Raw genomic sequence first — 143,294 nt, 5'->3', positions numbered from 1 at the left:
TTATGTTCATTAGAGGACACATTATAAATAGACAAACAATAGATCAGGGGGAAATAGTCACTATACGTACATATGACATGTGATGGTACCCAGGATACACTTTTTTAAAATTCTACAACTCATCAATAATAATAATAATAGGCCTATAAACATATAATAAAGTGTTCAGTGTCACTCATTATTTTTAAAATGTGAATTAAAACCACAACAAAAATACCATGATAGCTAAAATTAAAAACAATAACAAAGCCAAAAGCAGCTGAGACTGTGGAACCCCTGGGGTCCTCCTGCCGTGCTGGTGGGGCTGTAAACGCGTGGCCACTTTGGACACTAACGGGCAGTTACTTTAAATTGAAGCCTGCACACCCCATCACCCGAGGTCACACACTACATGCCACACAAGAATTTGTTATAAGAATTTTCATAATCATATCCACAATCACCAAAAACTGGAAACATCAGAAGTTCCCCAACCGAGAAACGGTTAGCCCCTGCTGCACGCGTGCACTGGAACCCTTCTCCACCATGAAGTTAGGAACCATGGCGCAGGTGTCAACCTGCACACATCTCAAAATCGCTGAGCAGAGCCAAGGTCTCCATCCACGTGAAGATCCGAGAAGACAAACCAGCCTCTGAGATGATGTTCGAACACCTTTCACCCCGCAGTGTGGACAGGAGGGTGGGCAAGAAGAGTGTGGAAGAACCTGGGGTGCAGGGTGGTGTGTATCTGGAGGGTGAGTGTCACACAGGTGTGTGGATCTGCACCCGCCCCAGTGAGCTGTGCCCTAAGCTCTGGGGGATAATCACACCTCTTACAGAAAGAGAGGCGTCATCCTGCGTGATTCACCACACACGCTTATTTTAACGCTGCTGTGGATAAACGTTCAAAACTTCGTCTTCTTTTACCTTCAATCTTTCCTTTTTATCTCTTATTTTTAAAGTATTTATTTCATTTTGATTAAAAAATCAAAATGTAGAAAAACATCTTGCTTTCCCCTCCACATATGTAAAAAAATGGTCAGAAAGGAGGGTTAGAAGCAAAAATGACTGACCTCATTGCAATTTTCTACACTGTGCAATACTTTGGACTTAAATACATTGACTATAGTGTAAAAATGCACAGACATATGTTCAGTGTTCACAGAAACTTTAATGTCTATAAAGCCCTTTCAAATATATAGTATTTTATGATTTCTAAAAACCGTGAGTATTGAGTAAATCATGTCATCGTATTTCCCCATGTGATTTAATATTTTCTGGGTTCAAATAAGCAAGTGTGACCTGCGTTTCATCAGAAATTGATCTAAATCCAACGTTCCTCTTGACTTTTCCATTTCCTACAAACTAATGATGGCTTCTGGATATAAAATGCTTTCCTCACTGAAGTAATCTGTGTTTAAAGTATATTAATTAGTGATTTTGGATCATATCTGAATTTAGAACTTTCTCTTTGTTGTTTTAACAGGTCAGTCCAACATGTAACCTACTGGCCTCAGGCAGCACGGGTTTCATGCAGGTAATTACGCCCATGTTGTCATTGGCCAGGCTGGAGATGGAGCCTGGCAAACCCAGACCACTGAGCTCAAGAACAGCCCTGGGCTCAGATCCACATGGATTCTTGCTATCGAATGATGGATGTGGGTCTTCCTAGAAAAATGGGTAGAAGTCAGGGGTTGAAAGCCAGAGTTTGGACAGCTGAGTACTGGCGGTCGATCAGGAAGACAATGCATCTGGTGGACAGCCTTGCACCACCATCTAGGTAACTTAATAAAGAAGCTCTCAGAGTAGGATCTGATGCTCAGCTGCAAAAAAAATGCTGATGTTCTGGAGAAAAATTCAAATGTCCAGCCTCTTGCATGGATCTATGGAACTAGCACATCTGGGATAGGACACAAATATCCCTACTTTTTTTAGAAACACTCTTGGAGACTTTTATGCAAGTACATCTTATATACCATGATTTTCCAACCCAAGTACTTGTTGCTCAGTTAAAATAGATCCAGTACTTCTCCAGAACACATGAGCCATAAATTTATAGCAGAAAACAGACTTCAGTTGACTACTATTGGCGAGAGGTAAGTCGTTCGCATTTGACTCCTGGAATAAATTCTGCTACTAACGGTTCAAGCTGAAAATCCTCTGTCTAGCGCTGTGCAACACGACACCCTGTCCATGTGGCTGTTACAGCCTCGTCGACTCGGGTGGTTTCCAGCACAAACAATAATTCCCTACTAGTTTTAGCGTTCAGTTTCCTTCCTCTTCTGTTGAAGAAATTCCGTCAGCAACCAGAAATCTTGAAGTCAATACCTTATTTGTTTCATCTTAAATAATCATCCTGACAGATTATGCCTATGTGACAGTGAAAGATCAATTTGTGGTACATTTTTTTGGCCATCATAGAAAATTGCTTGAATATTAAAATAAACAATGCAGGGACTTCCCCAGTGGTCCAGTGGTAAAGAATCCGCCTTCCAATGCAGGGGACGTGGGTTCGATCCCTGGTCAGGGAACCAAGATCCCACATGCTGCGAGCAACTAAGCCCACGCTCCACAACTACTGAGCTCGCGCGCCTCAACTAGAGCCTGTGTGCCGCAAACTACAAAGCCCACAAGCTCTGGAACCCACGCACCACAACTACAGAGCCCACGCATCCTGGAGCCTGCACACCACAACTAGAGAAGAGAAAACCCACACGCCACAACTAGAGAGAAGCCTGCGTGCCGCAAGAAAGAGCCAGTGCACCACAACAAAAGATCCCACATGCTTCAGTGAAGACCCCGCATGCCACAACAAAGACCTGATGCAGCCAAAAATGAATAAAATACATAAAGAATAAATTTTTTAAAAATGACATAAATAAACTAAGCACCGTGACAGTAGCAGGCGTCCTACTCCTCACGTCTATACGACATTTAAGTGTACGGTTTGGCTGTCGACTTTGCTGGGATCTGCAGAACATTGTCCAAAAGGGAGATACTGTAGAATCTGTAGAAGTGAAATTAACGTTTATGATGTGGGCATGATGGGAAAGTCAGGAGGTGTCTGGGAATAAAATACTCTTCAGAACTAGAACACTGTATATTAAAACACATGTTTGAAAGCACTTGATGGCTAAAAAAAGCATTAATGCCATATTAACCGAATATATATTGCCTCTCATAGAATGGAAACAAGGAACTTTTTTGAAATCTTGATTTAGAATTCATCTCTAGTCAGATGATCTAAGATGGAGAACACACTGCTGGTCCCCGTGTCCCCATGAGTAAGAGGTGGTCTCCCCTCTTGTTCCTGCCTCTTAAAATCCTGTGCCTTTCAAGCCTCATTTCTCCTAGGAGCCTTCCGGTCCTCACTGGGAGCGCTTAGGATTTCTCTCTCCTGTTCTTACACAGCTCATTGGGTGTGCAGGCAGGCACCATGCTTCAGAAGGTGGGACCTGAAGCCAGTTCAATGGGAAGCAAATCTCAGCATATCCACTTGCCAACAGTAAGAACTGTTCAAGTATGTTAACTTCCTCATGCCTTCGTTTCCCTACCTGTAAGATGAGGATAATTAAGTACCCACCTCTCTAGGACATGGTGATTAAATAAATAAAGCACTTATAATAGTGATATTACACAGAACCTATCTAATAAATAAAAGGAAATGTTTAAATTGAACTCAAACCATTTTGTCTTTGGCTACAAATAAGAAATTAGGCTTGGGCATGTGGCCAAGAAGAGAAACTCTAAATGACATCCATTTTAGCCCAGCGCACAGGGAGGCTGAGAGCAACTTGACAGGAAAACACAAGTGGCATCAGAGGCAAAATCAGAACTGAGAGTTGATGCCTCATGGGTTTGAATCCAGACAAAGATGGGCTTAATACTGGCTCTGTCACTCACTGGATATCAGACCTTGGTCACCTTACCCCTATAATCCTCAGTGACCTATCCAGTACATACAATAATCATTAAGATTTGTTTACTGTATATTGTATATAATTATACATGTATATATAAGGTATGGGGAATAAAGAATATATATACATAGATACAAAAAAATACCACACCCACACGTGCACCTGCACACAGAATTCAACACTACAGCAATCCTCTTAGTGGAGAAGAAAGCTATTCTAGGACAACAGAGATAATATAATTCAACAACCCAGTTTTAGAGGTAAGAAAATCAAGACTCAAGAGGTTTGGTGAGGAATTGCATGGCAAATATATAAGATTTTACTGTTATTGTTTAAATCTTTTTAAGAGATAATGCTTAAACAAAATTAATAATAACATAATGTGAATTTATAGCATATGGAAAAGTAAAATACCCCATAATCATAGCTTAAAGACCTGGAGAGGAGAAGTGGAGGTGAACTTCTACTTACCTGTAAGGTTCTTACTGTAGACAAAGTGGGGTAATATCACTTGAAGGTGGGCCGGCATACGTTAAAGTATACACTGTAAAATTAATAAAATAAGGTGTTACACCTAGAATCCAGAAAAAAAAGTTATAAAATAGAAACACAAAAAATATCCAATCGAGCCAAAAGAAGGCAAGAAAAAAACCGAAAGACAGATGGACAAATGGAAAACAAATAGGCAAAGTGAGCGTCTTAAACACAATCATATCAATAACCACATTAGGTGTAAATGGTCTAAAGATACCAATTAAAAGCCAGAGATCATCAGATTGGATAAAGGAGTAAGACAAACTGAATACCACCTGTAAGAAATGCACTTCCAATATAAAGACCCAAGCAGGTCGAAGAAAAAAAATTTTTTAAGATATACTAGCCTAATGCTTATCCAAAGAAAGCTGGAGTGGCCATATCAATATCTAGTATATTTCAAAACAAATAAAGAAAGAACACCGTTTCATAACAGTAAAGGGATCCAATCATCAAAATGACATAACAATCCTAAACCTAATACAGGAGCTTCAAAATACATGAAGCAAAAACTGACAGAATTACAAGGAAAAGAGATCCTCTTAGTGGAGGGTCCTTAGTGGAGGGTCTTTTACCCAGGATTATAGTCAGAGTCTTCAGTACCACTCTCAGTGTTGATAGAACACACAGACAATTATTCTGGATACAGAAGATTCAAAGAACACCGTTAGCCCACTTGTCTTAACTGATATTTATAGAAGACTCCACGACCAACAGCAGAATACACATTCTTTTCAAGTGAACACAGAATGTGAATCAAAGTTCAATAAATTCCGATCATGCAAAAAATGTACCAAATGGAGTTAAATGAGAAATCAGTAAAAGAAAGATCTTGGGAAGGCACCCAAATATGCGGAAACAGAATAGCACACTTTTAGATAATCCATGAACCAATGAAGAAACCAAAAGGGAAATTAGGAGGTCTTCTGGACTAAATGAACATGAAAAGATAACATATCAAAACTGGGGGGGATGCTGCTAAAAGGCAGTGCAAGGAGGGGAATTTATGGGGCAGAATACCTATGCCAGGACCCTTCTGATCATAAAGAGGACTAAATCCAGGGCAGCAGGCAGATGGCAGGACCAGCCAGTGGGAATCAGGAGTCTGGTCTCACCCTCACACATCATGGCACACAGGGTCTCACAGTCCACGGGAAGCATGGCCATGATTAAAGGGGAGGGGTGAGGGATGGGAGGCAGGAGGCGTGCGATGGGATCTGCTGCAGAATGGAAGTCCAGGCATGGGGAAGGTGGGTAAGAAGTGTCTGTACAACCTGCCAGAAGTGAAGTGGGGAGCAGAGAGGATGAGTGGAGGAGAAATCACAAGTACATTGATAGTCGATTGGATTATGTCTGATGGCAAGTGAACGAGGTGGGGATGGAGATCAAGGACACGGCTCCCGGGTGGGCAGCAGTCAGACAGTCAAACAAGGAAGGACCCACCCGGGGGCCAGGGCCTGGGACAAAACACTTGGTCTGGAGTCAGAACGTGGAGCTGGGAACACTGAGGGCTTCCGGCGGGAAGGCCCAGCAGCAAATGGAATCTGGGTCTAAAGGGGATAAGAGGCTCAGAGACAGGAGTCTAAGGTGAGGAAAAGGACACAGCACTCAGAAGCAGCACACAAAATGAGAAAGAATAGAACGTACAGCCACCCGGAGAAAACCTGCACCAAGAAGACGGGGCTCACCCGGGGCCACCCTACCCCCAGCGCCCCAGCAAGCAGCACCCCCAGGACCCCCGTGACACGGCCAAGACTTTGGCTTAATCTCCTTGGTTGGAGGATTAATCTCCTCCTTCGGGGAGGTCTGCTGGGAACCTCCTGCAATTCTAAGAGCATCCAGGGAGGAGAGTCACTGACTCAAAGAGGAAAAGGAGTCAGTTTTAAAGAAAGACAGAGTCAGAAGGTGACAGCAAGCAGCTGCGTGGTCACAGGTCTGACAGGAGCAACTATTTCTGATGAAAAGTGATGCCGGCACTTCAAAGTTTCAGCTGCACCAAATCAGACTAAACAGGCTTCAGTTTCAAAAGTGTGCATCTGCTGACATCAGTACATCTCTAACTAACCACAGGCTGCTATCTACTGAAAATGTCAAGCAGAATTTTTTCTAACTGTTGTCATCAAGAACGAAAGGAGTCTGTAAGGATCTGTTTTTTCACAAGAGACAAAAAGATAGGAGAAATGGTTCAAGTAGTTAGACGTGGTAGCAGAAGCCTTTTTCCTGTCAACATAATTTTTAAGGACTAAGGTTAGTTAAAATCTAAAATTTAAAATCCAAACCATGAGGATAAGGAAATCTATTTTCCAAGTTCACAGGTTGCCTTAACTTTGTGATTCTGGGGGGCAGGAGGGTAGGAGGAAGGTTTAAAGGGGATAATCAGCATTTCTCGAGCTCTTTCCTCAGAAGAGCCAGGCCGGTACCAAAACTGGACCTACATGACATTTAACCTCCATGACCAGAGGTCAGCGTCCCTCATAAGGGCTTTGCTTTCACTCCCAGGAGGCCTTTCCTTTCATCACTGCACCGGACACTTTGTGGGTGATCCACTCTTCCTCGTCCTGGGAAGCCTGCGGGCTCCACTGCAGGCACCCGACACCTAAATACAGGTGGCGGCCCCTCCACCGGGCTCTGGCCACACTGCCCAGTGTAGACGGGGAGCGGCATCAGACGCGGCCAGACGGCTACACACCTGCGCTCCTGTCTGACTCCAGCACGGAGGGCTCGGCTGGAACCCACCTGTCCTGGGCGTGGCCCTGACCAGACTCTCCCAGCTTCTGGAAAGTTCCTCTGGCCTCTGCTTCCCAGCCCCGTGGACACCCTGGCTTCTGCCTGTTTCCTAGCCTGGCTCTGGTGCTGCCACCAGTCCTGTGAGCTCTTGAAATACTCCCGGTAAATGAACAGATCAACCCAGTGTCACTTAAGTCAGTGCCAAGGCCACTGCTCGCAGCTGAGGCTGCAGACGCCGAGATGCAGACGGGCTGAAGGACACACACACTGTTGGTGCCCACGCAGGGGCTCAGGTCCACTCGTGTCACACACAGAGTCCCCGCTCCCGCCTACCACTTCCCAAAATGGGCACGTTTGAGAACTTCCTGACAAAAGTCAGACATGTGAATGCATGGCCATCTGTTGAAATCTAAGCACAAAAAAAAACAGAAGGTAAGCCATTGTCTCAGATGCTCCCTTGACCGAAGGCACAGTCCAGGAGAGCTGCTCCAGTTAGAGAAATTACAGCCAAGGTCATTCAGCCTTACCGGGCTTCATGTGACCTCTGAGGTTTTAGAAGACTGCAGGTCTGGGAGATGGACCCTCATGTTGCTTGAACGGCACTGTATTTGTCCTGACATACTTTGACTGCTGGCAGCTAAGAACTGGCAGAGAAATGCAGTGTTCCCTTCCCAACGAAATGTTAATTCTGTTTCATGTGTTTTTGCCTGGACTTTAAGGCCAATTCCTAAATGTAGAGCCTAACTTTCTTTGGTAATATTTTAAACCAAAATGAAAGTTTATCCTGAATCAAGCATCAGAAGACTGAATTTCAATACTCGTTCTCCACAATATTCAAAAGTAGAAACACCTCAGGCAACTGATACCCTATTCCAAATTAGACAGAACACTGCCCGCCCTGATCTATCACTTGTTTCATATTGTAAGGGGATCATTAAGTCCCATCTACCAAAAATACCTTCCCCAGATATTAAACATCTATGATATATGCGATGACTTCCTTCCTTCCTTTAGCAGTGGGTGCTGACTGATCCCACGGACACTGGCAGGTCTGGGTCTGCACAGAGGGGCCTCCTACCTCCTATAATCGACCTGTTCCTAAAAAGCTGAGTGCTAAAAAAAATGAGTTTTGTAAACCAAGCACCAGTTTGTCATTAGCCGATATTATAAGTTCATTTTTTACCTTTATTATCAAGTTTTCTTCAACAGCCCAGTGTTTTGGTCTGTGAATGATTACACATTAAAAGGAACCCTTTGATCAACTAGCTAACAAAGAAACGCATTTTGTAAGGAACAGAAAATAGCACCACTGAATAACGTCCTACTTTTGATTTCTAAGGATCTTGGGGTTAATTCCCAGAGACAGCAGCCCTCCTCTCCAGCGCGGGGCCCCTGAGGAGGGCAGGGGTCAAGTCACCCGTGGGCTGGTGACCCTGGCCCCTGCCAAAGTCACAGAGAGCAGGTGTCCCTCCTCCTGGACCCAGACCCCCTTCTTATGGTGTTCCTGGCCCTCAAAACATGCTACATTCAAAGGAAAATACAGAACTATTTTGAGGATGACCACTCGTAAATTTTCACTGAACCACCGGGAAGGGAGGCCTTGTGCGCCCACCACGCGTGCATCACGTCCTGGGGACAGAGCTCTGCATGGGAGCCCTTCTCCCCACAACGCAGGTGATGAGGCAGATGCGCAGGGCAGAGCGAGGGAGCACACCCTGAGGAGGCCACGGCTCCAACCCACAGCCTAACCACGTTTACATAAAATGTCTCTATTTTACTGTGATTATTACACAAATCACGGAACATCTCTGAGCCCAAGTTCCTCAAACAGAAGAAACAGAAACAGCAGTGCCGTGCCACTAACTTTTGCCGACACCGTTAGACCAACCGGCACTAACCACATTCCCAGCTCAGAGCCTGGCAGTTAAAAAGCAGTTGAGGCGGGAGGGATACATCAGGAGCTTGGGGGTAACATACACACACTTACTTTATGTAAGATAGATAACCTACAAGGACCTACTGTATAGCACAGGGAACTCTACTTAATATTCTGTGATAACCTTTATGAGAAAAGAATCTTAGAAAAAAGAGTGGATACGTGGATATGTGTAACTGAATCACTTTCCTGCACACCTGAAACTAACACAACATTGTATATCAACTATACTCCAGTAAAATTCTTTAAAAATCAGTTGATAAATATCACTATTATTAGGTTTACCATCTGCTCCTCATCCTAGCACCTCTTCCCCTTTAGAGAGTGGTATCTAAGAAGCAAAATGAAACTGGAGAAATGTTTTCTAAAAAAAGACATCAGATTTCAGTTTGGAGAACTCAGAATGAACTCACAAAGCCATGGTTTGTGCTTGACCATAAACGTGTGCGTTAACCCAAAGTGTGGGAATTCAAACTGAGGACTCGATTCCAATAACAAAAGAATATTTAATATGCTTGCTTGGTTTTATTGAAAAATTGTTTAAAAGGCACACAGTGGCCCGGGCGGAGCAGCCCCTCAGACAGAGCGAGAACTCGGGGGGACAGGGCACGGCTGGGGCTGGGACTCCGTGTGGGCCTGCTCCGACCCGGCAGTCACCCAGGGCGTCTGGAAGTGAATCAGGGCACGTCGGGCTGTGGCACTGCTCCTCGGGGGGCTGGGGATTCCTGGCATCAATGGGAAAGGACCAGGGATGCGATGAGCCCTGGCGTGAGTGGACTGCCATGCACATTTCAGGATTGTCCCCTGAGAAACCGATTGAATGCATTTTCCTATGAAAACAAGAAACCCAGGCACAAGGGGCTACAGCGTAAGGCACCCTGACAAGATTGTTTGTATGGGAGGGGACAGGGCACGTTTCTATTTTGGTACCAAAAGCATTTAAACTTTAGGAGTAACGAAGTAGGAATAAGGAAATTCCGAATAAGGAGATGTGTTAGGTTCTCCAGAGAAACAGAACCAACAGGACAGCTATAGACTCATTACATACGAGGAGAGGAGATTTATTCTAGAACTGGCTCACGTGGTTATGGCGGCTGAGAAGTCCTAGGATCCACTGTCTGCAGGCTGGAGACCCAGGGGAGCTGGTGGTGTCACTCAGTCCAGGGTGGAGGCCTGAGGACCAGGAGAGCTGAGGTCTGAGGCAGGAGAAGGTGGACGCCCAGCCCAAGGGGAGAGGGGGATTCATCCTTCCTGCACCTTGTTTGTTCTTTCCAGGCCCTCGGTGGTTTGGGTAAGGCCCCGCCCCACAGTGGGAAGGGCTGTCTTTACTCGGTTCACCAGCTCAAATGCTCATCTCTCCTGGAGACACCCTCCCAGACACACCCAGAAATGACGCTTTACCAGCTGTCTGGCATCCCTCACCAGGCGTCGACACATAAAACTAATTATCACAGGAGATGTCCTTAAGTTCTTCCTAAATACTTTTATTTCTATGGCGACTTCTAGGTTAAAATGGAACCAGGCTCAGGCCTTCCCTGGTGGTGCAGTGGTTAAGAATCCACCTGTCAATGCAGGGGACATGGGTTCAAGCCCTGGTCCGGGAAGATCCCACATGCCGCAGAGCAACTAAGCCCGTGCGCCACAGCTACTGAGCCTGCGCTCTAGAGCCCGCGAGCCACAACTACTGAGCCTGAGAGCCACAACTACTGAGCCCACGAGCCACAACTACTGAAGCCCGCGTGCCTAGAGCCCGTGCTCTGCAACAAGAGAAGCCTCCGCAATGAGAAGCCTGCGCACTGCAATGAAGAGTAGCCCCCGCTTGCCACAACTAGAGAAAGCCCACGCACAGCAACAAAGACCCAACACAGCCAAAAATAAAATAAATAAATTTTAAAAAAAATACAGTAAAATGGAACCAGTCTCAGAATCCCAAATGGCGCCTCCCTAACAGTCTCCAACCAAAAAATAAATAAAAGATGAAAATTATAACATCACAAACAAGCACCAGCCACAAACATTCGATTGCAAAATTCTGGAAAGTATTTTCCTATAACCACAAGACTAAAGGAGATGGACTGAGAAACACATTTTGGCCTCCACATGTGCCACCCTCTGAAACAATGCAGTTGCCCTGGGCAGGACGAGACCTTAAGAAGCCCCTGCCCGTGAGCTGCCTGGCTGGCCCTGGCTCAGCAATGTCAGGACACTCTTAGGACCTTCTCCGGATCAGCACCTCTTTTTCTATGTCAGTCTGAGGCTGCAACTCCAACAATAAACTGGGCAACTTGAAAAAGAGACGATAAAGCAGTGGGCCAGTCTATTCCAGGAGACGTCAACATACAAATTATGGGGGAGGGGTGCATAGAACAAGACAGCCATGTGCAGACTGAAAATGCAAATGCACCTATACCCGCTGAAATCAGTAAAGACATGAAGTTGGGAAATAAATGATGTCACGGACACGGCCGTGGGAAACCCATTCTCATGATGCTGAGGAAGAGAACAGAGGACTTGATCATTTTCTCTCCCAGGAAAATAAGATCAAGATGGTTACTTTTCAATAATGCATATTCCCGAGTAGAAGCAAAAAGAGATGAATGATTTCACAATTCCTTATGAATTAATGCATCTTCGCAATAGCTGACGGGGCCTGAAGGGTTTTCTTTCCTATGTATTCTTTGTTGTTTCATCTAAGATTTCGAGTCTTATTAAGAAGAGGAGGGGCTTCCCTGGCGGTCCAGTAGTTAAGACTCTGTGCTGCCACTGCTGAGGGAATGGGCTCGATCCCTGGTCGGGGAACTAAGGTCCCGCATGCTGTGTGGTGCAGCCGAAAAAAAAAAAAGAAGTGGAACTGAGAGAAAACCTAGAGTTCTTTCATGTCAGGTCCCATGTATGTAAGCGCTTCTGTGTGGGATGTGGCAGTGCATCTTGGGTGTAACGGCAGAGGGATGTCCCTGGCGGCTCTGGGGCTGTGGTTCGGGCACAGTGGCACACCTTCCCAGCACCCACCCCAGGAGCCGAAGACTCCGTGCACTCCGTGTGGCCCTCTTGCACCCACACGGCACGCAGTGAACCTCAGTCCCACAGAGGAAAGATTAACGCCAGAAAGACCAGCAGTGCAAACCCGGGTGGTGCTGGGATGCCATGGCAACCTGAGTTTTTGACGTGCCAAGAGGGTTTCATACAGAAGAAAATGATTTGTGTTCATTTTCATTTTCTTAAATTATCATCCAATCTATTAAAGGTTTAAATTTTAAAACCTAGTTTCCCTAAGTGTTTAACTTAATATTTATTATATTTATAAATCTAGCAGATTTTAACAAGCACATGCATAGTGGCCTTCAGTTTATGTTGAATCTACTCATGAACAGATTAAAATCCCTTAGGCAATGATTTAATATAATTTAAATTGTCTTAAAATTGTCAAGATTCATTTCAAATTAAGATATTACACTTTCGGGCTTCCCTGGTGGCGCAGTGGTTGAGAGTCCGCCTGCCGATGCAGGGGACACGGGTTCGTGCCCTGGTCCGGGAAAATCACACATGCCGCGGAGCGGCTGGGCCCGTGAGCCATGGCCGCTGAGCCTGTGCATCCGGAGCCTGTGCTCTGCGACGGGAGAGGCCACAACAGTGAGAGGCCCGCGTACCGCAAAAAAAAAAAAAAAAAAAAAAAAAAGAAAAAAAGAAAACAAATACTCAACAGCATATGAGATAATGCATATTCTCCCTAACAGTCAAAGAAAGGTAAATCAAAATAATGGGATACTATTTCTTGATAATGAATTTAACAAGATAATGAAGGTAATAATAATCGAAGCTGGTAAGGAAACAAAATCTCTTCGAGAAATATTTGTCTATATTTATCAGAATCCTTTCAAAGTTTCGCTATTTCACTCAGCACTACTACTCCTAATAGTCTTGAGAAGATAAATCTAGATACAGAAACCCCTGTATACTCAGATGTGTACGTCAGAATATTACTTACAACACCGAAAACAACTTAAATGTCCACTATAAGAAGATAGTGAAGTATCACTTTCTTAAAGCGAAATAATTTTTCAAATTCCCATTTCTTTACTTTCCCCTCTCTTTCCCCGTCCCCGGGTACTGCCAGGCTGCAGGGGAAGGACAGCCATCCCAGCATCGGGCGCATGTCCCGTAACTACTCCTGGCTCTTCCCCCACCAGGTACTAAACCACGCCGCGCTCTGGACTCCACCTATATCTTGTCTCTTTGCATAGACTATTTGAGGTCTCCCACGTTTCTCCTCTGTGTTCTAGGGTAACATTAGTGACATTGTTAAATGCAACCCAGTAACGCTGGAAAGACCAAAGCAGAATTTTCCATAATAAACCCCACATGATACAGAAATGGAAAACTGAAAATGAATACCTACTAAATACCCTAAATATCCACTGTCAGTAAGAAAGGGCTTTTATATTATCTTTCATTAATGCCACCATTTCATTATTTTATCATTGACATCAGATGAAATTGGTGATTGTGATATTAATGTAAGATAAATTTGACGGCATAAGGCAAAGGTATATTTGTGACTCTTTGTTATACCTGCCAACAAATTTCATGCACTTCTGTCCTTGGAGGAAAGCCGTGTGGAGCGGCTTTCCTCCGTGGCTCCCCTACAAGTTCCCTGACCTTCTCTCCTGCACTTCTCATGGGTCAGCAGCCCTACCCCAGCCCACACTCTCACCCAGGGCACCCGTCCCTCTACATCATGCTCCTCTGTCTTATTTTGATCTCTGGTTTCAATACCATGCATCTTTTTTGCCAGAAATCAAAGCCTTGCTTGGCTATCACCTCAGCAAGGATAGATTAACTATGAACTTATTCCCACCTCAACAGTGAAGTATCTAAACGGATATATCTTTTTTTTTTTTTTTTCTCACTGTTGCGGCCTCTCCCATTGTGGAGCACAGGCTCCAGATGTGCAGGCTCAGTGGCCATGGCTCACGGGCCCAGCCTCTCCGCGGCATGTGGGATCCTCCCGGACTGGGGCACAGACCCGTGTCCCCTGCATTGGCAGGCAGACTCTTAACCACTGCACCACCAGGGAAGCCCTCTAAACGGATATATCTTAAGACATATACACCAATGCTCTCCGCATGTCCAATAAGCCCAAAGCTGACAACCACCCTCCGGAGCCACACTGGACCGGCCCACGTGGCACAGCTGCATTTCCCGGCAGGACCGTAGCAGCATCCTAACAGCCTCTCGGGTCCCAGCTGCCCTGCGGAGGCCCTGGTCCTCCTGAGCTGGTAGGATTCCCCCTTCGTTTTCAGAGCCCGTCTCTTAGCCGCACGCATTGCTAATACTAAGTCCATTAGTACAAGTATAATCTTCTTCCAAAAGACTCACAAGTCTTCCTTTGACAATTGAGCAGTGTCAATGATGAAAAACACTACTTTTGAACCATATCTTGTGACTTATTCTGAGGGGCTCAAATCTTTAATTTTTGAAAGGGGATAATATCTCTCTCAACTAAAATTTATTAAAAAAGAAAAAACTAGTCATGGGATCTGTCTCCTGCTTTCATCAAAGTTATGTTATGTCCCTGGAATAAAGTCAGCACCATGCCAGCCACTTTGAATCAGCTCCTGAATAAGTCCCGGGAGCTCCACGTCACCCTCCTGACTGAGATGCAGGAGCTAATGCCCCCTTTGCCGACTCTCATGGACACAGCTGATTCTCATGAGGGCTGGAATTTCGAGCACCCCAGCAGGCGTGCGGGGCTGGCGGGTTCCTCTCTCCACAGTCCAGCAAGAACCACCTTGGGCAGGGCTGGGCAGCACCAGCCACCAGGGAGCAGCCAGCGCTGACCACACGACCAGCAAGAAGGGGCTTGGAGGATTATGGCTTAGAACTACACGCATGTATTCAAATCCAGAGAAGTCACCTGAAATTCATGAGATGAAAAATAATAATAAAGAAAATGAGGAAGGGGATGGAGGGGGGAGGGCAGCCATTTTAGCTGTAGCGTTAAATCTGCAAGATTCAGAGGAATTAGAGCCACATACCTATCCCACTCATCTGTCACGTGTAACTTTTCCCTGTGGTAGTACACCTATGGTATTACTTGCTTTGTCTCTTGTGGAGAGGGGAACATTTATCAGGTGCCTACCACAAAGCCAGCCCTTGCATGTTTTTACCCTCCTGCCCCTACTAGGAGGTAAGTATCACCACCCAAGACTCAGACGCCTCAGCCGTGGAAGGTGAACCTTCCAGGACCCTCTCTGTTGGTCAGGAAACGGACCAAGCCACCCTCTGTGCCTAAACATGCATTTTAAATGTTAATAGGCCTGGATTAGAACTCAGAGCGGTCTTTTTCTACAAGCAGAAGTTTCAAGTTATTGTTTGATGGACCATTTAGTATATGTTTTACAACCAAAGCTTGAGTCCAGTATTTCATTCTATGGACACAATTTTAAACATCAGTGTGAGGTGCACCAGAGATTCAATAAAACAGAAGAATAATCCATACTGAAAAGGAAGCATGAGGATTCTAAGGTTCACCCTGATCTCGGAAAAATGTTAGTGAACGGATAGCATGTATCTTCAATCAGATAAATACGGTACTAAGAGACAAAGCCCGTTAAACACACCTTGAGTCCATTACTGAAGAAGTGTTGCTATTCCACAGAGATCTTTCTGATCGTCGTGCTCAGACAAAACACAGGACATTGGAACAATGAGGCTTTTTGTTAGCAATTTCTATTACAAAGACTAAACGTCTGCATTATTTTATCATCATTCCTCCAAGTTAATAGCAGTTCTACAAAAACAAGTGTGGTAGAGAGCATGAATGTTTGAAAACCTTCCTTCAGGTTCTGTGTGGCCTTGTGGTTTCCTGAGATGCTGAACGAGAACATCGGCTTCTCCAGCTGCCGGCTCTTGGGTGGCGCCTTGTCGGGAGCCAGCGTCCCTGAGAAGCACCGGTCCTCCTTCCTCCCATTCTTTCTCATATACGTAGGTCACATTTGCTTCTTTTTTTCATGAAAATAACCTCGATGGCAATAGAGACCTACACAATGTTTTCTAATTGAAAATTTTCAAGTATTCAAGAAAGTTCCTCTGATCAGTTATGCTAAAGGGTATTTTGAGGCCAACGTTGAATTTTCAGTATTCCACCTGTCAATCACCACACCCAGCCCCCTGCCACACACCTTACTTGCCTCCTAGCCTAGCTCTTATCTTCTGGCTCTGTCACTCATGACCACTCCTCAGTATTACTGGCTGTGCCACTGAAAGGCTTCAAAAAGGAATCCAACAATGTCAAAAACCACCTAAAAATTTAGAATAGGTAATTGCAATGCATACTATGAATTAAGAAAAGCTGGTACACTACAGTATATGTAGCACAACCTCATTTTGGGGATGAGTGAAGCATAATCAAGTGTACATCCCAGTATTGTTTATAAGAGGATAGAAAAATTTAAACCTAAGTGCCCATCAGCAGAGGATGCAAAGGCTAAATTAGGGTCAATGATGGATGGGGTACAAAGAAGACTGCTCTGTAGTCAAGGACACAAGCTTCATTTATTCAATTTTCCAACATTCAATACAAATGGAAGGTAAACTATGTTGCCAGGCACCATAACAGGCCCTGGACTGCAGCAATCCCGTGTCAGGGAAAGGAAGTAGGTACGGAACACAGCATCCATGGTACAGCCCCACACAGTACACACACACTCACGTGCGCAGTCACACAGCAGTTGCACTCTCGGAATCAAAGCTTCAGACTGAAAGGGACAAAATAAAATCAATATTCCCAAATACTCAAGTTTCATTAATATTTAACATTGCTTACATCTTTTACCAAAAAATCTCCTCTGCATTTTTATACAAGATCATTCACTTTTCTGGGTTGATTTGCAGTTGATGTTACTTTCTCTTAATCCTTTCTCCTAATTAAGATTCTTTAAATTTTGTGGTCCTCCTTCTCCATCTAAATCCCTTTACAAGAATTTCAAAATGATTTCCTTACTTGCCGTGTACTTGCTTTCTTCCTTCAATGTTCCTGTCCATGGATATCTCATTATTTTTTTATATTTCAGTTAGAGCAAATGTCCATCGGCACCGAATGACAAACACTTTCACCATAAAAGAAAACACCCTCGATTTCTCTTTCTCCCCAGTAAAGGTCTACTTCCTAAGTTCATCTCCCTGCACTTGATGAAAGCTGGCATGTCATCTTTAATATTACAAAACTTCACCAAAATACAGGCTGACAGATAGAAAAGCTATGATGTGAGACTTGTATGAAACAGAGGAGACCATACCTGGGCAGCGACCGTGTTCATGTGTCCTGCCTGTCTGCAACAGAAAGTGTTGGAGCTGGTTTTGAACATGTACGCCTAGAAGACAGAACGCAAAGGTGTTCCGTACTGCAGACTCGGATGATCCACAAGGAATTGTGCAAAGCTGAAGTATGTTCGCCAGCTGATCAGGCATCAGAGCAGCAGCTGGTCGACAAAATGCCGCCTAAGCCACGGAAGTAACTTCATGAAATATGCTTTTCTCTTTTCCCTTTTAGAAAGTTTATCATCTTCACGAATTTACTTCATCCTTTCTATTTTCTATCATAAGCTTCCACAATACCCTGTGAACAGTTTTAAATATATGCTCATTAGGTGGATGGACCTAGAGTCTAGAGTCATAGAGTGAAGTAGGTCAGAAAGAGAAAAACAAATACCGTATGCTAACACATATATATGGAATCTAAAAAAAAAAAAAATGGTTCTGAAGAACTTAGGGGCAGGACAGGAATAAAGACCTTGATGTAGAGAACAGACTTGAGGACACGGGGAGGGGGAAGGGTAAGCTGAGATGTAGTGAGAGAGCGGCATGGACACATATACACTACCAAATGCAAAATAGACAGCTAGTGGGAAGCAGCCGCATAGCACAAGGAGATCAGCTCGGTGCTTTGTGACCACCTAGAGGGGTGGGATAGGGAGGGTGGGAGGGAGACGCAAGAGGGAAGAGACATGGGGACATATGTATATATATATAACTGATTCACTTTGTTATAAAGCAGAAACTAACACACCATTGTAAAGCAATTAGACTCCAATAAAGATGTTTTTAAAAAACACTATTTAAACCTTTACATATTTTTTAGCTTTTCAATTCAAATTAGCTGTCTTGTATTACATATTTACATCATAAAAAATGCAATTCTGTCTCATTCAGACAGAAAAAAAGAGTAATAGCCAATCAGATCTTTTAAATATATAAGGAAAAAATCTGCTACAATTCTTAAAGATATCAATAAATCACAAAAAAGATGTACGTACTTTCATTCTAAAACTAAGCCTTTTTTTTTTTTTTTTTTTTGCGGTACGCGGGCCTCTCACTGTTGTGGCCTCTCCCGTTGCGGAGCACAGGCTCCGGACGCGCAGGCTCAGCGGCCATGGCTCACAGGCCCAGCTGCTCTGCGGCATGTGGGATCCTCCCAGACCGGGGCATGAAGCCATGTCCCCTGCATCGGCAGGCGGACCCCCAACCACCGCGCCACTGGGGAAGCCCATTCTAAAAATAAGGCATTTAATGATATAAAACATAATTCAAAAATATGAAAATATGGCCCTCACTTTTTTGTGAACTGCATGATAAAATGAGTTAAATTCTGCTTATCCAACACAAGGAGACAGCTATAGGGGTAGTTCTCAGAAGAGATCATTACAACGTAGCAGGATGCTTGCAAAAGAGCATCACTGACGCATGATAAATGTGGCTACACTTGTCAATAAGCTTAGAAGAAATTAGAAACGACCTATTTTCTATTTTACTGGAAACAGGACCTTTGGGCCAGTTGTGATTTGTGCTTCCCCTGAATTTGGACTTGCAGGATGACAGGTCTTACGGGGCTGTGGTTAGTTGGAGCCCTTTGATGTACACTGCGTAACTGAACAGAAATTTAAGAGAAGTTTAAGAAAACAAGCTATTAAAACATGGTGTAAACCTCCGTAACCTTAAACTCCTGTCCGTTCATTCCATCGTATTACCATTCAGATGTTTATTTTCAAGAAGTAAAACCAGTTATTTTCCCATCAAAACCCCTCAGCACTGTTTTTCCCTACCTAACACCTCTCATCCAAGAGCACGCCACGGTGAGTCCTGGAATACCACACTCAGCACTGAAAGACCCGGGGGCCTGCGGTGACTCGGGCCCCTGTCCAGTCCCTGCGTGAGCAGCTGCCCAGCACAGAGGACAGCCTCAGCCATTTCCTAAAGCAAATGCACTGAAACTCCTAACAAAAAGACACGCGGTTTTCAGAGAGAGGAATTCTCCCCGCACTGGCATCCCAGGCGGTCACTCACAGCCCAGCAGGGAGCATCTGGAAGGAAACTTCCCAGGACCCCTGTAGGGTCACCCCCCTGTAGGGGCACTGGCTCAGAGAGGTGCCCACTGTGAGGGGGCCTCACAGCACTGTGTGAAGACGGGTATAGTCACGGCCCACCTCCTGCCTGGACTGCCCCCATGCCCTCCCTGCATCACCCCATGGCTCTCTGGTCCAGACATGGCCACAGAGCCAGGGACCAGGAGGACAGGGGCCACGGCAGACGCTGGGTAGAGCATGTGGAATCTGGAGGATGGTCTCCCGGAGCTGCTTTGCTCTCTCCCGATGGAACGAGGGACCCTCAGACTGCAACTGCAGGACCCACCCAGCACGGGGGACCTGGGAATACCCCCGACAGAGGGGAACCTCGGAGGCTGGTGCTGGGTCCCTGAGCAGGAGCCTGGCTGGGGCTGCCGCCAGGGTCACCAAGTGCCTGCTCTTGGGAGCATGAGGAGGGAGCTAAGTGCAAAGCCCCTTCACCCTCCTGCAGCCTGTTCCCGACCCCGGCCCCGGCCCCCAACAGGCAGAGCCGCACCCAGAGGCTGAGCTGGGCCGCTGGCGGCACGACTGAGCCATTTCCAACGTCCGCATAGACAAGGGGATGCGCAGCACCCACACGCGTGCACCCAGGCACAGTGAGGCCACCGGCCTCCTCTCCAACCCCTCCTGATGGCCCCCCACCCAGAACAAAACCCCATATGACCAAGGCCCATGAGCCCAAGGGACTGACACCTGCCCGGGCCAGCACCCCCAGTCCAAGCCCGCTCCTCCATGACCCCACTTCCCAAGAGCTGCTCCTCCATCAACCTGGCTCCCTTGCCCACGCCACACACCTGCGGCCCAGGTTAGCTATCAGGGAGGGTCCCCCAAGGGGCTCAGGCTCAGGGTGTCTGACCTGCATTGAACCCACTTGCTTCTTTCTTTGTAAGACTACAAAATTCTCAAGTGTCAGGACCTTGCTGTGTCATTCACTCACGTGTCCCTGTACTTGGAACAGTGCCAGATACCAGTGGTTGCCAATAGGTACGATACAACTAAAGGGATTCATTCATAGGTAGATTACTATACATGCGCACATGTGCGCATACATGTGCATATGCATAGGTATATACACACATGTACATATACACAAAGGTGCATGTGCATATGTACGCATGAAGCCTGCACATGTGTGCACATGTGTGTGTACATGCATGTTACACGGATATACACATATGTACCCACACACTGGCTTTAAGGCAGGAGTTGTTGAAATAAACACTGACAGAGTAAACCACCCTGGGTTATTTCGACTGAATTTTTTACAGAGAGAAAAGAGAAGCACTTGGAAAACCAGATCTTGACAAAACTTAACCTCCTCAAAGTTTCATGTAAAATCCACTATTACTCATTATTTTTGTGAGAGCTATAAAAACAGGGAGCCTTCAAAAGAAGTGTCGCTTCTTAAGGTGCATCTCCTCGAAAGGGCGCTGCAGGGTAAGTCGTGCAGGGAGAGGCTCCCGGCGCCCGGCCCTGGTCTCTGCGGGTCCGCCGGCTGTTCCTGTCCTTCTCCCGAGGCGACCCGGCGGGCTCTGCTCGGAATCGAGCTGCGCCCGAGCCCCCACTGGAGAAAGCAGCGCATGGCCGGACCCGGGCGCAGGGAGAGCTCTGCTCTGCTCGGGCCGGGAAGAGCGCCACCGGCACGTGCGGGGCAGGCACGCTGAGCGCTGGGAACCCGCGCCCGCCTGCCGCCCAGGGACGGGAGGTGCGCGTCGTGGCGACCCCTCCGGTGGAAGTGACACCAGATCCATGCCGAGCGGGCCCCGGCTGAGTGGGGCGAGACACAGGAGCTCGGCTTCCCGCGTAGGACACCCAGCCGCCTTCATCTAAGAGAGCAGCTCACCAAGACCACACCCACGGCCCAGGCCACGGGGTCCCTCCTGCCTGAGGCGAGGCCCCCGATGGCTCAGCTGGCAGCTAAGGAGGAGGTGGCGTCCCAGCCTGGTTAAATCCTGCGCCATGGACCAAGGAGTTTAATGTGAACGAACAGTGTTTGGGAAAAAAGGCAATTTAGAAGAGCAAAAAATGTACTTAAAATGCCAAAACATACAACGTTCACAGGGTGTTAAAGGGACTCTGACTGACCCCTGCTGAGGTTCCAGCAGAAACAGACTCACAGGCCGCCTTTACGTCAGTGCCGTGGAGAACCCGAGGCAGGACAGACCCTCCCAGTGCCCCGCGGGCAAACAGAAACACGCCTCCGCACCATGCAGATGGGCCCCTTAAACTACCCGCGGCAGCCCTCTGGGCTCTGACTATGCAAGGCATTTTTGAGCGCCAACTGTATGCCAGCCCGGTACGGCTCTGTCCTCAAGGAGGTCGGAGTCTCAGGATCTCACGGGGAGGGTGCATCACACACCGTCCCCCGGCACGGAGAGCTTTAAGGAGGCACGGCCGCTGGGCAAAGGAAGGCCCCGATTCCAACCAGACAGGCCAGGGCGGCCTCGTGGGACGGCGATGGGGCCAGTCTTGACACAGAAGCAGGAGTTTGCCGCTGGTCCAGGCCACGGAGGCAGGTGGTGGGAGGTGCAGTCTGGCCATCCGCCAAGACCTCCCGGGGGAGTGCTGTAGACGTGGAGGATGTGAGCTCATCTGTGTTCTAGAAACAGCTGCCCGAGGCTGGACGGGAAGAAGCCGGCGTGGGGACCCTCACCCAGTGGCCTTCCGCCAGGGTTTAGAGCCTGAGCTCTGCGGCCAGCCGGTGCCTGAGGTCACACTCACGGCCCACAGGTCTCAGGACTTGCCGATGCCAGGGCCTCAGCCGCCTCGTCTGTGAACTAGGATTCCTGTGAGGACACCAGGCCGGAACATGTGGCGCACGGGAACCCTCGGTGAGCACTGTTTATCACCATCTGCACCCAAGAGAGGACAGGGAAATGCCTGGGGGTTGCCCTTCTTCTGGCCTGGTCAGTGCCCCTGGGGCATCTAAAACTCTCCAGGGCTTGGTGCACCTCACAGCAGCGCCCACGGTGCAAGAGAACGGCCTGGGCCCAGCCATTCGGGCCCCCCTTGGATGCCCGGCCCAAGACCAGAGGGTCCACACCCACACCTGAGGAGACCAGGCAGGGATGAGACAAGAGCAGTGGCAAGAGTCTGCCTGCAAAGTTGATTCCAACTCGGAAGCAGCTGGGACCTCGAGGAATTTAAAGCCAGACATTGAAATGGTGGTGTGTGTTTTAGCAGCAGGGTGGTTGGGGGGAGCCCGGTGCAGACGGGCTGCTTGAAGTGGCAGGAGATGGCAGCTGGGACAGGAAGGCTGACAGAGGGCTGGGCCACACACCCCTGTACCTCCCTTCTGAGGGGCTGCACTCACCGCAGTAACACACGTCAACCCTCTTCCGGGATTTTAAATACGAGTCATTCTGAGAACAGACAGAGGCCTGGGGAGTCCCGGGGACCAGTCCAGACCCTCCAATACATGGGAAGTTGAACGAGTTAAGTCAACCTGCTTCTCTATTTTATGTACCTTCAAAGTCCCCGTAAAATCAAGTTCTGTCTAACAATAGGAAGGACGTGGGATTCCAGCCAAATGCAGCCTTCTCTCATCTTCCAGACAGAATAAATGTCCCAGTGCTCATTGCTCTGCGGCGCCCTTTCCTCTCACTTTACGATGCTTAAAGAGTTAGCTTTGTATAAATGTTATTCACGCCCACATCTACCACCTTCTAGGCGGCAATTTCTGTGAAAGCAGAAATCATTTCTAATTCAGCTTCTGACCTTCTACTACAGGAAGCAAAATTCTGTGCATTTCTCCCTAAACTCATGGGAACAAACAAATTGTGTGAAATTAGTTGCACATGAAGATTAAAAGTTTTCTAAGGCAATGTCCACCAGCCTTCATAAATTTGTATTTTAAAAATGGCTTTCATTTAATGACTTTAGCATATGCTAAGAAATTCACATGCATTATCTTATTTAATCCTTATAACAGAGAAAAGTATTCTATGCAAAAGGTTAAAATATCTTCTTTTATGAAATGGAAACAGAGAGGAAGATGTCAGACAAGACAGCATCACATTACTTTTCAAAATGAAATAACTTCTCTGAAAATATGAGAAAAACTGGTTACCTAAGTTTAAAAGAATTGTCTTTACAATTATTTTAAAGCCAGGGCTTTATTTTTATGTTATAAGTAAAAGAGCATCTAAAACTCCAAAATTATATTTTTCATTTTTAACTTAAACAGCTGAAACAAATTTGGGAACCAAATTGAAAAAAAATCTCACACTAAGCTCTAATATGCCAAGTTTCAATCAAGTCTTTATGACTCTGTGATAAACTCCAGAAAGAAATAAAGATTAGAACATGCAAAAAAAAAATTTATGATGGAAATGCTGACAAGCCATTTTCCACACGCAAAAAAATGATGACGGTGATGATGACAATGATGATGATGATAGCTTTGAAATGACCACCTTTAATAAGAGTCACATACAATAAATTCAAAAGTTAAATGAGCAAAGAAATCTTTTTCTAATACTGTAACTCATAATACTTTAGAGACAGCAAGTGTCCGAAAGCATGGAAAGAAGTATGTTTTAAATGTAACACTTAACAGCATTAAAGGAACATCACACGTGAGATTCGTATTTATCTTCATGACTGAAGCATTTTAACTGAAGAATGGCAATATTTGGTAAATTTAGTCAATTCTTACTGCATTATATTAAATAAAGACTCTAAGAAACTCTGCAAAAACTGACCAAATATACAACCTATGTAACATTTCAAGAGAGACACTTGGATGTTAGAAATATGTATCTTTAAGATAAATTTTATGTACTGCATTTTGAAAATAGTACATTAAACATTCTAAATGCTATTCGTCAAACTGTAACCCCTAGAGTCTGTGTGCAGATGGTCTTTTCAAGAAACCCATTGCCCTCAGCACGTACATCTCATTTCCCGTAAGGGACTGTATCCTTTGCTTTCTGTTGGTAACAGTCAGTTGTGACTCAGGTCAGCAGATTCCAGGGATGGACAGCCAACCCGGGGGCACAAGGACCCACGTCTGGAGGTGAATGCTTCTGCCCTTTAAGATTCTGCGCCAAGAACAGCCTGCCAATAGCTCACTGAGTTGCACTTTAATTTTTTTAAAAAACACAACAACTAAGAAATTAGGTGGGTATTAGGCTAACAATCATTTTAAATACATGACTCAATTATCAAACTCATTTAAAAGCCCAGAAATACATAAGGTCTAATAATCAATCTGAAAGCTGATCTTGGCAGATCTTACTCTGAAATGAGCAGCATAAAATCACGGTTCCCAAACACAAACCCCATTCCCGCCATAAAAGACACACCCTTACCATCACAGCCCTCCCAGAAGACACGCCAGGAGAACAGGGGTGTCACCACACACGGCCACTAACACGCACTCCAGTTCTGAAGTCTGCTACTTTAGTAGCCTCATGAAGTCACAAAATTCTTCAAAGGGATGCCTTCATTCATCGGGGGACCTACTGCACAGGGTTTAAAATATTTTTGTTCTGTTCCTTATGCAGTAAGATCCTGTTCAAAGGAAGGAAGATGCAGAAAAATAAGCTTTACTTCAACAACTCTCAGCAAGCGGATAGCATTATACAAACCGGGAAAACCTCCTCCTACCATAATTGAAAACGTCCTCATCAATTAGCCTCCAAGGGTAAAATGCGGGGCAACGTCAAACTTGGATCCTATCTGGGCCTTCAGGGCTCTCATCCAAGAGCAGGTGCCCACAGTGAGGAGAGGGCACTTGGCCCCAGGAGAGGGGGCCCCTCGTCCCAGGCGGCCTCCCCGGCCACTTGCCCGGCCCACGTCCTGAACGAAGCTCTGCCTCTGGGCCACGCGCAGGAGCCATCCAGACTGAGCTCCCAGGACACGGACGTGGAGCCCCAGGCCTGCCCCCCAAATCGGGGGTCCCCCGCTGCACCCCGACACAGCCTGACTCAGCTCCCACTCACTGAGAAGGACGCTGGAACAAAGTCCATTCGAGCGAGTTCAGCCCCGCGGTCCAGAGTCTGTGTTCTGTCCCCATGCACACCAGTTACAAAGGCTCACAGGTTATCAGACTGTGCCTGCCCTATTACACAGAAACTTAAAGTAAACCTGGAATAACATGTTGAAACTGTGGATAAGAGAGTCCTTTTAAGCAATATGGTAAGCCTTCACTGAAATAAAGAGGATACCCTTGAATCATAATGCAGATTTCAGAAGGCATTATACATTAAACCCTTAATTTAGAAAGCCATTCCAAATATATGAAAAATCAAAATTGTAGCTGTAGTCCTACAAACAAAAGTTTTGTTCACAAGGCTCTTAGTTGCTCTTTTGGGTAACAAAGTGTCTTCTGAACTAAACTGTGAGGCAATGAATTCATTGAAGGGGCCACCTCCTCAATTCCCCGATTTTCAACCCTCAGCTGTGAGCATTTTTAAACACATCCTCTGTAGAGACAGACTAGCTACATCCTACAGAGAACCTGCGGATTCCCAAAGGCTGTTTCGCATTCCTGCAGAATCTCCATGACTGTCACCCAGTCCACCTAGCGCTTGAAACACCCAAACGCTCCACCACATTTTAAGTGAAAATGGATTACCAGTAAGATCAAAAACTGGGCCCATAAACTAATCAAAGACAAAAGTGTAAACATTAACATTCGATACAGAATTAAAATGTCTTCTAATGTCAAACATCAAGGCTCAGAAGAATTTCATGCCCAGTAAAAACTACCGTTGAACCTGGCAGCAAACTGATTGCATTGTACCTTTGCATCTGCTAAACACTTTAAACCAAGTTGACAAAGGCTGTGCACTGTCAAAAGCTCACTCGCTTTACTTTGACAAATTTGGTGGACGGGGCGAGAGTGGGCTCCCGCCGTGATGGCGGTACTGCAGCCGCACTGAGGTCAAAACCTCCAGGGTCCTGCTCCACCCAGCAGCAACCACGAGGCCTGTGACTCTGTTGGGAACTCCTTCCAACCAGAGACGCACAGATGGATGATTAGGTACGATTCTGAGGCCCCACAGCAGAGGCCTGACCACAGCCCCTCCCCTAGCTGATCCCAGGCAACTGGCCGGAGCCAGTGGGCGCACTGCTCAAACAGTGGGGGGACCCGGGCAGTATGGATTTCCAGGTGGGAAGCTAAGAGCCTACTTAGAGGTAAGTGAGGCTGCAGATGTCAGACACCCCATATCAGAGGTGGAACGGCCGTCCGGCACGTAGGTACTGAGCTGGAAGACAGGTCTGAGCCAGAGGTTAGACAGCGAGGCCATGGGTGGGAGAGACCCCAGGCACAGGCTGCACACGTGAAGGACAAGCCCTCGACACAGCACGTGGTGGGTAAACTTCATCAATGTGGCATAGGAGGGACAATGTACCAACGACCCAACCTTCAGTGTTTAGCCCAGAGCACTGTCTTAAAAAGTATACGTGGGGGGGCTTCCCTGATGGCACAGTGGTTAAGAACCCGCCTGCCAATGCAGGGGACATGGGTTCGAGCCCGGGTCCGGGACGATCCCACATGCCGCAGAGCAATGAAGCCCGCGAGCCACAACTACTGAGCCCACGTGCCACAACTACTGAGCCTGCGTGCCTAGAGCCCACACTCCAAAACAAGAGAAGCCACTGCAGGGAGAGGCCCGCACACGGCAACGAAGAGTAGCTCCCGCTCGCCGCAACTGGAGAAAGCCCGCACACAGCAACGAAGACCCAACACAGCCAAAAAGAAATAAATAAAATAAAATAAATTTTTTAAAAAAGTGTATGTGGCAGAAAAGTATAGAGCAGAAAGAGTACTAGATTCAATAATAAACCCAATGCTAACACCAAAATATGCAGAAATCCTCACTCAAGGCCTGAATAATCAGAGTGACACATTTCTGCTAGGTGTTTTTTGTTTGGTTGGTTCGGGGTTTTCTTTTAGCAAAAGGTTCTAGCATAAAAATGTCACATTTCTCACCAAAATATACTAGAACCTGTAACACCTTGTATCAGTCCTTCTGAAATTTCAAGTATAACACTTCTCAAAAGAATTTGACTTAGACCTTTGAATAAATTAAAAGTTTATAAAACGAGTATCTGAAGCTCAGAGCTTTGCTTCTAAATAAATTAAAATCAGTGCTCTTTAATTTAAAATGATGATGTTAGCCACAAAAGCTCAAAACTTAAAGTTTTGGAATCAATTTCCTATTCAACAGCAACTGCTGTAATTTTTGCCATCTTCCACATGAGATGGGGTCAACTGTTCAATTCATCACAGGATGCACATACTAAGGGTAGCAGTTTACTTTTTACATGTACTACATTACTCTGTTATTTAATGGACCGGAAGCGTCAGGTTACATCGCCCTGCTGTATGTCATATGCTCTATGGCCTCCAGTTTTACTTTTCCGTTGAGGCTCTTTTCACTCCTGAGATGAAGCCATGTCACGAAGGACTATGTGCTCCCCGAGTTCCCGGCGCTCAGCCCAAGCCTGGAGCTTGGACCTTCAGCACATGCTTTTGCTGGAAGGGCAACGGTAAGGATGTGATGGGAGGACGGCAGGAGGAAGGACACAGGAATAAAGGTCACTCACTGCTGATAAGCTAGTAATCGTCTGCTGCATCTGTCATGGGGAGCCTGAAAACAGGCTCTGTTTATACCTGGAAGAGAAGGAAATATGATCCATCATTTTGTTTCCCGTTCACTACAAGTAAAGATTCTACCTTTAAAAAACTTGAAAATAAAAAAAAAAAAGTTTTCATGCCACTTAATAATCATATTTTACTAACACTAAAGGAAAAAGCGCGGCCATAAGCACGAAAGGCGCGTCACACGTGACCCCTCCACCAAACCACAGGGACACCTGGATGCACAGCAAATAGAGAGCAGGGACGCTGGTCTCGGGAAGAGGAAAGCGGGGGAACGGGGCTCGGAGGGGAGGCCTCCCCTTTTCTCTGCAAGGTTTCGTTTCCTCAAAAAGTTTTGAAAACAAAGACAGTAAAGCATTAATATCTGCCAAAGTCAGCTGTGGCCAGGCAGGTGTTTAGTAGCCCACACAAACGTACATCTGTGGATATATATGAAATATTCCGTAATTTCAACTTATTATAAACAGTAATGGTTCTGCATACGAAATGAGTTAAATATGTTGCTGAACCAGGGTGATGACCCCCTTTCCTGAGCCCCGGCCACTGGCAAGATCACCCCAAGCCGAGGGACGGCCCTACAGGGAAGCTCCACGTGTGGAGAAGGGGGGTTTCTGGTAACAGGAGGCTATTATCACATTTTGGACGGCATTTGTCAATGTAAACGCTTTGTTTACACATAACTCCTTGTGGAAATGCGGCGCCCCGAGTCCAGAGCGGACAGGCCCGAGAGGAGATGACTGCCTTCATATGGCGCCTTTGCCGGTGTTGATGTGATGCTCGAGCAGCTGAAACTCAAGGCCGAGGACGACAAAATAAACGCGTCTATGTAATAAAACTGCACAGACTGTACAGGCTTAGGAAATGTGTCTTTGCCCTGCAATGAAAATCAGTAATCATTACTAACAAAATAAATGTCAATAAAAACTCTACTGCTCTAAATATGAAATCCTTTCATCTTAAAACCAAACATCTATTTACTCTAAATGTATAGAATGTACTTTGTTAGACCCAGCTTAGCTTTTGGTTCTTCTTCCTGACTTTCTAAAAGATGTTACATGATTAAATTTCACTGTGATGAGTGTTTTGAATTCTGGCCGTTTAAACACTCTAAAACAACTGGTCAGTAAACACAGTCAAGCCGAACTTCTAAACCTGTTTGAAAACATAGTTCTGAGGTGTCTGCTGCCACGTTGCACAGCCCATGTCACAGGGTAAACGGTGACAGCACTAAGGGCCTAAAACAAACTCCCTCTCTCTTCACCGCTGCCGAGCGCCTCACCCTGCAGAGGCCTGGGATTCACCAACTTTCCCCTCCTGATTAGTTTCCCCAGGATTCAGTCCCTTTTTACAAGACTCATAGAAAATAAATGCTAACAGCTTTCTTGAAAATATGCTTTTTGCCAGCACATAATCTGATGAATCGAAGCCACGTCTCCTGTCATCACCTCTTTTCCTGTCGTCTTCCTGTCCCCCGTTCCCATTCTATTTCCAAATGACCTCCTATAAGTTCACTGAAACAAGGCGTTTTTTCCCCAGAAGGTACTTCCTCCACATAGTATCCCTTGGGCATATTTTCACCTGTACAATAAAATCACATTGAATTTATATTTAAATTATTCCAGTATTTTAGTATTAATCGCTGTCATTTTTAGGCCACACAAATGAAAGGCTTATTTAACTGTGTGTATGTGCACACACGTATGTACCTGTGTGCTGTGCGCGCATGCATGTCACGTATGTGTACGCACACACACACACGCACGCACACACAGAAGAAAGTCCTGAACCATCGATGAGTGTCACTGTGCTGCCCAGCTGCCCGGCCTCCTGGTTAGGGTAGGAGACGGGGACCATGGAGGAGCTCTGCTTGGACAGCGGACTGCCCGACAGTCTCCCTGGGGTCACCATTACCAGACACAGTGCCAGCTCTGTCCTGCGGACCGACCACACCTTCAGCGTCCGTCCCAGGAAGCGGACAGCGCTCACTGCTCTGTCGTGACCTGAGGGGGAAAAAGCAGGAAGGAAGGACCTAGTACCTTCATCCAAAACACCAGAACCGCACCTCGTCCAGGAAAAAGTAACGCTGGAAGCCAGAGGCATTTCCGAGCCAAGCGACCCAGGGGAACCAACGCCCAAGGAGGTGGATTTTACTTCATTTAAAGGCTAAATATGGCTTCTGAAGAAGGTGTTGAACTGTGACGTAACCCATCGGCTTGACCAGCAATTACAGCATCAGAATAATTAAACTTGCAGATAGCGGACCGGGTATCACTTACTGCACCCATTCCCTCCATTTACAGGAAAATAAGCGTCTGCTCAGTTAAGGGAAAGGCAGTACTGCCCAGGTCATGCACCTGGCCAGTGCAACGGCCGTCCAGACGAGGGGTCCCGTGCCCCGTCGGCCCCAGCGCTGGGCTGCCCGGCCCGTCAGCTCCGTCCTGATGAAGCGGCGGGAAGCGCTGTGGCTTCTGTCTGGGCCCCGTCCTGCCCCGCCCTAGTGACCACCTCGAAAGGCCTTCGCAGTGGCGGGGGGGAGGGGCACCCTTAAAGTCACCCCCAGACGCTGCCACCGCCTGCCACGCTGAGCCTGTGCGGCGAGAGGCTTCTTGGAGGCGGGTTTCTGGAGTCTGGGAGATGAAAGCTGCGGCCCTGCGAGAAGCGGCGTGAAACGGAAAGGGGGCAGGGCTGGGCTGCCCACTAGGCTCCGGTGGGTGCACGGGCGGGCGGGCGGGCGACGGGGAGACACTCGAACCAGAAAACCAGCGATGCTCCCTGTGCTGCAGCAAAGCTGCGCTTCTGAGCCGCTGCCACGCGCTGGGAAGGGCTCCAGCCCCACGTCCTGGGCGCCGTGATCCTGGGCGATCCAAGGCCTCAGATCTCCCGAGTCTGACACTTCGTGACTGAAATCGCGGGGCTAGGAGACATCCTTGCCGCCGCAAGGAGCTCACCACCAGCTGCCTGTGCTCACGTGGGCTCGGCGTGTGAATTACAGATGGTAATTTAGAGATTAGACCGTGACTTGCAACGTCACCACATCACACCTGTCCGAAAACTAACAGGAAGAACTGGAAGCACCGGGAAAGATGCACAAGTGCACACTGCAGCTCTGTGGCATGACCTCGACAAAACTGAGAGCTACAATTTACCGAGCAGGAAAATATCCGAAAGGGCTTTGCTGCCCTCTGGTGTAAGTTTCCGGGAGCTTCGCCGAAGCGCCAAGGCCGGAGAAGGGGCGGCACCTCGGCGCTTCCTCAGGACGCCGCGCCCCCGCTCGCCCCCGCGCGCCCCGCGCAGAGACGGCGCTGCGGGCCCCGCGTGAGCGCGGAGGGCCCGACACCGTCCCTCGGACCTCCAGGCGCGCCCCTGTCGCGCTGAGCTGCCTTTCCTCGCACGTCAAACGAGGGCCCTCGCACCACCCACCTTCCCGGGCGGCAAGAGGCCGCGGGGCCACGCGTGGTGTATTCAGCGGGGCCCCCCGTCATCCACGGCGGAGCGGGACACCCTCCTCTCGTCCTCCCAGCCCTCCCACCACTGACGGGCATCCCTCCCCGGCTCCCGACGGCGCGGCTGCGGTACCCAAGTAGGCAGGGGCGCCGCGGCGCAGACGCCGTAAGGAGCCTGCCCGGCGCCTCAGGACAGACCCCCAACTCCCAGTGACAACAACGGGACCCCAGCGGGACCTTCTCCTCCAAGCTCCGCCTGGGCACACGAAGCGCAGAGCCGGAGGCCTGTGCAGACGCGTGGCCTCGGGGTGAGCACCGGGAGCCCAGGGACCCCAGCCAGGACGCGCTTTCCTCTGTGTCCACGTGGCACACACGTCTTCTCTCGCCTCCGAAGAAGACCAATGTGCCGGGTGTGGGCGGGGACGCGCTCTAGAAACAGAGTGAGCAGGACACGAAACCCAGACCCGCAGTCCTCTGTGCCCCAGGGAGGAGGCTCCCGCCCGAGCGAGGGGCAGGACGGACGGTGCGCGGACAGGGACGGGGCGCGAGGTCCCCACCAACGGGACGGGCAGCGGGAAGGGGGCCAACTCAGCAGCGCCCAGACAGACAAAGGACTCAAGACCCAGAAGCAAGAGTTCTCAGCTCAGTTGCATCCTTTTGTAAGAATTCGTTTTCATACAATTCCATAATACTTAATGAAATTTTAATTACTTTAATCTTCCGAAGTGACTGACCCCAGGATCTGGCTTTACACCCCTTGCCCTCAGCCCGACATGAGAGGGGTTGGGCCCCCCAGGGACGCGTTCAGACCCACCCAGCCTGTCCCCAAGTCTGCCCGGTGCCAGGCGCAGGCTAAGAGGAGGCATGGGGCCGGGCTCCCCACGTCTCCAGGCCGGACAGCAGCGTGTGGTGGGAAACGTTCTAAAGCCTAAAGCATAAACACAGATCCCGTTAGTAAATTAAATATCATTGTGATCCGTGGTTTTCACACGGGACACACCACCTGCTTGTGCTCTCAGAGGTCAGGTCCTCCAGGAGGGAATTTTAATTTAGCACCTAATACTGACCACAATCAAAATATCCAGAATACACTTATTTCCCTTAGACGATGATGGAAACAAAAACCCATTTTCCTGCCTTCCAGGTAAACGCTGAGAGACCAATCCTATTTTCAAACCTGAACTGTATGCCCATTAACCAACTACCCGCCTGGGGTAAAATGCTGTGCTGATAACAGGAAAGGTGGGTAATGATGACTCTTTTCCCCAAAATGGAAATGGAGCACATTTTTAAAATGCAAGCTGGACTATCCACTGCATTTTCTTAATTCAGCAGAAGCCCTTTTGCTAACAATAAAATCCACAGAGAGACGTCCGCAACCAACGCAATCACCGTGGACACCCATCATGGGGGTTGCCTGGTGTACGTGCACCAGGGGCCTTAAGAGCGCACTCCCGACACAGGCACTGAGCCCGGCAGAGCCACAGGCCGTCCTGGAATTACATGGGCTAGAGGCTGGGTAGGTGAGGAAAAGCGACGCTGCAAGAAGCACGCCCCCCAGGCCCTGGTCTGCCCTTGGGAAGGGCCGCTCCTTCACTTTGTCCAGAGCCGGCTGCAGACTCTGGGAAGAGCCGAGGCCGGGAACCTGGAGAGAGACCAGGGCGTGCTCTCATCCACTGCCGGGTGTGGCCTCCCTACCGGCTGGGGCCAGTGACCCCTGGTTCCTCCTCTATAGTTCACAGAAACACACGGATTAGTGAAAGATTTTTTGTTTTTTCGGTGGTTGTTAAAATACCTACCAAGTGTTAAGTTTTGAAGCAAGCAGCATCAGGAGTCTCATGAAGAGGGGCGAGATCTCAAGGTTTAGGACCAGGAACCTACAGGTCCCAGTCACAAAGCCAAAGCGGCAGTAATTTTAACATCATTGCCCTCATCTCAAACCTACTTGCTTAAAAAAGTTCCTTGCCTTGTTCCGTTCATAAAAATGTTTATTTACAAATGCTACTAACTTCCAAACCATGTTTCTGTCCTCTCTGTAAGACGACTTCACTCCCGCAAAACCTCGGGGCCCCTGCCACAAACACGCCCGCAGTTCTGGTCTCACAAATTACACTCACCCTTCTTGGTCTAGCGGAGCTCAGTGGAATCTGGTTTGTTACATCTCATCATTTCATTCCCCAGGTCAAGCCATGGTTCTAGTCTGTCCTTGTCTTGAAGGGAACAAGAGTTGCACTTAGCAATTAATAACAGGACCATAATGAGGCCGAAACCATGCCCCATAGGATTAAAAAGCCTGTCCTGAAACCATGCCCACAGGGTTAACAGAAATGGGTGACCAACGAAACCCCTGAGCTCGTCCTACAGAAAGCAGGTGAGGGAAGAGCTGGTCAGGACCCTCACTGGTAACGCGTCCCGACCAAGCTTGCCTTATCTTTGACTCCCTAGCCAGCTCTATAGATAACGCCTCTGATGTCCGGGTCCCTTGGTTACTGGGGCTTCAGTCCCCGCCCCTGAGGAGCAAATCTGGGATGTGCTCTCCCATCTCGTCATGAATAACCCCATGGCATCTAAGCGTCTGGCAGACGAACCTAGTTTGGTAACAAGACCCACTCATAAATCCACATGAACTACAATTCTACATTTTACCTGAAAAGACAGCAGGTGTCCCTGATCGTCACTGAAGACCAGGGACAAGTGGCTGGCTAAGCCACAGGCCAGCTGCTGTCCATCTCCTGCTTAAAAACGTGAGAGCAACTCCTTATAAATCATAACTCGGAGGAGTCACACTTGCAGCAGATAAAATGTAGCATCTCCAGTTAACCTGATGCTCGTTTTCTCAGGTAGTGAGGAAACCTGGAACAGGTAACAACGATGTTTCCCCAGCACCGGGCACCAAGGGCCCACCGGGTGCCTCACTTCGTGGCCCGACTTCTTCTACAGCGAGGAGCCTGAGGGCTGGGAGCCAAGGGTCACGCCCAGGACGCAGGTCTGAGCCCAGGCCGCCCACTCAACAGCTCTTTAAGAGGCATACTCGGCTAAGCCATTCCATTTGAACAGTTCCCTAAAACAAGGGAGAAATGAGTTATAGATCCCCCAACATTCCAACTTGAGGGCCCACTTTTTAATCAAACACTCCGTAAGCAAGCATGTTGAGTATCACAAAAATATTCAGTTTACTGATAACACTACATATCTAATTTCCTAAAATTATTCAAAAAAATTCTTTGGCTAGAATTATATGAAAAACAGAAGGAAGCCATCACAGTTATAAATAACCGTAAGCTTTTGGGATCTGCTCTGCACAGATGGCTGGCTGGTCAAGCACTCACGGAGGTTAGGGTGAGGGGGTGCTGGTGCACAGCAGACCCTGGGCTGGGAGCAAAGGCATGTTCTCACCGGTGAGCAAATCTAGGGAGCAGAAATGATGTTCACTCCTGAAAAGAAGAGCTCAGAGTGAAGCTGCCTGGATGGAAACAGCCTCCCGACTTCTTCCAAACTTCACCGAGAAAACTTCTGAGGTCCCAGAAAGGAACTAAAGGCATTCTGATGCACTTGACGTCCCAGTGCTGCCACGAGGCCAAGAGTGCCCGGCCCTGAGCGCCCTACTCCACCTGGGGGAGGAAGGGCTCAACCCACTGAGGAACCAGAAGACCAGGCCTCCAGGGGACAGCTGGTGGCTATTTTGCAGCTTCTCTTTGTCTATGCATAAGCCTCTATGTGCAGCCCTCCTGCCAGGCTCCCTTGGAGCTTATGGAGGAGATGGCGACACACAGAGTGCAGGCCTGGACCCAGTGCTCATGTTGCAGGGACTGCAGGGCACACACAGACGCTCTGGGCTAATCCTAATAACGTTCCGGGGGAAGTGAGTTTTGTTCTTAATATTGACTCAAACAGCGTCATATAACTTCAAGTAACCAAGATTTTAAAAATCTGTCTAAAATGGAACAGTGGGCAGAATAAGAGACTCTTACAAATGCAGAGAAGCACGGCTCCGGCTGGACTAGCATACCTGAATACTGAACACAGAGCATGGCAGCTTGGTCGTGGGCCACGGCAAACTGCTTGCTGAGCCTGCTTGACAGAGGACTCTCCAAAGGGTGCTCCTTACTTTAAGGAAGATAAGAGAAAATAATTGAGATAGCCCAAAGTGGCATTAGAAATAAAAAATAAACTAGAAACAAGGTGAATGTTTCCCTGTTTACATGTATAACTTTATTCCATAAAATTTATATATATGTATACATGAATTTATATATATATAAACTCTTATTCAAAACCATGAAATACCACCTATATGCTGCCTACAAGAGACTTACTTCAGAGCTAAAGACATATACAGACTGAAAATGAGAGAATGGAAAAAGCTATTTCATGCAAAGGAAACTACAAGAACACAGGAGTAGCAGTAATCGTATCAGACAAAACAGACTTTAAAACAAAGGCTATAAAAAAAACAAAGAATGGCATTATATAACGATAAAGGGAGCAATACAAGAGGATATTATACTCATTAACATACATGAACCCAATACAGGAGCACGTAAATATATAAAGCAAATATTAACAGACATAAAGGGAGAAATTGACAACAATACAATAATGGTAGGGGACTTTAACACCCCACTGACATCAGTGGACAAATCATCCAGACAGAAAATCAATAAGGCAACATTAGTCTTAAATGACACAATAGAGCAGTTGGACTTAATAGATATCTACAACATTCCATCCAAAAACAGCAGAATACACATTCTTTTCAAGTGCACGTGGAACATTCTCCAAGATAAATCACATGCTGGGCTACAAAACAAGTCTCAACAAGACTTCTCTCTCCCCACTGATAACCACTAGTTTGTTCTCTACATCTGTGAGTCTGTTTCTGTTTTGTTATATATATTCATTTCTTTTATTTTTTAGATTCCATATATAAGTGAGATCACACAGTATTTGTCTTTCTCTAACACATTTCACTGATCATAATGCCCTCCAAATCCATCCATGTTGCTGCAAATGGCAAAATTTCATTCTTTTTATGGCTGAGTAATATTCCATTGTATATATGTACCTCATCTTCTTTATCCATTCATCTATCGGTAGACATTCGGGTTGCTTCCATATCTTGGCTATTGTAAATAATCCTGCTGTGAATATTGGGGTGCATTTGTCTTTTCAAATTAGTGTTTTTGATTTTTTTGGATATACACTCAGGAGCAGAATTGCCAGGTCATATGGTAGCTCCATTTTTTTTTTTTTTTTTTGAGGAACCGCCATACTGTTTTCCACAGTGGCTCCACCAATTTACATTCCTACCAACAGAGTAAAAGGATTTCATTTTCCCTACGTCCTCACCAACATTTGTTATTTGTGCTCTTTTTGATGATGGCTATTCTGACAGGTGCCAGACGATATCTCTTGATTTTGATTTTCATTTCTCTAATAATTAGTGATATTGAGCATCTTTTCATGTACCTGTTGTCCACCAGTATGTCTTCTTTGGAAAAATATAAATTTTTTAATCAGGTTGTTTGTTTTTCTGATGTTGAGTTGTATGAGTTGTTTATATATTTTGGATATTAATCCCTTATCAGTCACATCATTTACAAATATTTTCTCTCACTCCGTAGGTTGTCTCTGTTTTGTGGATGGTTTCCTTTGCTTTGCAAAAGCTTTTAAGTTTAATTAGGTCTCATTTGTTTATTTTTATTTTGTTTTGTTTTGCCTTAGGACACAGATCCAAAAAATATTTCTATGATTTATGTTAAAGAATGTTCTGCCTTTGTTTTCTTCTAGGAATTTTATGGTTTCTGATCTTACATTTAGTCCTTTAATCCATTTTGAGTTTATGGTGTTAGAGAATTCTTTTTCATGTATCTGTCCAGTTTTCCCAGCACCACTTATTGAAGAGACTATCTTTTTCCCCACTGTATATTCCTGCCTCATTTGTCATAGATTAATTGATCATGGTGTGTGGGTTTATTTCTGGGCTCCTATACTGTTCCACTGATCTCTGTGTCTGTTTTTGTGCCAGTGCCACACTGTTTTGATGACTGTAGCTTTGTAGTATAGTCCAAAGCCAGGGAGCCTGATTCCTCCAGCTCCATTCTTCTTTCTCAAGATTGTTTTGGCTATTCAGCATCTCTTGTGTTTCCATACAGATTGTAAATTATTTGTTCTAGTTCTGTGACCCACCTAACTTTTTGACTTCATCTGATAAAATTCTCCTAACATCACTAAGCTCCAACCTACAGGCTGGTTCTCAGCTCTTCAAACAATGGCTCCTGCCCTGACTCTCCTCCTCCTCCAGCCCAAGCGCTGCCTCTGCAGAGTCCACGGCACTGAGCGCGTCCTGCCCGCATTCCCTGCCAGCATTGCGCTTCCTTTCTCTACCACACTACCCACAACTGTATGCTTGTTTACATGTTCCTGGTCTGTCTCCCACTCTAAGCTATAGATTCACCACTGTCTCTGTAAGGAAAGAATATTTCAACTTGTCTACCTGCTTTCAGAGTTCCATAAAAATCACAGATTTCAAAATAAGACAATCTTGAGATGAAAACTAATGAGCCTATGATGTCAGCTCCACATACAGCCAAGGTCAATAGATTCAAATGGCCTGGTCTGCTTCCTACACAGAACCTCTAGCTTAGACACCTGGTTTCAAGGTTAAAGGAATCAAAAATGATTCCAAACCCTCCTGTATTTATTTGAGAACGAGTCATTCCCTTTGTGCACTTTTTAAATGTGTTTAAAATTTTCCTTTTCCTTGAAGCACTTTCTGTCTGCATTCATCCAGGTTCCACATTATGACATAATCTTGTGATGCAGAACAGATGAGAAGCGGACTCACTCTGTTTCCAAATGCCACGGCGGTGATTGGCTGATGGTGTCCTCTTAAGATTAGCAGCTGAAGAAATTAACAAAAAACAGAAAAAGCATAGATTATAGAAAACACTTAAAAAACAGAAGAACATAACATAACCTCAATCCTAAGGAACTAAATGCATTGAGTTTTTCAAACATATTTATTTCATACAGTCATTTCAACTTCATCTATTAAAACTGCTGTTCATGCACTGTTAAATTACTCTCTCATGTAAACCATTTCACTGTTTTTCAGGATCACAAATGGCACACAAGTGATTACATCCTCCCTCTGTTTCTTCTCTATTTATTAATTAAACAATGCATATTGCATCCCCACTCCATGCCAGAAGAGTAACAGCTAAATATTGAAGGATAAGGAAAATAACAAGGATTTGACAAGAGGAGGAGAGCATTTGGGTCGCTGGGGAAGCAAAGTGTGTTCAAGAAACTGCTGGTCCAAGTAAACTAAGAAGACGAAGCGAGGGCTCCCCTGGTGGCGCAGTGGTTGAGAGTCCGCCTGCCGATGCAGGGGACATGGGTTCGTGCCCCGGTCCGGGAAGATCCCACATGCCGCGGAGCGGCTGGGCCCGTGAGCCATGGCCGCTGAGCCTGCGCGTCCAGAGCCTGGGCTCCGCAATGGGAGAGGCCACAGCAGTGAGAGGCCCGCGTACAGCAAAAAAAAAAAAAAAGAAGACGAAGCAAGAGGAAGTTTGGGTCAGGGTGCAAATGCCCTGACAACTACATACACAGCCTAGATGGAGCTCTGGGGAGTTAGAGGCCAGCAGTGTACAAGCAGAGGGATGCAATGACCAGATTTGTTTTTCACGAACATAAATTTCTGCAAGTACAGAAGAGAGACCAGAGTGGAGGATACAGTGGAAACCAAAATATTCCAAAGGAGATACAGCATAGGCTTGAGCTAAGGAGGCAGAGGTGGAAATGGGAGGGATGACCAATGGACCAAAGGGATGGAAGAAAGGACAAAAGCCAAGACAGTCAGCTTCATAGGCTGAAATCTTAGGTGAATAATGGCGTAAGAAAGAGAGGAAACACAAGAGGAGGATGGGGTGGAATCTGCATGGACGTGGGGCGCTTCGCCCAAGGCAAGTTGAGGTGCTCTCAAGCCAACCTCAAGTGGACAGCAGGCACTCTGCTGTGAAGGCTCTGCTTCAAACGTGAGGCCTAGGAGAGCCCCACCTCCGGCCACAGCTAACTCATCCGCACCAACCTCCTGATGAGAAGGACAAGAAAAACCAGGCAAATTTTGCAAAAAAAAATATTTTTAAGACATCAGAGAGTAACGAAGGCAATGCATTATTAAGATCAGAGAAGAAGAAAAGCGAGGGGAAGGATCCGAGCTACAAAAGGCAGCTCCTGACAATTCCAGTGGAGCATCTGAGAAGTGAGATATTTACTGGGCTGGAGGCACAAAACGGTGTAAATAGATGCATCATTTCAGGGCATAAACCAAAGGATCTTACTGGGAGAAGAGGAAAGAATTCCGTCCCGTTACAAAGTACTTCTGAGAACAGACTCAATACCCTTAAGGTGGAGACTCTATATACTGTTTTCTTTGAAACACTACAGGTGGGGACTTCCCTGGCGGTCCCGTGGTGAAGACTTCGCCTTCCAGTGCAGGGGGTGCGGGGTCAATCCCCGGTCATGGAGCTAAGATCCCACATGCCTCATGGCCAAAAACCCAAAACATAAAACAACAGAAGAAATACTGTAACAAATTCGATAAAGACTTTAAAAATAAAAATACAGGACACTCAGTTAAAACTGAATTTCAGATAAACAACAAATAATTTTAAAAAAACAACAAAACACTATGAGTGGATTTTAATAAATTGCTGCTTTAAAAAAAGAACACAACCTACTCAGGTGGGAGGGAGGGGTATGTTGCCAAACTTTCTAGGCTTAGAGCAGGAACCCAAAGGACCAGACCAAGGAGGGAAGATGAACTGGAAACATAAGAGCCCTCACAAGCACTGGACCCACTTTTTTTTTTTTTTTTTAAAGTTGAACATAATTTCTTTTTTTTCTAATTAATTAATTTATTTATTTATGGCTGTGTTGGGTCTTCATTGCTATGCACAGGCTTTCTCTAGTTGCGGTGAGCGGGGGCTACTCTTTATTGTGGTGCACGGGCTTCTCATTGCAGTGGCTTCTCTTGTTGCGGAGCACAGGCTCTAGGCGTGCAGGCTTCAGTAGTTGTGGCACGTGGGCTCGGTAGTTGTGGCTTGCGGGCTCTAGAGCTCAGGCTCAGTAGTTGTGGCACAGGGGCTTAGTTGCTCCACGGCATGTGGGATCTTCCCGGGCCAGGGCTCGAACCCGTGTCCCTTGTATTGGCAGGCAGATTCTTAACCATTGCACCACCAGGGAAGACCTGGACCCACCTTTGAGTCCCCTCAATCCCTGACTGGATCAGGGTCATCTGGGGTTGCTAGTGCCCACGACTTGCCAACTACCAGAAGCAAACATAAATTCTTTCTGGAAGAAGCTAAGTGACAGAGCCTCAAACTAGCTGTATTTTTTTTCATATATTATGTCCAGCAATCAATCAAAAACAATCAGGTACTCAAGGAGACAAGACCATTCGGTCAAAAAACAAGAGAAATAAGAAATGATGGAAAACACCCACAAGTCGTTTAGACCTTGAAACCAAACCAGAACTGATCCAGGTGTCAAAACTACTAGATAAGGACATTTAAACAGTCATTATAACTTCATTTCATATGTTCAAAAGGTTAAACAGAGGCTTAGCATATATTTTAGAAAGACCCAATTCTAACTTCAAGAGATGGAAACTAAAATGAAAGATGAAAAACACACTGAGTGGGATTAAAAGCAGATTAGACATTGCAGAAAGAGAAGTAGGTAGTCTAACTAGGCCTATATCTGTTAAAGAAAATGAATCAATAATTGATAACCTTCTGAAACGGAAAGCACCAGGCCAACATGGGCTCACTGGTAAATTCTACTAAACATTTAAGAAAGAAATCAGACCAATTCTCCAAAACGTCTTTCAGAAAATAGAAGAAAAATAAGAGGAAACACTTCAGAAGAAACAGAGGGAATACCTCCTTATTCATTCTGTGAAGCCAGTATTACCTGAATACCAAAACCGGACAAAGACATGACAAGAAAAGAAAATTACAGATCAATACCTCTCAAAAACAGAGATGCAAAAATCCTCAACAAAATATTTAACATATTAGCAAATCAAACTAAACAATGTATAAAATGAATTATAAACCATGACCAAATGGGATTTATTCCATGTATGCAAGGCTGGTTCGACATTCAAAAATCAACTAATCCACCATACCAACAGGCTAAAGAAGAAAAATCATACAAAAACATCAATAAAGGTAGAAGAAGCATTTTAAAAATCCAACAACGATTCATGATTAAAAAAAAACTCTCAGTATTCTAGTATCTCAGCATAATACAGAATAGCTACAAAATGTCAAAAGTTGTCATATGTAAAGGTGAGAAACTAGAAGTTTTCCCACTAAGATCAGCAACAAGGCAAGGATGTCCCCCTCACCACTCCTTTCACCATCATACTGGAAGTCTTAGCTAATGCACTAATACAAGAAAAGAAAAGGAATAGTGTCTGAGAAGGAAGACGTAAAACTGTCTTTGTTCACAGATGTTTCCATGATTGTCTATGTAGAAAATCCAAAAGAATGAACAAAAAACTCCTGAAACTAAGCAATTTGTAGGAAGTTTGCAGGACACAAAGTTAATATATACAATTCTGTTGCTTTCCTATATACTAGCATTAAACAAGTGGACTTTGAAATTAAAAATACAATAACATTTACATTAGCAAAAATGTAATGTAATATGAAATAGGTACAAATCTAACAAAATATGCATAAGATCACCATGAGTAAAATTATAAAGCTCCGTTGAAAGAAATCAAAGAAGAACTAAATGAATGGAGAGATACTCCATGTTTGTGGATATGAAGACTCAACATTGTCAAGATGTCAGTTCTTCCCAACTTAATCTACAGATTCAATGCAATCCGAATGAAATCAACAAACTTACTCTGAAGTTTACATGGAGAGGCAAAAGACCGAGAACAGCCACATAATACTGTAAAATAACACAGCTGGAGGACTGATCTACCTGAGTTCAAAGCTACTCCAAAGCTCCACCAATTGAGACTGAGTGATGTTGGCAAAAGAAAAGACAAACAGATCACTGGGAGACAGCAGAGAGCCAGAAAGAGTCAACCGACTTTTAACAAAGGAACAAAGGCAATACAGTGGAGAACACTATACACTTCTAGAAGGTAACATAGGAGAAAATTTAGACAACTTGCGTTTGGCAACGACTTTTTAGATAAGACACCAAAGACATGAGTCATGAAAGTAAAAATTAATAAGCTGGACTTCGTTAGCATTAAAAATTTCTGCTCTGTGAAAGACACTATCAAGAGAATAAAAAGACAAACCACAGACTGGGAGAAAATATTTGCAAAAGACATATATAATAAAGGACTGTTATGCAAAATATACAAAGACCTCTTAAGACACAACAAGAAAATAAACAACCCAATTTAAAAATGGGCCAAAGACCTTAACAGACATCCCACTAAAGAAGATATACAGATAGCAAGTAAACATATGAAAAGTATATGTCATCAGGGAAAGTCAAATTAAAACAGCAGTAAGATACTACTATACACTTGTTAGAATGGCTAAAATTCAGAACACTGACAACACCAAATGCTGGCGAGGATGTGGAGCAACAGGAACTCTCATCCTTTGCTGGAGGGAATGCAGAGTGGTGTGGCCACCTTATTAGAGTTTCTTACAAAATGAAGCATACTCTCATCATACAACTCAGCAATCCTGCTCCTTGGTATTTACCAAAGGAGTTGAAAATTTATGTCCACACAAAAATCTGCACAGAAATTTATGTTTATAGCAGCTTTATTCACAATTGCCAAAACTTGAAAGCAACTAAGATGTCCTTTAGTAGGTGAATGAATAAATAAACTCTGGTCCATCCAGACAATAGAATATGATTCAGCACTAAAAAGAAATGAGCTATCAAGTCATGCAAAGACATGGAGCAACCTTAAATACATATTACTAGAGAAAGAAGCCAATCTGTATGATTCCAACATACAACATTCTGGAAAAGGCAGAACTCTGGAGACAGCAAAAGATCAGCGGTTGCCAGAAGATGGGGGTAGGGAGGTATGAATAAGCAGAGCAAAGAAGAATTTCAGGCAGTGAAAACACTGTATGGTACTAGAGTGGTGGGTACATATCATTATACACTCGTCCAAACCCACAAAATGTACAACACAGAGGGTGAACTCTAAGGCAAACTATGGACTTTGGGTGAAAACAATGTCAATGTAGGTTCATCGACTATAACAGATGTACCATCTGGAGGATGCTGAGCACGGGGGAAAATATGCATGTGTGGGTGCATATCACAGGTACATAGGAACTCTCTGTACCTTTCCCCTCAATTTTGCTGTAAACCTAAAACTGCTCTTAAAAAATAATGGCCTCAAAATACAAAAAGCAAGTAAAAAGTAGAATCCAAATGGAAATGTGTAGCCAAAATTCCAGAGTAAGAAATATTACCAGGGATAAAGCATGTCACTTCATAATGTTAATGGAGTCACTTCACCAAGAAGACATAAAGATACTGAACATTTACATGCTTAATAACAGAGCTTCAAAATACATGGAGCAAAACTGATAGAAGAGAAATAGACAAATTCACATTTAGAGTCATAGATTTCAATATGCTTTTCTCAATAACTGACAGAGCAGGTGGTCATAAACAGAAGACTAGAAGAACACTATCAACCAACTCGATCTAACTGACATTACTAAAACAAAAGACACACAAATATTCATAGCAACTTTCTTTATAATATTCAAAAGTGAAAATAACCTAAACGTCCACCAACAGGAGAATGGATAAACAAATTACAGTATATCCATACAATGGAATACCACTCAATAATAAAAAAGGAACAAACTGTTGATACATGCAACAATGTAGATAAATCTCAACATAATTATTCTAAGTGAAAGAAGCCAGACAAAACGAGTAAAAGCTGCCTGATTCCACTTACATAAAACTCTAGAAAATGCACACTAATATAAAGTTTATATTTAGAATACATAAAGAACCCCTTCAAATCAATAGGAAAAAGATAATTCAGTAGAAAAATGGCAAGAGATTGAACACATATATCACAAAAGAGAATGTCCAAATGGTCAATAAATGTGCACAAAGGAGTTAAACCTCATTAATCATCAGGGAGTTGCAAATAATAATTAAGTACCACTACACCCACCAGAAGGGACAACATTAAAAGGACCAAGTGTAGGTGAGGATGTGGATCAGCTGGAAGTCTTACCCACCATGTGAAGAAGGACAGGTTGGTACAACCACTTTGGAAATCTTAGCTTAAACTTTTAGACTAAATATATGCATTCCTTAAGACTCAGCAATTGTATATATATGTGCGTCAAAAGACATATAAAAGAATGTAGCAATCAAAATATGGAAACCAACCAAACCTCCAATAATAGTAGAACGGATAAAGTGTGGTCTAGCCATACAACGCAATACTGCACAGCAATGAAAACAAGCAACGTGGATAAATCTCATAAGCATAATGGCAAACCAAAGAGACCAGCAAAAAAGAATGTGTAACGTGTGACACCATTTATACAAAGTTCAAACACGAGCAAAGCTACGTGCTAGAAGTGGGGCCAGAGCCACCTTTGGGGAAGAGAGAAGGGAGCACCAGCTGAGGCAGAACCTGGGTGGTGGCCGCCGGCTGTGTTCACTTTGTTATTATCACTACAATGTGCACCTTAACACCTGGGACACATTTTTCTAAGTATTTTACGCTCGATAAAAAAACAAGAGAGATCAAGCCAGAGATCAGAATGTAGGGTCAACTCATCAGTGCAAGTTGTGTTGAAGAAACACATAAAAACCTCTCTTAACTAAGTGGGAAAGAAATCAAAATACAGATTTCCCTTCAGCAATGATGAACAGCTTCCACTATTAGTAAAGTGATTGCCAGCATAATTGAAAGTTAAAGAAAATTTCAAAGCAAGTACAGTTTTGGTTTGTATGTACTGTAATCACTATTCTCAAACTCCTGAAGCCCAAAATGAAGATAAAAACTATCCCAATACCAAAAATGTTGATAGACTTTGCTTTTTTATTTCTTACAATAAAACCTGCTTTTAAGAGTATTAAGATAATTATATTAGTCATGAAATAATCTTTAGAAAGAAAACTGATGTCTTTAAAACTCTATCAGTTTGATGTTAAAGATTCTGCAATAAACACAATAAACTCCCTTAAATGTTGTATTAAAAATCTACAATTAAAATTAAAAGTTCAACTTGTCTTGATTGTGTTAAGAAGAACCTCTTCTTGTTTATATTCTTATTCAAGAAGAAATTTTAAATGAGTTTAAATTATTTAAATTTATTTTTAAATGAAGTGATTCCAGTTTATTTCCTAAAAGTCAAAACTTAATATGCTTTGTTTTGTTAGCATTTTTTTCCCATAGCTGGGAACTGAATCCACAAAGGGCAAAATCACCCAAAGAGCATCAGAGAAACAGAGCTTGATGGAAAATTTCTGTGACTTAACAAACAAACACGTATAACTTTTTAAATACCTGGTGAGGAGGTTCCTTGGTGTCCCATACACAAAGTTCGTTTCCATCTAAGGGGAAAGCACAGGACTGCCCACTGCAGGTGAGCTGAAGGTGGGATGCGGACTTCTTGGAATGCACCAGGTATTTTTCCACGACTACATCACCTACGTGGCCATCATTCGTGGAGAAAATCTGTTGTGGTTCTTCCATCTTCAACCTGAAACACAAAGTACATATAAGAGGACTATGGATATGGTATTTCATGCAGAGGACAGTCTGTTGTTTACTCATAATTACCAATATGATCACACACACGTCACACCTGGTGACTCGTCTTCCCTCCCCACCCCCAAGAAAAAGAAAATCACTGACACCCCAGAGGTTCCCTGTCACGACTGCTCACTGCTCCCACGGGCTTTCAAGTTAAGCAGACCTCAGTTCCAGCGCCACGGCTCCCACTGAGCAGAACTTGCTTCGACGCAGAGCGCCTGCTCCCCCACTGGGGACGGAGGGAACGCCACCCTCGCAGAGGCCTCGCGAGGCCCAAACGATGCTCCAGCACCGGCACCGATAAGTGCTTTCAGAGAGCCACGACCAAAATCGAAGACTGTTACCAACGACTAAGATGCAAAGTTATGTTCTACACTGATGAACAAGGGCAGTGGTGAACTACAAAACAAATCCATACCCGTTGCGCATCTGGGACTCGCTCAACTAGTTCACAACATTCTAGGTCGTTAAAGTTGGTTATCTCGGCTTATACAACCACCGGTTCACTGGCTGTGTCTTATAAAGCATCAATCGGTGACACACGGACAGAAATGAAAACAGTCTCAGACCTGTCCCACTTCACAGGCAGTAACTTCGTAACAGCTACCAGGTTATACACACGCGGCAGTAGCCCTGGGTCACCCCTGATTCCGCACCGCCTCATGGGCACCAGACACACCTGAAGCCTCAGCTACGAAGTCGTGAGCAAAGCGCCTAGCCGTCCGGTCACCAAGCTGGTTGTTTAGATTCAAAGAACCCAGCCATGTGGTCACCATGCTGGCTGTGTGGACTCGGCCTCGACAGGCCTCATGGGGGAAGTGGTAGTTAACACAGAAGACGACTCTGGACAGTGACCAGCAGAGATGGGGTGGGGCTAAGAAGTGGGGGCAGCTGATGCTCCCGAGGGGAGATCCTGGGATGGTCGCCACTGAACAGACCGCAGAGCAGGGCTCATCCTTATGCTCAGGTGACCCTAGGGAGATACTGAAGGCTGCTGAACAAAGAATTGAGACAATCAGGGCTGCCCGGCTGGAAATGCACACGTCAATCTGGCCGCAGCGCCGGGGGTCAGAGTCGAGAGGGGCTGGGTGGGCTCGACGGGGCTAAAGCCAAGCCCAGGCCGGGGGTCTGGCCCAGAGAGCCTGGTCAGTGGCTCTGCAAGGACAACGGAAGGTCAGCCAACACCTCAGTTCCCACCCTCTCCTTCCCTTGCAGACCTTTCCTGTCCCCACATTTCTCTTAACTGCACAACCGTTTTCCTAGTTTCCAAGTTTCCAGGCACAAAGCTTGAGTGAATATTAATTCCTTCCTTTTTTTTGCCCTCATATCCAATCCATGCCCAGCCCTTTCTTTCTTCGTGGGGAATTTCAGATTTGTCCCTCAAACACCCAGCAAGTGAAGGGTCATGCCAATCCTAAAAGTATAATCTGCTGTGGACACCTGGTGGATTACCTGCTAACATTGCAGTGATTCTCTCTTTCGGGGGCCAGAATCCCATTAGCACAGAGGCAAAGAACGCGGAAGCCGAGGGCGAGCGGGACGCTGCCGTGGGGGGTGTGGCGCAGAGGGGGCGCTGTGTAGAGAAGAGCAGGACTGGGTCTGGGCCGCTGGGTCCCAGCATGTGGTTCTACTCCTTCTGTCTTGGATCTGGTGGGGTTTCCCTTCGTCTAGGCTATTCTGTTATCTCCAACCAGAGAGCCCTAAATAATGGACTACCTGATTTCATTCCAACTGTGAAAAGAAACAGCACACAATTTGAGACGGCAGGAGCGCAGGACCTCGGCGGTGGGAAGTTCACCGTCAGCGGGGACCGGCCGAGGGACCTCAGGCTGGGGCTCCCACGCAGCACCCACCCGCATGACAAGGAATGTATGGATCTAGACTCCCCAGGCCACTTCATGGAGGGTGACCCCCCAGCATACACCTGGGTCGATGGGTGGGGCTGTAATCACCTCCCAGCCTGCAGGTGCAGGGGTCACGATTTAACAAGACAAAGCAGACAAACAAAAACATGTTACCTAAGAAACTCTGTTGGGAATAACCCCAAAGAAGGCAGGAAGCACTTCCAATAGGAGGTGGATAGAAGGCCTTATTTTAGCACCTGTAAGGCCAGACACCAGACCCAGTCAGGCCTTGTGCACCCCCCTATCTCCCCAGGACACACATTCTCTGTAGTAATGAATCAGAGACTTTGAAAGACTTGAGAAGCCTGCGATGTTTGGAGAAAAACAAAAATAAAATGCGTTCAATATTTTAAAGCACATTCTTCCCTAATTTACAGATTGGTTTTACTTACTTATTTTACATTTTCCAAGATACAGCAGTGAGCTTCATATAAAAAATAGCTAAGTGTTTCAAAGCTACCATGATTTGCTTTGCAAGTTTTATAATTTTAAAGTACCCAGTGCCTAGCACTGCTGGCACGTGGAAATGATGGGTGTACGTGTCCCCAGTGGATGAAAGGAAGCTACTGTGCCTCCTTCCGCTGTGTTTTGAAAGCATAAACATTTCAAGAAACACATGAAATGATATATCAAAAGTCACAATTGTTTCAAAATTTTTAAGAATCCACCCATCAAACTGTGATAAACTGTGTTGTATGTGTCTTATTTCAACTGTCTTAATCTCTTCTGTAGTTCCTATAGAATTTAGCACCATGATTTGCAAATAGTACTTTCATAGATATTAACATGTAGATTTGTGTTTATCAATAATACATAATACCACTTAATTCTTACAATAACCCTTTAAAATGATTATATTTTTTCCCATTTTCCAGGGAACAAAATCAGAAAAATTAGAAAGTGTTAAGACTAGTCAGTGGAATCGCCACATCTACACTTTCTGACTCGTGGTGGGTGGCACCTCCACCAGGTGCTTTTATGTAACCTCACAACCCATCTGGTCCCAGAAAGCGTTGCCTCAGCAGAGAAGGAAACACACTGAGGGGAGGCGCGTGGGTTTGTGCTCTGTCACTCAGGGCCACCTCAGTGGCTTGGCATCTATGCCCACAGCGGCAGGTGACCATGCTCGGAGCTGCCATCTACAAACCTACTCACACTGTTTATTCTGACTTGAGCCCCAAGAGGACTTGCCAACCCTCGGGACCAAATGCATGGTTTGGGCTGGTCTCTCCCAGGACATAGATGTGGTTTTCCTTTGCACTGAGTTGCAGCCCATCCCAACTAATTCTAACCAACAGGCTGAGCAGAGCCCAGGACAGAACTCTGGACAGCCAGCTGAGCTGGGAATATCACCCTGAGTGTAAGAAACAGACCATTTTAATTTTCAGGGACCAGACAAACACTTGGGAAATAATAGCAAAAACAACTGAATTTCAGATGGATTGCAGGTTACCAAACACCATTAAAAAATAAAAAACAACGAAGGGTTCAAGATGGCGGAGTAGAAGGACGTGCTCTCACTCCCTCTTGCGAGAGCACCGGAATCACAACTAACTGCTGAACAGTCATCAACAGGAATACACTGGAACTCACCAAAAAAGATACCCCACATCCAAAGACAAGGGAGAAGCCACAGTGAGATGGTAGGAGGGGTGCAATCACAATAAAATCAAATCCCATAACTGCTGGGTGGGTGATTCACAAACTGGAGAACAATTATACCACAGAAGTCCACCCACAGGAGTGAAGGTTCTGAGCCCCACGTCAGGCTTCCCAACCTGGGGGTCCGGCAACGGGAGGAGGAATTCCTAGAGAATCAGACTTTGAAGGCTAGTGGAATTTGATTGCAGGACTTCGACAGGACTGGGGGAAACAGAGACTCCACTCTTGGAGGGCACACACAAAGTAGTGTGCACATCGGGACCTGGGAAAGGAGCACTGACCCCGTAGGAGACTGAACCAGACGTACCTGCTAGTGTTGGAGGGTCTCATGCAGAGGCAGGGGGTGGCTGTGGCTCACCATGAGGACAAGGACACTGGCAGGAGAAATTATGGGAAGTAATCCTTGGCATGAGCCCTCCCAGAGTCACCATTAGCCCCACCAAAGAGCCAGGTAGGCTGCAGTGTTGGGTTGCCTCAGGCCAAACAACCAACAGGGAGAGAACCCAGCCCCACCCATCAGCCGACAAGAGGATTAAAGTTTTACTGAGCTCTGCCCACCAGAGCAACAGCCAGCTCTACCTACCACCAGTCCCTCCCATCAGGAAATTTGCACAGGCCTCTTACATAGCCTTATCCACAAGAGGGCAGACAGCAGAAGCAAGAACTACAATCCTGCAGCCTGTGGAACGAAAACCACATTCACAGAAAGATAGACAAAATGAAAAGACAGAGGACTATGTCCTAGAGGAAAGAACAAGTAAAACCCCAGAAAAACAACTAAAGGAAGTGGAGATAGACAACCTTCCAGAAAAAGAGTTCAGAATAATTATAGTGAAGATGATGCAGGACCTCAGAAAAGAATGGAGGCAAAGATCTAGAAGATGCAAGAAATGTATAAAAAAGACCTAGAAGAATTAAAGAACAAACGGAGATGAACAATACAATTACTGAAATGAAAAATACTCTAGAAGGAATCAATAGCAGAATAACTGAGGCAGAAGAACGGATAAGTGACCTGGAAGACAGAATGGTGGAATTCTCTGCCATGGGACAGAATAAAGAAAAAAGATTGAAAAGAAATGAAGACAGCCTAAGAGATCTCTGGGACAACATTAAATGTAACAACATTTGCATTATAGGGGTCCCAGAAGGAGAAGAGAGAAAGAAAGGGCCCAAGAAAATATTTGAAGAGATTACAGTCAAAAACTTCCCTAATATGGGAAAGGAAATAGCCACCCAAATCCAGGAAGCACAGAGAGTCTCAGGCAGGATAAATCCAAGGAGAAACACAACAAGACACATAGTAATAAAACTGACAAAAATTAAAGACAAAGAAAAATTATTGAAAGCAACAAAGGAAAAATGACAATGTACAAGGGAACTCCCACAAGGTTAACAGCTGATTTCTCAGCAGAAATTCTGCAAGCCAGAAGAGAGTGGCAAGATATATTTAAAGTGATGAAAGGGAAGAACCTACATCCAAGATTACTCTACCCAGCAAGGATCTCATTCAGACTCGACGGAGAAATCAAAAGCTTTACAGACAAGCAAAAGCTAAGAGAGTTAAGCACCAACAAACCAGCTCTACAACAAATGCTAAAGTAACTTCTCTAGGCAGGAAACACAAGAGAAGAAAGGACCTACAAAAACAAACCCATAACAATTAAGAAAATGGTAACAGGAACATACATATCAATAATTACCTTAAACATGAATGGATTAAATGCTCCAACCAAAAGACACAGGCTCTCAGAATGGATACAAACACAAAACCCATATATATGCTGTCTACAAGAGACACACTTCAGACCTAGGGACACATACAGATTGAAAGTGACGGGATGGAAAAAGATATTCCATGCAAATAGAAATCAAAAGAAAGCTGGAGGGCTTCCCTGGTGGTGCAGTGGTTCAGAGTCCGCCTGCCAATGCAGGGGACACGGGTTCGTGCCATGGTCCGGAAGGATCCCACACGTTGCGGAGCGGCTGGGCCCGTGAGCCATGGCCGCTAGGCCTGCACATCCGGGAACTGTGCTCCGCAGTGGGAGGGGCCACAGCAGTGAGAGGCCCGCGTACTGCAAAAAAAAAAAAAGAAAGCTGGAGTAGCAATATTCATATCAGATAAAATAGACTTTAAAATAATGTTCCAAGAGACAAGGAAGGACACTACATAATGATCAAGGGATAAATCCAAGAAGAAGATATAACAATTATAAATATTTATGCATCCAACATAGGAGCAACTCAATACATAGGGTAACTACTAACAGCTATAAAAGAGGAAATTGACAGTAACAAAATAATAGTGAGGAACTTTAACACCTCACTTACACCAATGGACAGATCATCCAAACAGAAAATTAATACGGAAACACAAGCTTTAAATGACACAATAGACCAAATAGATTTAATTGATATTTATAGGACATTCCATCCAAAAACAGCAGATTACACTTTCTTCTCAAGTGTGCATGGAACATTCTCCAGGATAGATCACATCTTGGGTCACAAATCAAGCCTCAGTAAATTTAAGAAAATTGAAATCATACCAAGCATCTTTTCTGACCACAACACTATGAGATTAGAAATCAATTACAAGGGGAAAAAAACACAAACACATGGAGGCTAAACAATACGTTACTAAATAACCAAGAGATCACTGAACAACTCAAAGAGGAAATCAAAAAATACGTAGAGACAAATGACAATGAAAACACGACGATCCAAAACCTATGGGATGCAGCAAAAGCAGTTCTAAGAGGGAAGTTTAGAGCAATACAAGCCTACCTCAAAAAACAAGAAAAGTCTCAAATAAACAATCTAACCTTACACCTAAAGGAACTAGAGAAAGAAGAACAAACAAAACCCAAAGTTAGTAGAAGGAAAGAAATCATAAAGATCAGAGCAGAAATAAATGAAAAAGAAATAAAAAAACAATAGCAAAGATCAATAAAACTAAAAGCTGGTTCTTTGAGAAGATAAACAAAATTGATAAAACATTAGCCAGACTCATCAAGAAAAAGAGGGAGAGGACTCAAATCAATAAAATCAGAAATGAAAAAGGAGAAGTTACAACAGACACCACAGAAATACAAAGCATCCTAAGAGACTACTACAAGCAACTCTATGCCAATAAAATGGACAACCTGGAAAAAATGGACAAATTCTTAGAAAGGTATAACCTTCCAAGACTGAACCAGGAAGAAATGAGGGGCCCCAGCGGTGAGAGGCCCGCATACTGCAAAAAAACAAAAAAAAACCTTATGATCATTTCAATAGATGCAGAAAAAGCTTTTGACAAAATTCAACACCCATTTATGATAAAAACTTCAGAAAGTGGGCATAGAGGGAAACTATCTCAACATAATAAAGGCCATATATGACAAACCCACAGCAAACATCATTCTCAGTGGTGAAAAACTGAAAGCGTTTCCTCTAAGATCAGGAATAAGACAAGGATGTCCACTCTCACCACTATTATTCAACATAGTTTTGGAAGTCCTAGCCACAGCAATCAGAGAAGAAAAAGAAAGAAAAGGAATACAAATTGGAAAAGAAGAAGTAAAACTGTCACTGCAGATGACACGATACTGAGAATCCTAAACATGCCACCAGAAAACTACTAGAGCTAATCAATGAATCTGGTAAAGTTTCAGGATACAAAATTAATGCACAGAAATCTCTTGCATTCCTATACACTAATGATGAAAAATCTGAAAGAGAAATTAAGGAAACACTCCCATTTACCATTACAACAAAGAGAATAAAATACCTAGGAATAAACCTACCTAGGGAGAAAAAAGACCTGTATGCAGAAAACCGTAAGACACTGATGAAAGAAATTAAAGATGACACCAAGAGATGGAGAGATATACCATGTTCTAGGATTGGAAGAATCAATATTGTGAAAATGACTATACTACCCAAAGCAATCTACAGATTCAATGCAATCCCTATCAAATTACCAATGACAATTTTTACAGAACTAGAATAAAAAATCTTAAAATTTGTATGGAAACACAAAAGACACCAAATAGCCAAAGCAGTCTTGAAGGAAAAAAAACCGAGCTGGAGGAATCAGACTCCCTGACTTCAGTCTATACTACAAAGCTACAGTAATCAAAACAATACGGTACTGGCACAAAAACAGAAATATAGATCAATGGAACGGGATAGAAAGCCCAGAGGTAAACCCATGCACCTGTGGTCAACTAATCCATGACAAAAGAGGCAAGGATATACAATGGAGAAAGACAGTCTCTTCAATAAGTGGTGCTGGGAAAACTGGACAGCTACATGTAAAAGAATGATGTTAGAAGACTCTCTAACACCATACACAAAAATAAACTCAAAATGGATTAGAGACCTAAATGTAAGACTGGACACTATAAAACTCGTAGAGGAAAACGTAGGAAGAACACTCTTTGACATAAATCATAGCAAGATCTTTTTTGATCCACCTCCTAGAGTAATGGAAATAAAACAATAATAAACAAACGGGACCTAATGAAACTTAAAAGCTTTTGCAAAGCAAAGGAAACCACAAATGACACAAAACGACAACCCTCAGAATGGGAGAAAATATCGCAAATGAATCAACGGACAAAGGATTAATCTCCACAATATATAAACAGCTCATGCAACTCAATAGTAAAAAAACAAACAACCCAATCCAAAAGTGGGCAGAAGACCTAAATAGACATTTCTCCAAAGAAGACATACAGATGGCCAAGAGGCACATGAGAAGCTCCTCAATGTCACTAATTATTAGAGAAATGCAAATCAAAACTACAATGAGGTATCACCTCACACCATTTAGAATGGGCATCATCAGAAAATCTACAAACAACAAATGCTGGAGAGGTGTGGAGAAAAGGGAACCCTCTTGCACTGTTGATGGGAATGTAAATTGATACAGCCACTATGGAGAACAGTATGGAGGTTCCTTAAAAAACTAAAAATAGAATTACCATATGATCCAGCAATCCCACTACTGGGCATATACCCAGAGGAAACCATAATTCAAAAAGACACATGCACCCCAATGTTTATTGCAGCGTCATTTATAATAGCCAGGACATGGAAGCAACCTAAGTGTCCATCGACAGACGAATGGATAAAGAAGATATGGCACATATATATAATGGAATATTACTCAGCCATAAAAAGGAACGAAATTGGGTCATTTGTAGAGATGTGGATGGATCTAGAGACTATCATACAGAGTGAAGTAAGCAGAAAGAGATAAACAAATATCATATATTAACGCATATATGTGGAACCTAGAACAATGGTACAGATGAACCGGTTTGCTGGGCAGAAATAGAGACACAGATGTAGAGAACAAACGTATGGACACCAAGGGGGAAAGTGGTGGGGGTGGGGGTGGGATGAATTGGGCGATTGGGATTGACGTGTATACACTAATATGTACAAAATGGATAACTAATGAAAACCTGCTGTATAAAAAAAAAATAAATTTCAAAAATTCAAAAATAAAATAAAATAAAATAAGTATTGAAAAAATCTGAAACAATAAAGACAAATAATCAACATCCTGTCAATTGAAGAAAAACGTGCAACCTAGAAGTTGAGAGTTAAGTTTTATTTGGGGAACTTACTGAGGACTATAGCCTGGGAGGCAGCCTCTCACATGGGTCTGAGGACCTGCTCCAAAGTGGTCAGGGAAGAGCCAGGATATACAGGAGTTTTTGCTGAAAAACAAAACAAAACAAACGAACAAGAAACCTGTAGTCGAACAACGAAAGATTACTGCTAGTCACAAAGAACAGATATCTCAAGTTAATGCTTTTCGTGCTTTTATATATATAGGAAGATGCAAGAGTCTAGGCTTGTTGAAATCATTCCTTAGGTATGCACCTTACCTACCTAGGCCCAGTACCCTGGTTTTCCCCATCCTGAGTCCCCTCAGTGTGCACCGTGGCAGATGGCTTGATGGCAGACAATGTTCATTGTTTACTGGGATGGCAGGTGACATTCTTTATCCACTATCCTTAAAAATTAGAGAGCTATTATAAATAAGTGAGAAAAGGCTTAAAACCCATTATCCTGCAGCCAGGAAAACATCCCTTTTGAGGCTAAAATCTGTATGATTTCTTTCCTTCTGCTAACTTTGAGTTTTGTTTGTTCTTCTTTCTCTAGTTCCTTTAGGTGTAAGGTTAGATTGTTTATTTGAGATTTTTCTTGTTTCTTGAGGTAGGACTGTATTGCTATAAACTTCCCTCATAGAACTGCTTTTGCTGCATCAAATAGGTTTTGGGTTGTCGTGTTTTCATTGTCATTTGTTTCCAGGTATTTTTTGATTTCTTCTTTGATTTCTTCAGTGCTCTCTTGGTTATTTAGTAGCCTATTGTTTAGCCTCCATGTGTTTGTATCTTTCACAATTTTTTTCCTGTAATTGATACCTAGTCTTATAGTGTTGTAGTCAGAAAAGACACTTGATATGATTTCAATTTTCTTAACTTACCAAGGCTTGATTTGTGACCCAAGATATAATCTATCTTGGAGAATGTTCCATGAGCACTTGAGAAGAAAGTGTATTCTGTTGTTTTTTGGATGGAATGTCCTATAAATATCAATTAAGTCCATCTTATTTCATGTGTCATTTAAAGCTTGTGTTTCCTTATTAATTTTCAATTTGGATGATCTGTCCATTGGTGAAAGTGGGGTGTTAAAGTCCCCTACTATGATTGTGTTACTGTTGATTTCCCCTTTTATGGCTGTTAGCAGTTGCCTTATGTACTGAGTTGCTCCTATGCTCGGTGCATAAATATTTATAATTGTTATATCTTCTTGGATTGATCCCTTGATCATCATAGCGTGACCTTCCTTGTCTCCTGTAATAGTTTTTATTTTAAAATCTATTTTGTCTGATATGAGAATTGCTACTCCAGCTTTCTTTTGATTTCCATTTGCATGGAATATCTTTTTCCATCCCCTCACTTTCAGTCTGTATGTGTCCCTAGGTCTGAAGTGGGTCTCTTGTAGACAGCATATGTACGGGTCTTGTTTTTGTATCCATTCAGCCAGTCTGTGTCTTTTGGTTGGAGCATTTAATCCATTTACATTTAAAGTAATTATTGATATTTATGTTCCTATTACCATTTTCTCAATTGTTTTGGGTTTGTTTTTGTAGGTCTTTTCCTTCTCTTGAGTTTCCCACCTAGAGAAGTTCCTTTAGCGTTTGTTGTAGAGCTGATTTGGTGGTGCTGAATTCTCTTAACTCTTGCTTGTATGTAAAGTTTTTAATTTCTCCATCAAATCTGAATGAGATCTTTACTGGGTAGGGTAATCTTGGTTGTAGCTTCTTCCCTTTCCTCACTTTAAATATGTCCTGCCACTCCCTTCTGGCTTGCAGAGTTTCTGCTGAAAGATCAGCTGTTAACCTTATGGGGATTCCCTTGTATGTTATTTGTTGCTTTTCACTTGCTGCTTTTAATATTTTTTCTTTGTATTTAATTTTGATAGTTTTATTAATATGTATCTTGGTGTGTTTCTCTTTGGGTTTATCCTGTATGGTACTCTGCACTTCCTGAACTTGACTATTTCCTTTCCCCTGTTAGGGAAGTTTTTGACTATTATATCTTCAAATAATTTTCCCAGACCCTTTCTTTTTCTCTTCTTCTTCTGGGACCCCTATAATTCGAATGTTGGTGTGTTTAATGTTGCCCCAGACGTCTCTGAGACTGCCTTCAATTCTTTTCATTCTTTTTTCTTTACTCTGTGCCCTGGCAGTTATTTCCACCATTTTATCTTCCAGCTCACTTATCCATTCTTCTGCCTCAGTTATTCTGCTATTGATTCCTTCTAGAGTATTTTTAATTTCAGTAATTGTGTTGTTCATCACTGTTTGTTTGCTCCTTAGTTCTTCTAGATCCTTGTTAAATGTTTCTTGTATTTTCTCCATTCTGTTTCCGAGATTTTGGATCATCTTTACTATCATTACTCCGAATTCTTTTTCAGGTAGGTTGCCTATTTCGTCTTTATTTATTTGGTCTTGTAGGTTTTTACCTTCCTCCTCTGTCTGTAACATATTTTTCTGTCATTTCTTTTCCTTTTTTTTTTTCTGACGTGTGGAGCTGTATTCCTGTCTTACTGGTTGTTTGGCCTGAGATGTCCAGCATTGGAGTTTGCAGGCAGTTGGATAGAGCCAGGTCTTGGTGCTGAGATGAGGACCTCTGGGAGGCCTCACATCAATTAATATTCCCTGGGGTCTGAGGTTCTCTTGTCAGTCCAGCAGTTTCGACTCGGAGCTCCCACCACAGGTGCTCGGGCCCGACCTCTGGCCTGGGAACCGAGATCCCACAAGCTTTGTGGAAAGAAAGAAAGGAAAGAAAGAAAGAGAGAGAGAGAGAGAGGGAGGGTGGGAGGGAGAGAGAGAGAGAGAAAGAAAGAAAAAGAAAGGAAGGAAGAAAGGAAGAAAGGGAGAAAGGAAGAAAGGAAGAAGGAAACAAGCAGTACAATATCAAAGAATATAAAACAAAATAAAATTCGCAAGATAAAAAATATCTTAGGAAAAATAAAACTATAATTGAAACAACCAGTCGATCGGGGTTCCTCCCATCCCCTTTGGTGTCCGTGGTCCCCACCAGTGCCCGGTTGGCGCCCCAGCTGTGCAGAGATGTGAATTTCACGGCCTCCTAGTACGCCATCTTCTCCTGCTAGTTTTTCACCAAAAAACCCTTCCACTTTCTCCCTAGAGCCAAACCACATTTCCCGGCCTCTCTGGAAGTCGCACAACCCAGCTGAATGCAGGGAGAAGCTGCAGCCCTACGCACAGGCTCAGCCCCACCAGCACGAGCCTCCGTCCACCAGAACACCAAGAGAGAGGGCGCTTAGTGGAAAGCACCTGGTCACCTGAGCTGCTACCCAGTAGTGTTCACCTGACCAGCAGCACTGGGTTGGAGTGCTGAAAAGCAGGAAACGAACTTCTACTGTGTCAGGCACTGAAACGTGAGATTATTTGCAAAAGCCTGCCCAGACGCACACAGAACCCAGTATGCAGATGGTCCACGGTGCTGTACAGAGCATCTGGCTAAACTCCACTTTGTAATGACCTGGAAGGCAGACCCCTCTCTCTGATCCTGTAGCCCTCAAGGAAATGATGGGAAAGAACCAGCATTGGTAGCCCACGCTTAAAGTTGGCTCAAGCAAGCTGAAGCGAGTGGAAACAGAAAGTATCCAGAAGCCTGGGGGCTTCAGGGAGGCAAACTGGAATGGGTTGCCCCTCAAAGCTCGAAAGAGACCAGGGACCATCTAGACTCAGCCTTCCCGGAAAGGTCAGGTCAAGGATGGTTACCTTCTCACTCAAGCCTTTAATTGTACATAACCTCCAGGTCTCAGCCATTCAGTTTCAAGAGAGACAAGAGAGCAAGTACACACAGAGAAAAGAAGAAGTCAGGCTTGAACAGCACACCCGGTGGGACTGAGGTAGAACTGCCGGCTGGCAGGTGGAGCTGACGGGATGAACACAGCCAGGAGCCCACACGCTCCTGGGAGAGCCAGGAGGCCAGAGAAAGGGCACAGCAGGCACGACGGCTGACTGCTTAGGCCTGAGCATCTCTGGGCCCCCATCTTCACAGCTGCAGGAGGGGGACCATGGCAGCCCCCTTCTCACAGACCACTTTACACGAGGCCATGAGAGGTCTGAGGGGTCTGAGAGGAGGACCAAAGGCTTCAGAAAACAACCGTCCGGTCCCCAGGCAGTAGAGTCAGGTCCACTTGGGAAACTCCTCCAACACCCACTCCACCTGATTTCAGCACTGCTATGGACCTGTCTCCCTTAGGAAGGGGAGAGTCTCTGGATGGGGAGCAGTTCATGGGTCACTGGACCATGAGGAACCATGTCCGGGCCTGACGGGGAGAGCAGTGCATGCTGAGAGTCCTCTGTGTCCTGCTGAATGCCCTGCCCAGGTTGTGCCCCGAGGAGGTGGGTTCTCCTTGTGGGCTCAGAGCCAAAGCGGACTTCTGGCTTTAGTCAGATAACGGAGGCTGCCCCTGTTCCCCAAGCCATTCCTTCCCTTCTGGAAACTACAAGATCCAGCTTCCTTGGAGCTAAGTGCCACCACGTGGTTGAGTTCTGGCCAGGGCAGCAGGATCAGGGAGTATGTGGGATAAGCAATGCAGGCCACTTACAAGCCCAGCCCAGAAAACCCTCCCACCTGACTCTCTTCCCTCCCCCCACCCCCTGGCTAGATGGAGAGGCCTTGGAGGGCCTACTGAGGAGGGAACCACCAGGTGGAGAGATGCTGAGGAGTGGCATCCGGCCTGAACAGCCACAAGGACCCTGTGGGCAGGAAGCATGCTATTATCTGTTCAGGGTCCTTTGCTTCTGCACTAGTCTACCCACACTGACAGAAATCCTTTAACCTTTTTCATGTACAAAAGCAATACAATGCAAAATATTTAAACAGTGCAAAAATAATAGAGTTGGCCTTTCCCTCCCTACCTCCCCTCCTTGCTGTGTCTTCCCCGGGGAAAATCAATGTAAGAGTCCAATATGCGCATCACAGGAACAAGTCTGAGAGGACACACTACAGTTAGTTTCTAATAAGGTTCTTGTGTATCTCAGGCTACAGAAGCACCTTAGGAAAATCTGGAGACAGTGGCTGCTAGAGAGACTATTGTTTTAAAGTTAAGTCAGTAAACCCCAGACAGCTAGAGGCTGTATATTCAAGACCCTTTCACTGATACAGCAGAGCATGTAAATTGCGCAAAATTAGAAAATCCAGACTAGAAAAAAAAAAAAAAGGGGCACCACTGTTAAAACCTTGCACATCTTCTGTTTTTATTTTCCTTTGTATAAATGTGTATAGGTATATTTTTTAGAAAGAGAAAACTACTCCCTTTTGAGTAAAAAAGATCGTAATCTTTCTCTTTTAGCAGCTAAGCCAGCCAGAGATGTGCCAATTTATTCTTGAGTTAGGAAAACACAGTGTGGTAGTCAGACAGCAGGTTGAGTGCCCACAGGCACCATAATTAAAGTACCCTTAATGGCTTACTTTGTAGCAAAAGAAAATATAAAGTTCTCCACATTCGCCAGAACCAGAGACAGGTTCTAATTCTAGCTCCTCTGAGGACAGAACTAGTATAAAAATGGAGCAATGGCTGATCACGGAGGTATGGGAACACTACCAAATTATACTCAGGCATTCCCGTGACTTTAAGTCCTTTCCTAAGTTATTAAGCACTTTAAAAGGTATTACTACTCTTTATATTTAGCTGCTTTAATTTAAAAAAAAAAATTTGATATACTCTTTCTGTTGGTCAGGCTGAGGAAAGCCTGATTTTACAAACCTGTGGTTCTTGAAACACAAATTTTGTACTTCTATGCCATGTGAATGAAGAATGTTGCCTGCCATATCAGTAAACACAGGATGTTGCAGCCATCAAACCATCACATTACAGCATCCCAACGGTGCACCCTGAGGGGACTCAGGATGAGAAAACACAGGATACTGGCCCCCAGTAGCTGAAGTGCATATCAAAGAATGATTTCAGTGAGCCCAGACTCTTGCATCTTCCCATACATAGAAAAGCACTAAATTCCTTAACTTGAGATATCTGGTTTTCTTTAACTAACAGTAATCTTTTGATGTTCCGACTACCTGGTCTTTGTTACAAAAATTCCTACATATCCTGGCTTCCCCCTTGCCTCTTCGCAGCAGTCCCTCAGAGCTATCTGAGAGTCCTGTCTCCTGAGCTTGAAGTCCTCAGAATGTCCACCGAATAAAACATAAGTCTCAGCTTTTAGGCTGTGCATTTTTTTCAGTCCACACCACCATGACTTGTTAGGCAAGCACAAATCATTGACTACCAATAGCAGTAATGATGCTAAAGTTTTAAAGTCAATCTTTTCCAATGATTTAAAACAGATCCAGATGTATCTCTATAACCTACACACTCTCTTGTATTCCAGTCTGATATGCTTCCTTGACAGGAAAATGTTAAACTTGGAACAGCCCCGGTTCAGTGGGTGTCACAGGTAACCAGATACTTGTTGCAGGAGGAAGTGTTGAGGTCCACTACTGCCATCTCATCATCAACCCCAACCAGTAACTACCCACCTGGATACAACTTCTCCTAACTTCAGGCAAATCAACCCCCCCAAAATAATCAGCCTTAAGTCTGTCATGTCTCTTTTACATGCCCAAAGGTGACAGCAAATGTAACTATTCAATGCGGCAACAGACACATTCTTTAACCCAACACATGACAATCTCCTTAGCAACATGACCAACCCACATCTTGTAGCTACTTAGCAGAGTTCAGGTCCTGTAGAAAGGAGCACAAGGGTCACTGCCTGTTTTTAATATTTACACTCCACCTGTTTCCACAAAAGTGATTCATTAAGTTCTAAAATGAAACACAGGAATTGGAATCAACACGAAAGTGTGATACTAAAATGCACATAATCTTTCTTGGGAGAATCTTTTCCAATGGCCAACAGGCCTCCATTAACACCATATTCCAAATTAACAAAATAAATCCTGAATATAACTACAACTTCAGTCTGAAGCCTCTCTTAGGAGCATTTCGAGAAGTAACACAGTTAAGAGAAACAGAGAACAGGTAACAGGTGCCCGGACAACGGTCCCTCGGGCACACCTGCTTCTCACCTGGGGATCCTCTGGGACCTGACGCTGAACTCGCCAAGTGGACGCGCAATCCAGGTGAGCACCCTGCGGCGTAGGGCCAGCGCCCCGCCCCCGTCGCCCTGGTTACGAGCCCACGCAGCTCGGCGCCCTCACCACCTCGCCATTCTCGCGAGAACCCGGAGCCTACGCACTACCTCATTTCCGGGCTTGCCTCACTTCCGGGCGCCGGTCAACCGCCGGCTTTCCTTACTTCCGGGCGCCGTGCCACCTCCGGACGCCTTATTTCCGGGCGCGCTTCAGTTCCGGCTCCTCCGGCTCGGCTGCCCGGCCCTCATGCTCCGGGCGCGGCGCCTGCGGGGAGCGGTGGTGAGTGCAGGGGCAGATACCGGACCTGCCGCCCACGCCCACCCCGGCGGAGCCCTGGGCCCCGAGCCGCCTTCCGCCCGACCCCGCGCCCGGTGGGTCCCCGGCCCACTCCCCTTTTCTGCCCCTCCCGTCCCGCCTTCGCGCGCGTCCTCCTCCCCGCGGGTCCCCTCCTCGGGCCGGGGGCGGGGCGGGGGCAGCGCGGGGCGGGCCGCTGAGGTGGCCGGGGCCCGCCCGCAGTTTGCGGCTCCGGACGCGCTCAGCGTGTCCTCCCGCTGCCGTGTGTCCGCAGGACAAGTCACAGATGAGGAAGGCACTGCACTAGGCGCCCCAGTCATGGCAGCTCCGTGGAAGAGCGCTCTGCTGCTGCTTCTGGCATCTCAGGCTGTCTCCTCGTTGAACGCCTCTGACGAGGAGGAAGTTCCAGAAGAATGGGTCCTTCTGCACGTTGTTCAGGGTCAGATAGGAGCTGGGAATTACAGCTATTTGAGGTTAAATCACGAGGGAAAAATAGTTCTTAAGATGCAGAGCTTGAAAGGTGATGCGGACCTGTATGTATCCGATACCACCCTCCACCCGAGCTTTGATGACTACGAGTTACAGTCCGTCACTTGTGGCCAGGACGTGGTTTTCATACCAGCGCACTTCCAGCGCCCCGTGGGAATAGGGATTTATGGACATCCATCTCACCACGAGAGTGAATTTGAAATGAAAGTGTATTATGATACAACGATCGAACGGCACCCGTTTGGCGAGACTGTTTATTCAGACGGTACAGATACGAGTCGGAAGCAGGCTTATGCTCCAGAAGATGCATCTCAAGAAGAGGAATCTGTTCTTTGGACGATATTAATTAGTATCTTGAAATTGGTACTTGAAATTCTTTTTTGATTCTTTTAACATACTGCTGAGTATAATACCCTTAATCTGTGAAGCTGAGTGCAGTTCGCTGTGAACCTAGCTACTTGTACCTGGTTGGAATTCTGGTTACCTTTCCTAGATGGGGGATGGAAAAATAAAGCCATACAGTTTTGTTACCTCAGTCACCCCAGAAGTATGAAAAGCATCAAGCACGATATTTATTTTCTTTCTAAACATCAAAATTCCTGTAAAAGGAATGTGCATAATAAAATGTTTAAACCCCATTTTGATTAGTTTGTCAGGTAACTAAACAGATGATTGCAGTGACTTAATGAAGTTACAAAGTGTCAGCTTTGAAGAATTACTAAAAGCAAGTCTGAAATGTAATGATTTCTCCACACTTGCCTGAGCATGGACTAAAGTCCCATGCCTACACCCCAAGCAGGGGCAGCACCTCCTGTCCAAACGGGATTTCCTGGTAGACAGGTCCCAGTTAAAGACAGTTCTGAACCCAGCTGCACCAAATCTCATCAGGTCATTTGTAATTTTATCATCTTGGGCTCCTATTAAAAGTCTTCCGTTACTAAATAACTTTGCTATGCCACCCATGGTAGACCAGAAAGGATATAGATTAGGAAAGTTTCGTGAAAATAATAGTAACTTTTAGGCTAACGGAGTAATAAAGTATTTCAAATTAAGCTGCATGATATTACCACTGAATTTCTGGAAACAGACAGAGTACCAAGAAATAAAGACCTTTTGGAAGATGGAACTATTCTTCTACCTGAAATTGGTTTCAAGGGTAAGAGTAGCTTATAACAAAATGAATGAACTTGCAGATTTTAAGCACATAGTTAGTTTCAAAAATCTTTTATTGGCATAAAAATGAGAATGTTGTAAATTGGCACCAAATACTTCATTTAAATGCACATTACAGTATTGGGGTCAAAAACTATCCCTCTTTGCTGTTTTTCCCCCTTCTGCCCACTTTCCTGGGTGTTGGGGGGGCTTGCTGACAACAGTCACAAATCCAGCGACCTAGGAGAAAAATTGTTAGTTAATACAGGATGAAATTTAACTTTTTAGGACTGAATTTTAAACCCAGTTAGCTCTCCTTCCTTAGCAATGGCTATTGATAATCCTCACTGGACTTCTGGTGGGACGGACACTAATGAGTTCCTTAATTTAAGGAGAAAAATGCAAACTTCTCTTAAGGTAATCAGTGTCATCAATGCCCTGTGAAATGCACAGGGGGAGGAAAGGGGTCATGGGAGGAACTAAATAATGGTAGAGACCTTTAAACAGTTAAAATCCTTTCTGAAATTCAAACACTACCATACTCTAAGAGTTCAAGCATACAAATCCCAATAGAAGACCTGTTACTGACTTTCGCTTATTTCCAGCCTTCTGTGCTGCTCAGCGGCAGCTGTGCGCTCCTGGCATCCTCTCAAGTGCTGGTGTGCTGCGCTCACACAGCCCTGTAAAGTGTGTCAAGTATCTGACAGCATTATGATGAGCCCTACAACATACTTGATCTCAATGACTAAACAACTCTGAATAATTAAGTTGCTTGCATCTCAACAAGTCCCAGGAAACCTGGGAATATATTTTATAAAGTATGAGACAGTGTCAACCGTGCAAGTAAGTTCTAAAGCTACACAATTACGTGTGTAATGTTTTAGTCCGATTACTATGATTTATTCTTTGATTTTGTGTTCATTCTGAAGTTACCTGGAATTGCTATGCTGCCTCGATTTACAAAAATCTGGTTTAATATGTATAAAGGCATAGCAGTCATTTTGTTAAGTTTCTAAATGACTTATAAAATCAAGGCTTTGAAACAAATCGATGCTACTCCTTTAGCTATTTCAGTAGAACACTGGCTCAGTCTATATACACTGAGCTCTACTTCCAGAACTTATAGGCAGTCTGATATCTCACTTGTCCTTCAGTCAGCTTGTCTAAGGATGAAAAACAGGTGGACACGATCACAGCTTTGGTCACTTCTTGTGAATAGAAGGATCTCCAGGCCCTTCATGTGATTATGGTGTTTATGCAGCCTCAAAAAAACAAAAAAAAAATGCTGGAAGAGTCCCTTCACTCAAAGATAACATTCCTTCTTTTTTAATCTTTACCTGATGGAATAGCACCAAGGCCCACACAAAAAGTATGATAACCTCTGTCACACACATCACAGAACATCATTTCTTCTTCGTGGTGGGGTTGTCCACATATAATGCAAGTCTTACACTCCATACACTGCCATGGGTAGGTCTTAATCATAGAAACAAGCTCCATGGTCATATCCAGGCAAGAAGGATGGCCTAAACCAAAACCAGTATTAGTAGTATTTCACACATGAGTTTTTAACTTAATATGGCAAAATAAAATGCTAGTTGGCTTGGACGTCTCAAGAATGGCTACAATGTTTAACTGCCAAAGAGGGATGAAAACACAAAGTCAAAAAAAATACACGGACTTTATATATATTTGATGATTCTTTGGTTCAAGTCTCTAGCTGACAACTAGGAATCCTAGTTTTCAAAGCAACAAACAGGGTGGTTAAAATGTGAAGACATGTCAATACTTACCACTGTTATCACACTGGGAGCAGTGTATAAGTGATTCAGCCTTCCCTTTCTTGTTGGACTCCTTACCCTTCAGACAAATTCCACATAGAGCATTTGGAATGACCTTTGGCTGGAAGGGTAGAAGAGGGCTATAAATTCATGCCAGAAGAACTTACTGATGGGTTCAAAAGGAATTATCACTGTATTGCCTTATCTTTACTTCGGGTTAACTTGCTCATGAGGACCTTTTTGAAGGACATAACCTGACATGAATCTGCCTTCAACATACCACAGCCTACCGACTGAAGCCTTAGATTTCATTTTTAAATTTTGTCAATGGCATGATCTCATGTTAGGATTAGATATAGCATTCTACACTCCCTACATGCCCAGTAAGATCTGTATAATGAACTGGAAGGGAAGACTAATACATTGTCAAACTGCACTATTAACTGAAAGAGAAAAACCCAAGTACTGAGTGACCATTACACGGAAGTTTTAGGCTTGTTCCCAAAGAGAAGACTCCATTGTGAGCAGCTTATATGCTCATTTTGTTTAAAACCTGATATTCTCCAAAGTTGCGAAACTAGATCTATAAAATCTAAGTTACAAAATCAGTGTTTTAACATTTTTAATTGCAAGATGTCTCAGCATACATTGTCATGTGCAAAAAAGGTCTGTGGGAGTCCGAGTTGTGTGATTATTCCCTTTGCATATCTAATACATTAATAAAAGAGCCTATATTTAAGAGAAAAAGCATTCACTATGACATATAAAACATGAAAGAGAAAAGTAGTTCTCAGACAGGCAAAATATGAAATTATCACTTAAAAATATGCAGGCACCCTATGTTTTTAGTACCATTCATTTTTCAGATTAAAAACAGGCACTATCCAATGAAGGCATCTGGGCTTTAAGAAAACACTTGGCAACACATGGAAAAGAACAAAGAAGAAGGTTCACTACACCTGAAATTGGGAGGGGAAAGGGGACACTGGAACATCACCGCCTTGACCGTAGTAACATGACGTTCACTGGCCCCACATGAACACGGGGCAGCGGTAGGAAAGGAGAGCAAGCCGGGGCCAGGGCAGGAAACGGGGGCCGGGGGCATGCTCACTCACTCATCCACTCATTCATTCGTCCATTTATATAAAAACGGGGAGAAAAAGCATTTTAAATAGAAATATTGTATTTCTGTTTAGTACAGCCCAGCCAAATGCATCTTATGTTTCCCTTTCCTAAGTTACTGAACAAAAGAGGAGCCTAAACAAAATCCAACTTTGCATACTGTATTATACCAGCTTTGAAATGTCTCACTGCCACCTTCAAAACCTGCACAGCCTAATTTGTTCTTAATTCTTTCGGGGTTTTTTTATTTTTTAGATTATCTTTCTCTACAAAAGATGACAGAGGCATTCAAAAATAATTTTTGGCTTATTTATTTTAAAAAAGTCAACCTTATACATAAATATAATAAAAACAATAACTCTAAACAATCACAAATGTCTCTACAAAATAATAAATATCATGGAAGTTAAAACATACATATAAAACTTTACTGTTGACTATTCTACATCTCCTGTATATCTTTATACCCTGCTCCCCAACAAAAGGATAGTGTCACATGCTCAAACCTCTTAAGTCTTGCAGTGTAGTTACCCTCTGTTGTTACTGCTACATTCTAAGCATAAAAGGTTCTCGTTGTGTTTTCTTATACCTAAATAAAAAATAGCTAGGAAGTGCACTTCTATGATCCAAATTCTGGTTCAGTTATGATCAAATCTGTAACTGCCATAATACACAGCAGAAAGCTACCTCTCAATCCACCGAAGAAAGAAATATCTTTTGGTTATGGTACCTGCACTAACTGTAAAAGATACACTTATTTAATACTTACAGTTCAAGTTAGATACTGGCATACTAAGTACTTTCATATTTTTCAGTAAAGTCAAGGAAGTAACCACACAATATTAAAATCTAAATCAAGAACTCCTCATAGGAGATCCTTTACAAAACATCAAAAGGAATAAAACACAAAGCTAGTCATTCACATTCTAGAGCAGTTCAAGTTCTACAATCATTAAAATATACATTGAACACCTAGGATAAAAGGGATGCCAAGAAAATTCTAGGCTTACTTCTAAGCTTAAAATCATAATGTTTTGTTAAACCACTTAAAATTTTTCTTACCCAATAGTCTTCATCTTGATGAAAAGAGGGAGAGACGGGTGGAGGGGGAGGGAGAGAGACAGAGAGGGAGAGAGCTTTGCAGCATTTTCTATGACGATGCCACAGCTCAATATAAAAGAATACTTTGTTCACTCAAGCACTCTTGAGCTCTCTCAGAAGCCACACTGCTCACATCCAGGACTGTACACGTCGGGTACCAATCGCTGGTTGGGAAGCTCGTCTCTCGGGCTTTGCAGTGGTGATGGAGGAAGGGAACAGTGTATGGAACTCTCTGAAGGTTAATGAACGGAACCCTCCATACGTGTCTGATGGAGACAGTCCTACTTCGTAACAGCACAACATCAAAATTTCACTACTGACAAGAAAATTAAAATAATCTCCCTAAGAGTTCTCAGCATCTCAAATAAAAGGTTCACAATACACTTATTTTCCTGCTTGAAAAACAACCAAAGATAGGGAGACTTTCATGTTAGCACTGATATAGCATAGATTTTAATTATATACTTTTAACATAGGCCTGAATCCTAATAATTATGCTTTAGTTTCAGGTTAATGTAACCTAAACAATACTGTCCTACAAAATTAAGGGCAAGCACTAGTGAATCTTATTAAGCAAGACATCAAATACATTATAATTTTTCTTAACTCCCATATTTTAAAACATATTTATATATATGACCTTCAGCTTAAAGTACCCGAATACGTAGGCACATCTTGGCTTATTAATACTTTTCATGGAGAGGTTAACTTTTAAACAACATGTTCACATTAATGTATTGTCTAGATACTGGTTGTTCCAAACTTTGAAATGACTGAAACACTTTTAGGTACTAAAACTGTTCACAGATTATAAAATGTGCTCCCTCGAGTACCAGCAATTTAGGTTGATCAAGTTACTTCTTCTACCTTAAGTCAGTGAGGGCACTGAGCAGCTCCTCACTGCCGGCCTCTGACCACGCCTCAGTATCCTCTCTTCTTTAGCGCAGGGTCAACCCAGGCTAACTTTCTGAGGTCTGTGCAGCACTGACACTGTGCTCTGAGCTGCAACCCCCATTCCCAGCTCTTCTCGGGCCAGCAGCTCACTGTTTACTACACACAGCAGGCTAGCTCTCCAAAACTTAATCTCTGGAGTTCATTTGCTTTCAGTTATTAAGCATTAATTTAAATCTTTAGTTTAAAAAAATTAGATAAGCTATGTATGTAAAACAAGGACAAAAATCACATGGCTGCAGCCTAGTGCAGCCGTCCTTGCTGAATGAAGCCGGGCTGAAAAGATATATACTTGAAAGCTGATGACGTAAAGGCATTTTCTAATTAAATATGGAATATGCTAATTTGTTAAGTTGCTTTTTTACTTTAGGAAAAGAAAGGCAATGGACTGTTAGAAGGGCTCTGCTTAGGCTGAAGGGACACTGGCCAGCGCCCACTTGAACCTGTGCTTCTGGATTATACACCACAACCCTGACCTGACATACACAAGTGTTCAGCAACTCCGCTCAGCAAAACTTTCTGATCAACTTACTCTAAAATGCTCCTTCAAAACACCTTCATAACCACATAACAAGCATACTGACACCTACCAGACTGAAAACTGAATATTTTACTGTTACCATTCAAAACATAAAACTTGCAGCTAATTCTACTCCTTTTATGATACTCTTAAATGCCCATATATGAATAAGTCTACTCATCTCTCACCCAACCCTCTGAAGGGGAAGGGGCCGACGGCAGGAGGAAATGATACAAATAACCCTATTGCTGACAGCATGCTACTTGACTCTGAGAGTAACCGGATCAAAACGTTAACAAGTGCATCTAAGCCAAATCACCTGCCAGATAATGTGTAAATCCTTGTCACAGAACTGCACAGGCTACCTGCCAAGGTTAGGCTGAAAGCCACCACAATGTAGACCAGTTTTACTGTTCTCCACCAGAGGGTTAAATCAACCCGGCCAGTGAGTGGACCGAAGAGTTCCTAGACTGAACCCAGATGGCTCATAGTGAAAGGCACTGCAGAAATGCAGCCTGGCCTAAGGGGCTCCCTCCCCACTGCATGGCTCAGCGGGCCCAGCTTCACCAGTACCAGGGCGCTTTCAGCGTCAGACCATGATGCTTTTTACTCTGAGGAAACAAGTAAAAAGTTCTGCCTATTAGATCACTCCTTAAAAACCCATACTTGCCTGGTTATTATTTAAAAGAACAAAAAAAGATTCTCTTATCAATTGTACATGTACAGAAAACAGAAGCTAAACCATAGCCAAAGTGATAGAAAAGCCACCAGGAAAATAAAGCAAAAAGGAAGGAGGCTCACAGAGGGCACACACCACAGAAGAACAGCTAGTGAAGTGCAGCAGGCAGGAGCTCCACAACTTTGAAATTCAAAGTTAAAATACTTCAGGGAGAGAGGCTGGTCAGGAAGGAAGCTGAGTCAGGGGCTTTTTTCTTCTACCTTGTACCCGGGAACTGACTTGGGCAGTACAGAACGTTTGGAAGCATCTTTTCGTGGAGGAGCAGCCTTGTCCCTGGACCTCTGTCTTCCCTGCAGAGGCTCCTCCTGGCCTTCAGGAAGGCCTTCCCCCTCAGACACGTTGCCAGAGGAGCTGTCCTGCAAGTCAAAGGCACAAACAGAGGTTCCTTGGAACTCACGCAGATTCGAAAACTACAGAATATATCCAAGAAAAGTTTTAAAGTTCCATTAATTCAAAAGTAAAAAGATAATTCTAATCTAAGAAAACATTTTCCAGTGTGAGACTAAAAGAAGTCATGGTAAGAATCATTTATCCATCTTATAAATACATTATAGCTAGTTCCATTTATATCAGCAAGTACCTTAATTGACTTTGTTTTCTGACCTAAGTCAACAGTAACAGAATTATCTACTTCAGCCATCATTACACGACACAGCTTCAACACCATTTTACCATGTCACAAGGGAGCATATTTGTTGCACACAAAAATATTCTTTAAAAAAGAAACTACTTTAACTAAGTGTGGGTATTTTTACTGAGTAATAGAGGTTATTAAAGAAGTCCTTTAAGCCCACACCTGTAACTTCCTAATGTTAAACTAGGCAGAGGGCCAATATCGTCAAGTATTTACAACAGTATCAGACATAATGTTCATGTTCAAAGTTTAGGAGTTCAATAATCACTTAATTCTTCATTTTTTAATTTAAATTTTTCTAATTAGAATAAAAATGTTATGTTCATATAAATTATGAAAATTATAAAAGAAAAGATCAGGTTATCCATAACCACCCTGGTTAACATCCTGAGACAACGCCTGGGAACGTGATGTATCTCTTTTCTAGTTACGTGTTTGTACAGATACCCAGTTTCACACATTAACACATACACATCCTACCTACAGGTGTGCCCGCATTTTTTAAAACACAAACACGAAGCTGAATTACACTGTATGTGTGTGTGCATCTGCGTTTTAATATTTTTAAGTGTTATGTGCATTTCTTCAAATCATTAACTATTCTTTGAACTGCATTTCTACCATGTAAATATAATACATAACCCACTGTGGACACGATATTTCTAATTTCTGCTATAGAAAATAAGACTCCAGTGGACATTTTTTCCTAATTAAATTTTGTTACCATCTGATCAGGTTCTTCGGATAAATTCTATTAGTGTATTCGCCAAGTCAAATTCCATGGACGTTAAAAATCTTGGTACGGACTGTGCAAACGCTTGCCCAGAAAGCTGTGTTACCCGACACCCCCTCTAGCAGTGTCGGAGGAAGTCGACTTGATCGCAGCCTCGTCACAACACAGCACCCCTTCACCAACGGGACGGAAGCAAAGCAGTGTCATCACCTTAGTGTCTGAAGAGCATCTTACTTCAATGCGACATGCATCACTAAATATGTTTTAGGAGCTGTTAGTGACAAAGTGTAGTGCCCATTAATGCTAAGACAACCCCACGTTCAGGTCGGCCAGAAAGATATAAAACGGCCAGCTGCTTAATATGCCATATGCTAAATCAAAACCAAACCCCTGACTACTGTCTTCTTTGTTCTCCTTCAGTTCCACAGAGCACACCAACTTCCCCACTGTCCTGCAATTGCATTTTCTACCAAAAAAAAGATGTCATGCAGGAAGACCTAACTAACAGCACAACATGTTGGTAACCTTAACATTATCCTAGAAGAGGCCGAAGACTATTAATTAAGGAACAGGAACACAAGTTAATGTGCTCCCCCTAACCCAAGATGGTTAAGCATAAGATTGTAAACCAACGTCTAGTACCCTGCCTAACCTGCTTGTGAAAACCACAAAGGGGCAACTTTAAGGATAAAACTTACCAAAGGCCACACACAGACAGTCCGTATCAACACACACAATCAATAACTTTTCCTGATGGAAGCTTTCTGGAACTTATATGCAACTGTCCTTTTTCAAAAAGAGGGTAGTGATACAAGTTCAATTTAACACTCCAGGAAAGCTATCAGCAAAAATTCAAAGGAAAAGGAGACACCTCCTACTGAAGATAAATGTTCTCACCGAAGTGCCTTTATTTTTCCGTTTCTCATCACCTCGACCATCTTCGGCATCATCTGAATCACCATCGCTATCGAGAGCAGGGAGCTCAGGATCCAGGGGGGGCTCATAAAGCGCTGTGTTTAATGGCAAATACCGCAGTTCATCTGGCGAGTACCTATAGTCCAGAGAGAGGATTTTCAGTTTTCCTTTTTTTTTTTTTGGCTGTGCCGCACAGCTTGCGGGATCTTAGTTCCCCAACCAGGGATGGAACTGGTTCCATCCCGTGCCCGTGTCCCCTGCAGTGGGAGCTCGGAGTCTTAACCACTGGACTGCCAGGGAAGTCCCCAGTTTTCCTTTATTGTTAAATATATATGGACTAATTTTGAACTACGATAATAGCCTTAATATTAACCACAAATACTTCTGAAAATGATTAGAGGCAATAAATAATTTTTTCATTTTGGTACTCAAATAGGGACAAGGAATTAAAAAAAAGCCTAAACATTTTTTCACCAGTCTAAGAGTATAAAATATATATTTGATTCTTGTTATCAAAAGATTATGTCTCTCTCCTTTACCCTCAACATCCTCCCCCCGCAAAAAATGTCAGCAGACAAGGACGAAGCTGTGGCAATCCAGAATCCTGCCTGAGCACCTCCACCCTCCCACTGTCCTGAGTCCTCACTGCCTGCGCACGGCTGCTGCTTCACCTGTAAAGCAGGTATGGTAACAAGTCCACCTCACAGAGTCAACGTGAGCATCAAATAAATTAACACAGGTAAGTCACAGCGGTGCACGGTACAAGATACTATTTAAGAAACAAAATTTCCAGTAATAAATTATTTGAGACCAATTTGTGAAGCATGTATTCTAACAAATGTAATCATCTCTTTTATCTGAAACTAGGGATCGGCAACCCCTTCCCCAGGTCAGTCAGCACACGGCCCGCTGATGACGTCCAAGCCGCCCCCACAGGATCGCACCAGGCGGCTATGATCTCGGAACCTCAGTAGGGAGAGGACACTGGATCAGCATCCCGCTCACCTAAGACGTCACACCAAAGGGGTTGGGACACAGGCCTATCACTCAATAATGTGCTTTGCCCAAAGTGAGAAAATGAAAATTTGCTGACCCATGATTTAAGTTTGACTTTCAAATAGTGTGATTGTATAGTCTATTTTATTTTTTTAAATTTTATTTATTTATTTATTTAGGCAGTGTTGGGTCTTCATTGCTGCACATGGGCTACCTCTAGTTGTGGCGAGTGGGGTCTACTCTTCGTTGAGGTGCGCGGGCTTCTCATTGCTGTGGCTTCTCTTGTCGTACAGCATGGGCTCTAGGCACGTGGGCTTCAGTAGTTGTAGCACGCAGGCTCAGTAGTTGTGGCTCTTGGGCTCTAGAGTGCAGGCTCAGTAGTTGTGGCGCATGGGCTTAGCTGCTCCATGGCATGTGGGATCTCCCCGGACCAGGGCTCAAACCCGTGTCCCCTGCATTGGCAGGTGGATTCTTAAGCACTGCGCCACCACGGAAGCCCGTATAGTCTATTTTAAATACTACTGTCTAAAGAATATTTTCTATCCCAGAAAGCGTAAGGTCTTTTATGAAGTAAAAGCTGAGATTTTGACACAAGTGACGTTGTGGGCCCTGTTTCCAGTTACATCCAGGTTGGAAAGGAGAGACAAGCAGCGTTCTTGCTACAGGAACGGAAGTAGTGGCCAGGCCAGGGTAGCAGGAGCTCCCAGGTGGCCATGCCTCCCCACAGCCACTCTGTGCCTTCCTTCACGCCCTCTGCATCTGTGAAAATGCAGATGCCCAGGCAGAAGGTCTGGGGGCGTGCTTGAGAGTCTGCATTTCCAACAAGCTTCCACGTGACACCAGCGATGCTGGGCCATGGACCATACTTTAAGGATGGAGGTCTGGAGAACCCCTAGCACCTGTCCACAGAAACACAAACAGGTGGGCAGTGAGATGGCACCCCAGGCTTTGTCAGCAGATGTTCAAGTTCTGTAAAGAGCATTCTTCACCACAGAACCAGAGAAGATAGAAAAGACTGACACAAATTTTATACATCTTATGGTGATGCTTATAGAGCTAAAAACTTCTAGAAGACAAACACAAGGCTTTGAAGTCCCTCACCAACACTGGTATTAATGGTAAAAAAAAAAAAACAAAAAAAAAAACACTAAGTACCTTTTGTAATATTCCTGGAACTGTCCAGGGATGAGGGCCACCGGGTAAGAACTGACCTTGGTTCTCTCTGTCGGCAACACTTTGTACTTCCCTTGAGGCACCTGGATAACCTGGTTTAACACAAAGAGAAAGACACACCCGACTCCATGCCAAGAATCAAGGCTTTAGGAAAACAGCCCCCTCTTGCTTTCTACCATGTTTCTCCCCCCAAAAGCTAAAAATATAAGAGACATTAGGAGCTATGACCTAAGGGGGTTGGTATTCCTAGTTCTAGTGAGTTTGTCTGGCTGTTTACCGTGGCCATCATTTCTGAGGAAAGGCAGTGTGTCTGCTCACCACTTAAGGGCTACTTATAAAACCTCTGGAGCTCAACGTCCTCATCTATGAAACGGAAATAGTAAGTTTTAACCTCATGTGGTAAGGGTGAGAAGTACATGAACTACTATGGAAATCTCTTGTACCTATCCCTGGGACACACAAGGATGCTATGCAGCTACTAGACTCCTTCAGTAGCATGCCAACCAAAAAGCAAGAGACATATCACACACACGCAGAGAAGTGAAGCAAACAGTATCAGGCACATTAAAAATGACAGCTTCGGTTCTGGGGAAGAAAAGGACATACTGCTGGTACAAAACATTACAGTAAAGGTGTTCAGTAGCCTACGGTAACAAGCAATTAGCGAGGTTTCAGGGATCAATAAATGTAAGAGATCCTACATGTGTCTGTAAGTCAAAATAAGCTCTTCTTTCTTCCATACGTTCCCGGTTTAAGTTGCTGTTAAATTCAGCTGCTTTTTTGGCAGCTTTCTTAATGTACTCAGGCACTTTGCTGGCTTCAACTTTCTGAGTATTCTGTTGTTGCATTTGCTGAAATAAAAATATAACAGTTGGAAGTCACATTTAACTTTATAAAACGTCATTCCCCCAAACCAAGATGGTGGTTTCCTAGATACTTACAGAATATTCTTTATAGTGATCTGTAATTCGTTGGCGTTCTTTTTCTTGAAGAATGACAGAATATTCAGCATGTTTGGCTGGATATTCTTTTATCATTAAATCAATTACTTCATCACTGCGCAATGCTGTTAAGCCTATTTCAGACCAAAGAAAAGGTAAAGAAGCTTTTTCAAGGCTAAGTGATAAGTGAACATACCAATTTTCAAAATTTGCTTTTCCTTCAAACTACTCTACATTTAAGAAGTTTTCCAATAGTCAAACAAAATAGTTTAATACATTCAAAAGTAATAAAAAATAATATTCATAATACAAAGTCAAACAATTAAAAAGAAATAGATTACCAAAGTTGCAAAGGCAAATAAATCAATTTTTCAACCAAAACTTTTTTAAGATTCTACGTACTATATATAAACATATATCCCTTTACTAGAAACAATTGCTAAATAATGATGCACACTAACCACTGTCAATCAACATGGGATACTAGATGAGAAAAAAGGCTTTTTCAATATATTTCAGTTCTTAGTCTTCAAATTCGATATACTAGAAATATTATAGAGTCAATTCAAATTTCACCAAAAGCATCAGCACATAAGTCACACAGGCAATTTTTGAAACTCATGGTATCAGATTATACCAACTGCTGAGATGAACTCCCATGGTTTTATATTAAAAAGTTGCCTTAATATATTTATGAAGGGAAAATTACAAATAAAGCAGGGAGATAACTACACATAACTAAAAATCGAGCAAAATTTGCCTTTTAAGAGACAAGGACCAATACTTTTAAAAAGTACTATACAAATTTTGCACACAAAACATACACACACTTTGACACTTCTGGTAAAGTTACTAGAAAATGATATTGTTATAAAACATCATTCTCTTTTGTATTTTAACAATAATCAAAAATGAAGTTAACAGTTTAGCATTTAAATAATTCAATCTATTTATTAATTTTGTAAAATATTTTGGGAAAGAAAATAAATACTCATCCGGTATCGCCTCATTAATGTTCATTACCTAGAGTGCACTGTGTTTCTGTAATGACATTTAGCTCTCTCAGGTACAGTTTCTCCTTATGAGACAAATCTCGTCGCTCTAAATCTCCAAAAAAAAAAAAAGAATAAAAGACTATCAAAAATAGTCTTTTACATTTGTAAAACTTTTAAAAGATTAAAACACTTTATAAAAATGTTTAAAGTTAAAATCTTCATGGATTTAAAAAAGTATTCCCTGTTACATATTCCAAATATTATTAAAAGACTACACAAAAAAGCTTACAAATTAAAAAAATTAAAGTTAAAATAAAACTGAAAACAGAGTAATCCAAAGCCAGAAGGTAAGACAAATAACTGTATTAAACTGATGAAACACAGCCTCTCCAAGTTCAGATATAGCTGATGTAGCTATCTCCGTCCCCAAGGCCAAGAAGCAACAGTCAAGAAACAAAACCCTTAGTTCATTCATGTGGCTACAAAATGATTTCTCCCTAAAGTTTTTCCAGGAAATTCATCTTCCTCATTTACCTTGTAAATCAGTTTACAAGACATAAGAGAGAGATGCTGAATGAATGAAAGGTGCAAATAAAAATCAGCAAGCAGAAGAATATAAAACACGTTATAAATAATCCGTACTCAAATATTCAGAACTTGACAACCTATCAAAAATAATTACTATTAGTTAAAAGCTAGATTTAATCTGTTATATAAACTAAGACTTAATACCTGGATATTTCCGTTTAAAGGAGGTCACACCCAAATATTCACTGACTTGTTCTTGAAGCATATAGTATTCTCCTGTTTCATCAGGTGGCCATTTGTACTCTATCAAATTTTCTGCTGGATAGTAGCTAAAGCTAAGCACAGAAATATATATTATGCCTTAAATGTAGCTTTTACAAAATTTTAATCATTTTTGTTTTAAAGGATATTCATTTTTAAACATTTTTGAGAATATATTTTAAGGATTTGGAAAAACTATTTTAATTATTTAAATTCTCAGTCTTCTACGATTTTGTAATACAAAGAAGTTCTTATGCTTTCATGTGCATCAATGAAATTACAAAAGAGGTAGAGATAAAAGAAACAACCATCTGGAATACCAAAGCAAAAAAGTACACTGGAGGACTTCCCTGGTGGCACAGTGGATAAGAATCCGCCTGCCAATGCAGGGGACACAGGTTTGACCCCTGGCCTGGGAAGATCTCTTCCCACATGCCGTGGAACAACTAAGCCCATGAGCCACAACTACTGAGCCTGCGCTCTAGAGCCCACGAGCCACAACTACTGAGCCCACATGCTGCAACTACTGAAGCCTGCGTGCCTAGAGCCCATGCTCTGCAACAAGAGAAGCCACCACAATGAGAAGCCCGCGCACCACAACAAAGAGTAGCCCCCACTCACTGCAACTAGAGAAAGCCCACACACAGCAACGAATACCCAACGCAGCCAAAAATAAATGAATTATTTTTTAAAAAGTACACTGGAAATAACATTTTCCACATATCACAAAGAACAAAGTCTCACAACTGTCAGGAACAAAGGCAACGTCTTTTAGCTTTTGCAAATCAGGGTAGTGATACCAGTTCTGAATTCTTTCTCACGGGCTTAGCACCCATAGCCACTACTTCATGCACCCAAAGTATAAAGTAATCAACTTCTGTTTCCCATCTTCTGTTCAGTGAGTCACAAACAGCAGAGAAAGCAGAACTCTAAAAACCCATTTCTCAATAAACTGAACTATGAAGCACATAGACTCCACATACCCAGTGCACTGCAGATCAATCCCCAATCCTGAAGAGTAAAGATGACAGATGTCTGGACCTGGACCAATTCAACCTCTAAATTTCATCAGTGGATAATACAAGCAGAATATATACCATTTTATGCATCTATCCAATTAAAAGTAACAGGCAAAAGAACAGTTTTCTCAAAAGTGGTGCTGGGAATTTGGACAACCAAATGCAAAAGTATGAAATTGAACCTTTACTTCATATCACACAGAAAAATTAATTTAAAAATGGATCGATGACCTAAATGTAAGAACTAAAACTAGAAAACTCTTAGAAGAAAACATAGGGGGTAAATCTTCATGATCTCAGATTTAGCAGTGGATTCTAGATATGAATCCACTGCTAAATCTGAGCAGTGGATTCATAGCATGAGCAACAAAAGAAAGAGTAAATAATTTGGACTTGAGCAAAATTAAAGATTTTGTGTATCAAGACACTATCAACAGAGTGAAAAGTCAACCCACAGAATGGGAGAAAATATCTGCGAATCATACGTCTGATAAGAATGTCTAAACAACAACAAAAAAACAATTTAAAAATGGGCAGAAAACTTGAATAGACATTTCTCCAAAGATATACAAATGGCCAATAAGCACATGAAAAGACGCTCAACTTGACTAGTCATTATGGAAATTCAAATCAAAATCACAGCAAGATTCCACTTCACACCTTTTAGAATGGCTGTTATCAAAAAAAAAAAAAAGGAAATATAACAAGCTGGTAAGGATGTGAAGAAGTCAGAAACTTTGTACATTGCTGGTGGGAATATAAAATGGTGCATCCACTGTGGAAAACAGTCTGGCAACTCCTCCAAAAGTTAGACATAGAATTGCCACGTGACCCACCTGTTCCATTCCTAGGTATATACCCAAAGAAGTCTGAACAAATATATTTATACACCAATGTTCAAGGCAGCATTATCCATACCAGCCAAAATGTAGAAACAACCTAAGTGTCCATCAACAGATAAAGAGATTAACATAACATAGAGTATAATTATAACAATGGAGTATAATTCAGCCTTAAAGAGGAAGGAAATTCTAGCACAAGCTACAACATGAATGAACTCTGAAGAAATTATGCTAACCAAATTAATCCAGACACAAAAAGACAAACACTGTATGATTCCATTTACATGAGGTACCTAGAATAGGCAAATTCATAATGACAGAAAGTAGAATGGTGGCCGCCAGGGGCTGGGGATACGGGAAATGGGAATTTTATTATGTTAAAGTTTTGGAAATGGATGGTGGTGATGGTTACACAACACTGTGAATGTAATTTATGCCACTGAATTATACACTTAAAAAAAGTTAAAATGGTGAATTTAAGTGTATTTTACCACAATAAAAAAAATTTTTTTTGAATTGCACTAAGTAGCAAAAAGCAACTTTGCTGTCACGTTGTAAAACACAATAAAAACATTCTACAATCTTTAATAATTGCCTTTGCCAGGGCTGGGGGATGGGGAGCAGGGAGCTAATGCAGAGAAAAGACATGTACTACAAAAAACATTATTAAGCAATAAAATGACAGTACCCAAGATCCTGACTGGAAGTGTCACAGCTCCTAGAGCTATCTCCTGAGCCCATTCGCCTCCTTTTGGACGGTTGGGTCCCATCATTTGAATTATCTTCATTATCATCCTAAACATTTAAAAGATTCAAAAAATAACAAGACAAAGAATAATAAGGAAAGATTAATTACGTATCCTCCCAGACTTGCTAAAAGGCTCAACTTAAAGGCTTTCTAAGGATTATACAAATGTTAACTTCCTACTATAATTAACGAGGGACAAGAACTTGGAATGGGCAAGACCTGGGAAAAACTAAAAACTAATCTTCAATACAAATCAAAGTAAGAAAATTTTCAATAAACTTGTAAGTCTAAATCTACTTTTGCTTTCTTACCAAGAGGTTAAAATGCCTCCTGCTTTAGAGAAACACAAAAGATTGCTGCAATACTCTGAAATTAAAGCAAATCCTCCTATCCTAGCTAGGATAAAAATGTACGGATCATTTAGTGTTTAACTCAACTTATAGCTGGTTTATTGAACTATTCTAATTGGCTACTTTAGGTACTTATATCCCTGTGAAAAGAGGACACAAAAGGACTAAAAACAGATGATCAATCCTGTTAATTTTTTTTCTTACATTGCAAAAATTTAGTAAAAATATACCCTAATAAGAGTCATCAATCTATATAAAACCACACACTACCTCCCAAAAAGGAGAGGCTTAAAAAAAATTTTAAGCGACATCTTCCACTAAGTGACAATACAAAGGGCTGTTAAGTTAGACCGTTTCATTAAGGCAATGAATGATGTTATCAAGTGCCAGGAAATTAATTTAATCGCGTATAAGTTAAGGCTTAAAAAAATAGATTAAAAAAATCAAGGTAATGTAGCTTCCTAAGACAATACAATTTTGTTAAATACCACGGTTCTAAGAATACAGAGGTAGTAAGTATGTTGGTCAAGCATGCAAAAGCTGGACTGCCTGGCATCTTACTGGGCACTGCCCCTCACGGGCTGAGTAGTTATCCTCTGTGATTAGCTCCTTATCTCTAAAACTGGGACCCTAATACTGCCTCCAATACTTGGCTAATGTAGGGATTAAATAAGTTAATACATGGGAAGCCCTTAGAGCAAGGCCTAGCGAACAATTAAGTGCCCAGTAAAAGGTAGTTAATATGATTATGATGATATGATTACAAAGTGTTAAAAGGCTCCACCTGTTAGGAATTTACTCAGATTCTTTACCAAATAGCAAAAAACGGGGAATATTCTCCTTTTCAGTTCTTACAAAATAAGCATTCAATTGAAGAGCTCTGTATACTCCTATTAAGAAAAACAACCAGGTAGGAGACGAAGAACAGTCTAAATCCATTCTCCAAAAACTTACACATATAAGTCTCCCAATTGAAACATTTCATATTCAATAAGCATTCGAGTATCATTTATATTTTACTTGCTTCTGAGCACTTTAAGGATTTTAATATCCATTTAAGCACATTTCCCTTGGCTAAAAAATTTAGACACTCAAAAAGAGACAAAAAGTTAAAAATGCGAAGTCCTCAGAAAAGCTGAAACCACAATTTCACAAGTAGTGTTTGAACTTACTATTACAAATTCTAGGCAAATGTGCTATTACATAAGGTGAACATCGGAGAGGTCAAACAGCAATATACATCCTAATATTATGATGGAATGCAATTAAGTTGAAAGAACTTTGCTTGCAACCTCGATATTGACCCAGAAGTCCTAAGCTTTAAGGCTGCCGAAATCTCCGATATCAGCTACCTGCATTTCAGAGTCACAGGCGGCTCCCATCTTGGGATTAAACCCGTTTCTGGGGGTCCCACACTTGATTCAGACACGCTCCTCCGGCTGGGCCTGGACTTGGGGGCCCCGGCCCACCGCCGCACGCAGGCCCAGCCTCAGGTTCTGCGAGCACAGCTGTGCGGAGACCCACCGCCTGGCCGCCGTCACCGGTAGGGGCACCTGAGGGCCCTCGTGCACAGAGGACCGCACAGGAGGGGCTCCTGGCAGGGGCAGCCTCGCCAGGGGACCGAAGAACCGTCCCTATGTCAACGCTCACCCCGGATCAACGAAGACACGGGTCCTCGGGGTTCCGGTCCCCATCACATTGCAATTCCAACTTTTCAGTTACAACTGAAATACTGAGGTTGTACGAATCATCGTTCCATTCCAACCTTCTGTCACAAACTACTAAACTAACTTTGAAAACAAAATGTTTTAATGCACGACATCCTACCGCTCATCTCGATTCTTCTCCACTCATCTCTGACTTTAAAACACTAAGTCCGTTTTACTTCCTTAAAACAGTGCAAACTACAAAACTTGAAAACAAAAAAAAGTCGGCCTGAAAATAAGAGAACGGTTATTTGTTCTCAAACCAAGTTCATTAACTGGCTGGCTTGTTTTTCCACTTGTACACATTTCTATTTTTTAGGAAGAGCTCAGATATTTCAGAAACATACTCCTCAAATGAAGGCGCTTTTTAAAACATATAGTATCCCAGACTAACGTGAAGAAAACTCTCTCCGTTTCTGAGGAAAGTTTTATTTCTACGCGGAGCAGAACGTCCATTGGGGGACGTGCTCAGAAGCTCCTTCGGCGCAGAAACCGCCAAAAAGACTTCGGACCGAGGCCGACTCGCCCCCGGACCCGCGCGGGGCTCCGCGACTGTGCCAGGGCTCTGTGGGCCGGACGGGCCAGCCCGACGCCGGGTCCCCGCCGCCCCCTCACGGCCTCCTCACGGCCGCCACCCCCGCCCCCGGCCAGGGGCCGCCCCCAGGCCCCCAGCCCCGGGCCCGGCCCCGAGGCGCCGCCGCCGGTCCACCGCTCCTCACCTTCGGGGACTGCGCTCCAGGGGTGGCCGGGTCGCTGTCGCACGGCCGCGGGGACAGCGCAGTCCCGGGGCCGCCCGCCGCCGCCATCAGCCCGAGCGCCCCGCGCCGCCGCCTCCGCCGCCGCCGCCGCCTCGTCCCGGCCGCCGCCGCCGCCGCCGCTGCCGCCGCCGCAGCGCGGGCCGCCCGCCGCCCGGGCCCCGCCCCCTCCGCCCGCCCGCCGCCCGGGGGCCGGCCCCTGCCTCCACGCGCCCCGCGGCCCGCCAGCGCCGCCGCCACCGCCATGGCCGCCGCCAGCGCGCCGCCCGCCGCCGCCACCGAGGACGCCGCCCGCCGAGCCCGCCGCCGTGCGCGCCCGCGGGGCCCTCTGCTCCCTCGGCCGCCGCCGCCGCCCGCCGCGCCCGCTGCCGCCGCCGCCGCCGCCCCCCAGCCGCTGCCCTCGGCCCCGCGCAGCCCTAGCCCGCCGCTACCCCGCCTACCGGCCGCCGCAGCCCAACGCGCTCCGCGGCCCCACCTCCCGCCGCTCCCCTCAGCCCCCAGCCCCGCCCCGGCCCGCCGCCCTGGGCGCGCTCGCCGCCGCCCCCTCCCCGCCGCCCCCGGCCCAGCCCCTCACACGTCAGCCCTCTCCTCCCACCTCGCCCCGCCCGGGGCTCCCCGCCCCTCCCCCTCCCCCTCCATCCCGAGGGTCCCTCCCCGCCCCTCCTCCCAGGTGTCCGCGCCCCTGTCCCCACCCCCTCCCTCCCAGGGCTCCCCGCCCCTCCCCCGCCCCTCCCCCTCCTTCCTGAGGGTCCCCGCCCCCTTCCTCTCCCTACAGGGGTCACTCTCCCGCCTATCCCCTCCCCTCCCTCCCGGGGTCCTCGCCGCCCCGCCTCTTCCTCCTCCTTCCGGAGTCTTCACCCCCATCCTCTCCCTCCTGGGGGTCCTCTCCCTTCCGGGCGTCCCCTCCCTCCCGGGGGTCCCCTCCCCAACCCCCCTCCCGGGAGCCTCGTCGCGGTGGGCTGTGGGGGCCCTGCCTCATCTCCCGGTGTTCCCGGTTCCCAGTCGCTGCCCGTCGTCCGCCTTTGTTCTCTGCTCGCGGCCTCGAGCTGTCTGGGGCTCCTGAACCACCTGCCATGGAATGTGTACTTTCCAAAGACATTCTCAGTTTGCTTTAATTTGAAAACTTTATCCACATTCACCTCAGTGCGTGCGGAAATCATAAAACTTACAAGTTCACGTTCGACTTCGTTGGGATGTAGCTGCTGCAGCAGCTCCCACCCAAGACAGGAGAGCGAGCACGCGGAGAGGGAGGACAGCGCTTCCACAGCCGAACATTTGGGGAGTATGCGGACCTCCGCTGGATTCTGGCTCCGCTTTTTCTGGCTGCATAGCCTTAGTCGATCATTTATTGAATCTTCAGGGTTGTTGTAAAGTGCGTACAATGGTAGGCCCATAAAAGTCACCAAGAGACCTGTTTTATTTGAACTGAATTTATTATTAATCCTAGTTCTTAGGCTTCACCTGGTCACTTTTGGACTTCACCAAAAATTAAAAGAAAAAAACAAAGTAACTAAAGCTTAAAAGAACACGAGAGACAGCTGTGATAGATGACAATGGTATATGACCCAGCAATCCCACTACTGGGCATATACCCTGAGAAAACCATAATTCAGAGAGTCATGTACCAAAATGTTCACTGCAGCTCTATTTACAATAGCCAGGAGACGGAAACAACCTAAGTGTCCATCATAGGATGAATGGATAAAGAAGATGTGGCACATATATACAATGGAATATTACTCAGCCACAAAAAGAAACGAAATTGAGCTATTTGTAAGGAGGTGGATGGACCTAGAGTCTGTCATACAGAGTGAAGTAAGTCAGAAAGAGAAAGACAAATACCGTATGCTAACACATATATATGGAATTTAAGAAAAAAAAAATGTCATGAAGAACCTAGGGGTAAGGCAGGAATAAAGACACAGACCTACTAGAGAATGGACTTGAGGATATGGAGAGGGGGAAGAGTAAGCCGTGACAAAGTGAGAGAGTGGCATGGACATATATACACTACCAAACGTAAAATAGCTACCTAGTGGGAAGCAGCCGCATAGCACAGGGAGATCAGCTCGGTGCTCTGCGACCACCTAGAGGGGTGGGATAGGGAGGGTGGGAGGGAGGGAGACGCAAGAGGGAAGAGATATGGGGACATTTGTATATGTATAACTGATTCACTTTGTTATAAAGCAGAAACTAACACACCATTGTAAAGCAATTAGACTCCAATAAAGATGTAAAAAAAAAAAAAAAGATGACAATGGTGCCAGAAATGTGTTAAAGTTGACCTCTCAGCAGACGTTTTGTATCTGAGAGTGTAGATGACTTGTTTTATGGCAACAGAGAAGATTCTTGGATTTAGAATGCAAGATGGCTTCCCTTTCCTTCATTATTTTCGCTTACACTCAGCAGACAAGTTTGGAAAGATAAGACAAAGGGATTGTTTCTAGCCCATCATGTTGACACAAAGGACCTCCTTTGACTCTCCCAGCCCACCCTTTCCTGGCTTCTCCACTTGCATCAGATCAGAGATGGCATACCAACAACTCAAGACTCACAAGCTGCTGATAATCTAGACTTTGCTTTATCTCACCACCTCAGTCACAGCAGCTCCCCATTTCCCTGTCAAAAGCCCACTGAAGAAAATGGCCTAATTGTCTGAATGAGCCAAGAAGAACCAACATCTTTCCCCCAAATTCCCTCAACTGATCCAGACCCTCAGTTAGATTCTCTGGATAGAGTTTAATGTTAAATATATATTTGTATATTCAGTTACTTGGTTCTACTCTTGTCCCTTGGGTATTCTGTCTTTAGATCAAATACAAAGTTAAAACTCTTCATTCCAAGTCAATAAACATTGATTCAGCCTTTCAACGTGAAAGGTAAGGCATAATATTAAGGTGGCACTGTGCGGATTACAATCCCTGCACATAGGCAGTTTCAACACTGAAAGAATATGATACAAATATACAGTTGTACTTAAAGGCAATTTAAGTGTGTTGACTGAAAAAAAATGCACAACCTAGAAGTTGAGAGTTACGTTTTATTCGGTGGACATTCTGAGGACTTCAAGCCCAGGAGACAGGACTCTCAGATCACTCTGAGGGACGGCTGCGAAGAGGCAATGGGGGAGCCAGGATATACAGGTGTTTTTGCAACAAAGACCTGGTAGTGGGAACATCAAAAGATTACTGCTATTTAAAGAAAACCAGACATCTCAAGTTAAGGAATTTAGTACATTTCTATGTATGGGAAGATGCAAGAGTTTGGGCTCACTGAAAGCATTCCTTTGATGTGCACCTCAGCTACTGGGGGCCAGTATCCTGTGTTTCCTCATCCTGAGTTTCTTCAGGATGCACTGCCAGGGTGGTCGGGTACTTCAGCACCTGACTGCAGGATGGTGGGGCATCCTGCCTCCATCCTGAGTTCCCCCAGGGCCAACTGTCGGGTGGCCATAACGTGATGGCTTGATGGCTGCAACATCCTTTGTTTACTAATACGGCAGGCGACATTTTTCGTTCACAGGTGGGAGAAAATTTACTTGCAACCAGAAAAATTAAGATTTTAAGGTTGACATAGAATTTGAAAGGTATCTTAAGAGACTGGTAGGACAACTTCCTGTAAATGTACAATTAGAAGTGGAAATATGGGTTCAAGCCTGAAAAAGACTGAGAGGTGGGAAAATAAGAGGCATATTCAAGTGCAAAGGTCATTCCATTGTGGCTTGAGAATAGGGTAAATGAAGGTAGATTCTTGGAGTAAGGAGTGAAATATACAGGGAGGCAGTTTGATGTAATGGCGAGAACAAAGATTTGGAATTAAGAGCAAATGAATACCAGCTGTGCCACTTATTAGCTGTGTGATCATGGATAAATTATTTAATCTTTCTGACCCTCCATTTCCTCATTTGCAGGATTAGAATAATAATGTCCATTCAGTTATTTCACAAATATTTTATGGAAACCAACTAAGAACTATGTTAGGTGATAGAAATACAAGGAATCATTTATTCATTTATTCATCAAATACTACCTTACTATGTATTAAATTAGGCCCTGAGTAAAGCACTGGCAATAGAGTGGTGAAGAAAAAAAGCCATAAAACTGTATGAGACCACTTAGCATATGTAGATATAGGTAAGAAAAAGGCCCAAGGTTAAGAATTCCAGAGATACTGCTGGAAATAGAGAAGAAGGAAGAAAACTATCAAGTATTGTGAGCTGAGAGGGTAGAGTGTCTCAAACAGGGGACTGATCAACATGTCAATTGAGAAGTTGAGTAAGATAAGGACAGGAAAATGTCCATTGTATTTAGAAATTTGGTAGTAACTACCAATCTTTATTGTCCCAAGCTGTTTCAATGGTGTGGCGATTTCAGAAGCTAAATTGAAGTCGATTAGGGAAGGAATGGGAGGCTAGGAATTGGAACCAGAGTGCTGCACAGAGAGAAGTGTGAGTAATAGAGAAAGAGGGTGGGTGGAGAGGTGGGTTGCTGTCGTTTTTACGACAGAAGACACTAGAGCATGTTTGCATGCTGACAAGATGACTCAGTAGAATGGGAAAATCATGATGCACGGAGAGAGAGGAGATAGGTGCTGGAAAGTGCCTGCCATGAGAAGGGTGGAAGGCAGCACAGATGTTGAGATAAGCCTTTGATAGGAGGATGTTTATTGTAACCAGACGGAAACCAGACTGTGGCTGCAGATACGAGTAGCTTTGGAGATCTGGTGGTGGGAACTTGAGGGATTTTTCCTCTGATACTTCTTTCCTTGATCAGGTATGAGGTGAGATCATAAGCTGAAGGTGAGCAGAGGAGAGGAATATAGGGAACTGGGGGAGAGAGGAGGTGTGGGGATAGGAAAACATAGCTTCTAGGATGCCAAGTGTTTGCCCACTGGAGGTTTGTGGTCATGAATTTAAAGTGAAACCAGTCAGTCAAGTTCAGGTATTTGAACTCTGGCTTGGACAAAGCAGACAAGGGGATTCCGGATTGTTCGGGAAGGGGTGTTCCCAAAGGAAGAAGAGGGGCAAAGGAATTTGGAGTGTGTTTGTCAGGGAGTGACTGTACAGCAGTTATGAAGATGGGCCATGAGATCTGAGGCAGAAAACAGAGCTGTGAAAGAGCGAGGAAGGTCAGTGAGCGGGAGGACTCAACAAGACTGAAAAGTGACTGTCTTCAGGGTGTGCCAGGTGGTGAGCTAGAAGGACAGGAAACCACTGCATGAGAGTAACCTGCTCGAAACTGAGATTTCAGAGGTCATACTGATCTTGAGGCTAACAAGGTCTACAGGATGAACCAAGGAGCAGATGCCCAACGTGTGCTAGATGGAAAGGTCCTTGAATGTGAGCTGGTCAAGGAACTGGGAACCTAGAGCACAGACAGTCCTAGTTGCATGATAGCCCAGGGCCATACAAACCACCATGGAAGCTGGAGTCGTACAAAGTAATCTTATTAATCAAAGAGAGAAAGTAGAGTTCTTCTACAACTTTAAAAAACTTGCGTTAAAAAACTGAAAACCCCCTTACTGACAATTATACACATATACACATTTTTTCAGTGTAAAACTTATATTTAGCACACTGTAATTTGAAACACGACAAACATTGAGAATTACTATTTTCTTTTAAAAACTTTACCAAGAGTAATTTAAATTGTGCTTGCCTTTTTCTCATCCTGTAACTTATCTTTCTTATGCCCTGATAAATTGTCATACTTCTTTCAAAGTTTGGACGGCTTCCAGCATTTTATCTTTTGCATGTTCGATGTGGTAAGTAACCTCCAAGGGTCTCTTTAACATGAAGTCTCATTAGCCTCCTTTCCTCTGGACATCTCCATCCTGTTCTCACAACCACTGTCTGTAACTAACCTGTGAAATCTGGGTGCATATTTCACAGCAGATTCACCAGATAGGTCGACATGAATCAGTTCATGTCGACGCCTAAAATGATGGAACCAGGCTTTACTCGCAGAAAAAGGTTGTTTTTGTGTCTCTTTGTAATTACAGTTTTCTTTCAACAGAGTAACTAACTTCAACGCTTTGGCCTGAATGTTAGCCAAACTGATTGAGATTTTTAAAAAATTATTATTACAGTTGATACTTGAACTGTGCAGGTCCACTTATACAGATTGTTCTCACTAAATATATCTACACTACTATACCATCTGCCACTGGTTAAATCTGCGGGTGTGGAACAGCAGATACCGTACAGTTTTCTATCCAAAGTAGAAGAAAGTCTTTCACAACCACAAGCGGCTTTCTGTTCCTCGACAATTTAAGCTAAAAGATGTTGACGCAACCTCACCTGATTTTTCTTACTTATTGGACTTTCTCCCCATGATTCCTGCAGTACTTCCATGCGGGCTTAGGTCTCATCTTATCTTGGTTTTGCTGTTGTCATGTTCAAGTTTCCTAACCAATTTCATTTCTAGCATCATCACTTCTTACTTCTTTGATGCACTTTCACCTCTTTTTGCCCCATTTCCTCTTTTGGTGGTCCATTTTTGTAAAACATCATGTGGTTTTGTCACTGGGAGACAAGGAGGCAACACAACTACATGCTTTGCTGTCTTGTGACCTTGAAGAGCTGAATACCACAAGTGCAGTGACCAGTGCCTGACGGACTTTGACAGAAGGCTCATGACGCCCACCTGCTATTTACATAGTGACTTGAGGACTGGAGAGCTGGCTGAGGAGTTTGTACTTTATGGAGTTACTCACGGTTAACATACTGTGGTCACTGAAATGTGAACCATGTTGTTGGGGGACTGGTGTGATTCAACTAAACTGTAGTTAACTACAACTTGTGCAAAGCGAGAGCTGCCTTATTGGATGATTATCTACGTGGATATTGAAGTCACAAAGAATGACAGCAGGAGTTGACTGGAGATGAAGCTTGCAATCCAGTAGCTCAGGTTTTCAAGAAATGAGAAGGAACAGGCCAGGGGACTAGTAGGCAACAATGACACACAGAAGTAAAGAACTGTATATCCAGATAGCATAAATTTCCCAGAGCCAGAGCTTTTTACAGTCAGTGGGGTTGCCTACCTACCTCCTGGCTCTGAGGCATTAGCGATGAGGGATGAGAGAAAAACCAGCTTTTACTTGAGAGGGCTGCAGTGGGACTCTTCCTCAGGGAAAAGTCAGGTCCTTGTTAAGGAAAGAAACTCAGAATGCATCTGGAGGAGAGGGAGGGATGACAGAGGAGTTCTGTGAGCCATGTAAACGATGGTCAATAACTGCTATAAAGCTTTGAGAAGCAGGGAATCAGAAGCCCTTCTTAGGTTTGTTATTACTGATTTTCCTGTGACCAAAGTTAGCAAACAATAAATCCTGCTTTAAAGATTCTTTGGGCTACAACTATCATGTCTATGCTGTGTAGTATGGAACGGCCAGTCCTGGATTATCCAACGCATTAAAACACACAAGTGAAAAGAAAACTCTCTTCTGTCTTTCTGTTTTCCTGTTTATAGATTATTCAACTAATCAGTATTTTTACTGTCCATTAAGTTTGGCATGTGTCTTCGAGTTCTGACTATAACTCGAAAATAGTATGAATTATCACAGACATTACTGCTTGGCTCCACCAAGCCCACCCCCTGCCCCCTTGCAGGAGAAGCCCCGATTGACAGTGGTCTCCATTCTCCACATGGCCGTGTGCTTCAGGGAAGGTGAGCTTCAACCCAGCTCAGGGAGTGAATCATGATGATAAAGCCATGAGAACGTGGTTAAATTCTACCAAGTTAAACTCGTGTATATAGAATCTGAGGGGAGAGCAGGAAGACAGAAAGAACCCGGATCCTTGATCAAATGCCTGAGAAATACAATTTTCCTCTTTTTAAAAAATAATTATGTTAGGTTTTTCGGTTCTTGCAGCTAAAAAGAGCTTAACTAATGGACTAGCAAATAGAAAGACTGCACACTTGGAAGTGTTTTGATTGGAGGGAGAGGTGTTAGTTAGGGAAGTATTAAATATATCAACATCTTTCTTTCAAACTTGGTGACTTCTTTCAAAAGAATGCATGTAGTATATTAAGATACCATTCAAGATATCTGCCTTTGGAAGTTTTCCAAAAATCTATCTTAACATTTACTTAATTTAACATTTTACAAGGTTGCATCATAACATCCTGTAGCAAATTCTAATTTTCTTAAATCTAACTAGGATAATAAATAATTCCCCCATATTATAATCCATCATAAGCATTCACGTATTCGTATATATATATATATGAAAAAGGCATATACATATACCTCTTATACTTTGGGGTAATACAATGTTAATAAATATGATAACTAGTAAGTATAAAGGTAAAAATCCAGCTTTAACTTTGTTGTTAAAAGAATACAATTAAGAAGCTTCAGTTGGAGATATAAAAAAATAGCTAATCAAAACTACTATGAGGTTCACAAATCTATAAATTTCATGTATTTTTGAAAAGTTGAGAAGTGAACACTCTTTAGTACATGTAACAAGCTATTCACAGTAAAGAGCAAATACTAAGGCCAATGCCACGTAAGTTTCAGTTTCATGTTTCGCAGCAACCCAGCTGTCCCACGCAACATCCCAGATCCATCTGCTGGCAATCTATGAGAGAAATGTTTAGAAGACCCGCTTTAGATCGAACATGTTAAGTAGTAATTTTTAAATCTATACAAGTTTGATACTTTTTAGAAGATGCATCACTATCTCAGAAAGTTATATTTTACAAGTAATTTGTCCAATTTTCCCTTTGCTGAGAAGACTTGAGAGTGATGCTTCCTGGGTCCATCTTTTCTTTTACTGGAGCTGCTAAGTTATCTAACACAGAATGAGCCTCCCTTAGCAGAGAGTGTCCGGGGGCAGGAACAGGAGGCACTCTGTAATCTGGGTCTAGTAGTTCTGCATGCAGTACTATTCTGCGGTGTTATAGTCCATAATAAGGAATTATTCTTCCCACCCTTAAAAGATTTTCGACCAAAAGTTTGTCTTGAAATTAAAAAATGGTATTGACTCTGTGAGCAGGCTGTTAAAAGAGAAACCCTAATTCCTTGCTTCACCTGCAAAGCCACACATAATCTTTTTCTGTGGTGGCTCTAAAATGGTCAAAAATCCTCTGTGGCATCTCCCATCAAGAGGCTGTCTATTTTTCCACCCTGTGAATATGAATTGGCCTTGGGACTTGCTCTGAGCAAAAGAATGTAACACTGTACAACTTCCAAGAAAGGCCTTAAGAGGTCTTCTCCTCTCACCTCCTGGAATGCTCTGAGGAGCCCCACATGTAAGGAAGCCCATTCAGTCCACTGGAGGATGATGGCTCCTGTGCAGGGGGACCCAGGTGCCCCAGCCAACAGCCAGCACCAACTGTCACACCTGTGAGTGAGGCCGTCGTGGACCTCTAGGTCCAGCTGAGTCACTGGATGGCTGCAAGTGCATCCGTGAGACCAGCAGAAAATCCAAACAGCTAATCCAGGCTAAGCTGACCCACAGAATGATGAGCAAACAAATGGCTGGTGTCTTAGGCTGCTAAATTCTGGGGTGGGGCTACCTAAATACACCACAACCTCTCTGGTTATTAGTCGAGCACAGTGAGTTCGCCCGCCTTAGCGTCTCTGCGCTCCATGTTTTCTCTGCTTGGACATTCTCCCTGATCTTTGGCATGGCTGGTTTCTTCTTGTCATTCAGACATCAGAGGCCCTTCCCCGTCTCCAGACATCCCAAGTAGTCACTCCGTCCGTGGAGCACTCGTCACCATCTAGAAGCGTCTCGGTCCCCGCGTGTGCACGTGGGCTGTGGTGTAATTCTGTCCTCCCCGGAGCCTTGCTGACTGCCGTGTGGGCGGCAGCCTTCCGCCCAGCCAAGTCCTCCCGCTGGGCTTCCTCATGGAGCCCCTCAGACTGTCCCACCCCACACACTCGCGCTCTACTCATTAGAAACGCACACAGCTCTCGGGGTATGGCACTCTTACTTGTAAGTAATAGTAATAAGCCTTTCTCATGTAGGAATTGCTCAATAAATATTTATTGAATAAAAAAAAATAAGCCTTTCTGTTTATTGAGGACTCTGGGCTGGGCACTCTGTTAAGGATTTTAATACGGATAATCTTATTAAATCTTCACATTAACTCTAGCAAGTAAGTTTTATCATCCCCATTTTACAGAAGAAAAAACTATGTCCAGGCCAGAGGCAGTGTGTGTTGCTGCCAGGATTCATATCCAGGCCAACTGGACGCTAAAACCTAGGCTATTACATTCTCCGCATCATTTTATTTTCTTACACTCTAAATTGTGTTGCTTTATTTTCTTGACTGGAGTAAAAACTCCTTGGCAATCATGGTCCATGTCATATAATTTTCTGTATTTTCCTCAGTACCTATACCCACTATTTAGTGCCCTAAATAAATTTACTGGTTAATCAATTATTAAATGACATTAAATTGTCAAAACTGTTATGATCAAGGAACAGAATACCCATACAATTTAATAAATTAACAGAAAATTACCATTTCTAGCTTAGTATTTTTCAAATAATTCATAGTGAAAGAAAATATAGTTCACATAATTATCCTTTCAGTCAAGATGCACCTCAGGATCTGGAAGTGCCTTTGAGACATTGCAATAAATATCAAGTCACTTAGAGGGGAGACCTCATAGCTGAACTTGGTAGATGCTTATCAGTGAGGTACTTACATTGATTGCCTGACCCGTCTTTTGAATGAATAATACTTTTATAATGAACTTATAACGGTGGAACCCAAATTCTTTGACTGCTAACAATATGCGATCTGCTAATTCAAGCGACAAATGAGAGAAGACTTTGTCATCATATTTGACATCTTTAAGGTTTTCCTTTAAAAAAATTAAGAAAAAGATTTTAATTTTCAAACCAAATATTTTCTAAACAAAAATTGAAGTAGAACATATGTCTGATTAATACATATAACTTTTTGAAAAATATACATGTTTCTAACCAAATAATATCAAATGGTTGATATGTTTACCAATTTATTTCAATAATAATTTTGAAGAAAATTTAGTTGTAGTTATTTATTTTTTTTTTAATATTTGGCGGCATTGGGTCTTTGTTGCTGTGCGCGGGCTTGCTCTAGTTGCAGGGAGCAGGGGCTACCCTTCGTTGTGGTGCTCAGGCCTCTCATTGCGGTGGCTTCTCTTGTTGCAGAGCATGGGCTCTAGGCATGCGGGCTTCAGTAGTTGTGGCGCGCGGGCTCAGTAATTATGGCTCACGGGCTCTAGAGCACAGGCTCAGTAGTTGTGGCGCATGGGCTTAGTTGCTCCACGGCATGTGGAATCTTCCCAGACCAGGATTCGAACCCATGTCCCCTGAATTGGCAGGTGGATTCTTAACCACTGCGCCACCAGGGAGGCCCTAGTTTGGTTTTTAAATTATGTTCAATTGCCCTTCGTTAGCAACCCTTAAGCTTAAGTTTTCCTTTACTAGATTACTGTGCCAAGCAGTTATTAGGGAGACACAAGAGGAATTTTAAAACAAAGCTTCTGGGAATTCTTAGGTAGAGAATCTTAAATGCTTTTCCAATTTATATATTTGCTAAAATTCAGGAGCAGAGCCTGCATTATGTTATTCCTGTCTCTTTTTTTGGCCACGTGGCACGTGGGATCTTAGTTCCCCGACCAGGGATCGAACCCACACCCCCTGCATTGGAAGGGCAGAGTCTTAACCACTGACAACCAGGGAAGTCCCTATTCCTGTCTTCTTGTCTCCACAAATTAAAGGCCACTTCTTTCTAATCCTGTTTCTATGGCTTCTCATTCTACTGCTTTTTTTCTGTGGCCTCCAGGAGAATATCAAGGAAATCAAAGATTTCTCATGTTTGTTACTAAATTAATATATAGCTGGGGGCAGGCGGGGAGACAGATGTGGGCCATGAAGGACTACATTTTCCAACAAACCATAAGCAGACCTGAACCAGCTGGTGAGAAGGTGCCACCTGGCACTGATTAACTGACTCAGACCAATGATAAATTAACCAATGTTCTGAGTTCTAATGACAACAAATGGATGCCTACCTGGTAATTTTATAAGCAGGTAGAATCAAATAAATTACCCATTTTTTGGTTTTGGTTCCCTTCTAGAATGCTTCTGGATCTAAACTGGGTCTAGAAGAATTTAGTTCCTTCAGGCAATTGGCTCAATCTTTTGGACACTTAGTAACATCCATTCTCCCTTCTGAATCTGCCTAAGAGATCCCAGGCTTTATCTACATAAGTGTTCATTTTTAATAAATAAAGAGCACATGCTATAGGAAGATACCTATAAGCTCCATCAGTATATACGGTTTCTGTGTCTAGAACTGTGTTCAATGATCCCTAAATGCAAAGGAAAATCCCCAGCCTCTCTATGACCCCTAGCCTTCCACCTATATTTCCAATAAGCTGTTCCAGGCCCCATCATGCTCAATGCAATTCTATAAGCTATCACATGCAAATACAATTTGAAATTCTACTATATTCAATAAACTTGAACTCAGTCTATGTGGTAGGGCTGAGTGAGAGACACACCAAAATGTATACTCAATCACAAATGCTTGCTATTAGTGTTTAGATCAGAGAATTAATAATTATTTTATTGTATTGAATTTATTTCCTGAAGTTATGAGCCATAATATCTTTACCAAATATCATCTGATAATTATTAATTCAGCTTAGAAATGTATCTATGTCTATGGTGGTGGAGGGAGGTTGGAGGGTGGGTTTTGTAAATATTCTTCTGTATTAATAAAGGTTAATTCATTTAAGAATTAACTTTGATACAATTAAAGGGACATTAATCATTTATACAGAATAAACTAAACATATGCTTTCTTCCCAATAGCTAGCTTACATCAGTTATTACTAAAGGAGTGCATCTTGTAAATTAGAGGTGGGGGAGGGAGATTAGGCTGGGTAGAGTCCCACAAACGGAATCTGGTCATCAGAAAAATCCTGGGTGCCCAAAGGTGAAAAGGGGATTCAGAAAAAGTGGTCCTTTAAACAAACATTCTATAATTAAAAAGTTTTTAATTTGGCCCTTTATCAGGAAAGATGGTGAAGGGAATTCTTTCCATCTGAACCATGTAGTCTTCAGATATCAACACTAGTATAATTAATATTGGTATTAGTATTACAGTATTAATTTTGTAAAATTGAAGAAGCTTTGTTGGACTAGCCTGAAAACATGTGTCTGAGTTTCAGACTGTCTTAAATGAACTTTAGATTCCAGCTGGTTTAATGAAGAAAACCCATGCATAAATTGGGGATTGCCTGTTCTTAAGATGTTTTAGTGTCGTCATGAATCAATTTTTCACACATATTCAATATGGGTTTTTTTATTCATTCCTCCAAATATGGGAGACACATGGAACCTGAAGGATAAATAATTTATGGATAATTAAGAGTTAAATGAAATAGCAAAAGAATATTCCTTTTGGTCTAGCTTTAATCATAGCATCAACATGAAGATTACTGAGTATGACTCCAAAGTACTTTCATATTTTCAGAGATAAAAGCTACAAAAAAATCAATCAGGGTAACTATACTGCCATAAATCTTAATATAGTTATCAAACCCCCAAAGCTAAGATATTGCTATCATATATATCTATCAACCTACCTTTAATATCTGCTGGATTTTCGTTTCTACTGAATAAGCCTGGAATTTCTTCAATGGCTCCATTCTGTATGAATTAGCAAACTTCAGTTTTGCCAGGGCACCCTTCCATTCTTTACCTGTGTCAGCAATTGAGTCATCAAATGGTGGCTCTACGTACTGAACATCATGAACTGATTCTCTCAGTCTTTCTCTTAAAATCTGTGCATACTGAAAGGAGGGAGAGAGAGACAGAAAGAGAGAGATTACTTTTTTAATTGTAAAATGAAATTTCGGTTTTAAGAACCCTGGTGCAATGGGACAGGACTGACACAAAGCTTGGAAATCCATTATAAGACTTCTATGATTATGTGGTTGCTAAATCCTAGATTCACTCCTGGCTATCAATTTGGTAAAAGAAGAAAAAAGAATATAGCTATCATCTATCTATTTATCTATAAACACAAATACACACAAACACAAATTTGAATGCATATATTTAGAACATCCACGGAAGATGCAAAAGAACTAGAAACAAGAGTGGCCCCTGAGACGGCAACTGAGTGGCTAGAAGACTGGTATGTAAGGAAAACCTTTCATGTTCCCTGCCCTGACATTATGAAAATATTATCCTTTATTGTCTTATAATTTTAATTAGTTTATCTTTGAATAAATAATAATTATTTACATAACACATTTGCAAGTCTTAAATTGAAAAGATAACAAAGTGTATTGATTTGGTATATACATCTTTCTGTGCTTTTTACATTCAATATTTATTGTATGACATTCAACCTGTCTTAAAGAACTACTTATTTAATGGCTACTATGGTTCAGTTAAGTACTCTAGGTTCTGAAGTTACAGTGGTGAACTTCATTATAATAACCAAGAATTAATTGTTTTACTTGTATTAACTCATAATCAAGGACTCTGCACTCATGGAGTTATCCTTCTAGTGGGGAGGAGGACTGATAGACAATAAAAACGTATATAGTGAAATGAATAAACCAATTTAAATAGTGGTAATTGCTATACAAATAAAATCACATGACTTGATAGAAACTCATCATGAGGGCCTAATTTGGACTGAATAATTGGAGAAGTCCCTTCAGTCCGGTTTGGGCTGAAGTCTAAAAGGAACAGGAAATAGGAAGGACAAAGAACATGTTTTGAGAATAGACGTGTCTTTGGTGTGTCTGGATCGTTTAGAGTGAGGAAAATAGTAGTAACAGAATAAGGTTAAAAAGGTATCATGGGGCTTCTCTGGTGGCACAGTGGTTAAGAATCCACCTGCCAATACAGGGGAGATGGGTTCGAGTCCTGGTCTGGGAAGATCCCACTTGCCGCGGAGCAACTAAGCTCATGCGCCACAACTACTGAGCCCGCGCACCTAGAGCCCGTGCTCCGCAACAAGAGAAGCCACCACAATGAGAAGCACGCGCACCGCAATGAAGAGTAGCCCGTTCGCCACATCTAGAGAAAGCCCACGCGTAGCAACGAAGACCCAACGCAGCCAAATACATATAAATAAAATAAATACATTAAAAACAAAAAGGTATCATGTAGGTCTAAGTAGAATTTGAAAAGGAATTTGAAATTTATTCTCAGAACGATGAGGAGCCATTGGAAGGATTTAGACGGGCAAGTGATAGTTTCTAATTTACAGTTTTAAAAGATTATTGTGGCTGCTGTATGGTGAATAGATTATAGGGAGATCAGGGCCTGAGGTAATAATTTATAGTTTAAAATACTTGTTTACAAATAATGTTAATGATAAATAACTTCATAACTGTACAATAGCTTTTCAAACCAGGAACATGGTTTGCTTCTTTATTTACAGAAGAACTTTTATTTACAATTAATTTTTTATGTTACAAAGATTTCTTTCAATTTATTCTGAAGCATTAATTCCTTTGATATTCTTTCAATGTCCCAGTTAAGGTGATTTAAAAACACATTTTATGTTTTTAGGAGTTGTATAACATAAAAATACCATTGTTCCCTACTAAAATTTTATTAATTTTAATGTTTATTACATCTTGATTTTCCTACAGTTCTACATATTTCTATCACTCTTCATTTTTCACACCTTACTTCATAGACCAGTAGTTTAAAATGTATACATTAAACATCATATTCCCAGGAATGCTATGGAAAAATATTTATTCTCTACCATTGATGTTTCTATGTGGCAGAAACTGTTATTGGAGCAATGCTTCCCCTTCTTTGCCCTCTGATTTGTTCCTCTCTGAGGGAGTTTATGTGATAAGCAAGTTAGGAAGAGGAAGAGCATGTTTAGTGCAGAATCTCCCCACCTCTCCTCTGGACATCTAATTATAAGAAGTACATATTTTCTGTTCCACCACTGAATATGCTTTACAGAGACAGGACATCATCTTAGATTTATGTTATCATCCAGCTAGACCCATGACTGGGTGAGCTGCTTTAATTTAGGTAGAAATGTTACCAATTTCCATCCTACTTTTCATCCCTAATGGTTTGTTAATATGGTGAGTTACATTGATTTTTGAATGTTAAACCAACCTTGCATTCCTGGAATAAAACACACTTGAGCATACTGTTATAATTATTTTACTGAAGTTTGTACCTTTTAACCCCCTTCACCCATTCTGCCCACTCTCCAGCCCCTTCCCCACACCCCAACCTCTGGCAACCACCAATCTGTTCTGTGCATCTGTGAACTTCCACATATAAGAGATCATATGGCATTTGTCTTTCTCTGACATTTCATTTAACATAATGTACTTGAGACACAGCCATGTTTTTGCAAATGGCAAGATTTCACTCTTTTTTGTATATATACACCATATCTTCTTTATTCATTCATTCATCATTGGACATTCAGGTCATTTCCATATCTTGGCTATTGAAAATCATGCTGCAATGAACATGGGGGTGCATATATCTTTTTGTATTAGTGTTTTTGTTTTCCTCAGATAAATACCCAGAAGTGGAATTACTGGATCACATGGTAGTCCTATTTTTAACTTTTTGAGGAACCTCTCTACTGTTTTCCATAGTGGCTATATGAATTTACATTCCCACCAACAGTGCACAAATGTTCTCTTCTCTACATCCTCACCAACACTTATCTCGTCTTTTTGATAATAGCCATTCTAACAGTTGTGAGTTTTGATATGAAACTTTCCTGATGATTAGTAACATTGAGCATCTTTTCATGTACCTGTTGGCCGTCTGTATGTCTTCTTTGGAAAAATATCTATTCAGATCTTCTGCCCACTTTTTTCATCAGATTTTTTTTTTTGGAATTGGAATTGGAATAGGGATTGGAATTTTGATAGGGATTGTATTATATTCAATCTGTAGGTTCTTTTGATACTATGGAAATTTTAACAATATTAATTTTTCCAATCCATGAGCATGAAATATATTTCTATTATGTCATCAATTTTTTTACATCAATGTCTTACAGTTTTCAGTGGACAGGTCTTTCACCTCCTTGGTTAAATTTATTTCTAAGTATTTTATTCCTTTTGATGCAATCGTAAATGAGATTGTTTTCTTAATTTCTCTTTCTGATAGTTCATTATTAGTACATACAAAAACAACAGAATTTCTTATATTGATTTTGTATCCTGCCACTATACTGGATTTGTTTTTTAATTCTAATGGTTTTTTTTGGTAGAGTCTTTAGGATCTTCTATATATAATATCATGTCATATACAAAAAGCAACAATTTTGCTTCTTCCTTTCCAATTTGAATGCCTTTAATTTCTTTTTCGTACCTAATTGTTCTGTCTAGAAATTCCAGGACTATGTGAATAAAAACAGCAAAAGTGGGCATCCTTGTCTTTTTCCTGATCTTACAGGAAAAGCTTAGTTTTTCACTATTGAGTTTGATGTTAGCTGTAGTTTTTTTTTTTTTTTTTGCGGTACACGGGCCTCTCACTGTTGTGGCCTCTCCCCTTGCAGAGCACAGGTTTCGGACGCGCAGGCCCAGTGGCCATGGCTCACGGGCCTAGCCGCTCCGCGGCATGTGGGATCTTCCCAGACCGGGGCACGAACGCATGTCCCCTGCATCGGCAGGCGGACTCTCAACCACTGAGCCACCAGGGAAGCCCTAGCTGTAGGTTTTTGATATACAGCCTTTATTATGTTGAGGTACACTCCCTCTATAACCTTTGTTGAGAGTTTTTTTAAAAAACCATAAATGGGTGTTAATTTTTGTCAAAGCTTTTTCTGCATCTATTTGATCATGAGATTTTTTTTTTGATCATGAGATTTTTATCCTTCATTTTGTTAATGTGGTGTATCACACTGATTGATTTGCAGATGTTGAACCATCCTTGCATCCCTGGTATAAACTCCCATTGATCATGGTGCATTATCTCTTTAATGTGCTATTGAATTCAGTTTGCTAATATTTTGTTGAGGATTTTTCCATCTATGTTCATCAGGAATACTGGCCTATAATTTTCTTTTCTTGTGGTGTCCTTGGCTGGTTTTGGTATTGGGGTAATGCTGGCCTTGAAAATGAGTTTGGAAGTGTTCCCTCCTCTTATATTTTTTTGGAAGAGTTTGAGAAGGATTGGTATTAATTCTTATTTTAATATTTGGTAGAATCCACCAGTGAGGCCATCTGATCCTGGACTTTTGTTTTAGGTAGGTTTTTGATTACTGATTCAATCTCCTCACTAATAATCAGTCAATTCAGATTTTTTCTTTCTTCATGACTCAGTCTTGGAAGGTTGTATGTTTCTAGGAGTTTGTCCATTTCTTCTAGGTTGTCCAACTAGTTGGCATAGTGATCTCTTATGATCTTTTGTATTTCTGTGGTATCAATTTTAATTTCTTCTAATTTCTGATTTTATTTATTTTTCTCTCAAGTCTTGATCAGTTTGTCTCCTCTCTTCACTTGGGGACTCCAAAGATAATAAAATTTTGCCTGAAATTTTCCCATAGCTCATTTCAGATTTTCTATTGCTGTCTCTAAATTCACTAAGCCTGCTCTGCAGTGTCAAATCTGCTGTTAATTCCACTCAGTTTATTTTACATTTCCAACATTATATTTTTCATCTTAGAGGTTTGATTTGGATTTACCACGCTTAATCGTTTCTGATTTTTTAAAAAATATTTATTTATTTATTTGGCTGTGCCCAAGTCTTAGTTGTAGCAGGCAGGATCTTTGCTGCCGCAGGCGAGATCTTTGTTGCCACATGCAGGATCTTCAATGAGGCATGCAGAATCCTTAGCTGCAGCATGCAGGATCCTTAGTTGTGGCATGTGGGATCTAGTTCCCCGATCAGGGATCGAACCCAGGCCCCCTGCATTGGGAGCATGGAGTCTTAACCACTGGACCACCAGGGAACTCCCTCTCCTCATTCTTGAACAGAACATAATATTAACTCTTTTATAATATCAGTATTTTATAATTGCTTTAATGTGATGAAAACTAATATAATACAATAACTGTTTTATAATAACCGCTTTAGTGTCCTTTAATACTATTTGTATCTTTTTATCATTTCTGGGTGTTTTGTTTCTTCTCTCCATTTTGAGTTGTACTATTCTGCTTCTTTGAAGGTATGCTAATTAAACACCAGATATTGTGAATTTTACCTTCTGTTTTTGCTGTATATTTTTGTATTCCCACATGCATTCTTGAGCTTTCTTCTAGAATGCAGTAACTTGGAAACACTGTAATCCTCTCGAGGCGTGTCTTTAAGCTTTGATAGGCCAAACTAGAGAAAACCCTAAGTCTAGAGGTTTTTTCCCCCAATACTGAGACAATACACTTCTTAGCACTCTAACCAATGTTCTATGATTTACATGGTTTTCCACTCTTACTGGTGGGAAAAAAAGTCTATTTTGTGCGAGTTCAAGGATTTTGTTCTGTTTCTTTTGGGTGGTTCTTTCTCTAGCCACACCTGACTTCCTCACCAGATGCACTGATGTACTAAGCTGAAGACTTGAGGAAAATCCTCTGCAGATCCTGGGAACTGTTTGTACAGCTCTCCTCTCTAATACTCTGCTCTTATATCACCCTGACATACCCTGACTCCCAAATCATTCTCAACTAAGGGAGACATCTTCATAAGGTATGGGCTGGAAGCCCTCACCAGGCAGTACATTAGGGGAAATCTTGGGGCTCACCTTTCTTGTTTCTCATCTTTCAAAGATCACAATCCTGTCTTGCCTTACATCCAGCCAGTGGAAATAAATACTTCATACATTTTGTGTAATTTTCTGTAGTTTCTGGTAGAAGTTACTCCATGTTGGCTTCTAGTAGAAGTCCTTAATCAGAAATAAACCTGCTGTTTTAATCATCTGTCAGACCGCTTTATGTTTTAGTTGCGGAAGAGCATTATAGCTCTCCAAACCTCTTAAAAGTGAAATCTTTATTTTGTTCTTTTCGATTAATAGAATGCTTCTCTAGGGTACTGCCATCTTCTTTTCCTCTCACAATACACCCAAGGGATACAACTATATTATATCATTAACAGTGGCTCTCAACTGCAATGAATTCCTTGGGCATAGGGCATGCATTTGTGGTTTAAAAATAACAATCATAGGGCTTCCCTGGTGGCGCAGTGGTTGAGAGTCCGCCTGCCGATGCAGGGGACACGGGTTCGTGCCCCGATCCCGGAAGATCCCACATGCCGCGGAGCGGCTGGGCCCGCGAGCCATGGCCGCGGAGCCTGTGTGTCCGGAGCCTGTGCTCCGCAACGGGAGAGGCCACAGCAGTGAGAGGCCCGCGTACAGCAAAAAAAAAAAAAAAAAAAACAATCATAGATTCTAATATGCTGAAAGCTCACATCTCTGCCATTTCTTCCATATATATATTGGCTTTTGATTTAGTATTCTCTTTATTAAGGGTATTTTATCTCTTAATTAAGGAAGAATCTTTGTAGTCACTTCCAAAAATTAGAAATAAGTTTTAAATATGAAGAACTTTTTGGTATCTACTAAAACAATCTGAGTTTAATTATTTAACCTATTGATATGGCATTTCCTTATGTTGAGCCTACAATCCTAGGGAAAAAAAGAGCATGGTCATGAGATTCCATTACATTAATGTATTTATAAAACCTGTTTGCTAGTATTAAAGATTTTCAAATGTACATAGACAAGTGAGACTAACCAAGTTTTCAATTTTCGGTAATTTGTTTAAGGTTTTGGAATCTTTGGTTGCAAGCAACAAGCACAGAATCTTGTTAACCATATATATAACTAATTGGAAAGATATGGAGTAGCTCACAAAATGGGAGAGAAGCCTAAAGAGTCTGACACTTGAGGCAGTTCAGTATGCCGCCTTCAATTTAAATTAATCTCAACCATTTTCTTTAATTATTACAGGAAGAGTTCATCTAATCAGCCTAGTTTTGGTCTCATCCTCACCACAAAGTTAAGGAAGGTGACTGACAGTCCCACCAAAACTCTATCCAATAGGGAATTAGTTAATTCTCCAAAGGAAAACTGAGTTGCTACTAGTAGAAGAAAATAAATGGATGCAGGAAAGAGAAAATCAAAAGACATATATAACCATTAAATTGTGTGTCCTAATCTTTCTTATGCTCAGGATCATGAGAATAATCAGCTACCTGAAAGTTAGGAATGACTAATTAGTGACTCACTGCCCTCAGGCACATTTAGTGAGCATTTGTGAAATCTTTTCTCAGTCTCTTCCCAATTCAAATTTCTTACCTGTAGAAGCCCAGATTTTAAAGACAGCTATGGTTAATCACATTCATAGCAAATAAGCAAGAACTGCCTTGGTCCATGTCCCCCTTTCCCCAGATTCTGGCCTATCTACCAAGTGAACCTATCTGTCATCCCCTCCTTTTGGATTCAGACTTCCTCACTTTTCAAGACTTCAGACCTTCAGTAGACAGTAAGTTTATAAAAGGCACCTCAAAATACAAATATTTTTCATTACTGCAGGCGACCTGTTTCTCAGACTTATTACGAGGCAATACAACAAAGTTTCTGGGAGCATGAATTTAAAATCCAATATATTAAGGTTTCTAGCCTTGCTGTGCTTTTTCTTGGTTCTGCAAACTTGCCCTATTTATTTTTCCTCCTTTTGTTTCTCTTTCCTCTGTAAAATGTAGACACCAAAGAGCAGTCATTAGAACCTGAAATGCTGCCATGACTTTTTTTGGGGGGGGTGGGGTGGGAAGGATTCTGTTATTTGAAATAAGGATCTTCAAAAATTAGTGTTTTGCCTATTATCTCTCCTTCATCCTGTTGATTATGGGTCCCACGAAGTAGGTATGAAAAGAAACAATTATAGGCAAGTGGACCAGAAGTCCCAGCTCTATCATTACAGTTTTGTACTGTAATGGTTTTCACACTATGCTCATAAAGAAATCATGGTGTTATACCACCAATAAAATTGAATGTCATTTTGCATTAATTTCAGACAGTAAGTTAATGAACAGAATTATTTTCAATTTAACTTTCTCGTATGTTCTTCAAATACTGAGGCTGCTGTTTACAAAAACTCAAAACATCCCATTGTTCTGCTTGGTACATCCAATCCAAACATTATTGTTATTATTTTGAAGCACAGCACACATACACCTACTTCTGGCTAGTAAAGCTGCGGTTTGTGTGGTGGCAGTACACACACTAAAATTACGTATTTCTGGGGAAAGCGCCTCTTAGGAAACCTGAGCAGAACAAAGCTGAAGAGAACTGAAGAAGCTTTTTCAGTCAGTTAGCGCGGTGGTCTAGGGTCTACACCACAAAAGCCGGAGCTCTGCAGCCTAGGGGTTGGCCCTCGTCCCGAGTCTCCTCACTCACTGCCTCCTTCTCGAACATGCTAGGCCTCCTCTCTTTCCGAGGCGTCACCGGCGGCTGCTGAGGCGCCACAGCCGAGGACGGCTTCCCTGCCTGGCCCCACTTCTCCATCGCGCAGGCTCTCGCGGACGATTCCCGCGAGAGGTTCTCGCTCGCGCCTGCGCCGCGGAAGCCGGAAGTGCGCCGCAGGGAGGGCCGTGACGTGACGTGATGTGGCGTGGCTTGCGTCATCCCTCGGCGCCGCGGACGGGCGCCGAAAGTCATGGAGGTAGAGTTGCGGTCGCCGGTTCTGAGCGCGCCCCTCGGAGTGCGGCGCGGGAAGCGCCGTCCGGGCCGCAGCCGGTGCCGCGGCGGCGGAGGAGGGCGGCCGTGCCTGCGCTGGGTGGGCGCCTGCTGGACCCGTCCCGCCCCGCCCTCCTGCTTCTTGTCGCCGCCCGACTCCACGTCGTTCCTGGGGCCCGAGGTCCCGGCTGCAGTCCGCGAGGACGTGGTGTGGGGGCCGAGGGGACGCCCTGCGCGCGTGTGGAGGCTCTGTGGCCGCGACAGCCACGGCCCGGAGCTGTTCACCGGGGCCGGGGGCGTGCAGGCACAACGCGGCGTTGATTATAGTTTTTGTTCTGACTGGCTTTCGCCCCTAAGGGAAGTTTTCACTAGGTGGTACCCTGAGCAGTGTGGGAAGTATGTGTAGATACTCGCCTCTGGCTCACATTTGCAAGTCAGAATTACATTGGACATTTTTAGGCCATTTTGATAACGTAAAACTAAATCACAAGGGTCTCATTAACTGACCGTAGATCGGATTCAGTGGGGTTGCCTCAAAATAAGGATTTTACTTACATTCCTGTCTCAGGGAGTTCAATGTCAGTCATCTGTCAGCAGTTTTAGCACTAGCTGCTACTTTCTGAGTACTATGTGCTAGGTGCTTTTCAAGTATTATCTCTAATTACGGCAACCAGAGAAGGTGATAATATTTTGCACCGCTTTACAGTTAAAAGCCTCAGGTATGTTAAGTAACGTTTTCAAGGCAAGAGGTAAAGAGGCTGAGAAAGGATTCAAACTCAGATCATTCTAGCTCTCAAGCACAGGCCGTTTGCACTACCCCATGCTGCTCTGGACAAGACACTGAAGTATCAAAAATGACGTGGGAGGTGCACACACATGCACACAAACATGCAGGGTTTCTGGCTTCTAGGGGGGGACAGGCATGTTCCTGAGTGTAATACACAGGATGATGTATTTATTGTCATGAGTGACAGAGCATTGCAGCATCTAATGTTTGTTGATTTGAGGTTGGATTTTATTGTCTAACAGAGTATGGGCTTAAAAGTTAACCTAGAAGCCAACTTGTAGAATTGTATGTGTGTTGGTAGGGGTAGAATATAGCCATTCCTCAGATCTGAAGGTCTTGGAGACTTGGAGGGGTGTATTGCAGCTCAGGGTAGGAGGAGCCAATCATTCATGTAACTCTTACGTTTCATTTATTGTGTGCCAGGGTCTGTGCTGTGTCCTGGGGATGCAACGTTGTATAAGACGTGGTCTCTGTGCTGTAAGATGTTACTGTTTGGTTGAGTCTGAGGGACAACTGTGTTGATCCAGTGTCTACAAGCAAAAGAGACCCTTTTTACAACTTCAGGTGCCAAATCCAGGGCCCACTCTGCCGGTGGTGTAGATGGGCTTTTGTGCAGAAATATCATTTCTGCCTGTCACCTGTCACTCCAGAACTACAGCTCATTCCTTTAGAGTTCGAATCCTTTTTAAAAATGCAAGGAGTCCCTTTTGATGTGAATGTGACCTTTTAGAGTTATATTTCTGTGTTAGTCCAGAGACAAACCACACTAGATTTTGCACTAAGATAATTTGGTATAAAGAGTTAACTAGGTAAAAATTGTTAACTAGTTATCTGAAAGGATAAAAAGAGATCTCTGCAAGTAGTATCGTGGACACGGCAGCTGCGGGAAGCAGTCACTCCCCCTAGGACTGAGGGAGCTAAGGGAAGTGGTCGGAAGTTTAAAGCTTAGAAACTTAGAGGAGGGCACCTGCATGGCTGAAACTCAGGGGTCTAAGGAGGAAACTGTGCTGTCCAGCTATGTGTAAGGGCCTGGCAAGTCTGGGAAGCAGAGTTCTGAAGGGAAGGCACTGACGCATGGTGTTGTGTCTGTGGTGGGCATTCGGTGGTAAAGCTGGGCCTACAGGTGTCGGGAAGACTGCAGACTGAGTTCCGCTGCTGCTGCAGGGCAGTGCTCAAAGGAATAGGAAGCGCACAGGAAGCCCCAGGCTGCAGGCAGCGGGAGCAAGTCCCCTCTCCCCTGCCGTCCAGCAGTGCTCCTAGGGTTGTGCACCGACTGGCTGAGCAGGTGTCCCAGAGGACCACTGAACATTCCACACGAGTATCTCGGGCAGCACCTCACCTGTTAGGGCCTGAAAGGATTGCTTGACAACCAGGCCTGAGAAGGGGAAGTGAAGCCTTTGGGGACAGGAATAGTGGACAGGATAACAGGGTGATGCTGACCAGGATGGAGGAACTTAAGCTGACTGGCTTCCAAATCAGGGAGCTACCAGGACTTATTGATATTAGAACACAGAGATCCCTGAACTTGATACATCACATAAAGACCCCAGGTCAGTTTTAGACCTAGAATGTGATCTCTTTGCAGGTTTATAAGATGAGCTTCGTGTAATGTCGAGAAAATTATGAAAATTTGGTTTTATTTAATCCTTCATGGAAAAGCAGTGTGGTTTGCTGCTTTTTACACCATATAGGGAGTCGGAATTATGCTTTTTGCTTCTCTTTTAACTCATTATGCTTGATTTTCTGTTTTCCCACCCCTCATTAAAAAATGCTTATTTTGATAACTTTAGGATAGCAAAAGAATGCTGAAAGGAATAAGGCACTATCCATAAAATATACTGAGCTTCTGTAAATTCTTAAATACTATGATTAATAAAGTAATTAAAAATCTTTAAGCATTTACTTGGAAATATTTGCATAAGTAATCTTTAGTTAACATTTAATCACAATGTTTTAATCATATAGTTCTCATGACATTCGGAAAGTGTGTTAACACAGTAGCTATACCTGAGTATATTCTATACTCAGAATAGAATATACTCAGAATAGACAGAATAGAATTTTCATGTAACTTAAATATATACTAAAATTAATTTTTACTTCATGTTAAACAGTGTGTTTTATATTTCAGATAGAGGATCCTATTACCACGTGTCTTTCTCCTTCAGTGTATGATATGATTTGTAAACTCGGGTTTGAAGCCAGAGAAAATTGCGATATCAGTAGTATTGTAACTCAAAATGGTGAAGTATGCTGGACAACAATTACAGACTGTGTGGTTTATACAGAATCAGGTTTGTACTTTCTCTGAAGCCCAAACGCCCGTCGATACTGTTGCATTTAAAATGTCTTGACCTGTATAATTTCCCTCTCTGCTCATTTGAAAGAGAAATGGAATTTCTTAATTTGAAAGACAAAAGGAATTGGTGTGGAAAGAGGGAATGAGGCAGAGAAGCATAGGAGAGTTAAGGGAAAGCTGGTCTCTGAAAACCAGGTGTGAGAAGGAAGGGGTTGGGAGGCAGTGAGGGCTGAGGGGCTCTCAGCTTACGGCCCATGATCCGGGTGGAAGAGGGAAGAGGATAGAAGTCATATGAATTAAGGGTATAGAATGACCAGTGTTACATACAATTAGTTTAAATGTCTTCCAGACATTCTTGTATGTCTTTTGAAGTAGGGATGTGGGATGGGAAAAATAATAATAATTGTAAAAATTATAAGCGAATGTGCTGTGGCCCAGTAATTCCATCCAGGAACGTACAAGACAGACCCAGTCACAGGTATGAACGTGTGTTTGTGCCAAGTTACTGCAGCATTTTGTAATAGAAAAAAAAGGAAAGAAAGAAAGAAAAAACATTGGAAATAGCCAAATGTCAAGCGGTAGTGGATTGATTAAATAAATTATGAAAAAAAATGCATGCAAGGGAATATTATGCAGTGGTGAAAAGGAGTGAGGAGGCCCATCTTTCTGATCCAGAAATCTCTCTGAGCTGTATGGCTGAGTGAAAAAATAGGAGGAGCACATAGTTGTATTATTTGCTTGTGTATGTATAAATATTTCTAAATACACCCAAGGAATTTATAACAGTAGCTGCTATAGGAAGGAGAACTGGCGGCAGGAGGGAGACTTTCACCCTTTTATATTTTTTGGTCGTGAACCATGTGAATGTTCAACCAAAACTTATCAAAAAAACAAAACCAAAAAGTCATATTCTAAATAGGTTCCAAAATAATTAATAATTATTAGTATTAATAATGTCATTGGAAATCTCATAGTCTAATAATGTTACATTAAAAAGTCAGATTAAAATATTATATATAACAACATGAAGCTGATTTTGTACAAACAGATAAAGAGATTGAAAAAATGAAAAAATATTCTCTTCTTTGAACCTTTCTTTATTTTTCAAACTCGCTAATGAGAGTTTTTCTTTTATAAGCAGATTAAACACTATGTAACTTATTTTCAACAGCATGAGTATCTTTATTGTAAGTTCAATTATAAACTGGTTGCCAACTTTATGGAAATTTCATAATTAAAGCCCTTTTTCTTTGATGATTTAGGCATTTGCATCACACGATGTGGAGCTGTGGTACTAACTTGCTTTCTTATCCTTGAAGCCGAGGGTCTGGATTACAGGGGAAGCGTGAGGCTGCTGGGCCCTGTGTGCCAGGCTGTCCACTTACATTTGTCGTCTCTGACCAAGGGGCAGTTTGAAACGCGATATTCACCTGGGCTCCAGTGGACAGGTGTTCCAGAGGTTCGGCTTTTGAACAACCTTTAGAAATAAAAGACTGCAGATTCCACTTAGAAGCCCTTATTACTTGCTGATTTTAAAGGGGTCTCCTCCATCCTCTGGGCCCTCAGCTGTAAGAAGGCTTGAGTGTTGCAAGGCAAAGTTGGCGCTGTTTGCAAAGCCCGCAAAGCCTGAGCTGAGACATCCTTTGACCAAAGGAGGTTTTTGGATGCAGTGTCAGGATTGGGGTTTAGGGACCTAGTTTGGTGCATGGGTGCTGGTCCTGGGACAGAGAAAAATGGACAGCTCCAGAAAAAAAGAAAGACCTTACAGACCGGTAGTAAGGTGTTCTTGAGACGGTGGGACTGGGAGACCGGAGGTGGGGATGCTTGGCTTGTTGAGGGCGAATAGAAGGGAGGAGGAATAGCTTGGGGCCCAAACCTTGTTTTGGATGGCTTGATGATTGGTTTGGTGGTTGGTTCAAACCAACCATTTCACTTGGAACATTAAATGATTACAGTAGAGCAGTAACTATAAAAGAGTCTAATTCTAAAATACTTTGGATTTCCTAATGTAGGGTGGAAGGGTGTTCCCTTTTCCCTGTGTAGTAGCTCCCTTAAGTGGCAGGGTGAGCTGCCTTATGTTTATCTATTTTTAAGAACTAATCAAAATGGGAAATAAGATTTAGGTCAAAATATTTGACCTTTCAATTTACAATTATGCCAGATTTATTGCTTTTAATAAACATTTAAATAAAGAACTTTCCAAAAACTCCTTAGATATTGAACGCCTAAGGAGTTAAACATCTCTCTTGATTCTTCGGATATTGTTATATTTATATAGAAAATGTTTACCTATACCAAAAAAGTCATTAAAATATGCCAATTGAAATCATCAGAGGTTTGAACTTCATTAATACAACTGTGCCTTTGAGAAATAATACTTATTGAACACAAATTCTAACATATGTCTTATTCTAAACAGTTATTTCGTGAAATGTTTGATGCCTTGGGAAGTCTTCAATCTCTTGCTATTTCTCTTAGCTTAATGAAGCTGACATCATGTCTGGAGCGAGCCCTGGCTGACGTAAGTGTGAGGACTCTTTCGTTGTTGGTCCAGTAAAGTATCAGAAAGAACATTAACCTGTTTTGCAGTTTAGCTCAGATTTCTTGATTTTAAGTATTTTCCTATACAATCACTTAGCACAGATTTTTAAAATATTTTTCTTTTTGAACAATTATGAGATCAAAAACGTCGGTGTCTTCGCTACTTTTGTCCTCTCATTTGTACAGACACTTGCTTTATGGGCGGTTTTCTTGTTAACATCATCTGACTTATAATACGATTGTTACACAATATTTGTTTGAATTTTAGGTGTATTTACTGATTGGGAAGGAATGCCCCTTTCTTTTAAGAGATCTGATTGCATCTGAGGAGCTCGCTCAAGTCTTTGGGCAGTCTGTGGTAAGCTTGTTCACCTAAACCTGGTGGAGTAGACACAGCGCAAAACAGTCGATGTTAGCTGTACTTCTGTTCCTCAAAAATTGATGCTCTGTTAGGAAAAAATTAATTTCAGTGATTCAAGCATATTTTCCTTTCCCACATCCCCTTTCCAGCCAAAAGACACACCTCCCTCTTGTCCTGAGTGTTCATGTGGTTTGATAATAGCCTCTGGTGTGATGACTGCTGGTGTGTGGGCCTCAGATGTGTGGGCCTCAGATATAAGAGCCTCAGGTGTAGTAGTAACCTTTGATGTGATGACCTCTGGTGGGATAGCCTCTGATAAAATAACCTCTGGGGGGCCAGGCAGATGAGCAATTTGAAGTCTTTTGATCCACTGATTACATATTAATTATAGTACTAATTCTGCAAGTTATAGATTGTAATACTAACTTCTAGAATAAAATTTTAACCCTTTAAAGATTGATATTATAGTTTTATTATTAAAAAATCAATATTTTTAACATCCGAGAAATTATACCTTTTGCAGCTGTTCAAACTTACAGTGGAAAAAAAATTTAGATGCCAATTAAAAAACATGCAGAGCTATGTACGTTTTCAAACCTTCTAGAGGCCACATGATCAAGTTCATTTAAGACCAGTGAATAACCTTCAGGCAACTGAATAAGGCCAGGCTGAGGTGAAGGAGGAAGCCAGGGTAGTGCCAAGCCGGGAGCACACTACAAACAAGACATTAAGAAATCCGTTGTCAGTAGAGCTTTCCCACTCTTACGGTGGTTTCTTACCCCTTGTCAGCTTAAGGATTGTTTTCTTTGGTGGAGGGTGTGGAGGGAAGTACAGACTGCTTGGTGTCACGCTGAATTCTTAAGTTCCATCGTTTTCTTCTGCTCTTTGTTTTCTGCCTGTGTTGTGCAGTGAGCCTTTTGCCTACCCGCAGCCCTTTTAGTTCCCAGATAATTTTTCTAGTTGGTTAGCATATATATTTCTGATTGTCCAGATGGTATGAACAATTAATTTTAAATAATACTAAATTTAAAACAATATTAAATTATTAATATTATAGTCATTAACATTTAATTAAGTTAATAGTAAAGTATTTAAAAATAGTGTGAGAGCCAAGACTTCCCAGAATAGCATCGAAGGACTGGCTGTCAAGCTTTTTGACATTGAGTTCAAACCCCTCTTTATAACTTCCTGCCCTTTGAGGGAAATCCAGAATGCATCTGTTTCCTCTTCCCAGTGAGTCTTTAAGTTGTATGAAGACAGCTTCAGTCCTCTCCTGAGTCTCCTTGAGGCTCAGCTCTTCTTTCATATGACATGGGGTTGAGTTCTTTTAGTCTCTGAATGGCTTCCGTTTTTCTGAATCTCCTCTAAGGTGTGGTGCTCCAGGCCCAGAGGTAGCCCATGGAAAGGTATAATTATTGCAGTTTGATAAGCAGGGTCCTTGTATTGGGAGAGTCTTTGCTCTGTAGATGGAGGGACAGAGCAGGTGAATGGTGAGCTTCAAGTCAGAGAAGAGGCTGGAGCCTCTGTGGTCTGGCTGTTCTGCCCTGTGTATTTTGTCACGAGCACACGCTGCTTACTGTGGAGTTTCTGTTTATCACTTTCTGTTTTGTTTTATCTAGATACTGGCCATGTTGATGTATGGTATGAAAGCAGTGTAGCCTGGGTGGGATCTCATCCCCCTTTGTGGCTTTGTGGCCTCTGAAACCTTGGTCTCACCTCTCCTTGCTTATATTTTTCTCTTCTGCATAGTGGGAATAATAGTGCTTTCCTCAGAGGTTGTCCTGAGGGTGAGTGAGTCACAAATAAACACAAAATGTGTCTGACATGTTGAACGCTCAGCAAGTGTTGGTCTGGTATTATTGTTCTCGTTACTATACACCGTTGGTTCCATTACTTCCGAGAACAGAGCTCACATGATCCCAGTGTTGTATTGATTTGCTCAGTGACCCGGTGATCTGCCTCCTCACCACCTAGATGGACGTGCTCAAGGTCTTCGTGGGCTCTCCGTGCGGACTCAACCTCCGCAATGTTCTGTGGCATGGCTTTGCGGCGCCTCAAGAGATTCCTCCAAAGTAAGGTGCTGTGGGAGGGATTCTCTCTCTTTTTTGATATACTTAAGAGTTTGTTTTATTTTGAATTTCACATCAAGGAAAGATGTATTTTGAGAAGAAGGAGAGTTTGGGGACAGGATTTTGAAGCTAAAACTGAATGTTAGTGGCAGAATGACTGGCGTGATGATAGGGTTATGATTTCACTGACTCGCGCCCCAGAAGCTCAGGTGGTGACGGGCACAGCGCCCTGGTACGTGGGAGACCCGAGGTTCAAGCTCACAGGTTTCTGAGATGTCACTGGTCCTCCTGACCACTGCACAGCTCCATCCCCACAGCCCGTGGAGTTTTCTGCAATTTAATGCTGTTTTATTTTCTTAATTTTAAACTTTTTTTTTTGAAAGTAGAGCTTTTTATATGTGTGCTGAGTTCATTTTTCTAATGGATCTCTATGGTATTTTCCACTAGATACTGTTCAATGATGATATTGTTGACAGCAGGATTGGGTCAACTACTAAAGGGTTACCTTCAGCAAACTAAGCGCACATTGGCACATCGACCTTTCATAATTCTTACAAGCTTAGAGGATTTGATCATTTTCCCTGGTAAGTTCCACATGCCACATTTTTCCTGAATATATCTCTGTAAAGATATTTATAGAGTTATTAAATAGCATTGAGACTTGAACTCTGTAGGTGGAATAGTTATTCTCCAGGGGCAAGATGCCTTTGAAAGCCTTCATGAAGGCTCTATGAAATGCCTTCATGAAGAACCTCTTAAATTGGGCCCCATCACCCCCTACCTCTTCCCACAGCGCCCCAGGGCTGTCTGAGGGCCACGGCTGCGTGACTCAACGCTAATGATAAAGCTAGTTCATCGTGCACATATGTTGGCTACAAATGCCTTTGGACCAGTTTGCAACGCACTTTCCCTTCTCCTTTTAGCTCTCGTGCCTTTGTACTCATAATCATTATGCCAAAAGTACCAGTAGTATAAATGTTCTCCTGTAGCATCTTTTGTTTTCTTTTCGTGAGAAAGCCATTTACCAAATTAGTGGGGTTGGGGGGACACAGGACTTTGAAAGAGCAATTAAACCATGTGCTTGTTCCAGGCTCATTCTTTTCCACTTTGGCTGAAGTGTTGTGTCTGTATTTGCTGATGTTAATCCTGAGGGAACAGTACAGATCATCTTGGTCCTGGCAGTCTTAGCCTTTTTGTATCATGGATCCTTCTGGTAGTTAGGTGACTGCCAATAATGTATATACTCTTTTTTTTTTTTTTTTTTTTTTTTTTTTGCGGTACGCGGGCCTCTCACTGCTGTGGCCTCTCCCGTTGCGGAGCACAGGCTCCAGACGCACAGGCTCAGCGGCCATGGCTCACGGGCCCAGCCGCTCCGTGGCATGTGGGATCTTCCCAGACCGGGGCACAAACCTGCATCCCCTGCATCGGCAGGTGGACTCTCAACCACTGCACCACCAGGGAAGCCCAATGTATATACTCTTTAAGACTTTATTTTTGTAGAGCAGTTCTAAGTTTACAGCAACATCAAGAGGGAGGTGCGGAGATTTCCCGTCCACGCCCCTCCCCCCTGCCCCCGCACAGCCTCCCCCATTACCAACATCTCCCACCAGAGGGTACATTTTTTACCAAGGATAAACCTACATTGACAAGTCATAATCACCTTAAGTCCATAGTTTACCTTTGGGTTCACACTTGGTTCCTGTATCTTCTGAAGATATATTTAATTTTCTTGGTCAGTGTGGTCAGCTTGTTGACCCTGAACTCCTCTACTCAAAGTTGTTGTAGCTTAAATCACTAAAGAGATGTAGTTGCCCACGTTCCCTTTTTCCAAGGGTGTCTGTGGTCACCTGCAACCCTGGCGCTAGTTCAGGTGGTCTCACGCTTAGGTGGCACACTGCCTGGGGCCCACGGTTTATCTTCCTGAAGAGGTCGGCTCAGTGGCATCACTCCCTAAGTGCGTTTACACCTTTTTTTTCAGTTGATTAGTGTGGTTGTGCTTAAAAACATTTGCTCTTTTTACAGATGTTACTTATGAGGTACTTTCAGTATTAGAAGAAGTGATGAAGAAATCCACTTTTATACTAAAAATCATGTTGCCATATTGGGAAGTTGCATTAATGAACTTCAAGTCTCACAGGTACCTGAAGTGTGGCATTACAAAGTGGTCATTGGCAGCTTGGAGGCCAGGCCTTCTTAAAACCCTAACCTTCCTGCTTTGTCGCTATTGGAGTTGGAGCAGGTAGGAGCGGGACTGACTCAAGAGCAGACCCGGGCATAGAATATCTTCATATAATTAACTAAAAGGCATCTTGTAACTGTGTTTTAAACATTATTGTTTTGTACTGGTTTTATACAATTAATAAAGATAATTATTTTGTATTTAACTAATGAATTTATATTTATTTAAAAATTTTTAAAAATGTTTTTGGCTGCACTGTGCAGCTTGTGGGATCTCAGTTCCCCCATCAGGGATTGAACCCGAGCCACAGCAAGCAGTGAAAGCCCGGAATCCTAGCCACTGGGCCACCAGGGAACTCCCTGATAATTATTTTTCAGAATCAACTTATTAATATTTTTTTGAGTTCTTACTGTGACTGAAACATAGTGTTCAATGTTAGAGAATCATGAGAGAAAGAAGATATCAGTTTGTCTCTGTGTTCCCTGGGGAGCAGGCCCAGGGGTGTAAGCATCAGGAGGTCAGTGGTCTTTACTTCCTTTCACGTTACCTTATCCTGATACGTACATTTGATTGGGTACCTTGAGAACCCACTGAAATCCTGGTTTCTGAGTATTTTTTAGAAGTGATGAAACAAGTTTAGCAGATCTTTGATGACACTTTATTCTACTGCAGCTGCTAAAAATGTTTCATCGTACATTAAAACACTGGAAAATAGTTTTACCGTCATGAGTCTAATGAGATTTTGATTCTGTTTTTGTTTCTCATATTAGTGGGTAATGTCACTCCTCCTTGCTTTGGACACATATTGGTAGTATCTGGAACACAGCACCCTTATTATGGTGTTGGTGCCAGTGTTTACTTTGAAAACATGAAGTTTTGCTTATTTCCTTCAATGTCACAGGTTTGCTGACTGTGCCATATTGTTATTGGTGCAACTAGAGACTGGACTGAGGAAAGTTTTTGCCACAGTTAACAAATGTCCAAAGAGACTTCTGACTGCTGAGGTACACTGCTTTAAACGGTTGGTGGTGACTGTTGTTGCTGTACTGACATGTCTCTGTGCCTGATTAAAAGCTTTTAATATCATATTTTTGCTTATTGTTAAATGAATGTTTTAGCTAAGAACTTTCTTTGGAAAGCTTGACTGTCATTTTTTGTGGCTTCCTATTGTGATTTTATATGTTATATATTTATTTTATTTGTGATTGTCTTTGAGGGTTCTGTCATATTTCCAAGTAGTCTTTTTGTTTGTTTGTTTTGTTTTTGCTTTTTTGTTTTTTTGTTTGTTTGTTTTTGCAGTACGCGGGCCTCTCACTGTTGTGGCCTCTCCCGTTGCGGAGCACAGGCTCCGGATGCGCAGGCTCAGTGGCCATGGCCCACGGGCCCAGCTGCTCTGCGGCATGTGGGATCTTCCCGGACCGGGGCACGAACCTGTGTCCCCTGCATCAGCAGGCGGACTCTCAACCACTACCCCACCAGGGAAGCCCTCCAAGTAGTCTTTTAAACCTAATGGTGTCATAAAATGAGTTGACACTTATGTTTTCTCTGTAGCCATATTTACTGGTGTACTATTGTAACCCCATGAGGTGGGCCGTGGGTGGTCTACAGTATGCCCTTCTCAAAGGATACTGCTTCCTTTTGGCCAAAACTGCCAGGGAGGCTTAGTGATGTCTCTGGGTGGCCATGGGCCTAGTTAGCTATGGGAGAATCCATTAGGTAGGGGAAAGGGAGAATATATATTATGGGACAAACAGCAGCATCTACCATACTTGGTATTCTTGTTTCTTTCACTAGTTCAGCTTCCTCTTTGTGCCCCTTTATATAGGCATTCCTCAGCATTCTGTTCTCAACCCTGTACTCTCTTTATATTTATTCCTTGGGAGACCTCACATAATACCATACCTTATGCTGTTACCTGTGTGGGAGCAACACCAATTAGTAAATTCTTTGAAACTAATAAAAATGAAAGCACAACATGGCAAAAGTTGTTGATGCAGCTAAAGCAGTGCCAAGAGGGCAATTTATAGCATTAAGTTCCAGCAGTCTCCAAGGCATTGTCTCTAACTCACGGTACTTTGATCTCCTGAGTTAGGTTTACACCTGTTTGTTGAATGTCTTCATATGAGTTTTCCCCAGCATCTCAAATTTACTTTATTTCAGAAAAGTAAATTTTCTCTTCCACAAATTTGTTCTCTGGTATTTATTCCTTATTATCCTTATCCTCTGAATTGCTCTGCACCAAGCTTTAACACCATCTTATGCTCTGCCTGCACTCCATTCTCCTCATGGACTTGCTCTGCCGATCAGTTCTACCCCTGATTTGTCTTGTGGTCCTTCAGTGCTGAGGCCTCACCTGGCTCCCCATCACGCTCACCTGGTAACTCATCTCCCACAAGTCTTCATGATTCTCCTCTAATCCATTCCCACACTGCCACTAATTATTTTCTAAACTCACGAGTATTACTGTGTCTTTTATGGTTTCCTCTGCTTAGAAACCTTCCATGGATCCCAGCCCCTGCCTGCAAGGCTCACACTTCTGCATGGCTTGTAAGGATGTCAGAGTCTGGCCTCAGCCTTTCTCCAGTTTGTTTTCCCTCTGATTCCCCAGCATAATTTAAGCTCCTCGCCAGTTCCTGAACATGCATGTCTTTCCTCTCACTCTGCCCACTGTCCCCTGCCTGACCACTCCCGGCCACAGTGGTTACCTCCCAGAGCCACATCTACTCAGATCTAACAGCTGCTTTTCTCTGCGTTCTCTTCCTGTCTTATCTTGAGGCAGTTCTGCTTTGCCTTATGTGCATTTTTGTAGAGCTCTCTGGTGTAGGCCCCTTTGGAGTGGGTCATCCATATTTATGTCTGCTGGTGCCCACACCCGGTGCCTTTGATGTAGGCTCTGCCCAGTCCAGTGTTGTGGAGTGAAGCCTGGGTCTTCCAGCAGAAACTAGAGCCCCAGTTGTCACAGCTCTCACTCGAGTGCTCTTAGAATTGACTTCATGGCAACATGACCAGTCACTGCACGGCTCTGTGGTGTCATGAATTTGGTTATTTAGTTGTCATTTCACTGCACAAATAAATAGTGTGACCGTTTCTACAGAGGATGTAGTTTATCGAAGAATATCTTAAATTTTAGCCCAGGCTTTTATCCAGAATAAACATAGCATCAGTTTATTTACAAAGCAATACATACGTGAAAATTATAAAGTGCTGTGCAAATGCTGTAATTATTTATTGAATACTTGTTATGGCATAAGGTCTCTTCAGAATCAATGCAGGATATGAAGATGAGCAAAGACCTAGTGACTTTTAGAAGCTTGTGTGTATTAGGGGTGAGAGATAAGACATTTATACCAACTCCATAAAATAAGGTAGAAGTTGGGCATTCCCTGGCAGTCCAGTGGTTAGGACGACGCAATTTCTCCGCTGTGGCCCAGCTTCGATCCCTGGTCAGGGAACTAAGATCCCACAAGCTGCACGGCGTGGCAGAAAATAAAAAGGTAGAAGTTAATTCACATCGTTTATGGAGATGAATGAAAAGTTCAGCTTTTTTGAGGAAGTAGGGATATTTAGTAGGCAACTGAATATTTAGAGTAGAGCTTGGAAAAAATTTTAGGGTCAGCAATACATGGGCTTTAGAGTCATCTGCACAGTAATAAATGTTCAGGAGTCTTTGATAATATTAAAATGAAAATATGTTAATAAGCATTAATAAGTATAACACATTTCTTGAGCACCTGACTTCCACAAAATACTGATTTTGACACACAGTGTGTAAAATCCTACTGAATTCCCCAAGCAGCCTTTGAGATGGGCATTCCTCACTTCCAGTTTTGCAGAGAAACCTGAGCATGGAGGTGCTCAGGGTTTCACTTGTAGAAGGTGTGGAAGTTGGAATTAGAGTGCTGAGGCAGCCTGGCCCCGAGCCGTGTCTTTAAAGTCTGGGCTAATTATACCAAGAAGCATGAAAAACAAAGGCTATTTGTTGGAGAAAATATTCAGTTGTGCTCACTTGCACACAAATACCAGCATCAGTAGAAGTGCTCTTTGTGAGTAGTGATTTGTGAAGTTGTGGCATCATAAGTGGTAGAAGTATCTGAAAGATGTTATAAAAAAGAAAAAGAAAAAATGCTTGGAGGGTAAAATATTTAAGTATGCTAGCCACATGTATGCTTTAAAAGCCCAGTTTGTATGAAGAAATTGAACAGCCATTTTACCCTTAATTTGCAAAATAAAAATGCTATTTTCTTATCAAGTCCTTAAACTGAATTACAAACTTTAAATTCAAATCTATAAGATCATAAAGACCCGTTAACTGAGATATGCTGATTTAGATCAGACCTCTGGAGATCTGGACTATGATACTTCTGACTTTTATTGTCATTTCTATCTAGTATTTATTACTGCTTTCACTCAGGCCTGATTCTCAAATATTGGCATTAACCTAAAATGGAGAGCTAGTGATTGAAGTCGCAAATAAGCCAGATGCTTTCTGTCTGTGATCAGTAGTCCATGAACAATAAAAAAACATTTCTCGAAAAAAGAAAAAAAAAAGTATCTGAGCTACAGTACTTGTTAGAGCAGTATTCTAACACGGCTAGACTGCAGGGTTGCTGTATTTTCATGTCTTTTATATTGTGTTTATGTTGTCAATGACATTCTTCCCAAAGTGTTGCTAGATAAAGATTTATTTACAAAAGAAGGTTTCATATTTGTGGCCCTGTGCTAGAATTTTTTCCTGCTTTGAATAGTGTCACACTACTTGTATTCTACTTTAATTATTTCTTTTATTTCCTTTTCTGAAGTCAGCAGCTCTTTATACTACCTTTGATGAGGTAAGTAAACTTATAAGGTATTTTGAAACAAATAAAACATTGTATTCTTTTAAAATTAAAATTAAAGATCAGCCATAAATCATATGCTTACAGGAAAATGTTGATAGTCATATAAGCAAAAAAAAAAAGAAAAAAGAAAAAGGTGATGATAGTGTTGAATATAGTTTTCAGACTAATTGAGACCCAGTCTTATTAACCTAGTTTCTAAAGTTATGGAAAGGCCATAACATACATATATACATATATACACACGTATATACATGTACACATACACAGTGTTTGCAAATACACATAAACACACATATACACGTATACCTGTATACACACAATACACATAAACACACAAATACACATATACATATATATGCACATAAATGCACACACCCATATATACATGAATATATATAAACACACATATACACACCTATATACATGTAAATATACATAAACACATACACACAATTAAGAATACATATATATATCTTCTTAAAGTCATTGTATTGGTTGAGAAAACCTTTTCCGAACAGGTGGTTGCTACGTTCTTAAGACTGTCCTTATTTCATTTAATCTGCTTTGGACTTACACAGCATGTCATACCAAATGTACAATATCTTTTGACACTGAAAGTTCTGTATATGTACCAGTTAATCAACTTACTTCTTTTTGGTGTTTTAGATATTGGCAAAACACTTGAATGATGGTAAAATCAATCAACTTCCTCTTTTCCTTGGAGAGCCTGCAATGGTAAAGTTTAGGCATTTACGATCTAACATTCTTGTATTTATGGATGTGATTAGCACTTCCCAAAAATGATGTTAATTTTGGCTTGTGACGTGCCCATAAGAAATGCTTCTGAAGCATTCCCATGTCTGAACTTCATTGTCTGTACAGCTGTCATTTGCTGGCTCTGAGCCCAGCTCAGGTACTGTGCTTCATGCTTTTTGTTTAAATGTCCTTCTCCTAAGGCCTGATGACTTAGCTGACCTGATTCTGAGCAATATTTGAATTTGTGGGTTTTGTATTGCGCTGGTAGCAGGGACTGCATTTGCTTTGTGAATGACAGCAAAGTCAGATGCGACTAGTAAGACAGAGTGTTGGATGAGAGAAGGTAGTTATTTAGAGCCATTTTCTATTTATCACAGTTTTGTATTTTATGAAGTTATTGCAGTGACTACTTTGGACTGTAAATAGAATTTTCATATTTTCTCCTCTTAACTGGGAGTTAGCAACCTAGGTTCCAGTTCCGGCTGTGTGACACTAGTCAGATTCCATACGCTCTCTGGGCATCCTTTCTGCCATCAGGAAATTAGGATGATTGAACTAGTTTGTCTAGTTCTGTTTGTCCATCAGCAATTTGCCTGGGTCAGCAAATTGGGTTTTCTGACTTATTTTCCTCTACGTTGTGGAAGAGTCCTTGGATTTTTGCCATTAAGAAAGAAGCAGTGTCTTCATAGGGCTTCAGAAGTAAACGAGTGATGTGAGAAAGGACATGTAAGAAGGAGAGCCATGAGGGGAAAGAAAAATGGTGTTGTCCATGCAGGAGCACAGCAGTGGATTCTTCTATTGATTGGAAAGTTGGCTTCCAAATGTGGTCAACTCAGTTCTCGTTTTTCAGGAGGGTGAGAATGAGAAAGGGTACTTTTAAGCACTGGAGCCATGCAAGCAGTTTTGTAGCCCTGGTGGGTGAGTTCTACAAAGTTCTACAAACTTCTTAGGTTCTTATCAATCAGCCAAGGAGCAGATACAGAAACAGGGCTCCCCAGGATATCCTACCTGAGGATCAGGATGTACAGTTACAGACAACAGGGCTCCCTCAGGGGAATCCTGCCTGAGGTGGTGGGGTGCAGTTACAGAGGACGGGGTTTCCTCAGGGCAATCCTGAGCTAGTGGGGTGCAGTCCTGCCTGAGGTAGTCAAGTGCAGTGATAAAGCCAAGAGATCCCAGTGACTATCGTAACTTGATACTTTTCTGTTGTGTGCCCTTGAATGACTTTCTTTTTCAGGCTAACTTTTCTGTAATGAACATTGCTGCTCCTCAGATGTTTTGGGCTTGCCATTTCTGGGCCTTCGGACTTTCCTTCTTTCTGCTGAGAATACTAACCAAATATTTTCTGTGTCCTTTTTTTGATAGGAATTTCTCTGGGATTTCCTGAACCATCAGGAAGGTCCCCGTCTAAGAGATCGTTTAAGCCATGGGGAAATCAGTTTACCTGAATTTCCGAAAGAAGCAGCCAATCAGTTGCTTGCATTTTCCTTTGTACTTTTACTCAGATTTATTGATGAAGATCTATTATCAGTGTTTAAGGTAATGTGTAGGAAAGAAAATTAATTAGATTCACTATCATTAAATTATGAAGGAATGTAGTTTATTTTCAAATGTAATTATATTTTAATTATCTTCTACTTTATATGAGTACAGTGTGCCTCCATCTGAACATGTGTACATGTGTACAGGTATTGTCTATAACAAATAAATCAATATTACTTGATCTCACCTAAAATAATTCAACCTATTTCCTAAGCATACATTTGCTTGTGTTTTTAACAGTGATGGGATATTGCAAACCAGAGAACAAAGTATAAAGCAGGATTAACTAAATAAATTGGAAAAATTTACAGAGGACTATTAAATGAGATAGTAGAATATTTGCATTTGTCAATAAACTGTAATTCTTCTATATTTTAAAAGAAATAATTTAGGTTAGATTGTTAGTTATATTTTAATCTTTTTTTCAGACTGTACATGTAACAATTATGGTAAAATTTGTTTCAAAATTCCAACAGGATAGAAAAATTAATACAAAAAGTGAAAGTTTTCGGGAATCCCTTCTCCCAGAGGTGACTGCTGTCAGTAGCTGGGTGTCTCTGCTTCCATGTCTTTCCATGAGCCTGCAGTGCGGGTTCCAAAGCAGGACATACTCTGTTTTATAGCTAACATTTCATTAACAGTTTATTTTTGGCAACTTTGTTCCCTGGAGGGGTGTGGCCCCCATGTGTCCCCACTGTGCTCTGAGGCCCTCCTGAGGTTCCTGTCTCAGGGGAGAAGCCGTGTGTGCTATGTTGGCTGCCGGCTCGTCACTGACTTCAGGTGTGAGTCCTGGCGACCCCACCAGACGTTCACCACACAGTGAGGGCTGGTTTCTCTCTGCTCCGTGTAGCACCCGTGTAGGTATCTGTGTGAATGAAAGTTGAGTGCATCTCTTCTCCAAGTAACAACTAACTATATGAGTTGTTTTGTGCTATTGAGAGCTCTAGGGAGTTACTGCTTATACGTAGGAAAGCTCTTGACTTTTATTTATTAAATTTGTCCACTCTCAACTCACTGACTTTGTAATAGTCCGCCACCTTGGGTTTTCCAGTTATACAGATGTGTCAGCTGTAAATAATGTTATTTTTACTCTTTTAAAATGTATGTTGGGCAATTGAGTGTTTATAGTATGTAATCCTCTTTTAGTTATATTGATTTTTAATGTTTAAATTCTTATGTCCTAGTTTTTTAGGAGAATCTCTTACATTTTCCAATTGTTTGGCATCTTTTTTCCCCCATTTATTTCTTGTTTTGCTGCATTGTGGACAGAGTGGCCTTTGTAATTTATCATTGTTAATCAGCCTCATTTAAAAATTTTGTTGGTTATGGTTTGACTACTATGTTAGACCTTTTTTTTTTTTTTGCGGTACGCGGGCCTCTCACTATTGCGGCCTCTCCCGTTGCGGAGCACAGGCTCTGGACGCACAGGCTCAGCGGCCATGGCTCACGGGCCCAGCCGCTCCGCGGCATGCGGGATCTTCCCAGACTGGGGCACGAACCCGTGTCCCCTGCATCGGCAGGCGGACTCTCAACCACTGCGCCACCAGGGAAGCCTTGTTAGACCTATTTTAATGAAGAGTTTTGCTTTCTTTTAGCTGAGAGAATTATGTGAAGAAAGCTAATTGGAAATCGGGACTCTTAAATGACCTAAGATGCAATAGAAGAAAAGTAGGAGCCTGACCATAAGTTGTAGTAACAATTGTCTGTTTTCTCTAAAGCAGGAAAAAGCAGCAGTGAGAGCATTGGTGAGCATTGCAGAAGTCTACAGCGCTCGCTGCCATCCAGTTTCTCAGCTTAAAAAGCAGGTGTGTGGGGAGGGGCGTGTGCAGGTCAGTTGTTGCAGAGATTTGAGAGGTACAGGCCAGCCTTGTCCAGCCGGGCTGCAAGTCCGCAGACCTGGCTTTGTAGCCTGCGTGCCTCTTGGATGCATGGCCTTGGCCAAGCCACTGTGTCTTTCTAAGGTCCAGCAGTTAGGGTTGTGGTGGGGTTTGTGTCCTCGGCATTCTTGGTACTTGATGGGTGGCTGAGTGCTGTTAACCCGGGACCGGTCACAGGTGTTGCTTTTCGGTGGTGAGGGATGCCAGCTTTATGAGGCCAGCCTTTGTTAACCTGTAAAGTAAACAAGCAGGCAGCAAACTTTCTTAAGCATTTCTACCAGGAAGTTACAATTTGGCGAGTAGCTCAGGGACTTTATTTTCTGTATGGTAGGTGGTACGAGGGGGCAAAAATGGGGTCGCCTCCAAGAATATAATAATCATGATAGTTGCTAACTGAGAAATTCTAAAAGGAAGCTATAAAATCAGCACAGAATGGATTGGGGAGATTTGCAATAGCGCCGGGGAGAAGCCGAGCCTGCAGAAGACAGGTCCTGAGTAGCATCAGGTAGGAGCGGGTTATCCGCAGATGTGCAGGAGCAGAATCCAGCGGCGTCCTGTCCTTGCTGTTTGAGGGAAGGAATCAGCCTGAGTTCCTGTGTCAGTGGGTCCTGTTTGCGATGGCACGTCGGGCTGCTCTGGTACCTTTATCCACTTGCATCACTCTGTCTGCCCATCGTGATTCCGAGCTTCCAGAACAAAAGCCGTTAGAAGGAGGACCCAGAAGCGTTCAGGGAGGGAGGCTTCAACAAAGGAGGGAAGGTTCTGGAAGGAAGAGAAGCTTCAGGGAGCCAGCCTTCCTGCTCCTTGGCTGCTGCTTCCAGGTCCCTGGTCAACGCCCCTTCCTTTCCCCACAGTGGGCGTTGTGCATCTTCACCTTTTCCGTGGCCTCGTACTCCTGCTGCATGTGATTTAGTCACCTTTTATTCTGCAGCCAATCTTGCATCCTGTTCTTTCTAAGTCCATTGCTCGGGATATCAGCTGCGTAACAAAGTACCTCGTTTGGTGGCATCAACAACAACCACTTAATTTGCTTGTGCTTTTGTGGGTCATAAATTGGGAAGGGCTCTGCCGGACAGGAACCCATCTGAAGAGTGGAAGTCTGTGCTGGGTGCTCGGCCAGCTGCACCCGAGCAGAGGTGGGGACGAGGGGAGGGGCCCATCTCCGACCTGCTTCTCCCTGTGTTCTCAAGGCCATGGCCATTTGCCACGGCTGGCCCCAACCAGGGGCGGGGACACGGACCAACTCTCATCAGGAGGCGTCAGAAGAATTTTGGACACTTCCTTGGAATCCCATATTTCACCTGCCTGCCTTTACCTGATTTGATCGAGTAACAGACCCATCACCGAATTTTAAAGTGTGGCATCTGTAACAATTTTACAGATATGTCTTTTCTTAGAAGTGATGACAACATCTGTAACAACTTAAAAACATATTTTCTAGAACATTATTTAAAAATCTTGAAAAGCAGTTGTACATTGTCCTGTCAGGTGCTGAGCTGTGAGAGGAGCATTGGAGTTTGGCCTCTGCTGCCTTTGCCTGAAGGATCCGAAAGGGAGGCTCAGCGGTGAGTGCCCCCCAAGTCACGCAGGCCTCGCGGGGGTCTGAGAATGTCAGCCTCTGAACAATTTTTTTTCTCTGGCAAGCCTGTCGGGTGACAGATCCCAAGGAGGGGTTGCTAGGTCTTGGTGATTGGAGGGCCAAGACTGGGGGTTCAGGGCCTGGTTGTGGGGGAACCGTTTGCAGAGACCAAGGGCAGAGGGGCGAGAGGCAGGCCTCATGGGGAGGACGGTAGCATCTGGCAGAAATGGTTAGTGGACGGTGTGACAGCGGGTCTGAAGCTCAGGAGAGGAGTGGGCGTGGACACACTGCAGAGTCAGCTCGAGGGAGGACTCTCGAGGGTCACAGGGCATCTTCTGACAGCAGGTGCATCGCCCACAGTGTGTTGTGTCATTTCTTTTTACCTCTCCCTCTGATGGTGGCTTTTTCATTTTATTTTTGGGGAAAGCGAGTTGCAGATTGAGTGCTTTGCTCAGTGAACCACTGAAATAAATACTATTCTGCACTGGCACTAATTAGGCATCTTGCTCATTGTCATGTATCTTTAAATGTTTTCTGTTTTTCAGATCAGAAGGTAATTCTGAAATAAATGCCTGCCACTCTTTAATCACAGAAATTGTGGCTGAGCTGTGTCACCATGTGCCCGAGACCCACCGCATTCCTCACGACTCGGAGCACCTTCCTCCTGAGAAGTAAGTTCAGGGTATCCTGGGTGAAGTATCTTGGGGTCACCGACTTCACAGTTCTCTGTGTTTGAAGTCTTACACGTTGAAGGTAGTGTTAGAATCCCACTGTGTCCCAGGAGGAATTGTTAGATAAGCCCTGATGGTGCGTGCATTGGTCTGATGGACGTTACAACACACGATCTGTTCTCACCATCGACACCCGCCCAGTGTAACAATTGCAGCAGGAAACTGAGACCTCGTTGGAGGCCGCGGCAGGTGTGCAGGCCGCGGAGGACCGGCGACCATAGGCCCTCGGGCCTCTCGCTCTGCCCTTCAGGTGGCCCCAGCTGCTCCGTGAGCTCTGCAGCATCCCTGTCCGGACCCTGTTCTGCCCCAGAGCTGTCCTGGAGGTGCTGGCCGTGCTCCAGAAGATCGGCGCCCACTGCCGCCGCGTGTGTGCTCAGGTGGCCGCCTTCGCGGAGCTGAGGCGCCGGCAGTGGGAGGACAGGAGCCTGCGCTCCCGGCAGCGGCGGAACTACCTGCGCCTGGTTCACAGGTGCGCGGCTCGCGGGTCTCGTTTAGAGGAGCTCTGCTGGGCAGCTCTTACCTCTGGGTACACTTCTACCCCTGACTTCAGAGAAATACTTATTTTCAGGAAAAGTTACGTATGTGTCACTTAAAAATGCCATTTATAATTTTGGGATATGGGTTCTACGGACCCGAATGAATATTTGCATTTAAAATATGACAGCAGGTTTACCTGGGGATGCCAGCGTTGTGTATTGTAGAATGTGCTCCATCCTCACGAAATTACCATTTTGGACAAACTCCTAGAATTTTGGGGTTGAATGGTATCTGTGTTTATAAAGCTTTTAGTAAGGATTCCTTTGCTTTCACCAGCAGTTGAAGAGATAATGGTGTTACATCACACATCCTTCCCCAGAACAAGATGTATTTTAAAATCCCTCCCAGGAAGACTGGAGTCTGACTTTAACTGGAATTTGGTCCCAGAGATGTGGAACCCATTCTCATGTTTAAGCCATTTGTGTTTCTCCTGTTGGGAGAGACCTTTGCTGAATCTTGACTTGTAAGGAAGGAGCTGCCGCTGGGCAAAGGGAACGGGAGCCGAGTGGAGGGACCGGGTGCCGAGCCGGTGGAGCCTGGTCCTCAGAGCAGGCAGGGTGCTTGCAGGCTCAGAACCAGGCAGGGAGCTCAGGCCCAGGGTTGGGGGGCATCCCGCACAGCCTGCAGGGGCCGGGGCTCACGGCCACTGGAAAAACGGCTGTCCACACGAGTGTTCTTTTGAGAAGTTTGGATTTAAGGACTTTTGAAAGAAGGATTGGTTAGGTGAAACGTTTTTCTCCTTATAAAGGTGATACTTACGTTTATTAACTTTTACTTTATTTTTAGTATTAAGCTTCTGTCTCCTATGCTTTATCTGATTTTATTGCTGATTGCACTGGAATTGGTCAACATTTATGTGGTTCTTGGGAAAAATACTTCGGAATATCAGCAGTATCTAAGGTCAGTGTCCTCACTTACAGGAGACGAAGCTGTGTTTTGGTAATTCTGAATCATGTTCACTCCTATTGGTTATTTTCTTGGTGATTTTTTTCAACCCCACAGTCTGGTCCTGAACTGTTCTCTGTGGACTTCGGTGCAAATTTGTGAGCCTTTAAAACTGACACGTTTCAGAAAATTTAATGTGATTTACATGTGAATGATTTTGGAATTCCTCTCTCTGGTGTAAGAATAATGTCCAGACAGTGTTATTGGGAGGAAGCTGGAGAGGCTGCCACCGTCTCAGGCAGCTGTGCGGATGCCTGGGGCCAGGTCGCGGCTCAAAACCGTGGACTGTCTCTGCCGCGGGGCCGCCCTGGGTACTGTAGGGTGGTGCCCTCCACCCACTAGATGCCAGTAGCCCCCAGTTGTGACGACTAAAAACGGCTCAGATGTTGCCACAGTCCTCTGGGGGCAAAATCACCCTAAGTGAAAGCTACGCCTCTAGACAAAGGGTCTGTGGATTTTCATCGTATTATTCTTTTAACTTCTCCCTAAGTGAAAATTTCAAAAATTCATAGTTGGAGAAAATTTTAGGCTACTTGGGAAACTTTGAGGAGAACTTGGAAAATGTGAAAGTGGCGCTTCTTCCCATCAGTCAGGGTAATTCCCCTGTGAACTTTCTGACAAATTATCTTTCAGGAAAAGTCTTTCAACAGCAATAGCTGCTCCAGGTGGGACGTATCTCCTTTGAAGGGGTGGCCCCTCTCTCCGTCGGGTGAGGCTGGTCATCAGGGTTGGAACAGGAGGCACAGCCCCCGAGGTCCTGTGTCCTGTGGGTTTATTACGCATGCGTGTGGTCCAGACGGCCTCTAAGGTCCTTTCTGGAACCGAGTCCCATCAGCTAAGAGCATCCGTCATGTGTGGATTTGGGAGAGAAAGATGGAGGGTGCGTGAGCTGTGTGGAGTCTAGGCGTCCATCCCCTCCAGTGACACTCTAGTTCGGCGTTCTTCTCCTTCATCCAATTTGTATTCTCTTGTTTCTGTTTTGAATGTATTTCTTTTTCTTGAATCCTCAGACAAAAATTAACTACAGAACTTTAGTTGTAATTTCAAAATGAAGGGGATACATTTAAATCATTATTGCATTTTACAAGGGCATAGATAAAGAAATTAATTTCTTTCTTTTAAACAGATTCTTAAAGTCCGTCTTGCAGTACACAGAGAACCTGGCGGCTTACACCAGCCAAGACAAGAACAAGTGGGATGAAGCTGTCAATCTCACACAGGTGGCCTTGTTGAAAATTTGGACTTTTAGTGAGAAGAAACAAATGTTAATACACTTAGCCAAGAAATCCACGAGTAAAGTAGTCTAATAAGTCAGGATGCTTTGGGATCTATCAGAAAACCCGACCTGAGTAGACTTTACAGCATGTGAGTTGAAAATCCAAAGGCAGGGTGGATTCCAGGTACTGCTTGATCAGGGCACGAGGTCCGTTGCTCTGCAGTTTCCTGATTTGCTTTTCCCAAGTTGTTGGTGTGAACCTCAGGCTGAATCCCTGGGAACCAAATGGCCGTAGCAGTTTTGGGCCTCATCTCCCAATGCACACTGTCCAGAGGAGAGATTTTTCTCACCCAGCTGTCACCCAGGAATGGGCGGCTTCATCTTACTGGCCACAGGCCTAATCTTGAAACGATGGCTGTGGCCAAGACCCTGCCCTGCACTCACCAGTCAGGCTGGGTGGACGTCTACTCCTGGACCGGCCCCTGGGGCGTAGAGGGAGGGCTTGGGCTGGTCACCCTTGTCCCTGGAGCTGAGAGTAAGGTTGATATGATTCAGATCTCGAGGGAGAGGGCTGGGGAGGAACAGCTCCTGGAAGGCGCTGGGCAGCAAGCCTAACGGTCAGCACGTCCCCGGGTTTCCAGGTCTGGCAGATTTCGTGCAGGCACCAGGAGGGTGGAGGAGTGAGGGCCAGGGCTGCAGCCAGAAGAGCCAGGTCAGCCCTCGCCGGAGGCCCTGGGTGGCCACTGCAGGAAGCTCCTCGTCCGCTTGAGTGGCAGCAGTGAGGCTGTGGCTCTCCGGGAACCCCTGCAGGGCTGCCCCCAACCCGTCTGTGTGAGCTCGGCTGCACCCGCCTGCCGTGAGGCACGGCCGCCTCCAGCTTTGCTGGTAGGTCTGGCCTCCCAGGAAGGACTTCCCACAGCCTGTGTTGGCTTCTCAGCTGTCAGAGATGAGCGTGGAGGCCGCCGTGGGGGAGGTGGGGCCGTGTGACAACAGCCATCCGTGTTCCATCTTTCGCTTCACCAGCCCAGTACCTGCAACTCCCTTGTAAAGTGAACTTGTGGGTAAAGACGGTGAAACCTGCTTCTCCCTGATGGGATGCCAGACGGCCACGTCGAGTGTCCACCTCTGGAGGAGGTGCTTCTGTGGTTGGTCACGGCCTCCTGGGTGTGGGCTCGAAGGCTTACCCACTCCTAACCCTCCTGGTGTTGGCGCTGGAACGGGCAAGAGGGAAAATGGACTGATCTGTACTATCACCAAGCCAGTGCAGGATCTGCAGAGCCCAGCGGCCACTAGGCTGGCGGAAGCTCGTGTTAAACGCTGCTGCTCTACAGCTCATCGCGTTCCTTTGCCCTCAGCTGCCCACGTCTGTTGGTTGTGGGTCTTCACCTGGTAGGTTGACCCAAACCTCATTCCTGAAAGGGCTTTCCCGCTAGAAATCTTCCTAGTTTTGGTAACTAGTTTTCTGTTGATTTTTATCCCTAGAAATGGGCATCCTTTCCCATGGGCCCCCAAGTCCCCGCCTGTGGCCACAGCCCTGTCCCCAGGGGCGTGGGGGGCGGTCACTCCCATTACAGTTTGTCCCTCTCGGTCCTTTGGTTCCCTGGCACAAGGCCAGCGCTGCGGGCGGGCCCTCAGTCCTTCTGTGTAAGGGCTGCCTTGGGGGCCTAGCCTCCCCACAAGCCGTGGCTCCGAGGGGGTCACAGGGCTGCTCCCCCCTCACCTGCTTCCTCGATCGACCATGTGTCCTGGTGGCTCAGAGAGGAGGGTGCCTGTCACGTGGACAGCAGCCCCAGGTGTCCCCACCTCCGCCATGTCTTCCATGGGCTGCTCGCGGGGCTGGAGCGCGTGCTGAGGTCTTGGAAGTGGTGCCGGGAGAGCCACCCAGCGGATAAGGCTTCTGTGCCGTGGTGATGGGGGTGGGGGTCACTGATGGCCACAGTCAGGTCACCGTGTCACCTGACGCCAGCGGTGGGCGCTCTCGTGGGACAGACGTCAGCATGCTGTGCACTCACCTCCTCCTCACACCCACGAACCACTCTGATACCTCTGACCCTCGACTTCCGGTCTCGTTGCTTCCAGGCCCCTGACCACCTGGCCACACTTACCAGTTGCTTCCTCCGTGTAGACCCACCCTCACGGCCATGGGTTCTTCCGGCGCTTGACCTGCCTCCCGAGACAGTGGGGGGCTGCCCTTGAGGCCATGACACTACACCTTTCTCCTTTAGGTGGTGTCAGTGGATTCTGCAGACATCAAACAACTCGTACTTGGGGCAGCCGGCCGCAGGAAGCTCTCCTTAAGCCTGTGGACACACGGCGAGGAGGCGTGGGCATGTGAGCCTTTTGTCTCTGACCTGGGCCTTGGAACGCGCGCAGCCTGGTCCTGCGTGGGCGTCTGCGGTTTCAGAAGGAGATGCTCCAGCAGGCGCCAACCCGATGCCGCAACGGCTCGGTCACGAGGAAACTAGGAGCCTCGGTGGAGTCGGGGTTCTAGCCGGTACACCGGTCCGGAGGGCAGCTAGGAGAGCTGCTGTCATGGTTGTGTCCCAGAACCCTTGGGTCTGTGCTGTGGGCCTGTTCGTTGCTCAGCCCCAGCACCGCACAGGCCGCGCCCGCTCACCAAGATCCTCCGCGAAGGCTCCACACCCACACCCCAGACGCCGATGCTGGCAACTTCAGAGTCACATTCGGCCGTCACTTCACAGTCAGTTTTCCGTCCATTCTGCCCCAAGACGAGCTCCTATCCTGCCCAGGACTCTCGCCGGTCTTGGTCTGAGCTTCGAGGTGGGGGAGCTGTCTTCCTGTGAGACTGGGCGCAGGCCTCGGTGGGTGCTGCCCCCGTGGTCCCAGGACCCCAGCGTGTGCTCCCACGGGGGGCAGCGTGCATTCTTTGGTGTCACGCTGCGCTTGCAGGCCCTTCCCGCGGCTCCCTGTGGGTGAACGGCGGCAATGTGACACCCGTGACAAGCGCTGCCCTTGCTGGGGTGCCGGGCGCTAGGGCGGTGTGGCTGGTGCCTGCCCGCCCTTGGGGAGGCCACGCCGCTCCTGGCCGGTGCTGGGCTGGGCACTGCCCGCGGGCTTCCTCCTCTCCGTCCGGTCTGTTCTCTCTGTCTGCTACTGCAGAACCCTTGCCTTGATCAGATGCTTCCCTGCGTCCACCCGGGTGGCAGCCACAGCGGAGGGGACTGAAGCTCATTGTTTCCCTCAGTGTCACATGTCTCTGCTGCTCTTCACTGTGGAGTTGATGTAGAACTTCACTCCGAGGGACAGGCGTCCTGAGGGCTGTGCCACACCGGCCGTCTGGCCAGCGGGAGTCGCCAGGGTAACAGGCGCCGGCGTCTGAGGGTCCACGACTCGATGGGCACCGTCCGTCACGGCTGAGAAGGCCAAGCAACTGAGAAGCGGCCAGAGGTGCCTGATGTTAGCGAGTCTGCCCAAGCTCCCCCGGACGCTTTTTATTTTCTCTGCTGGCGAATACCTTCAGCAGATGGATATTGCTGGCGAAAAGGAAAGAAGTGAAGATTAGCTAAACTTGTTCTCCATCAAAAGCTCTCCAAGCCGTTCAAGAACGAGCCCGAGAGGGAGCCAGCTCGTGCTGGCCTCAGGGGCGCGGCCGCAGAGGTCAGAGGCCACAGGCTCGGACGCTGGACACAGGCTAGACCCCGGCTCCACCACGTTTATTCACGGGCTCAGCCCCTCACACCGTTTTCTCGTGGGTGCCGTGTGGAGAATAACGTCCCGCCCCGATTAGGTTGGCGTGACGACCATGTGCGGGCAGCCCCCAGCCCCTTCCCGACCGGGCCTCGGTGGCCCTGCGGCAGCGGAGCCGCGTGCGGGTGGAGAACGTCCCGGCCTAAGCCCGTGGTCCCCTCCCCCCACCGCAGTCTCCGGATCTCTGCGGAGTTTCGGTGAAGGAGGGGGCGGGGAGACAGCCGCCGCCGCCCCCCCCCCCCGCCGTCGGAGCTAAGCTCGGCCTCAGCCCGAGCGGCGCCGCAGTACTGCACTGGAGCCACGGGTGGCGCCCCTCGAGGTGGGTGTCGGATGTGCCCAGATGCGCGCACACCTGGAGGAGGGTCGCTGGGTCGCGTCCCTCGGCGCATCCTGCCTCGCTGTGCTTCAGGGGTTTGGTCGCGAAGCTGCTCTTGCGAGTAAACTTTGGGTTCCTCAGATGAGGGCCGCTCCGGAGCTCTGTTAGCGCTGCCGGACGGGCTGGGGCTGGGCCCGTGCCGCACGGGGTTGCGCTTCTCTATCGGGTCGCGGGGCGGCGCTCTTCAGCAAAGCAAGGCCGCGGCGGCCGCGGGATGCGCTGGAAGCCTCTGAGGGGAGGGGCTGGGGGATCATGGATGCAGGCGGCACCTGCTCCTTCCTTCGGCCTCCCTTGCAGCGGGCAGAGCCCGGGCTGCCCGGGAGGGTGAAGAGCGGCCGCCAGCTTGTCGGCAGGGCCCACGGGGCTTTTCCCGGAAACGAGCTTTCACTCCGGCCCGGCGAGGCAGGAGCTCCCGTCCTCAGGGAGGAAAGCCCGGGCGGGATTGACCGTGTAGCTCAGGGAACGAACCGCAGGGGAGAAGCTCTTTGTTCGAAGACTGAGGTTGATTTCCTGCGGAGGACGGTGTTCGGCGCGGAGGTGCCGTGGAAGTGGCCTCCTGACGGCTCCCCTTTACTGCGAATTCCCAGCTGGCGTTGCGGCGTCTGGGGGCGGCTGACAGGAGCCCGCGGGGACGCAGGCCTCCGCAGGGCGTGGCTGCGGCCGGTCTACAGCCACACTTCGCAGTTCCAGTAAGACGACGTCGCTCTGTTGGTGCCCGTGCCCCCAAGTCTTCGAGGCAGACATAACCTACAGCTGGACTCCTCAGGGTCCCCGGGGCCCTGGATAATGTGGCACCAGAGTGAATCGACTTGGGACCGTTTACAGCCCATCTAAGATCAGTTCTTAAGTTTTTCAAAGAAGACCCTGGATGATGCAGGAAGTTCTTTTGACATGTCATTCAATTCCTTTAAGACAAGAGTATTTTAGGGTACATTCAAAAAAGCCCGTCACGCGCTGAGCCCCGCAGCACTGGTTACAGTCGGGGCGGGCGGTGGCACAGGTGCGTCTGTGTAAGTACTGGGTGGGCGCCTTGTTCCCAGAGTACCTCGAGGTCCTTATTGTTCACGTCCGCCCCCTCTCCACCCGCACCCACCCAGTAGGACAGCTCCTTCAGGAGCGAGGGGGCCCGGGAAGTCATCTCCTCGGGGAAGGAGGGCGGGGCCGGTCCTCTCCCCGAAGGGGGCGTGGCTAGCGTGGCCTGTGCCACCTGGCATCTCCTCTCCATCTCATCACAGCCCCGTTTCTACAAGGCTTTGCAGGTGGGTTCTCCCGAGAGCGAATCCCCACAGCAGCCCTGTGAAGGCGCAGTCCCGCCCGCTTTACAGGGGAGAGAGCAAGGGCCCGAGAGAGGGCTTCCAGCGTCGCGGAGGGGAGGGTCTTGATGCAAGCCTGCGTTCTGGGCCAGGGACTCATCCAAACGGAGGCAAGCCCTGTTGGGTGGGGGCACCGAGTTTGACCTCCTTTCATCCCGCCTAAGCGTGTTCTCTGTTCTACTACGAGACCCCTGAGGGTGTTCAGGAGTCTTCCTGGGCCTTCCTGCAGCTCTGCGTGGGAATTTAACTTGGCAGCTGCAGCCCATGAGTAACTGTATTTCACAAATCCTCGCCCCTGAGTTACTGCGACTCTCCCCTCCCATTTGTAAGACGTATCACGGCTTTGAGTGTCAGTGAGGAAATGTCACGAGCCTGCCCTTCCTGTGAACGTGTGTTAGCGTTGTCAGCGTTCTGGAGGGGCCCAGTTTCTTGCTGGGATCAGATTCCTGTATTTCAGCTCATTTCTTTCTTTTTCTTCCCTGTAGTAGTTGATAATTCTGATTTTTCTGGCTTGGATGAAAGTTACATAATAAATAGACATACGTAATCAGAAAATAAGTACTTCATTCCACCGTGGGCAAGAAATTCTGCCAGGGATGCTGAAGGGTCCCAAGAGGCTTCAGAGGGAAGAGGCCATTGCCGTGGATGGCGGGGATGGATGGCAGGAAGTGCCATCCGAGAGGCGCTGGGTCTGGGGTCAGCAGGGGCCCCAGGTGCCATAAGGTCCTGCTGTTTCCCTCTCCATCCGTAGTCTGGGTTGGAGTCATCAGATTGGCCTTGGGGGGTATGCCAGGTGAGGAGAGAGGTGAGGGCGGACCCTTGGGAGGAATGATGGTTAGAACAAAGCACAACCAGGAAGGCCAAGAAGGATCCAGTCGAGAGCAGGAGGGAGGCCCTGGGGGTTCAGAGGAAGACATGACCCCAGAAATGTCTCGGGATGAAGCTGGGGAACGTCCACGGCTCTGGCAATCGGGGTCAGGTGGGAGAGAGGGGGCAGGAGGCAGGAACCACAGACTGTGTCCCCGGAGGTTCGCAGAGAAGGGGAGGGGCCTGGCAGGGGCTCTGCTGGAGAGCCCAGCGGGCCAGGAAGACCAGTGCATCTCAGGACTCAGAGTGTCTGAAGGAGGAGAAGATCCTGGAGCAGGTGAGACGGACAGGTGTGCAGAGCCCTGCATGAGGCCGCCTGACCTCAGAGAAGAGGGAGGGAAAACACGGTGCAGAGGGTTTCAGGGAGGAAGGAAGCTGAAGAAATGGACACAAAGCAGCTAAATGCCCTCGGTGAAGCAGGAAGAGAATGGGTCTTCCAGGAGCGGAGAGGACGGAGGGGGCGCTGAGGGTGGGAATGTGGGATGAGGGCTTGGAGGAGGTGAGGGCATCGGTCAGCGGAGGACAGCACTGCCCGGGAGCCGGGGGCGAGGAAACCTGCCACCATGCCTCTCAGGACACGGGAGCAAGCTGGCTCCATCCTCCCATTCTTTCTCTGTGGATGGTCGACCTCGGTTACTTACAGGTCGGGGGAGCCCTGTGGCCCTTTTAGCCTCGCCATCGCCTCCATGAGCAGGGATTCAGGACGGGCTGGTGCTGGGGGCGCCTGGGAACCAGTCGAGGCCCATTTGCTTCGTGCTGTTTATCATGGCGCGGCAGGAACGCAAGAAGGTGTGAGAGCGACCCTGGTGGGGCTGCGGCGGTGAGACAAATGCTGGGGTGTCACTGCCTGTAAAGCCTGTTGTGTCCAGATGGCTGCCGCCCGTCCAGCCCCGTCGCTGTGTTTGTAACACGTCCTCAGAGCCCACCCCCGCTGCCACCCGCCGCCTCCCGGGGCCACCGAGGCCCTGCCTGCCCGGCTGTGCTCGCCCGAGTCCCCGCGGCTTCCTCCACCTTCTGCCGGCGCCCGACGAGCATCCGAGGGCCGAGGCCCCAGGGACTGACGAGAGGGCGTCTCCATCCCGAGAGGGACGCCCCCCGGAGGCCGGCGCCGGCACTGCCGACTCCACGGTGTTCGTCGCCACAGAGGTCGCCACGTTCTCAGCTGTCACTCGTGCAGAGCAGGTGCTCTGTGAACCCAGCGGTCCAGGCACGCCCTCCGCCCACGTGACAGCTCTGCCGTGGCTACCAGGACGCCGCCCGTCGGGTCGAGAAGAAGCGGCTAACTTACCCCCCACCGTCCCGTCTTTTCTAGGGCATTCGTGACAGGAGGTCTGATTGCTGAGGACGTGGTAGTGAGGCACTTTTCACACCAACTTTCGGACCCATCGGCCGCTCGCTGAGGCAGCATCTCCCCAGACTCCTTGCTCACCCTGCGAGCACCTGTGGGGCCGCCGCGTCCTCGGGTCCAGGTGGACGTTGACGTGGGTGGAGAACAGGTCAGGCCCTGCTGCTCCCTCTGTGCGGGAGCACCGCGCCCACAAGGCCTCAGTGGGCTGGAGGGGAGCCGGCAGGGCAGCCGCAGGGGCGGGGGGCGGGGACACCCTGCAGAGGGCTGGCAGCGGTCAGCCAGAGCCGGGGTGTGTTTCAACCTCAGAGGGTGGGCCGGGCATGACCCCAAAGTGAAGGACAAGGGCAGAAGATGCTGCAGGTGCCAGAGGGACCCCACACGGGCGAGCGCGAGTGAGACGGGAATGGGACCCAGCGGACAAAGGCAGCAGCACGGTCACTGTGGCCGAGGTGGCCGGACGGGAGGCTCCTGTCTGACCCAAGCGCTCGGCCTGGACTGGATGCTGAGTGAGGCCTGTGGGTCCACCTGAGGATGGAGGAACCCGTGCGTGGCCAGGCCGTGGGCTGTGGCCCGTCAGCCCTGCAGGGTTTGGAACTTCAGCCTCTGTGGGACCAACACAAAGTTCCCAAGTCCACTGGGTTCAATTGACAGCTCTGATCTCTTCTCTGGCTGGCTCCGGGAAAGGACTTTTGCCAATATAATAGGTTTTCTATTATAGTAAGTTTGAGCGTCTGTTTGTATTTTTTTCCCCCTGGACTATCTAGAGGTTTTGTCTATTTATCTGTTGGGTTGCAGATCTTTGTCTTGTTGATTTCTAGGGGCTCTTTATATACTAAGGATATAGCTTGTGATAGGAGGTGAATATATATATATGTGTATGTATATATACACACACACATATATATTTTTTCTCATTGTCTTCCCTTATTTCTTAATTTGCTGATGGTAGTTTTCTTTTATGCAGAAGTTTTTATTTTTGTGTAGTTGAATTTATAAATCCTTCTTTTACTGCTTTTGGATTTTCAGTTTTAATTAGGAGAGTCTTTCCTTGACTACAAAGTTATAAAGGAATTTGCCCATGATTTCTGTTAGCACTTTTCTGAGTTTATGTTTAACATTTAAATATTTGACTCATTCGGAACTCATTTTGATGTACAGTGTGACACATGGTTGCAGCTTTTATCTTTTCTTATTTATTTTGTTGGATAGCTACTCTGTTGTCCTAATGCTGTTTATCCCACGGTTGCTTTTTCACTACTCATCTGAGATGTCACCTTTACTACACACTAATTTACCACATACTTCCAGCACAGCAATGGTCTAATGATTAACACTGGATTTTCCTACCTATTCTTGTTTCTTTTTCTATTTGAACTTTAGAATCAAATTGTCTAGTCATCTTCTCACAATAAAAAATTCAAAATCAAATATCCAGAAAAACCTCAATCCATCCTTATTTTTGTTGTGGTTGCATTAATTTATGAAACAGGTTGGGGAGACTGTGTCCTGTGATGTTGAGTCTTCCTGGTGAGGAATGTGGTAACCTCTCCATTTGTTCAAGTTTTCTTATATGAATTTTTTAGGGTATTTAAAAAGGTTTCTCAAATAGATCTTTTTTTGGGCCTCTCACTGTTGTGGCCTCTCCCGTTGCAGAGCACAGGCTCCGGACGCGCAGGCTCAGCGGCCATGGCTCACGGGCCCAGCCGCTCCGCGGCATGCGGGATCTCCCCGGACCGGGGCACGAACCCCTGGTCCCTGCATCGGCAGGTGGACTCTCAACCACTGTGCCACCAGGGAAGCCCTCAAATAGATCTTAATTTCTTAGGTTTATTCCTAGAAACTTAATCTTTGTTTTTTGGATAATTAAATGGGGGTAATTTCTTCCATTATATCTTTTAAAGCTATTCGTTTCTCTATTTTAATTTTATACCCTGATATCTTACTGAATTTTCTTATTATTTGTAGAAGGTTTTCACTTCGTGTTTTCTTTGGGCTGAGATAGATGTATTTTGCCATGTTAAGGAAATATTTAATCCTATTTTATTGAGGTTTTTAATGCTGAATTTTATCAAATACTATTTCAGCTTCTCTGAAGATGATCCTATTATTTTTTAAATCTTTAGATCTGTTAAGAGATAAAACAAATAACCTATAACCACTTTTGAAACCAGCTTTTTTAAAGTTTTGAATTTTATTTTGACATGTAATTAGGTTTAGCTGAGCTCTATAGCATGTATTATTGAAAACCCAATTTTCCATAAGGACGTACTATTTTCTCAAGCATCTGGAGTTCAACACCATCTTGAATTCATTTAACAAAGCCTTATGGCAAAAAAGCAGAACTGTGCAGTCATGCCATTATTTAAAAGCTGACATTCGTTCTCTGAGTTTGAAAAATAATAGATATATATTTTTTAATGAAGAAAGTGACACAGTGTGCTCGTCTTAAACAAAGCAAGCGTCTTAAACAAAGCAAGAGTGCACAGAAGTAGGTATGTAGGAAGCTAGAAGGATTAGATAAACATTGTCAATAAATTTAAATTGACGGGATACACACTTTTAAAATGCCTTTTAAAAATAACATAAGAAATAAGTTAGAAAGCAAATAAGTAGGAAATCTAAGTTCACAGATGCCTGCTATCAGACGGACCTGCCTGCATGCCGATCTCCATGGCAACAGCAGAGTGAGGGACCGGATACGGAGGAGCTGCCACAGTAAGCCCATCGATCCCCTGAACACCTTCATTTCCGAAGCTTGCTTGTTGCCTTTCAATTTTACAGAGTCACATTACAATTTTGTGGTGACTGGAAACCAAGAGGAGAAAAGATTTCTACCTCCAAGATGGATCAGGGACTCACCACTAAAGGGGAGCGATCTTGAGGCTTTTTACAAAATATTTATCCCCCGGGACTTTGGTCAGGTGCAAGGAGCCCAAGCCCTAGGTCTGGATGTGTAAACCGCCAGCATCACACGCAGGACCCAGTTTTTGATATTATGTGTGTCGTGGAGGTGCCTGTAAATGGACTACAGACACTGACATGGGTTATTTATTTGTCGCTTCTGCAGTGCAGTTGTCAATAAACACACCACCTTGAGGTGGGGGCGCTGGGAAAGCCTCATCAAGCCGAGAGCTGTTAACCTGCTGGCATTTCCTCCTGAACCTCCTCCTTAAACATCTGGGCAGGAACCGCATCCGCCTCTCCGACGGCTGTAACGCTGGGTGATTGATCTCACACGGCTGCCAGCGCGGGTGGAGCCCAGCACCTGTGTGCTGTCCGATTCAAGCCTCCTGGAACATGTTTGTTTAAACCAATCAACGCTTTCTGATGATGGCACGAGCCTTAAAGCCTTGACGCTGCCATTTTTCAAAAGGGGCAAAGCATGGCTGACGATAACAGAACTCATCCCCACAGCAGCAGCCCTGGGAGATGAACCAAGGGTTTCCCCGCGTGCTGTCCGTGCCACCGCCTCTCACCTGCACGTGGGGTAAAAGCCGCACAAGAGACTAACCAGAAGTGAAAGACTGGAAACGAATGAGAAGGCACTGGGGAGGCTCCCGCTCAAAAGGCCCCACCAACCAGCCGGATCTCGGCCCACTGAGGTCACGGGTGCAGTGGGGCCTTGGGAGGTGGGTAAACTGCGGGAGGGGTGATCCGGGGGTGGGCGGCCGAGCAGAGGAGCAGAACGGCTTCTTCAACGTTGTGAAGGTTGCTTAACCAAGAAGCCACTGTGAGGGGGCCTACGGCCCTTGCGTATCTGCTGACTGACTGACGTTACACGGCCGTCTGTGTGCTCAGCTCTGCCCCAGGGCTCCTGTGCCTGGAAAGCCTCCTGTTCCATCAGGAGGACCTGCCGTCCATGCACAGGACAAAATAGCCGAGGCTCACGTGCCCCCAGGCAGCGCTGGTGGACAGCGCACCCTGGACGGAGGGGCTGGCGTGATGTGACATTTTACATATGTGACCAGGCATCAGATAAGCAGGAAGGCTTATTCCATCATCCAAGTCCATCCTGCGGACTCAGCTTCCGGGAGCACAATATAATATTTCAGTCAAAAAGTTAAATCCTTCCTTGGCCTGGATTTCTTTAGGGATAATCCCGACTAGAGCATTTACACCGAGAGAAGACCTGTGTTTGTCAGAAGTACCTCCTAGCAAGCTCCCCGGTGAGGGCCAAGCCATTATGCAAAGCAAGTGTTATTTATTTATCTTTCCCGGAAAACAGAAAACACACTGTACACACACTTGCCATTCAGTTTGGCAGAGGCTGAGATGAGGTGGTGACACGTTCATGTATCAGAAAGGAGTTTGAAAACATTAGTGGCGAATTAAAACCAAGCTCCCGACAGAGATGCCCGCCCAGGGGTTCCTGCTGTCCCGAGTCAGCCGGGCCCCACAAGGTTGCCAGACGGTAGGGGCAGGTCTCCCTCCTCTGACAGCCCCTCCCCCTGCCCCACTGCCCAGCTCAGCAAAGGAATGTTTGAACAAGATAACACGCCCCCAAAAGCCCAAATAAAGTGTTACGAGGAGCACAGGTGGGCCTGTTTGAAAGGTAAACTATTCCCGAAGCAGCAATCAGACAAATGATCTGACTCTGGCGATTTGGTTAATGTTTCTCCCTCTCGCCTGCTGTGCACACGGCTCCCGCTGGTGGGACCCAGGGCGTGTGCCATGTGGACAGCCTCCCCGCTGCCCGGGGGCCCCTTCTTTCACCTGGAGCCGCAGCCAGGCAGCTTCTAATCACACACCTCATCAGGCTGTGCTGCACAGAGGGTCTCCCACCTTCCCGCCAGGCGTTACCTCAGCTGCCAAAACACAATCTGTCCTGACGGCCCTGAAACCGGGCCCCCACCCCTCGCTCCTCCGCTGATGCCTGAGTCTCGATCTGACTCGGGGTTGGTGTGCTCGGCGGCACTTAATCCATTTTTCCCTCCAGCTCATGGCAACAGTGGCTCCTGCCAGGCCGGGCTGGCAGCAGCTCTGACAGTGGGACGTAAGCCCAGCTGGTGTCCGGAACTTCCGTGTTCATGTTCACAGCAGCCCCGGTGCCAGGAGAGTGGTTCCCGTGCATCCCGAATGGACAGGGGGCTCTTCCGGTGGCCCCCACTCCGCATTTGGGGCCATACCTCTGGTTACCCGGCAGCATCTCTTTGTCTCAGTCCGGGTGAGACCAACAGAGAAACAAAAACAAGCCCTGAGGGGCTTGGGAGGCAGCAAACGGTGTGAACAGGAGGCCACGCTGGGCCCCTCAGGCAAGGAGCAGCCCGGTGGCCCAGACAACGGAGAGAGGGGCTGGGTCCCAGGTCCTGGGATGGGGCCGGTGGTGCGCTCCCGGGAGAGTCTTTCCACGAAGCGCCACGGGCCCAGGTTCCCGGGGCGCATCCATTGGCACACAGGCCGGCGTC

General features: G+C 44.5%; 5 protein-coding genes across 20 annotated transcripts; 2 read left to right on the top strand and 3 right to left on the bottom strand.

The window, feature by feature from the left end:
* Window positions 1-34,936: 34,936 nt before the first annotated feature.
* On the bottom strand, window positions 34,937-62,719 carry WDR27 (WD repeat domain 27). Its single transcript, XM_082634038.1, has 8 exons — window positions 62,567-62,719; window positions 55,550-55,642; window positions 48,079-52,003; window positions 47,815-47,935; window positions 46,114-46,309; window positions 38,401-38,457; window positions 35,563-35,660; window positions 34,937-34,987 (listed from the first exon to the last, which is right to left on the bottom strand). Exons 3-7 carry the CDS (start codon window positions 48,260-48,262, stop codon window positions 35,658-35,660), a joined length of 561 nt encoding a protein of 186 aa, XP_082490164.1. The 5' UTR covers window positions 48,263-52,003; window positions 55,550-55,642; window positions 62,567-62,719; the 3' UTR covers window positions 34,937-34,987; window positions 35,563-35,657.
* A 101-nt stretch (window positions 62,720-62,820) lies between these two features.
* LOC309811378 (UPF0669 protein C6orf120 homolog) lies at window positions 62,821-64,541 on the top strand. Of its 2 annotated transcripts, none has more exons than XM_082634040.1 (2): window positions 62,821-62,911; window positions 63,201-64,541. In XM_082634040.1, exon 2 carries the CDS (start codon window positions 63,245-63,247, stop codon window positions 63,797-63,799), a length of 555 nt encoding a protein of 184 aa, XP_082490166.1. In that variant the 5' UTR covers window positions 62,821-62,911; window positions 63,201-63,244; the 3' UTR covers window positions 63,800-64,541. The 2 variants fall into 2 exon arrangements, with proteins under 2 accessions (XP_082490166.1, XP_082490165.1); XM_082634039.1 differs by having other exon boundaries at window positions 62,871-63,003.
* An 88-nt stretch (window positions 64,542-64,629) lies between these two features.
* PHF10 (PHD finger protein 10) lies at window positions 64,630-83,454 on the bottom strand. Of its 2 annotated transcripts, none has more exons than XM_082634307.1 (12): window positions 83,342-83,454; window positions 80,507-80,613; window positions 77,901-78,031; window positions 77,197-77,280; window positions 76,174-76,307; window positions 75,934-76,083; window positions 75,215-75,324; window positions 73,046-73,199; window positions 70,982-71,137; window positions 66,361-66,469; window positions 65,905-66,093; window positions 64,630-64,807 (listed from the first exon to the last, which is right to left on the bottom strand). In XM_082634307.1, exons 1-12 carry the CDS (start codon window positions 83,426-83,428, stop codon window positions 64,722-64,724), a joined length of 1,497 nt encoding a protein of 498 aa, XP_082490433.1. In that variant the 5' UTR covers window positions 83,429-83,454; the 3' UTR covers window positions 64,630-64,721. The 2 variants fall into 2 exon arrangements, with proteins under 2 accessions (XP_082490433.1, XP_082490434.1); XM_082634308.1 differs by having other exon boundaries at window positions 77,197-77,274; window positions 83,342-83,444.
* An 8,281-nt stretch (window positions 83,455-91,735) lies between these two features.
* Window positions 91,736-105,877, bottom strand: DYNLT2 (dynein light chain Tctex-type 2). The gene is made up of 4 exons (XM_082633501.1): window positions 105,742-105,877; window positions 96,977-97,183; window positions 94,040-94,198; window positions 91,736-91,958 (listed from the first exon to the last, which is right to left on the bottom strand). The coding sequence occupies exons 1-4, from the start codon at window positions 105,847-105,849 to the stop codon at window positions 91,848-91,850; spliced, it is 585 nt and encodes a 194-aa protein (XP_082489627.1). The 5' UTR covers window positions 105,850-105,877; the 3' UTR covers window positions 91,736-91,847.
* Window positions 105,878-106,003: 126 nt separating this feature from the next.
* ERMARD (ER membrane associated RNA degradation) lies at window positions 106,004-134,341 on the top strand. Of its 14 annotated transcripts, XR_014295145.1 has the most exons (20): window positions 106,034-108,357; window positions 108,939-109,101; window positions 110,426-110,565; window positions 111,526-111,627; window positions 111,916-112,005; window positions 113,983-114,080; window positions 114,525-114,661; window positions 116,100-116,316; window positions 117,158-117,260; window positions 121,056-121,085; window positions 121,761-121,829; window positions 123,216-123,389; window positions 125,111-125,197; window positions 126,758-126,834; window positions 127,394-127,519; window positions 127,830-128,048; window positions 128,903-129,016; window positions 130,188-130,281; window positions 130,919-131,666; window positions 132,503-134,341. XR_014295145.1 is itself a non-coding variant. In XM_082634027.1 (19 exons), the coding sequence occupies exons 2-19, from the start codon at window positions 108,984-108,986 to the stop codon at window positions 131,057-131,059; spliced, it is 2,031 nt and encodes a 676-aa protein (XP_082490153.1). In that variant the 5' UTR covers window positions 106,004-106,120; window positions 108,939-108,983; the 3' UTR covers window positions 131,060-131,633. The 14 variants fall into 14 exon arrangements, 13 of the variants coding, with proteins under 13 accessions (XP_082490153.1, XP_082490152.1, XP_082490156.1 ...); XM_082634027.1 differs by lacking the exon at window positions 132,503-134,341 and having other exon boundaries at window positions 106,004-106,120; window positions 116,100-116,214; window positions 125,114-125,197; window positions 130,919-131,633; XM_082634026.1 differs by lacking the exon at window positions 132,503-134,341 and having other exon boundaries at window positions 106,004-106,120; window positions 116,100-116,214; window positions 130,919-131,633.
* The last annotated feature ends 8,953 nt before the right edge of the window (window positions 134,342-143,294 follow it).

Source organism: Mesoplodon mirus, assembly GCF_964341445.2.
Source record: "Mesoplodon mirus genome assembly, chromosome: 10".
Lineage (NCBI taxonomy): Eukaryota > Metazoa > Chordata > Mammalia > Artiodactyla > Ziphiidae > Mesoplodon > Mesoplodon mirus.
The sequence above is the reverse complement of the archived record's forward strand: the minus strand, read 5'-3'. Positions and strand labels throughout refer to the sequence as shown.

What these genes read in the sequence shown, in the direction of transcription:
- WDR27 (XM_082634038.1), bottom strand. Translation starts at nt 48,262, where the DNA reads ATGAAGTGGCCTGGGGAGTCTAGATCCATACATTCCTTGTCATGCGGG. An exon ending in AATCACTGCAATGTTAGCAG is followed by an intron (nt 46,310 to 47,814) that starts GTAATCCACCAG and finishes TTTGTGTTTCAG; the next exon opens with GTTGAAGATGGAAGAACCAC. An exon ending in CCAAGGAACCTCCTCACCAG is followed by an intron (nt 38,458 to 46,113) that starts GTATTTAAAAAG and finishes TAATTTCTTCAG; the next exon opens with CTGCTAATCTTAAGAGGACA.
- DYNLT2 (XM_082633501.1), bottom strand. Translation starts at nt 105,849, where the DNA reads ATGGAGAAGTGGGGCCAGGCAGGGAAGCCGTCCTCGGCTGTGGCGCCT. An exon ending in GCATGTTCGAGAAGGAGGCA is followed by an intron (nt 97,184 to 105,741) that starts GTGAGTGAGGAG and finishes CCCTCCTTTCAG; the next exon opens with TATGCACAGATTTTAAGAGA. An exon ending in AAATCCAGCAGATATTAAAG is followed by an intron (nt 94,199 to 96,976) that starts GTAGGTTGATAG and finishes ATTTTTTTAAAG; the next exon opens with GAAAACCTTAAAGATGTCAA.
- LOC309811378 (XM_082634040.1), top strand. Translation starts at nt 63,245, where the DNA reads ATGGCAGCTCCGTGGAAGAGCGCTCTGCTGCTGCTTCTGGCATCTCAG.
- ERMARD (XM_082634030.1), top strand. Translation starts at nt 108,984, where the DNA reads ATGATTTGTAAACTCGGGTTTGAAGCCAGAGAAAATTGCGATATCAGT. An exon ending in TTTATACTACCTTTGATGAG is followed by an intron (nt 121,086 to 121,760) that starts GTAAGTAAACTT and finishes TTGGTGTTTTAG; the next exon opens with ATATTGGCAAAACACTTGAA. An exon ending in TCCGAAAGGGAGGCTCAGCG is followed by an intron (nt 126,835 to 127,393) that starts GTGAGTGCCCCC and finishes TCTGTTTTTCAG; the next exon opens with ATCAGAAGGTAATTCTGAAA.
- PHF10 (XM_082634307.1), bottom strand. Translation starts at nt 83,428, where the DNA reads ATGGCGGCGGCGGGCGGCCCCGGGACTGCGCTGTCCCCGCGGCCGTGC. An exon ending in GGAAAAATAAAGGCACTTCG is followed by an intron (nt 71,138 to 73,045) that starts GTGAGAACATTT and finishes TTTGACTTGCAG; the next exon opens with GACAGCTCCTCTGGCAACGT. An exon ending in CCTTGGTGCTATTCCATCAG is followed by an intron (nt 64,808 to 65,904) that starts GTAAAGATTAAA and finishes TTTTTCTCCTAG; the next exon opens with GTCGCTGGATTTGTGACTGT.